This window comes from Melanerpes formicivorus, unplaced genomic scaffold, assembly GCF_026170545.1.
Source record: "Melanerpes formicivorus ecotype bairdi unplaced genomic scaffold, bMelFor1.0.p_v2 SCAF_6, whole genome shotgun sequence".
Classification (NCBI taxonomy): Eukaryota; Metazoa; Chordata; class Aves; order Piciformes; family Picidae; genus Melanerpes; species Melanerpes formicivorus.
The window spans coordinates 29032187-29175483 of NW_027142358.1; the positions used below are offsets into that span (position 1 = coordinate 29032187).

General features: G+C 49.7%; 2 protein-coding genes across 2 annotated transcripts; one reads left to right on the forward strand and one right to left on the reverse strand.

Annotated features, from left to right (window-relative positions):
* Positions 1–11320: 11320 nt before the first annotated feature.
* On the forward strand, positions 11321–17962 carry KLHL10 (kelch like family member 10). Its single transcript, XM_068139278.1, has 5 exons — positions 11321–11457; positions 12780–13269; positions 14692–15306; positions 16626–16775; positions 17660–17962. The coding sequence occupies exons 1-5, from the start codon at positions 11321–11323 to the stop codon at positions 17960–17962; spliced, it is 1695 nt and encodes a 564-aa protein (XP_067995379.1).
* An 18398-nt stretch (positions 17963–36360) lies between these two features.
* On the reverse strand, positions 36361–109916 carry TCERG1L (transcription elongation regulator 1 like). Its single transcript, XM_068139279.1, has 13 exons — positions 109880–109916; positions 108184–108305; positions 107220–107400; positions 92817–93005; positions 66804–66929; positions 59957–60051; positions 58876–58964; positions 55016–55170; positions 53011–53080; positions 47977–48112; positions 44264–44353; positions 40307–40425; positions 36361–37513 (listed from the first exon to the last, which is right to left on the reverse strand). Exons 1-13 carry the CDS (start codon positions 109914–109916, stop codon positions 37357–37359), a joined length of 1566 nt encoding a protein of 521 aa, XP_067995380.1. The 3' UTR covers positions 36361–37356.
* Between the last annotated feature and the right edge of the window lie 33381 nt (positions 109917–143297).

Sequence of the window (143297 nt, forward strand, 5' to 3'; positions counted from 1 at the left end):
GCTAAAGGACCTGTTGGGGGCAAGAGGATGAGGCCCCTTGTCAGTGATACTCAGACAGGACAACAGGCAGTGGGCACAAACTAGAATCTAGGAGGTTCCACCTGAAATTAAGGAGAAACTTCTGTGTGAGGGTGTTGGAGCCCTGTAGCAGGCTGCCCAGAGAGGATGTGGACTCTCCTTCTCTGGAGAGCATCCAACCCTACCTGGCCATTGTGATACTGGACAAGTTGCTCTGGATGCCCCTGCTTTAGCAGGGGGAGTTGGACTGGAGGATCTCCAGATATTCCTTCCAAACCCCACCATGAGGGTTTTGGAACACAAGCCCTATGAGGAGAGACTGAGAGAGCTGGGGTTGCTTAGCCTGGAGAAGAGGAGGCTCAGGGGAGACATTACTGCTGTCTACAACTATCTTAAAGGAGGCTGTAACCAGGTGGGGGTTGGTCTCTTCTCCCAGGCAACCAGCACCAGAACAAGAGGACACAGTCTAAGGCTGCACCAGGGGAGGTTTAGGCTGGAGATTAGGAAGAAGTTCTACACAGAGAGAGTGATTGCCCATTGGAATGGGCTGCCCGGGGAGTTGGTGGAGTCACCATCACTGGAGGTGTTCAGGAGGAGACTTGCTGGGGTGCTTGGTGCCATGGGTTAGTTGATTAGGTGGTGTTGGATGATAGGTTGGACTTGATGATCTTGAAGGTCTCTTCCAACCTGGTCTATTCTATTCTACTCTACTCCTACTCTAATTCTATTCTATTCTATTCTATTCTATTCTATTCTATTCTATTCTATTCTATTCTTTCTCTAAAGGGAAGCCCTGTCACCCATCCTGCACCCAAGGAGTCTCAAGGTAAGGACCTTCTGTCCATGGATGGGAGATGTTTCTCCTCTGAGCAGCCTCCTGTGGGTTATGACTACCCCTGGAGGTGTTCAAGGCCAGGTGCGATGGGGCTTTGAGCAACCTGGTCTAGTGGAAAGTGTCCCTGTCCATTGCAGGGGGGGGGTTGGAACTAGATGATCTCTAAGTTCCTTTCCAACCCAAGCCATGAGGATGGGGCTTTTGTCTTTTCATGTTGTCACCTGTGTGTTAGCAGCTGGAGAGTGGCTGCCAGCCCCTCCAGTGAGCCAAGAAGCTGTCGGATCCCGTTAAGGAGCTCTGAATGCCACTGACAGGTAGCGAATGAATATTCATGGCCACGATCCAGCAGCTTCTGTCCCCCCATGTAGCCATTATCTGCTAAAAATAATAAATAAACCTGAACTGATCTCTCCAGCTCAAGTCACAAAACTCTTGTCAAAATAAAGTGTGGATAAAAATACCTGAGGTGGCAGCCGGTGGTGTCCTCGGCACAGACTGCTGCTTTCTTGGGTGCCTCCGGTCCTCAGCAGTATGAAAACACTCCAGCTCCCCAGTGAGAAGCAGCACATGGGTGTTGCAGAGGGAGCTGCTGCTCTAAGAGAAACAATTCCACGTTTCTGGGTATTCAGAGAAAAGAAGAGCAGTGCTCAGGGCTCCTTCTGCTCAGTGTCACAGAAGGAGAAGCAGCCACTCCCCACCAGGAGCTACCACCACAGTTACAGACCTATGACCCCAATGAGATTTTTAAGGAGCTGCTGGGAATTTTCTCTGAAAGTTCAGGGGGTTTTATTGTCATGAGCCAGAAACTACAAGAATCAAGGTCAGAGCATTAAAGTCCAAGACTTTTCTACAGTTTAAATTGGTATCTTTTACTCTCTGGGCAAAAGAGACAAAGTGATGTGCTGGGGAAATTGCTGATGCCACAAGTCCCTTGAAACCAGTCAAAGGTCAAAAAAAAACAACCCCCAAGCAATCAAACAAATCCAACCCAACCAACTACCAAAACCCAACCCAGCAACCATCAACCAGAAAGCCCCAACCCCAGCAACCATCAACCAAAAAAACCCCCAACAACCCCCAACCAAAACCCCCAATCCTAACATACACCTACCACTGGAGGCTCCAAAGATGCTGAGGGGCCAGGAGCATCTCTGAGAGGAGGAAAGGCTGAGAGACCTTGGGGGGTTGAGCCGAGAGAAGGGCAGCCTGAGAGGGCATCTTCCCAGTGCTCAGCAAGAGCTAAAGGACCTGTGTGGTGCCAGACTCTTGCCTAGTGACACGACAAGGGGCAATAGGCACAAACTGGAACACAGGAGGCTCCATCTGAACAGGAGGAAAAACTTTTTTGGTGTGAGGGTGCTTAGAGCCCTGGAGCAGCCTGCCCAGAGACCAGGCAGCCCCTTCTCTGGAGAGATTCCAGCCCTATCTGCAGAGAGGGAGTGGGAGAGGGAGAGGGAGAGGGAGAGGGAGAGGGAGAGGGAGAGGGAGAGGGAGAGGGAGAGGGAGAGGGAGAGGGAGAGGGAGAGGGAGAGGGAGAGGGAGAGGGAGAGGGAGAGGGAGAGGGAGAGGGAGAGGGAGAGGGAGAGGGAGAGGGGATCTTGAGCAATGTCTTTGTACCACCAGCTTTTCCCTGCTGCTTTGTTCTGGGCTGTTTCTTTGGGTTAGCTCTTTGCTTTGCTATTGATTTTCTATTTGGGGGGGAAGGGGAAGCAGTGTGGTGCTTTAAAGCCATCCTGATAAATTGTTCTCCTGAGTGAGGCTCTTACTACAGATCTGCACTGTACTTTGTAGCATGAGAGGTTTGTACCAACAAGCCAACATCACTGCTGAAACAGCAGTGCCTTCCTGGGCCTTTTTTCCCCACCAGAACTACAGAAGATGATATATTGACTGTAACATCAATGACTTACAGACACATGCTCATGGACTATTCACAGCACATCTCATGAAGCTGCTGCCTTTGACAGAGAGCAACTGGGGACTTTTGATCATGTTCACGCTGCTAAATTTCACCAAGTTCTGTAGCTAGCTCCCAAGAAGTGTCATAGAGTCACAGAACTCTTTTGGTTGAAAAAGGTCTTATAAGTTCAAGTCCAACAATCACTGCCAGGTCACCACTAAGCTATGTACCTCACCACCACATCTAAATGGCTTTAAAACCCTTCCAGGGATGGGGACTCCACCACCTCCCTGGGCAGCACATTCCAATGGATAACAACTCTCTCGGGGAAGAACTTTCTCCTCACCTCCAGCCTAAACTTCCCCTGGTGCAGCTTGAGACTGTGTCCTCTTGTTCTGGTGCTGGTTGCCTGGGAGAAGAGACCAACCCTCACCTGGCTACAATCTCCTTTCAGGTAGTTGTAGACAGCAAGAAGGTCTCCCCTGAGTGTCCTCTTCTCCAGGCTAAACAACCCCAGCTCCCTCAGCCTCTCCTCGTAGGGCTTGTGCTTGAGGCCTCTCCCCAGCCTCGCTGCCCTTCTCTGGAGACATTCAAGCATCTCAATGTCCTCCTTAAATTGAGGGGCCCAGAACTGGACACAGTGTGGGGACATCAAAGTAGCACTGGGCATCACCTTGCTGTCAGGGACTATGAGAGAGTGGGCATCTCACTGTGCTTATGCTCAGCTTCGCTGGATATGGGGTGGCTGTGGAAGGTCTGGCTGGAGGGCACAGAGCTCCTCAGCCTCTACAACAGCTGCTGCTTGCAGGAGAACCTTGCCTAAAAATCTTACAAGCAGTTAAATGCTCAATTTGTCATCGAGGAGACCTCTCCTAACGAGATTCAGATTTACATCAATTTAATCATCTGAGCTTAGCATGCATCATTAGAGCCTGGGTGTGAAGTATGTGTCCATAAAGCCACATTTCATCTTCTCACTGCTTTTAACAACTGGAGATTTTCATAGACTCACAGAATTATTTTGGTTGGAAAAGACTTTAAAGATCACAGTATCACTAAGGTTGGAAGAGACCTCAAGGGTCATCCAGTCCAACCTATCAACACAGACCTCATGACCAGACCATGGCACCAAGCGCCACGTCCAATCCCCTCTTGAACACCTTCCAGGGATGGGGACTCCACCACCTCCCTGGGCAGCACATTCCAATGGCTAACAACTCGCTCAGTGAAGAACTTTCTCCTCACCTCGAGTCTAAACCATTCCAACCATTAGCTCAGCACTTCCTGCTCACCACTTCCTTAACCATGTCCCTCAGCACCACCTTTCCAGGGCTTTGAAACCCTTCCAGGGTTGGGGAGTCCACCACTACCCTGGGCAGCCTCGGCCAGGCATTGACAATCCTTTTGGGGAAGAAACTGTTCCTCATGTCCAACCTAAACCTCCACTGGAGCAACCTGAGGCCATTTCCTCCTGTCCTATCTCTTGTTTCTTTTGGAGAAGAGACCTGGCTCCAGCCATAGAAGGAATAGGATAGGATAGGATAGGATAGGATAGGATAGGATAGGATAGGATAGGATAGGATAGGATAGGATAGGATAGGATAGGATAGGATAGGATAGGATAGGATAGGATAGACCAGACCAGGTTGGAAGAGACCTTCAAGATCATCAAGTCCAACCTATCACCCAACACTATCTAATCAACTAACCCATGGCACCAAGCACCCTATCAAGTCTCCTCCTAAACACCTCCAGTGATGGTGACTCCACCACCTCCCCAGGCAGCACATTCCAATGGGCAATCACTCTCTCTGTATAGAACTTCTTCCTAACTTTCAGCCTAAACCTCCCCTGCTGCAGTCTGAGACTGTGTCCTCTTGTTCTGATGCTGGCTGCCTGGGAGAAGAGACCAACCTCTGCCTGTCTACAACCCCCCTTCAGGTAGTTGTAGAGAGCAATAAGGTTTCCCCTGAACCTCCTCTTCTCCAGGCTAAGCAACCCCAGCTCCCTCAGTCTCTCCTCACAGGGCTGTGTTCCAAGCCCCTCCCCAGCTTTGTTGCCCTTCTCTGGACACATTCCAGCATCTCAACATCCTTCCTAAACTGAGGGGCCCAGAACTGGACACAGGACTCGAGGTGTGGCCTAACCAGGGCAGATTACAGGGGCAGAATGACCTCCCTGCTTCTGCTGGCCACACTGTTCTTGATGCAGGTCAGGATGCCCTTGGCCCTCCTGGCTGCCTGGGCACACTGCAGGCTCATGTTCAGCCAGCTGTCAATCAGCCCCCCCAGGTCCCTTTCTGCCTGGCTGCTCTCCAGCCACTCTGACCCCAGCCTGTAGCACTGCCTGGGGTTGCTGTGGCCAATGTGCAGAACCCAGCACTTGGATGTGTTCAATCTCATGTGTCAAATCTTTCTGGGTTTGTAGAAAGCCAGAAGGTCTCCCCTCAGCCTTCTTTTTTTCCAGGATGAGCAAGCTTAGGTCCCTCAGCTGCTCCTCACCAGACCTGTTCTCCAGACCCTTCTCCAGTTTCATCACCCTTCTCTGGACACATTCCAGCAAGACCAGGCTGCTTTCCATACATTTCCAGGCAGTGTGCTGCCAGCTTCTCGTAAGGGCTTATGGTTCATGGGTAGATGCCAGAACGTGCTGTAAAATGCTTCTGATGGATCCCAGGATGCTTCTAGAAGTGTGGTCTACAGTGAACCCATATCTGATGGGTACTGATGGGTTCTGTACAACCCTGCTACAATGGAACCACCTCACCAGAATGTGGCTGTGGTCCACATATATTGGAACAACTTCACTGGAACCAGGCTGTGGTCCACATCTCTCATGGCTGACCTCTAGTGAAACAGCTCTAACCCTGAAGATACCTGTTGCAACCAACAGCAAAGGTACTGAAGGGTCTGGAGAACAGGCCTGGTGAATTGCAGCTGAGGGAACTGGGGCTGTTTAGAGAAAAGGAGGCTGAGGAGAGACCTTCTGGCACTCTACAACTCCCCAAAAGGAGGTTGGAATCAGGTGGGGGTTGCTCTCTTTACTCAAGGAACAAGTGATAAGACATGAGGGAATGGCCTGAAATTGTACTGGGGAGCTTTAGTTTGGACAGAGGGAACAATTTCCTTCCTGCAAGAGTGGTCAGGCATTGGAACAGGCTGCCCAGGGAGGTGGTGGAGTCACTGTCCCTGGAAATGTGTGGACATGGCACCTGTGGACATGGTTTACTGGCCATGGTGGTGTTGGGCTGATGGTTGGGCTCGATGATCTTAGAGGGCTTTCCCAAACAAAACAATCCCATGATTCTATGTCCTATGAGTGCCACATGTATTGATGTAAAAGAGCCTCTTCAACATCTCCTCATAACCTTTCCACAGTCCTTCAGTTATCCCAACCCTTTCCTGGTCTCTCTCAATTTCCCTTTCCCCCTCCCTCCCTCCCCAGTACTTGCAGGTGATGTCATTACATGCCAGCTTCTCCAGCAGGAGAAATCAAATCCTGACTCTGAATATTGTCACACAGCTTTTTTCAGGCTGGATGTAAGCAGATTTGTTCCAGAGAAGCTAATCCCTTCAAGACATATTTAGCTATGTCCTGGAGGAGAGGATCAAGTGGTGCCTGTTTCAGAGCTCACCAATCACATTAAAAACCATTTCACTTCACTGGGGGTATCTCTAATACCTCCTTGCATGACATGGGAGCCTACTCAGGAATTTTGGGCACCTTCTCCCTCATCACCCACATCACAAAACCCCATAGTGGTGGGGGTTGGAAGGAATCTCTGGAGATCATGGAATTGCTTTGGTTGGAAAAGACCTCTAAGCTCATCAAGTCCAACCTTCAACCTAAACCAACCACAGCTACTAATCCACATTCTCAGTTGCCATGTCTACACGTTTCTTGAACACCTCCAGGGGTGATGACTCCACCACCTCCCTGGGCAGCCTGCTCCAATGCATGAACACTCATTCAGCAAAGACATTTTCCCCTACATCCAACCTAATCCTCCCTTGGCACAATTTCAGACCATTTTCTCTTGTTCTATCACTGATATTAGACAGAAGAGATGAACCCCCACCTGGCTCTAACCTCCTTTCAGGGAGCTTTTGAGAGCAATGAAGTATCCCCTGAGCCTCTTCTTCTCCAGAGTAAACACCCTTCATCTGCTCCTCACCAGATCTGTTCTCCAGACCTCTTACCAGTTTCACTGCCCTTCTCTGCTCCAGCACCTCAATGTCCTTCTTGGAGTGAGCTGCCCAAACTGAACCCAGTGATGAGGCCTCAGCAGTGCTGAGTACAAAGGCATGATCATCCAGTCCAACCACACTGCTAAAGTAGGGGCACCTGCAGCAGCTTGCCCAGGATCACAATGTCATAGAAACATAGAATCAATAAGGTTGGAAAAGACCTCAAAGATCATCAAGTCCAACCTGTCACCCAAGACCTCATGACCACCAAGTGCCACATTCAATCCCCTCTTGAACACCTCCAGGGATGGTCCAGGTGGGTTTGGAGTCTCTCCAGAGAAGGAGACTCCACAACCTCTTTGGGCAGCCTGCTCCAGGTGTCTGGAACCCCCAAAGTGAAGATTTTTTCTCTTCTGACATGTTCCAATCTGAGATCAATTTTAGGAGGCAAGTGTGCTGAAATATCAGGCCTCTGTATCACAGAATCATAGAATGGTTTGTGTTGGAAAGGAATCTCCCACCATGGGAAGGGACACCTCCCAGAACACCAGGTTTGCAGGAATCCCATGATGAGTTGCTATCCATGAGCCTTGAGGTTCACAATGTGCTCCTCTGGCATACACCTGGCTTTGGCCTTGCAGGGTAAATGCTCTCTGTCTCCTGGAAGCCTTTCACCTCTCTATTGCCTTCTCAGAGAATCATTTTGGTTGGAAGACAGCTTTAAGATCCTCAAGCCCATCTATTCTCATTGTGAGTGCACCTAGGCTTGGGTGGAGAGATTTTTGTCCAGGAGGAAGGGCTGTGGTCTGGCTCTCCTTTTCCCACACAAACTGGAAGGAGATTGGAGGTGTTTTCATGAATGCTTGCTTTTATTGAAGCAAAACATCCAACACCGTGATCAAACCTGTGCACCTGGTAGGGTTCTGCTGCTGCCTGGACCACCACTTCATAGCATCAAACACCACTTCTGCAACTGGAGGTGAAACCAGGCTGAAGAGGTAAACCTCCAGCACTGCTAGGAACTGAAACTGGATTATTTTCATAATTAAATGCTCTGGAAAACTTGACAGGGCTCCCTGGGTTTTGAGGAACAACAGACAGGTGGAGGAGCCCAGGTACATCTGCCTGCACTCAGACAATGATCTACAGGACTTTGCTGGGCAAGACCTTAGAGTCCTGGTGGGCAGAGTCACACCCATGGGACAGCAATGTGCCCTCATGGCCAAGAAGCCAATGGTCTCCTGGGGTGCATTAAGAAGAGTGTCAAGGGAGGATCTTCTCTCCCTCTGAGGCCACATCTGGAGTGCTGGGTCCAGTTCTGGGCTTCCCAGATCAAGACAGAGAACTACTGGAGAGAGTCCAGTAGAGGCTACAAAGATGCTGAAGTGCCTGGAACATCTCTGTGAGGAGGAAAGGTTGAGAGATTTGGGGCTGTTGAACCTGGAGATGAGCAGCCTGAGAGGGGATCTGATCAATGCTCAGCAAGAGCTGAAGGACCTGTGGGGGACAAGAGGATGGGACCAGACTCTTGTCAGTGGTGCCCAGTGACAGGAAAAAGGGCAAGAGGCACAAACTGCAACTCAGGAGGTTCCAGCTGAACAGGAGAAACTTGTTGGGTGTGTGGCAGCTGGAGCCCTGGCTCAGACTGCCCAGAGAGTCTGTGGATTCTTCTTCCCTGGAGTTGACTACCAAATTACTCCAAAATACTCTCCAGTATTATGGTGCAAAGAACCCAGGTCTTGTTCTCTGTTCTCATTGAATGACTTTAAAACAGGACTAAGGAAGATGTGATCTTCAGGAGAAATACACACAGGATTTCTGCTAGGAATTCTAGAAGCTGGCTCAGCAGCAACACTAGTGGTAATAAAACATCCTTCTGTGAGCCTCACAACCTCAACCTTCAAGCAGCCCACAGGAGTAAGGAAATTACTTCCATAAAGCATGATCTGCTACCCTTCCTGGACTTGGCTTAGCCACACAGTCAATCAGGAGGAGTATTTTCTCCTGCTAAGGAAAAGATATACCTATAGTGACACTTCTTTGCAAAAACAAGAACTTCCTGTGATAACAAACCCCAATTTTCTTTGACCTAGCTTCTGGAGGACAGCAACTGCCAGTTGGATGTTGTAAACCACTTCTCAAATCTCCCAAGTCCAGGGTTAGCTCAATACCTGCCTTCTGGTTCCTGTTGCAGGGTGGGGAAAAGAAACCTTCTCCTGGTGCCTGTATATTGATGTCCTGCTCATTCCACTCATATCACATTAGAATGCACTGCACTGAGAGTGTGTGAGATCACAAACCCTACACTCTTCATCCAGCTACAGAGAAAAATGACTTTTCTAGCATAAAACCAAACTCTATTTCAATTTAAGTGAAAGAGCAAGAAATCTACCCAAAGATGCTTTCAGGAAACCTCACACCTGATCATACTTTCCATCTCTAGCCATGTGTGTTCAGAGTGTCAAAGAGCCTCCTCCAAACCACTCTTTTTCACCCAGATGTACCCCTGGGTACACCATGAGTTGAGTTGGCCACCACCACCACCACCAGAGAACCATCACAGAATAGCCTAGTTTGGAAGGGACCTCAGAGATCATTGATTCCAACCTCCCTACCATGGGCAGGGACATCTCTCAACTAGACTCAGCTGCTCAAGGTCTCATCCAAACTGGCCTTGAACACCTCCAGGGAGAAGTTATCCACAACCTCCCTGGGCAACCTGTTCCAGAGTCTAACCACCCTCATATGGAAGAACTTCTTCCTAAGATCCAGTCCAAACCTACTCTCTCCCTCAGCTTCAAACCATTCCCCCTTGTCCTGTCTCTAGACACTCCTAGGAAAAGTCCTTCTGCAGCCTTCCTGTAGGATCCCTGCAGGTATTGGAAGGCAGCTCTAAAGTCCCCTCAGAGTCTTCTCCAGGATGAACAGCCCCAGCTCTCTCAGCCTATCCTCATAGCAGAGGTGCTCCAGCCTTGGGACCATCTTTCTGGCCCTCCTCTGGACTTGCTCTAACAGCTCTGTGTCCTCATGATGGGGACAGCAGAACTGGGTGCAGTATTCGAGGTGAGGTCTCAGAAGAGCAGAGTATAAAGGGGCAGAATCTTTCCAGGGCAGGGGGCAGAAGTGGAGAAAGACAACACACCAGAAGAGCTCATTTCAACCAAAGATTCAATATTTCTTCTGAAGGTTATTAGAAAGATTAATGTCTGTGCACAAACTGGTCTAATTAGTGTCCAGGTCTGTTAAGAACTGGGTAACTGTACGATTTCTATTCTCACAGGTATAAATGTAATGGAACTGAACAATAACAGAAGAGTATTTCTTTTGTTCCTCAACAGGAAACTCACTGTTAATGCAGTTTGCAAAATACATTTAAACTGCCTTCCTGTCCTCACCAGTCCCCACCAGCAGACCAAGCTGCGCTGGCCTGACCACAGTAGTTCAATCTGCAACATCCTCATAATAGTTGTGATGGGTGAGACACAGAAAGGCAGGAGGAGAGCTTAAGGAGAAGAGATTCTGGGGCTGCCACTGGTCAAAATGTAGATATTAAATTGACCTTTCATCCCCATCTGGAAATGTTTGACTTTAGTCTTGGATTGGGCAGGGCTCCAAAGTCTCCATAACATTTGGTGGCATAGAGGGTGATTTTCATAGAATCATCAGATGGTTTGGGCTGGAAGGGACCTTAAGGATCATCTAGTTCCATCTCCCCCACCATGGGCAGGGACACCTTCCACTAGACCAGGTTGCTCAAGGCCTCATCCAACCTGGCCTTGAATACCTCCAGGGATGGGGCATGTCCCACCTCTCTGGGTAACCTGGGGCAGGCACTCTCCACCCTCTGGCACAAACATTTCTTCCTTCCTTCTCTCCAATCTGAATCTCCCTCTTTCAGTACAAAGCTTCACCCCTTGTCCTGTCACAACAGGCCCTGAACAAAAGTGTGTCCTCAGCTTTCTGATTGGCCCCTATAGGCACTGAACAGCATTCAGAAGGACACCCTGGAGCCTTCTCTTCTCCAGATTGAACAACACAGACACTTTCACAGCAGAAATGTTCCAGCCCCCTGATTATCATCAGAAGGGCCATCAGCAGGGTATAGGCACAGGGTCCAGTGTCATCTTGGCTGCGGTTGAGTGACGGCTCAGGTCAACCATGGAGACCAGCAGCTACCAGGACCAGGACCCCATTGACTGCAGAGGATGTCACAAAGAGTCCTTCATTTGCATGATGGGGCAATGTCACAATATCAGCCAGTGTTTAAGAGATGATGACTGGGGGTGATGGCACAGTGGGCACCTCTGGAGAGGAATCCTCAACAGGTTTCAGGCTCAGCATGGGCCACAGCTTGGCACAAAACAAATAGCCTCTACAGCCATGGAGGGGAACACGAGCCCTAGTACCTTCAGCGAGATTCTTCAGGAAGGAGAGCACTGCGATGCGACCCTCAGGGTGGATGGGGTTGAATTCAATGTTCACAAGGTCGTCCTCTCTGGATGCAGTGACTACTTCAGGTCAGTGGTTGAAACAAGAGGGGATGGAGACAGGACTCACCTGGAGCATTTGGTCTAGCTTTGGGAGCCCCAGCACAAGAAGAGGACAAGCACCTGATGGAGAGGGTCTAGAGGAGGGCCATGAAGATGATCAGAGGGTTGGAGCACCTCTTCTATAGGGACAGGCTAAGAGAGCTGGGACTGTTCAGCCTGGAGAAGGCCCCAGGGAGACCTTAGAGCTGCATTGCAGTATCTGAAGGGGATCTACAGGAAAGCTGAGGAGGGACTGTTTAGAAGGGTCTGTAGTGATAGGACAAGGGGCAATGGTCTGATACTGGAGCAGGGGAGATTTAGGTTAGATATGAAGATGAAGTTCTTTACAATGAAGGTGGTAGAATAATGGAACAGGTTGCCAAGGGTATCCCTGCTGACTGCAGGGGGGTTGAACAAGATGACTTTTGAGGGTCTCTTCCAACTGAATGCATCCTGTGAATCTGTAAACAGCATGTCCTGGTCTGGCTCACACTCCTGGAGTGGATCTCCAGTGCTCCCATCACTAAGATTTTCATCCAGCAGTTCTCCATAGTCCTGGTACCTGCCTGCCCACCAGAATCAATCCACAACCTGATATCATGCTGGAAAAATGCCTCACAAACTCAGTAAGCTATGTGGACCCTCTGGCCCCCTGGGATTTGCTGTCTCTCTCCAGATCAGGTACTTCTCACCTATTCCAAGCCTCATCTTCTTTCTTCAGTGAAGAAGATCACTGGTTGATGTGGTGCAGAGGGGCATGGGTTAGAACCACACTTTGTAGAGTTAGAAGTGTAGAAGCCAGACTGGACAGGGCCTTGAGCAACTTGATCTAGCAGAAGGTGTCCGCCTTGTGGCAGAGGGGTCAGAGCTAGGTGATCTTCAAGGTCCCTTCCAACCCAAATTACTGGATGATTCTATGAAAATGTCCCTCTATACCACCAGATTCTATGGAGGCTTTGGATCCTTCATGGGCTTTGGAGCCCCACCAAATCCAAGCTTATAGTCAAGACAGACTTGGTTGGACTTGGTGATCTTGAAGATCTCTTCCAACAGGAAAAAAATTCTGTGGTTTCATGATGATACAGCAGCTCTGGAGGTAGTGTCTGGCAATCAGCCAAGTGGGGTACAGGGCTGGCAATGTGGACAGCCCGGCTGCCCCACCTTTGACTGGGAGGATATCCCTGCTAAGTGGCCAAACTGGTGCCTGGAGAGGGAAACACAGGGGACAATAGGGTCTGAGATTAACACCCACACAACAACAACAACAAAGGATGTTTCACCCAATCCTCCTTTTGCTTTGGTTTATCCAGGACTTTGTTCAGCAGCAGGTGGAATGAGACAAAGAAGAGAGTCTATGAAATCCATGGCTTTTCAGCAGAAGTGATGAAGCAAATCATTAAGTACATCTACACCGGGACGGTGCCAGTTGCATGGCACAACGTGCGCGACCTGCTCGTCATGGCAGACTACCTCCAGGTCACTGGCCTCATCAAGCTGTGTGGTGAGTTCCTGAAGTCCCAGCTAAGCTTGGAAAACTGCCTCGATATCTGGAGGTTCACAGACACCTACTACTGTCCCGACCTGAGAGAAGCAGCCTTCATCTTCATCCTCCACCACTTCAAGCAGATGGCTGAGGTCTCCCCAAAATTTGTAAACCTCTCGGTTAATGACCTCAAAGCCATCATAGAGAAGGATGAACTCAACGTGGGGCATGAAGGGATTGTGTTTGAGAGTGTTCTGAAATGGGTTGATCATGACCCACAGAACAGGAGGCAGCACGTTCCTGTCTTGCTGAGCAAGGTGAGTGATGTCACAATGCGGACCTGGGTGGCTCTGCACTGTTTGGCATGGAGAAGACCTTTGCAGTGCTTTTGCTTCATGTTTAACTGTTCCTCACATCTAGGGCATGATGTGGATTTGGCTGGTGCACCTCTTTCACAAAGACATGCTGAGTTCATCCTGGAGAAAAGAAGGCTCCAGGGAGACCTTAGAGCAGCCTTCCAGGATCTGACGGGGGCTACAAGAAAGCTAGGGAGGGACTTTTGACAAGGGCTAGGAGATTAGACATCAGGAAGAAGTTCTTTACTGTGAGGGTGGTGGAACAGTGAAACAGGTTGCCCAGAAAGGTGGTGGAGGCCCCATCCCTAGAAACATTCAAGGTCAGTCTTGATGGGGCTCCAATCAACCTACTCTCACTGCAAATGTCTCTGCTGAGTGCAAGGTGGTTGGACCAGATAACCTCTAGAGGTTCTTTCCCACCCAGTGCATTCTATGATTCTATGGTTCTGTGACATTCTCTCTCCATACACAATGCTGATGAGCATTTCAGGGTGGCGAGAGCCCGGCCTAGGTAGCTCAAAGAGGTGGCAGATCTCCCATCTCTGGAACCATTGCAGGTCAGGTTGACTGGGGCTCTGAGCTGCAGATGTCCCTGCTGAACACAGTGGGGTAGGACTGGATGAGCTTTAAAGGTCTTTTCCAACCCAAACCAGTCTGTGGTTGTATGATTTGCCCAGACAAGCTATTCTGTGTTCACAGCAGCTTCAGTCTACATGCAGGAAAACATCCATCAGTGAAACCATCCAGAACTAGGAGCCATCCACCACTGAAAACAGCCACAGAATCACAGAAACATTCAGGTTGGAAAAAGACCCTCAGGATCACCAAGGTGAACCCAGAACCCTACTCTACAAGGCTCACCCCTAAACCACATTCTCAAGCACCACATCCAAATCACCTTTAAACTCATCCAGGGTTGGTGACTCCATCACCTCCCTGGGCAGCACATTCCAATGTCTGATCACTCTTGCTGTGAAAAATGTCTTCCTAATGCCCAGTCTCAACCTACCCAGTTGCAGCTTGAGGCCATTCCCTCTTGTTCTATCACTAAATACCTGAGACCAGGTATTTCGAGACCAGCACCAGCCTCTCTACAATGTCTTTTCAGGTAGTTATAGACAGCAATGAGGTCTCCCTTCAGCTTCCTCTTTTCCAAACTAACCACCCCCAGCTCCCTCAGTTGCTCCTCATAAGGTTTATTCTCCAGGCCCTTCATCCAAAACTGGAGACACCCAGCATTGGAAGCATCCAGAACATGGGGACATCCAGCAGTGGAACCATTCAGAACTGGGGGACATCCAGCACCAGAGCCATCATACACCAAGGCTACCAAAGCGAAAACCATCTACCTGAGCATTCTAACCTCCCGTTTGCCCTTTCCAGGTGCGCCTGGCACTGATGCCAGCAGAATACTTCCTGACCAACGTCCAAACTCACCATTACGTGAGGGACAACGAGGACTGCAAATCGCTCATCATAAACGCCCTGACAGAGATGTACCAGCTCAGCATGAATGGCCCAGCTTCTGGCGTGGTGACCCCGCTCAGCCAGCCTCGCCTCCCCTACTCTGTCCTCTTTGCCATCGGAGGCTGGAGCGGGGAGAGCCCAACCAACGCCATCGAGGTCTATGACCCCCGTGTCGACCAGTGGGTTGACGTTATCCCTAGCGATGAGGGTCCCCTTGCCTACCACAACGCCGCCTACTTAAAAGGCTTCATCTACATCATCGGCGGCTTTGACAGCGTGGACTGCTCCAGCAGCGTCAAGAGGTTCGACCTGCTTCAGAAGACGTGGCAGGAGGTGGCCCCCATGCACTTCAAGCGGTGCTACGTCAGTGTGGCCGTCCTCGACGACGTCATCTACGCCATGGGGGGCTTCGATGGGCACGTTCGCCTCAACACGGCGGAGCGCTACGACGCAGAGACCAACCAGTGGACCATGATCGCCCCCATGCACGAGCAGAGAAGTGACGCGAGCGCCGCCTCGCTGCACGACAAGGTGAACAGAACATTGATGTGGGGCTTGAGAGGGTTCGGGGGGAAGGGTGGTGAGCTGGAGAGGACAACACAACCAGTGCACAGAGTGGTCAGGCATTGGAACAGGCTGCCCAGGAGGTGGTGGAGTCATCATAGAATTGTTAGGGTTGGAAGGGACCTCAAGGATCATCTAGTTCCAACCCCCTTGACATGGGCAGGGACACCTCACACTAGATCAAGTTGCTCACAGCCACATCCAGCCTGGCCTTAAAATCCTCCAGGGATGAGGCTTCCACCACAGAACCACAGAATCACCTCCCTGGACAACCTGTTCCAGTGTCTCACCACCCTCATGGGGAAGAACTTCTTCCTAACATCCAATCTGAATCTACTCATTTCTAGTTTTGTTCCATTCCCCCTAGTCCTATCACTCCCTGACACCCCAAAAAGTCTTTCCCTGGCTTTCTTGTAGCCCCCTTCAGATGCTGGAAGGCCACAATTAGGTCTTCTAAGAGTCTTCTCCAGACTGAACAGCCCCAACTCTGTCAGTCTGTCCTCATAGGAGAGGTACTCCAGTCCTGGAGGTGTTCAAGAAACATGTGGACATGGCACTTGGGGGAATGATTTAGTGGCCGTGGTGGGCTGATGGTTGGACTCCATGATCTTAGAGATCTTTTCCAACCCCAAAACAATTCTATGATTCTACATCAGTTCTGTGATTCTATGAAGAAAGTGCCTGTCCTCTCCTACACCATGTATTGAAGTGGGCTCTTTATAAGCTACTTACCTTACAAACACAGCTGGCACTCTGAGGTCACCATCTAGGTAAGAAAGAGAAGCTGTGGAACCAGGAAAGCTGTGGAACATCCTTCTGATAAGGAAAGGCTGAGAGACATGGGGCTGTTTAGTTTGGAAAAGAGCAGCCTGAGAGGGGACCTTATGAGTGTTTATGAATATCTGATGGGTAGAAGCCAAGAAGAAAGGGCCAGGCTCTATTCAGTGGTGTCCTGTGATAGGACAAGTTGCTGCTCACCATCAATAGCCCAGTTGCTGCTAGCCAGCACTTTTCCTGGCCACAAGTGAAGCACCATGTAAGGCCATCTACTTCATGCAGTTCTGGAAATAACCAGATCCAAACCCTGCTGCGCTCCATATCTCCCTGCACTTTCACTCCTTCAAAGCCAGGATGACAGAATCATTCCCAGCAAAGCCAAACCAAAGCTCCCTCAAAACCCAGCCCCACCATTAATGTTCTCACTTCCTTCCACCAAGAAGATAATTTTTCTCTCTGATGCATCCTCCCACCATGAATATAACACTTGGGGTTTCTCCTGCAACCAGGTGTACATCTGTGGTGGCTTCAATGGGACTGAATGCTTGATCACCGCTGAAGTGTACGATGTTGCCACCAACCAGTGGAGCTTCATAGCCCCAATGATCACAAGAAGAAGTGGAGTGGGCGTGATCACTTATGACAACGAAGTGTACGCGGTAAGGGAGAAGCGGCACCTCGGCCACCAACACCCAGCCCTTCCCTTATGGGGAAGTGTGGTTGGAAAGCTGTCTGGTAGAAAGGGACCTGGGGGTTCTAATTGACAGGCAATGGATTATGAGCAAGCAGTGTGCCCAGGTGGCTAAAAAAGCCAATGGCATCCAGGCTTGTATCAAAAATCTTGTGTCCAGCAGGAGTAAGGTGGGGATTGTCCCCTTGTACTCAATGCTGGTGAGGCCACAACTTGAGTATTGTGCCCAGTTTTGGGCACCTCAATACAGGAGAGGTGCAGAGGTGCTGGAGCAAGTGCAGAGGAGGGCAAGGAAGATGGGGAAGGGCCTGGAGAATAAATCTGATGAGGAGCAACTGAAGGAGCTGGGGATAGTTAGTATGGAAACAGAGGGGAGACCTCATGGCTCTTTACAAGTACCTGAAAGGACATTGTGGAGAAGTTGGTGCTGGTCTCTTCTCTCAGGTAATTAGTGACAGAACAAGAGGGGATGGCCTCAAGCTGTGACTGGCTAGGTTTAGACTGGACATTAGGAAGATATTTTTCTCAGCAAGAGTTGCCAGACATTGGAATGTGCTGCCCAGGGAGGTGGTGGAGTCACCAACCCTGGATGTGTTTAAAGGTGGTTTGGATGTGGAGCTTGGACATGGTCTAGGGGTGAACTTTGTAGAGAGTAGGGTTCTGGGCTGGACTTAGTGACCCTGAGGGTCTTTTCCAACCTGAATGCTTCTGTGACTCTGTGTGATACTTTCAGTGTTCTGCAGTTCCTAGACTTTCAGATTGTCCCTTTCATAAACTCATAGAATGGTTTGGGTTGGAAAGAGTTTTCATCTAGTTACCTCATCTCACCTCTGTCCCTTTGGCGTCCCCCAGGTTGGAGGCTTTAACGGCTTCAGGCGGCTGCGTAGCGCAGAGGCTTACAGCCCCGAGGCCGATGCCTGGCACCCTGTGGCCAGCATGCTCTGTCCTCGCAGCAACTTCGGCATCGAGGTGGTGGACGACCACTTGTTTGTGGTGGGAGGCTTCAACGGTTTCACCACCACTTTCAACGCGGAGTACTACGACAAAGCCACCAACGAGTGGTACGACATCCGTGACATGCGCACGCACCGCAGCGCCCTGAGCTGCACCGTCGTCTCAGGCCTTCTGAACGTCCGTGACTATGTGGCCAGATGAGGTTGCTGAAGGGCCAGCTCTTCTCCAAGCAGCAGCTCAAGCCCCTTTGAAAGAGCTCTGCCAAGCTAAAAATGTCGTTCTTGATGCCTTCTCTTAGGTGAAAATCAGACTGATCAATAAAGGTTGAAGGAATCAGTCATTTGTAAAAGTTTCATGCTCTGGTATCGTGAAGTGTGATGTTGGCTGTGGCCCACACAACATCTTCCAAAAGATAAGGTGCCACAGAATGCTGGAGAAAGTCAGGAGGTCTCTGGGCTGCCCAGGGAGGTGGTGGGGTCGATGCCCCTGGAGGTGTTTAAGAAAAGGCTGGATGAGGCACTTAGTGCCACGGTCTAGCTGATTAGATGGGGTAGAATAGAATAGACCAGACCAGACCAGACCAGGTTGGAAGAGACCTTCAAGATCATCGCGTCCAACCTATCATCCAACACCCCCCAACCAACTAACCCATGCAACCAAGCACCCTGTCAAGTCTCCTCCTGAATACCTCCAGCAATGGTGACTCCACCACCTCCTCGGGCAGCCCATTGGGTTGTCAGTTGGACTTGATGATGTTGGAGGTTTCTTCCAACCTGGTTGATTGTGTGATTCAGCCTTCTTTGCTCCAGGATGATCACCCCCAGTTCCCTCAGCTACTCCTCACCAGACCTGTTCTCCAGACTCTTCACCAGCTTTGCTGCCCTTCTCTGAACACACTCCAGCCCCTCAATGTCAGCAAGAATGAAACTGAAGTTTCCACCTGGAAAACACAGCCCAACTGAAATGAGAAGCAGCATCTTAAAACCAAAGTGTTGGGGTTTTTTTTGTTTGGTTGTTTTGTTTTCCCCTGGAAGTTGGCATTTTTCCCACCCTGGGCAAGCCTGGGGAAGAGCATGGGCGGCAGCTGCAGGGAGCCACACGTCCCCATCACTCCCCACCTCACCTCCTCACTTAATTGGCCGTAACAGCAGCTATTTCGTGTCTGGAATAAATGAGGTGTCACTTTTCTGGGACAGTGCTGTGGCAGCAGTTCTGTGCTCACCCTGCCTCAGCATCAGCCAGAAAATAAACAGCTCTGAAAGCGCTAGGGGAAAGGAGGCCGAAAGTGAAATTGAGTTTGCCTTGTACCTTCGTGGTCAGGCGTTGGAACAGGCTGCTCAGGGAGGTTGGTGGAGTCACCGTCCCTGGAGGTGTTCAAGAAATGTGTGCACCTGGCACTTCAGGACATGGTTTAATGGCCATGGTGGTGCTGAATTGAAGGTTGGACTTGATGATCCTAGAGGGCTTTTCCAACTGAAACTATTCTATACTTCCAGTCTCCTCCAACAGCTGTAAACTTCTACCCCAGCATCCTTTGGTTTGGCATTTAACTATTTCCAAGCCCAAGAGCCCAGGATCAGAATCAGTACCTGCAAATGTTCTAGAGGCCTTGGGAGACAGCCTCCTCAGGTTTTCTTGGTGAGTGGAGTTGCTTGGAGCATCCACACGCGTCACAGAATACATCAGGTTTGAAGGAACCCTCAAAGGTCATTTTGTCCAACCCCCGAGGAGTGAGCAGGGGCACCTGCAACTAGATCAGGTTGCTCAGGGCCACATCAAAGGACAAGCAAAACCTGATGCCACAGTTAGTCCATGTCTTCTGAAAACCAATTCTCCTTTGCTCACCAGAGAAGTGAAATCTACACCAGTCATGTTTGCAAATGAAATTAATCACACAGCATGCCATTTTCAAAGCTCTTCAAGCACATGTTGACTATGGCAATGTGAGGGATGTACTCAGACACAAACACAGGAGATGTCAGATCCCTGCCCTACATGGTAGGTCCTTGTAAAACATCCTCAGCATCACAGCTGTCCTGCTGTGTGAGCTGGAGCAGAGCTGGCTCTGGACAGGGCTGGGACTTCCCAGCTCAGGCTCTGTTCAGGGAGCCTCTTTCTGAAGTTCAGGTCAGGGCTGCAAAGCCAGGGGCTGCTTCTAGCAAGGAGAAGCTGATGGGGAGAGTTCCTGCCAAGAGCTGGGCTGCACAAAGGCTCTGTCTGAGACTTGCTTCTGGCCACACCAAGGACCCTCAACTGCCTAACAAAGCACTGCAGCCCATGGACAGCATCTGCAGGAGAAAGATGGATCACTAAGATAAAGTCTACTCTCCACTGGCCACTGTAACAGGAGGACTCTGTCCCTTTTGCCTTCTACCCTCTACTTCTCAATCCAGCTACAAAATCCAGCTTCTGAATTTGGTTCCCATCTGCTCCTGAGTCCAGTCTGCGACTTGCCCAGTGCCTGCCTGCAACATCAGTCGTGCCAGTGGTGCAGTCATTGCCATCAGGGCTTAGGTTCCATACTGCTTTGTGTCTCTCTGTCTTTATTCTATGGGGTTATTCTTTCCATCCCAGCTGGTTGAGTTTCTTTTGCACCCCATCAGCCTCTCTTCCTTCTTCCCTTGGGAAATGCAGAGAGGTTCATGGAGAACATCTGGCACTCATCTGGCAGTCAACCCACCAGTGACAGTGGCAATGGGGATGATGCCATGCAGTGGGTCCCCTGAGGCGCTGGCACATTCCTAAGGGCAATGGATTTGTGCTGGGAGACCAAAACTCAGAAGGACACCACAAGGGCTGCTGATCTGCACATGGGCAAAGCAGATCTGACTAGGTCACACAGCAGTGAGCAGTTTCTTGGCTGAAGCTCCTGCTCTCTCTACAAAAGTAGCTTTAATGGCAAGTCTAGAAAGACCTTGCTCATTAACCAGGCTTATTATTTCCTGAGCTCTGTTTAATCACCCTTTTAAAGCCTCTGTTTGCTAATTGAATGCTTCCCCTTTTATCAGGAGATAAAAGGAACAAGGAGTTGTTGGAAATGGTTGATTATACAAATGTCTAACTTTGCTGGGGTGATTAATGAGTTTGGTAGAGGAGAAGTTTTTATCTCCCCTAAACCAATCAACTGCTGTTATTCCTGTTTTCTGAGGATTTCACAGACTCCCAGCAAGGTGGGGGGAGGGGGTGGAAGAGACCTCTGGAGATCATCCAGTCCACCCCCCCTGCTAAAGCAGGGGCACCCACAGCAGCTTGCCAAGGATCACAGTGGCCAGCTGGGTTTGGAGTCTCTCCAGAGAAGGAAACTCCACAATCTGCCTGGGCAGACTGCTCCAGGGCTCCAGCACCCTCACACCAAGCAAATTTCTCCTCCTGTTCAAGTGGAACATCCTAGTGTGCCCTCTGCCCCTTGTCCTTTGACTGGGTGCCACTGTCTAGAGTCTGGCCCCATGCTCTTGCCCCATGCCCTTTAAAATCATGGAGTCATTAAGAATTTAAAAGACCTTTAAGATCACCAAATCCAACTGTTGACCCAACACCACCATGGCCATGTCCCCAAGTGCCATGTCAACATTCTGATCACCTCCAGGGATGGTGAATCCACCACCTCCCTGGGCAGCCTGTTCCAATGCCTGACAACACTTACAGGATTTTATTTCTTCCTGATACCCAACCTAACCCTAATATCTGCAGTTCCTAATGAACTCCCTCAGAACACAAACACCTGTGATACCCCAGGCCCATCCTCCTCAAGCAGATCTTGCCTTGAGCATCACCAAAGATATTAACCAAAGCATGTCTCAAGCCTTCACCACTGTCATGATTTCTCAGTCAAGCAGAGAGAGAATTAAATTGTGGGACATGGTTTAATGGCCATGGTGGTCTTAGGCTGACCTTTATTAGAATAACCTTTATTAGAATAAACCAAACCAGGTTGGAAGAGACCTTCAAGATCATCGTGTCCAACCCATCAACCAATCCAACCCACCCAAACAGCTAACCCATGGCACCAAGCACCCCATCAAGTCTCCTTCTGAACACCTTCAATGACGGCGACTCCACCACCTCCCCAGGCAGCCCATTCCAATGGGCAATCACTCTTTCTGTATAGAACTTCTTCCTAACATCCAACCTGAACCTCCCCTGGCGCAGCCTGAGACTGTGTCCTCTTGTTCTGGTACTGGCTGCCTGGGAGAAGAGATCATCATCAGCCTGTCTACAACCTCCCTTCAGGTAGCTGTAGAGAGTGATAAGGTCACCCCTGAGCCTCCTCTTCTCCAGGCTGAGCAACCCCAGCTCCCTCAGCCTCTCCTCATAGGGCTGTGTTCCAAACCCCTCACCAACTTTGTTGCTCTTCTCTGGACACCTTCCAGCAAGTCAACCTCCTTCCTAAACTGAGGGGCCCAGAACTGGACACAGTACTCGAGGTGTGGCCTAACCAGTGCTGAGTCCAGGGGCAAAATGACCTCCCTGCTCCTGCTGGCCACACTGTTCTTGATGCAGGCCAGGATGCCATTGGCCCTCTTGGCTGCCTGGGCACACTGCAGGCTCATGTTCATCCTACCATCAACCAGCACCCCCAGGTCCCTCTCTGCCTGGCTGCTCTCCAGCCACTCTGACCCCAGCCTGTAGCACTGCATGGGGTTGTTGTGGCCAATGTGTAGAACCTGGCACTTGGATGTGTTCAATCTCATGCCGTTGGACTCTGCCCATCTGTCCAGCCTGTCGAGGTCTCTCTGCAGAGCCTCTCTACCCTCCAGCAGATCAACTCCTGCCCCCAGCTTGGTGTCATCAGCAAATTTACTGATGATGGACTCAATGCCCTCATCCAGATCATCAATAAAGCTGGACTGGATGATTTGTAGAATCATAGATGATTTGGGTTGGAAGGGACCTTTAAGATCATCTAGTCCCAAACACCTCCCACTAGACCGGGTTGCATCCAGCCTGGCCTTGAACTCCTCCAGGGAGGGGGCAACCGCAACCTCCCTGAGCAACCCGTTCCAGTGTCTTACCTCTCTCACTGTAAAGAATGATCTTAGAAGGTTTTTTTTCCCCAACAAAAACAATTCTATGATTCTATAAAACACATTATTCCTTTAATTAGAAAGGATGCTCCAGATCTGGGCTGCAGATGCCAACCCAATCAAGGAACATCTGAAGGATTTTTAAGTGGTGGAGAAGGCTCTGCCAAGAACTGGCTTTGCTAAATAGCCCAGCAGTTTAGGAACAAAAATATCCTGGGTTTTTTTTCCCCTATCCCCCAAGCATAAATTATCAGTTATAACACCAAACTCTGTCCAGAGAGAGGAGAACACAACAGTGCAATGAGCTGAAGTGTAAACACAGAGAGTTTCTGAAGGAGATAAGTGTGAAGTAAGTGAAGCAAAACTGGTTTGAGCACAGGGGAGAACAGATAATGGAGTCCAGGAATTAAAGTGAAAAAGCAGGAGATGGAGTTGAGAAGGATGTCCATGGAGCAGCATACCAAAGGATCAGGAAAGTCAAGTCAAGGATAATCTGATCCCAGCAGGATTTGTGCAAACTGCTGTTCTCTGATTGCAAGCACTCTGCTCCAGCCTATGAGTGCCTCGGACTGCTGGTTTTGGCTTGCTGATGAATGCTGTCACATCTTTCCTGCCTGGTGATGGCTTTCAGGTGAGCTGTGGAACAACAGCAACTTCTGATGGATTTGATGGACCAGCCTGATGCTTTTCATAGAACTGTTATGGTTGGGAAGGACCTTTGAGATCACAGAGTCCAACCATTAACTCAGCACTACCAGGTCACCACCAAACCATGGCCCTCAGCACCACATATCCAGGGCTTTGAAACCCCTTCAGGGATGAGGTCTCCACCACTGCCCTGGCCAGCCTGGGCCAGGGCTTGACACCCCTTTTGGGGTAGAAATTGTTCCTCATGTCTGACTTAAACCTCCGCTGGGGCAACTTGAGGCCATTTCCTCTTCTCCTATCACTTGTTCCTTGGGAGAAGAGACCAACCCCCACCTAGCTCCAAGCTCCTTTCTGTGAGTTGTAAAGAGACAGAAAGTCTCCCTTCAGCCTTCTTTTCTCCAGGATGAACATGCCCAGTTCCCTCAGCTGCTCCTCACAGGACCTGATCTCCCCCTCCTTCAAGGGTCCCTTCCAACCCAACACATTCTATGATTAGCTGAGTTTCTGTGGCTGGGTGGAAGGGAAGAGCATCTCCTTTAAATAAACCCCTCAACTGCTGGGAAGAGGCAGGGCTGAGGTCTGAAGTTCTGCTTTGCATTTTCTTATTACAAGCATCATGTCGAAAGAAGAGAAGAGAACTAGAGCTCCTGCATGTCTCACAACAGACTACCCTTAACAGCCATGAAGATTGCTTCAGAAACTATTCTGGCTGTGCAGCATCCAGAAAAGGTAGCTCAGGTTGTTATTTATTTATTTCTAATTTGGAATGGTGTCACTACAACCATATAGAAAGAGGCAATCTCTCTCATCTATTCACTGGGAGTAAAGTAGGTGTCAGATTTGACCCATAAACCCAACACATGGTTTGGGTAATCACCATGACTCACAGGAGCAGCCAGGACCATCTCACCCAGTCCATCCATCTAACACAGCAGTCAGAAGAAAGGTTTGTTTATAGAAACAGAAATAAAACCCATGTGCAAAACCATCTGCTCCTTTCATTACTGTCAGAAGGAGGTGAGTTACTGCCAGCCACCCAACCATTCACTTCACCATGGGTTTGCATCACTGGGATTGAAATTATCAAGGGCATCAACACCAGTAGCTCCATAGAGCTCCCTAGCTCCACAGAGAAGGACCTGTGAGTGCTGGTGGACAAGTTCCCTGGGAGCCAGCAATGTGCTCTCATGGACAAGGTCACTGTTCTCCTGGGGTGCATGAAAAAGAGTGGGGGCAGCACATCAAGGGAGATTCTCTGCCCTCTCTACTCTGCACTGGTGAGGCCACATTCAGTGTCCTGGGTTCAGCTCTGGCTTTGCCAGTTCAAGGGAGACAGAGAACTGCTGGAGAGAGTCCAGCAGAGGTCACAAAGATGCTGAGGGACCTGGAACATCTCTGTGTGGAGGAAAGGCTGAGAGACCTTTGGATGTTCAGCCTGAAAGAGAGCAGCCTGAGAGCCTGATCAATGCTCAACAAGAGATAAAGGACCTCTGGAGGGCAAGAGGATGTGGCCAGACTCTTCTCAGTGGTGCTCAGTGACAGGACAAGGGGCAATGGGCACAAAACGGAACCTAGGAGGTTTCACCTGAAGAGGAGGAGAAACTTGCTTGGTGTGAGGATGCTGGAGCTCTGGAGCAGGCTGCCCAGAGAGGTTGTGGAGTCTCATTCTCTGGATTGATTCCACACCTACCTGGCCATTGTGATCCTGGGCAAGCTGCTGTGGGTGCTCTGCTTTAGCAGGAGGGTTGGAACTGGCTGGTTCTCAGAGGTCCCTTCCAATGCCACCATGCTGGGATTGTGTGATATTATTTCTCCCTGGTTTGAAGAGGAAAGCTTCTCCCTGGCATCAGAAAGAAGCCGTGCTTCTGCTTGGAACAAGCGCTGCATGAAAACCAAGAAAATATCTCACTTTAAAGAGCATTTTTAATAAAGACCTTCTAGTTCTGAGAGGCTCTGTTTGCAGGCAGGGCAGGCTGAGACTTTCAATGCCTGCTTTGTTTGTATTAAAAATAATTTTGCAGAAGAGATGACTTTTATTTCCCCCTCTCCCCTCCCCTTAAAAGAATAAATTCTTGATTGAATAATTCAAACATTGTCAGCTGTGGGCTGGTGCATCTGCCCTGCCCAGATCTTCTTACAACCTGCAACAGCATGGTTTTGGATGGGTTTTTTTAAACAAAAGATGTTGATATTTCCTCAGAGAGTCTTTAATGTCCCAAAGTGGGGGAAATCCTCTTTCCTGCAGCACCTGAGGGTGCTTCTCAGAATGAGGAGTGTGATTAGCACTGGGTGATAGAGGAAGAAGAATTGGTCTCAAATTGCACCAAGGAAGGTTTAAGTTGGACATGAGAAACAATTTCTTCTCCAGAGGGGTTGTCAACACTGGGCCAGGGCAGTGGTAGAGTCCCCATCCCTGGAGGGGTTTCAAGTCTATGTAGATGTGGTGCTGAGGGCCATGGTTTAGTGGAGATCTGGCAGTGCTGGGCTAGTGATTGGACTTGATAATCTTAAAGGTCTCTTCCAACCAAACCAGTTCTGTGAGGTCTCTTCCAACCTGGTTTATTCTATTCTATTCTATTCTACTCTATTCTACTCTATTCTATTCTGCTCTAGTCTATTCTACTCTACTCTAGTCTACTCTATTCTACTCTACTCTATTCCACTCTATGATTCAAGCCATGCTGATGAGCTGGGTTTGGTGGCACAAGGTATAATGCTGCTTCTTTCCACTCTGCTGCCATTTAATGCTTGCAATCCTAAAGGAGATTAAAGGCCTTTAATTCATTCAGATTTTGAGAGTGGCCTAAGGTGGAATTCAGGCCTTAATTAAAATGTATTATTTACAGAGCCCTGGAGAGCTCTGTCTTCCCTTCCCTTTCTTCATTTAATAGCTTCTAGAGGGAGGATCTGTTTGATTTCAGTCCCAGTCCTGCTCAGCCCAAGGAATCAGCCCAGTGTGGGATGCCAACAAGGACATGATAGGCACTAGTCAGGAGGAAGGCATCACTGCTCTTGAATCATTGCACCAATTCTTACACTCCTCTGAGAACCTTTGTTATCCAGGAGTATGACCTTGGCTCCTTCTGAACATACCTATTGCTCAGAGAGCTTTCAGACACTGTCCCTAAGGCTTTCCAGTAGGGATGATTTCCATGAAAGGGAGTTTCTCTTTCCATCAAGGCTCCTCAGCCTCATTTGTGCCCTATGGTACTCATAACTGAAGCCTTCTGCGGGTGAGTGTGGAGATTTCTGCTGCTTGTCCTCCAAAGTGAGGTTTCTAAGAGAAAAGACAACTTTTCCCTCTCGGCTTTGCTGACCTCTTTATGCATTCTGTTCCTCTCCTCTGTTAGGAGGGAGTTTTGCCACAAGAGAGATGCCAGGGAAAAGCAAAGCAGAAAAGCCATCAGGTTGCATATTTTCTGTGCTGGGAACAGCAATACAAACCATGCAGAACACCAAGAGTAAGCTGGAGCGTGCTGAGAAGGAACATGCTAGCGCTGGTTTATTCATCCCACCACCAGAGATTGCTGTTGCCATCAGTCAGCTCAAACCCAGGCTCTGCTGAGGCAGGATCCCATCACTCCTCCTGTCCCTGACAAGGGTCTGGAATCTTTCCAAAGAAAGAGACTCCACAAGCTCTTTGGGCAGCCTGCTCAAGGGCTCCAGCACCCTCACAACAAAGAAGTTTCTCCTTGTCCTCAGACTGAACCTTGTGGCTTTAATTTTGTGCCCATTGCCCCTTGTGTCACTGGGAACCACTGACAAGAATCTGACTCAATCCCCTGGTCCCCCACAGGTCCTTCAGCTGTTGCTGAACATTGATCAGTCCCCTCTCAGGCTGCTCTACTCCAGGCTCAACACCCCCAGGTCTCTCAACCTTTCCTCCTCACAGAGATGCTCCAGGCCCCTCAGCATCTTCCACTATAAAATATCTTTTTCACTTCATCACCTAAAACCTGATGTTAGAAGACAGCAGTGTAATGACTACAGGCTGACTTCCAGACTAGTCTTCCCCACAGCTGCAGCCCAAGGTGGAGCACAAGATGTGGCAGTGCCCTTGGTGTGGGCAGGAACCAGTCTCAGGCGAGCTTTTGTGCAGCCCAATGCTTGGCAGGAACTCTTCCCATCAGCTTCTCCCTGTCAGAAGCAGCTCCTGGCTGTGCAGCCCTGCCCTGAACTTCAGTAAGCACCTCCCTGAGCAGAGTCTGAGCTGGGAAGTCCCAGCCCTGCCCAGAGCCAGCTCTGCTCCAGCTCACAGCAGGAACACCATTTTTCAGAAGCTGAAATACCCACAATTAATGAGTCCCATCACCACATCCTGTTCACAAGACACAATTTCAAAGCTGAACCAGTGCTGCTCCAGCTCACACCAGGCAATTTGCTTGCAGGTGACAATGCTGCAGAGGCAAATACCTGTTGATCCACGTCAGTAGAAGAACAGTTTGCTCTTTATTGCTTCACAGCTCACTCAAGGGACACCACAGCAGAGAGTATCTGCACAAGACCTCACAAATTTGCACACTTCCTATCTACACAGTTTACAAGGGCTTGTAGTGATAGAACAGAGTAAAAGAGAAGTAACCAGGTTTGAAAAGACCTTTGAGATCATCGAGTCCAACCTATCACCCAACACTAATCAACTAAACCAAGCACCCCATCCAGTCTCTTCCTAAACACCTCCAGTGAGGGTGACTCCACCACTTCCCTAGGCAGCATATTCCAATGGCCAATCACTCTGTCTATGAAGAATTTCTTCCTAACATCCAGCCTAAACTTCCCTTGGAACAGCTTGAGACTGTGTCCTCTTGTTCTGGTGCTGGTTGCCTGGGAGAAGAGACCAACCCCCACCTGGCTACAACCTCCCTTCAGGTAGCTGTAGAGAACAAGAAAGTCTGCCCTGAGCCTCCTCTTCTCCAGGCTAAGCAATCCCAGCTCCCTCAGCCTCTCCTCACAGGGCTGTGTTCCAAATCCCTCCCCAGCCTCATTGACCTTCTCTGGACACCTTCCAGCAAGTCAACCTCCTTCCTAAACTGAGGGGCCCAGAACAGGACACAGGACTCAAGGTGTGGCCTAAACAATGTTGAGTACTGGGGCAGAATGACCTCCCTGCTCCTGCTGGCCACACTGTTCCTGAGGCAGGCCAGGATGCCATTGGCCTTCTTGGCCATCTGGGCACACTGCTGGCTCATGTTAAGCCTACTATCAACCAATACCCCCAGGTCCCTTTCTGCCTGGGTGCTCTCCAGCCACTCTGACCCCAGCCTGTAGCACTGCATGGGGTTGTTGTGGCCAATGTGTAGAACCCAGCACTTGGATGTGTTCAATCTCCTGCTCTTGGACTCTGCCCACCTGTCCAGCCTGTCAAGGTCTCTCTGCAGAGCTCTCCTACCCTCTAACAGATCAACTCCTGCCCCCAGCTTGGTGCCATCTGCAGACTTACTGATGATGGACTCAATCCCCTCATCCAGATCATCAATAAAGTTCCTCAGAAAGAAGAGGCTACATTTGATAAACTCTTTGAAACTGCATTTTTAAAAATGCTGGGTTTAGATAAAAATAAAACAAAAAATCATGTTGGTTGGTGCATCCTGAAGTTCTTTGACTCACAGAATGCCAGGCTGGGAGGGACCCCAAGGATCACCTGCTCCAACCTTGATCCAGCATCAACAATGGGTAAAGAAAACCAGATTCCAACAGATGAACGAGGACCAGGGCTCAGAGCACAGCAAATCATGTGCAGGGAGAACTTCAGCTCTTGAAGAGCATCCAGCTCTTCAGTTCAGTTCAAATGTGCCTGGAATTTACATCTCAAGGGAAAACAAGGACTTGCAAGGACAGAAGCTCACAAAAAAAGGGGCATTGTTTGGTTGTTTAGAGCCTGCAAACAACAACAAAAAAAAAGAGGCTGACTTGGCAAAGCAAACTGTGCCTTTATTGTCAGCAAAAGTCAACTCAAAATACAGCAGCTACAGAAGAGTTTGTGAGATGTAGCTTGGAAGCTGTCTTCAGAGGTAAATACTTACAAATTATTCAGTTATATCAACAGAAGGATAAGGAGGGGGTGTGCTGTGGACTTCAGTGAAGATCAGAGGGCAGGAACAGTCATCAAAACTAAATTTACATTCAAAGAGGGAGATTCAGAGAGAAGAGAAGGGAGAAATGTTTGCTACTGAGGGTGGTGAGAGCCTGGCCCAGGTTGCCCAGGGAGGTGGGAGATGTCCCATCCTTGGAAGCACTGCAGGTTCTCTGGGGCTCTGAGGAGCCTGATGTCATTTCAGATGTCCCTGCTGACTGCAGGGGTGTTGGACTGGGTGACCTTGAATTTCTCCTGCCCACCCAAACCAGCCTGGGATTCTATGATAAGAGGAATAAAATCCTTGCTATATATTAAAGTACCAAGACATGGAGTGCAACCAGCAGTCCCTTCCCACCCAAAACCACTCTGTGGCTCTGTGGAGCACACCAGGCATGAGAAGAGTGGAGGACAAATCAAGAGGAGCAGCTCACAGACCAAGGACTGAAGTGGAGCACTAATTTTAAAGGCAATATGTAGGCAAATAGTCCATGTGATGCATCAGGACTTCAGAAGAGCTTTTGAAAACCACAGAATCTTTGGGTTGGAAAAGACCTCTGAGATCATCAAATCCAACCTTCAACCAACAGCACCACGGCCAAAGTGCCACATCCACAGGTTTCTTGAACACCTCCAGGCATGGTGACTCCACCTCCTCCTGGGGCAGCCTCTTCCAATGCCTGACCACTCTTGCAGGAAATAAATTGATCCTCTTCTCACACCTAAACCTCCCCTGTTGCAATTTCAGGCTGTGGGAGGAGGAGCTTGAGAGGAAGCTGTTGGGGGTTAGAGCATGAGTGGTGGGAAGGGATGAGGAGAAGCTTTACAGGACAGAAACACCATGACGAGCTGTGGGAGAAACTGGGAGACTGCACAGCACTGGGGTCAAGGCTTTGCTGATGTTCTAAAGAACCTGGCAGTGACTTCGGAGGCTTGGATGGTAGCAGCTGATACATGGCAGGTAGTATGAAGAGTGATGGGAAATGTTTAGAATTAGAATAAACTCTTTATTAGAATAAACCAAACCAGGTTGGAAGAGACCTTCAAGATCATCGTGTCCAACCCATCAACCAATCCAACCCACCCAAACAGCTAACCCATGGCACCAAGCACCCCGTCAAGTCTCCTTCTGAACACCTTCAATGACGGCGACTCCACCACCTCCCCGGGCAACCCATTCCATAGCGCAATCACTCTTTCTGTATAGAACTTCTTCCTAACATCCAACCTGAACCTCCCCTGGCGCAGCCTGAGACTGTGTCCTCTTGTTCTGGTACTGGGTGCCTGGGAGAAGAGACCATCATCAGCCTGTCTACAACCTCCCTTCAGGTAGTTGTAGAGAGTGATAAGGTCACCCCTAAGTCTCCTCTTCTCCAGGCTAAGCAGCCCCAGCTCCCTCAGCCTCTCCTCATAGGGCTTGTGTTCCAAACCCCTCACCAACTTTGTTGCTCTTCTCTGGACTCGTTCCAGCAAGTCAACATCCTTCCTAAACTGAGGGGCCCAGAACTGGACACAGTACTCAACAACAAGAAATGTGAGATCAGGCACCTGGGGCTTAATTTCTGCTAAAGCAAATGCAACCAGCAAGCAGAAACATGAAATATTTATCTTTCCCTCAGACCTCTGTGGTAGCTGCATCTAATTATCCTGCTCTGCTGTGATCACTGAGAAAGCCTCCTCAGATAGGAGCTGTGGTGGGTAAAATGAAAACATAGCAGACAACTACAAAGAAGCGTCTAAGCTGAGAGGCTGGAAGGGATGTGCCTTGCCCAAGGTGACTGATGGCAGGGGGACACCTTCTACCAACACCTCACCAGTAAAGGAGAGAGAGGACAATCGTTGTCTGTTTTCTGTGGTTGTACCTGAGCTGGAAAAATAAATCTTGTCAAGAAAGGATCAAAATCCACAAAGGCCTCAAGCGTCTCATAAATCTTGAGAGCAGTAAAGAGCTGAGAAGGGAAGATGAGGAGTCTGGAGCACAGGTCTGGTGAGGAGCAGCTGAGGGAACTGAGGCTGTTCAGCCTGGAGAAGAGGAGGCTGAGGGGAGCCCTCATTGATCTCTACGACTCCCTGAAAGGAGGTTGGAGCCAGGTGGGGGTTGGTCTCTTCTCCCAAGAAACAAGTGCATGGGTCAGAGTAAATGGCCTCAGGTTGCCCCACAGGAGGCTGAGGATGGACATGAGGAACACATTCTTCCCCAAAACTGTTGTCAAGTCCTGGAACAGGCTGTTAAACCTGGAGAAAAGCAGCCTGAGAGGGAATCTTCTCAATGCTCAGCAAGAGATAAAGGGCCTGCAGGGGGTAAGAGGATGGGGCCAGACTCTTCTAAGTGGTGCCCAGTGACAGGTCAAGAGTTAACAGGAACAAACTGGAACCCAGGAGGTTTCAGCTGAACAGAAGGAGAAACTTGTTTGGTGCGAGGGTGCTGGAGCCCTGGAGCAGGCTGCCCAGAGAAGTTCATAGAATCACAGAATGGCCTGGGTTGGAAGAAATCTCTGAAGGCCATCTAGTTCAGCCCTCTCTGCAGTAAGGTTGTAGCGTCTCCTTTTCTGGAAAGCTTCCAAACCTAGCTGGACATTGTGACCCTGGGTAAGCTGCTGGGGGTGATCTTCCTTTAGCAGGGGGGTTGGAACAGATTTTCTCCAAAGGTTCCCTTCCAAACCCCACCATAGAATCAATAAGGTTGGAAAAGACACCAGAGATCATCAAGTCCAACCTGTCACCCAATACCTCACAACTACTAAACCATGGCACCAAGTGCCACGTCCAGTCCCCTCTTGAACACCTCCAGGGATGGGGACTCCACCACCTCCCTGGGCAGCACATTCCAATGGCTAACAACTCTCTCTGGGAAGAACTTTCTCCTCACCCCCAGCCTAAACTTCCCCTGGCACAGCTTGAGACTGTGTCCTCTTGTTCTGGTGCTGGTTGCAGACAGCAATAAAGTCTCCCCTGAGCCTTCTCTTCTTCAGGCTAAGCAACCCCAGCTCGCTCAGCCTCTCCTCACAGAGCTGTGCTCCAGGCCTCTCCCCAGCCTCATTGCCCTTCTCTGGACACATTCAAGAGTCTCAATGTCCTTCTTAAATTGAGGGGCCCAGAACTGGACACAGGACTCAAGGTGTGGCCTAATCAGTGCAGTGTACAGGGGCACAATGACTTCCCTGCTCCTAGTGGCCACACTATTCCTGATGCAGGCCAGAATGCCATTGGCATTTTGGCCACCTGGGCACACTGCAGGCTCATGTTCAGCCTACTATCAACCAATACCCCCAGGTCCCTCTCTGTCTGGCTGCTTTCCAGCCACTCTGACCCCAGCCTGCAGCACTGCATGTGGTGGTTGTGCTCAAAGTACAGCACACCATCCCATGACTTTCAGGGGCAGAGTCTCCAGTTTACTAAGATAACTTTTCTAGTGTCTTCAGAAGATACAGAAGCTGACCATCAGCTTCAATTCTCATCCCAAAGCATGGTGCAAAACTGGGCCCATTTGGAGAAGAAGCATTTTTGATGTGTTTCTAGTTGCTGCTTTGTTTTCCTTCCTCATGTGAAGACATGAGATTAAAAGAAAACCACCAACTCAGGACAAATAAATGGAAGAAAGCCAAAAAAATAAAGCCCCACCCAACCCTGTCTGGACACAAAGCTGCTCTGACAGAAGCAAACTTGCCAGGAGTGTGTTCAGTATGAGAAGCATGTGGAGAGGCAACGATTCTGGATGTCAGAGCCACTGGTAAAGAACTACAGCAGATAGAGATTGCATTGATGGCTGCAAGGATAAATCAAGTGAAATTGCTAGTAGAAGCAAACCCAAAAGCATCTCACTGTGAATCTAGAGAAGTAAATTCCTGGTCCCTTGGGACCATCACCGCCATTTGTTTTCATTTCAGTGACTGCTCTTCATTTATGCTAGAGATGAGCTCTCCCAACAATGATCACAGCAATATAAAGATGTTTTCCCAGAGGAACAGGATGAAAGGCAGATGTACCCAAGGAAACCCAAGTGGAGAAGGCACAATAAGAAGACCTAAGTTTAATAATAGTAATAAAATAATACCAGGGGTAAAAAAATAGCCACAAGCTAGTTAGGAAAAGAGAACCACAATGATTTTAACTGTTGCTGAGACACTAAATGTCTACCCAAAAGTCTGTGGCCTTCTTAGGAGGACCAAAGGTAGAGTCAAACCCTAAGGCAAACCCACAATACCCTGCCATGACAGAATGGTGACATCTTCAGAAGGGAGCAAGTCCTTCATGTAGCTTCTCTCCAACAAGCTGAGTAGCTTCAAACCGAGCATCCTCCCTGCTTCCTTCCACCAAGATCACAGACTGCTAGGGGTTGGAAGGGACCAGTGGAAATCATCTAGTCCACCTTCCATGCCCAGGCAGTTTCACCTAGAGAAGGTCACACAAGAACACAACCAGGTGGGTTTGAAATGTCTCCAGAGACGGAGACTCCACCACCTTTCTGGGCAGTCTGCTCCAGGGCTCCACCACCCTTAAAGACGTTCCTCCTCATGTTTAGATGGAACTTCTTATGTTCCAGCCATTACCAGACCTTTGTGTTTTCACACATTGATCAAAATGCATTCACTAAGTAATTTTCACTTCTAAATTAAAAACCAAAACCAAAACAAACCACACAACAAACAAGCAAAAGAAACCCCAAACATAACCTGCTCACTGCAGGGAGGTTGGACGAGATGACCTTCAAGGGTTCCTTACAACCTCATTCATTCTATGAATCTTTCAGTTTGAGGGTTTGGTTGTTTGAAGGGGTTTTGTTTGGGGTTTTGTTTGTTTGTTTTTCCCATTTATTTCATCTTTAGCCAAATCTAATCTTGCTAAGGAAGTAAACAAATCACTCTTGAAATGGCACTACTCTGCCTAATGATTGGATCGGGCTGCTCAGGGAGGTGGTAGAGTTACCACTAGAATTGTTCAAAGCATGTGGATATTATGGCACTTCCAAACACAGTCTACTGGTCATGAAAGTAGACTTAATGATCATGGAATTATAGAATTGTTTGGATAGGAAAACCCCTCTAAGATCATTGAGTCCAACCATCAACTCAACGCCACCACAACCACTAAACCATGTCTCAAATTGCCATGTCCAAGCATTTCTTGAACACCTCCAGGAACAGTGACTCCACCACCTCCCTTGGCAGCCTCTTCCAATGCCTGACCACTCTTGCAGGAAAATAAATTGATCCTATTCTCACACCTAAACCTCCTTTGGCACAATTTCAGGCCACTGCTTCTCAATCCATCACCTTCCAAACCTAACGATTCATCAGCATATGAAGCTGAAGGGCAACAAGCTCAAGCCCCAGCTGACCTCAACTTCAAATGACAGCTTTCTTGTGGAGGCACAACCACAGCTCCACCTGGATGTGGTCACCTCAAATTCCTTCTCTTCCCTCAACTGGTTTCCCAAGGACCCAACCAACTTGTATCTCTGCCATACACAGCCCAGTTTGGGTGGAATTTTGGAGGTTTCAGGGCTATTCTCTCTACACTGTTGGTTAAACTGGGAGCCATTGGATGCTTTCGAATGGGCTTGGGTTGGTTGTGTTTTTTTTCACAGCTTGAAAATGGAGAAAGAACAGGTACCCAAAACCCTCACAAGACTTACCTCACCTAGTCCAGCAGAGATGTGAAATCCTGTAACAGGAGAAGGAAGACACTGATGAACGTGACACTCCGCCATGGAAACCAGTCTGTGGGAAACCAGTCTGTGGGTCATCGTGGCCATGTGAGCACACAGCAGGCACTGTCTGTGCTCAGCACACGAGGCTGAGCAGCCCCAAGCTGTGGTGAAGCCCATTTCCTTGTCTCATGCCGAGACTGGGTATTGCTAGGACCCAGAGCCAACTAGCTCAAATAGAATACATAGAATAAACCAGGTTGGAAGAGACCTTCAAGATCATCGTGTCCAATCCATCAACCAATCCAACCCCCCTAAACAGCTAACCCATGGCACCAAGCACCTCATCAAGTCTCCTCCTGAACACCTCCAGTGATGGCAACTCCACCACCTCCCCAGGCAGCCGATTCCAATGGGCAATCACTCTCTCTGTATAGAACTTCTTCCTAACATCCAACCTAAACCTCCCCTGGTGCAGCCTGAGACTGTGTCCTCTTGTTCTGGTACTGGCTGCCTGGGAGAAGAGACCAACATCTGCCTGTCTACAACCTCCCTTCAGGTAGTTGTAGAGAACCATTGAACCATAGAATGGTTGTGTTTGGAAGGGACCTTTAAGATCAAGTCCAACCGTTAACCCAGCACTGCCAGGTCACACCAAACCATGTCCCTCAGCACCACATCTCCATGGCTTTGAAACCCCTCCAGAGATGGGGAATCCACCCGTGCCCTGGGCAGCCTCTTCCAGGCCTTGACACACCTTTCCATGAAGAAACTGTTCCTCATGTCCAACCTCAACCTCCCCTGGGACAACTTGAGTCCATTTCCTCTTGTCCAATCACTTGTTCCTTGGGAGAAGAGACCAAGTCCCACCCAACTCCAACCTCCTTTCAGGGAGTTGTAGAGAGCCAGAAGGTCTACCCCTCAACTTCCTTTTTTCCAGGCTAAATAATCCCAGTTCCCTCAGCTGCTCCTCACCAGACCTCTTCTCCAAACCCTTCCCCAGCTTCATTGCCCTTCTCTGCTCCAGCACCCCAACATCCTTCTTGGAGTGAGGTGCCCGAACTGAATCCACTCCTCAAGGTGTGGGCTCAGATGTGCCTAGTACAGGTGGACAAACCCTGCCCTGCTCCTGCTCCTGCTCCTCACGCATTATTTCCCCAGATATTCCATAAAGCTTAGAAACTTCAAAGCTCCTCCAAAATTGGCTTAAAATATTTATTAATTAAAAAAGTTAAATATTTATTTGTACAAATATGATGAGAAAAAAATCTCATGCAGACTTTTCACACACAGCAACAGAACTCAGATCATACTGGGATGGTTGGGGTGGGGTATTTTTTTTCCACCAAGTAGCTGGGTTTTGGGGGGGGTTGAGGGAGAAGTGCTGCTGGCACCTGTGTGTGTGTGTCCCCCCATCAAAGAACCACTCATGGCAAGGAGGATGTGACTCCTGAAAGGTTGGGGTTTCCTGTGGAAAATATGGCAAGGTTTTCACACTCTTCACTAAGATTAACAATTAATACCTTGGTACTACTACTGAGAACTGGACAGAGACAGATGGACACCAGGCGATGGATTCCTACCACCATACCTCATAGATTCAGAGAATGGGTTGGGTTGGAAGGGATCTTCAAGATCCCCCCAGCTCCAAACCCCGCTGCCATGGGCAGGGGCACCTCCCACTAGACCAGGCTGCTCGAGGCCTCGCCCATCCTGGCCTTGAACACCTCCAGGGAGGGGGCATCCACAGCCTCTCTGGGCAGCCTGGTGTTAATGGCGAGAGGTGCCAAAAAAAGATTGCTTCAGATAATTCCCCTAAACGATGAGAAGATCTTGAGATGGTTATGGATGGCATCTGCTTCTGCTTAATTACAAACCTGCACCGGATTCATCATCTGTGTACATTATAAGTCATTTGCATAATTAAAACAATTAAGGGATTGACACATGATGGCAATTAGAAATGCATCAAACTCTGGATGTTGTACAAAAAAGAGCTTCAATATGAAACATTAATTCTTGGAGAACAAAATATCCTTCAGCTTCCTGCAGAACAACCTTCACCAGCTGCGTTTAGGGAAAGCTCTCCTCAGGGATGTCCGTCTCCTCCTCAAGCTGTTGCAAGTTGGAGCCCTGACTCTTCAGCCTTCATTGGGATTCTCTCGGTCACAGCATGGATTCGAGGGCCAGTTCCAAGGGGGGTTTATCTCATCTTCCGTAGCCTTATCCTGTTTTCTTTGTCCCTTTTTTTAAGGATAAGGATGAACTGATTGAAAAAATGCTCTTGGTCCTTCTTCTTCTGGACGAGGCGGAACCGCTGATCCCTTCCGTATTTCTCTGCAAATTCCTTGAAGGTTGTCCTGCAGAAACAAACAAACATCACCAATGCTGTGACATCACCAATGCCTTCTGAAGGCCTTCAGCAGCCTGGATATTAGGAAGAAATTCTCTGCAGTGAGGCTGGTGAGACACTGAAACAGGTTACCCAGGGAGGTTGTGGATGCCTCCTCCCTGGAAGCGTTCAAGGCCAGGTTAGACGAGGCCTTGAGCAACCTGGTCTAGTGGAAGGTGTCTCTGCCCACAGCAGGGCATTGGAAACAGATGATCTTTAAAGTCCCATCCAACCCAAACCATTCTATATGATTCTATGTTTTTTCAGACACTTTGACCTGGATCTCACTTAGATTTTCATGTGGACACTAAAAACGAGGAGTGTCTTGGGGAATACTGGACAGGAATATGATGATAAAGGAGGTGGTGCCCAGTGACAAGAGGTAAAGGGCACAAACTCAAACATAAGAGGTGAGGAGGCACAAACTCAAACATAAGAGGTAAGGGGCACAAACTCAAACATAAGAGGTGAGGAGGCACAAACTCAAACATAAGAGGTGAGGAGGCACAAACTCAAACATAAGAGGTGAGGAGGCACAAACTCAAACATAAGAGGTGAGGAGGCACAAACTCAAACATAAGAGGTGAGGAGGCACAAACTCAAACATAAGAGGTGAGGAGGCACAAACTCAAACATAAGAGGTGAGGAGGCACAAACTCAAACATAAGAGGTGAGGAGGCACAAACTCAAACATAAGAGGTGAGGAGGCACAAACTCAAACATAAGAGGTGAGGGGCACAAACTCAAACATAAGAGGTAAGGAGGAACAAACTCAAACATAAGAAGTAAGGAGGCACAGACTTGAACATAAGAGGTTCCATCTACAACGTGACAGTGAACTTCTTTATCTGAAGGTGGTAGAGCCTTGATGCTGGCTGTCAGTGGAGTCTCCATCTATAGAGACATTCAAAACCTGCCTGGACACTGTCCTGAGCAACCTGATCAAAGAGAACCTACTCTGGCAGGTGCTTGGACTCAATGATCTCTAGAGGTCTGTTCCAAGCCTTACCATTCTGTGTGAGGAGAGACTATGCCAGACCTGGATTCACATACCAGCCTGCAATAGTTAAGGTCTGTATTTTGATTTAGAACAACTTGGTTGATCGCTGACAGGACAATTCTGAATCAGTTTGGTGCAGGGCAGGTCACTGTGGCTTTCATCCATGCCTGAATCATGGCCAGGGCTTCAATAGTTAGCCCATAACAGAGCAGATCATCTGGTTACCACTAAACAACATCTCTCAGCACCACATCCTTGTGTCTTTTAAATACTTCCAGAGATGGTGACTCCACCACCTCCTTGGGCAGCCTGTCCAAATGCCTGAGAACCCTCTGGATATCAGATCCAGACATTTCCAGTGCAAACGCTGGAGCACAGAAATGTTCACTGGTATTTTTGGCCTGATGCTGTTGCTCTTTCCAGTACAGGTTCATAGGTCCAGATCTGAGTTCTAATAAGGACATTTAGGGGCTGAAGTGCATCCAGAGAACGACAATAAAGCTGGTGAAGGGTCTAGAGAACCCAAGCAGCTGAGGGACCTGGGGTTGTTCAGCCTGGAGAAAAGGAGGCCGAGAGGAAACCTTCTGGCTCTCTACAACTCCCTGACAGGAGACTGGAGTGACAGGACAAGAGGCAACTTTGAATTGCCCCAGAGGAGTTTTAGGTTGGCCATGAGGAACAATTTCTTCCCCAAATGGGTTCTCAAGGCCTGTCCCAGGCTGGCCAGGGGAGTGGTTGAGTCCCCATATCTGGAGGAATGGAAAAGCCATGGAGATACAGAATACAGAATTAACCAGGTTGGAAAAGACCTTCAAGATCATCAAGTTCAACCTATCACCCAATACCATCTAATCAACTAAACCATGGCACTAAGTGCCTCATCCACTCTTTATTTTAAACACTTCCAGTGATGGTGACTCCACCACCTCCCTGGGCAGAACATTCCAATGGCCAATCTCTCTTTCTGGGAAGAATTTCTTTCCAACATCCAGCCTAAACTTCCCCTGGTGCAGCTTGAGACTGTGTCCTCTTGTTCTATTGCTGGTTGCCTAGGTGAAGAGACCAACCCCCACCTGGCTACAACCTCCCTTCAGGTAGCTGTGGACAGCAATAAGGTGTAATAAGGTCTCCCCAGAGCCTCCTCTTCTGCAGGCTAAGCAACCCCAGCTCCCTCAGTCTCTCCTCACAGGGCTGTGCTACTTTGTTGCCCTTCTCTGGAAACATTCCAGCATCTTAACATCTTTCTTAAACTGAGGGGCCCAGAACTGGACACAGGACTCAAGGTGTGGCCTAACCAGTGCTGAGTCCAGGGGCAGAATGACCTCCCTGCTCCTGCTGGCCACACTATGTGGTACCACAATGTGGTACTTAAGCAGGGAGGTTGGAGTAGATATCTCTAATGGTCTCTTCCAATTCCCAAACCATGACACATTCTGAATGTGAGAGAGAGAGAGAAACTAATAGAGAGAGATGGAACCTCCCCTTTCACAGTAATATAACAAAATACTGGAAAATATGAGAGAAGAAGTGTCCCAGCATCCTAACACTGGATGCAGAACTTGCCCTGCAGAGCAGTCAGTGTACATGGCAATTTGGGACATAATCTAATGGCCATGGTGGTGTTGGGTTGATGGTTGGACTCAGTGATCTTAGAGGTCTTTTCCAACCAAACCAACTCTATGATTCTATGTTCGAAAGCTTCTAAGCACAGGGGAAATAAGGAAGCTAATCTTACCAGATCTTCCTCAAGTAATGCCATACCTTGGTGATAGCTTCGATTCTTCGAGGAGCTTTTTGAACTCTTCTTTGGCTAACAACAATTTATTCTTCTTCTCCTTGTACTCTTCTCTGATCCTGGTCTTGACAAACTGCTCAAATATCTTTGCAAGCAAAGGAGACAAGAAATAGTTATTAGCAAAGCCTAAGTGGTGTTTAAGGCCCACCAGTGGGCTGTCAATCCCAAGAGTGCACTTCTTTATCTCCCCTCACCATGGGCTTGATTTGCTTGTGCCTGAACCTGCTTGGTGCAGCATTCACCTTGTGTCCTCCAAAATAAGTAGCTAGAAAAAAAGGTAAAATGTAGACAGAAAATATCTTCATTTCCAGGGAAGTGGTGGAGTCACCATCCCTGGAGGTGTTCAAAAACCAAGTAGATAGGGATCCCTCTTTGTGGTTGGTGTAGTGGTCATAAAGGCATTAAAGTAGAAGGTTGGACTTAATGGTCATAAAGTCACAGAACTGTTTGGGTTAGAAAAGACCTCTAAGATCATTGAGTCCAACCATCAACCTAAGACCACCATGGCCATTAAACCCTGTCACAAATCACAGACTGTTAGGGGTTGGAAGGGACCTCCAGAGATCATCAAATGCAACCTCACTGCCAGAGCAGGATCAAGAAAGGTGTGGACATGGCCCTTTGGGACATGGTTTAATGGCCTTGGTGATGTCAGGTTGATGGTTGGACTTGATGATCTTGGAGACCTTTTCCAACCCAAACAATTCTCTGAGTCTATGATTCTATCTTCCTCAACTTCCTGGTATTCCTCAAACTGTCTATAGTGCTAAACATCAATATTCTGCAGTTTATCCATAAAAAAGCCTGAAGAACTTTCAAATCAGCTGTCAAAATCTATGAACTTACACATCACCCTCTGCACACATACACCCAAAAGCTTTAATGTGTTTGGAAGGGTCAAAAACCTTCCTCTAACAACATTTGGCAGCTCAATATGCACAAGCGTGCTCAGCATTACCATTTTGGATGCCTCCAAGAGAACTTTGGGAGTTCAATATGTCACAAAACTCTGCCAACTGCTTTAAATCATGGTTTTATTACTCCTCTCCCCCCAAAAAAATGAAGGCCCTGCTTGGCTTCAAAATCTAAAAAGTGAAGGGCAATGAGGCTGGGGAGAGGCCTCAAGCACAAGCCCTATGAGGAGAGGCTGAGGGAGCTGGGGTTGCTTAGCCTGGAGAAGAGGAGGCTCAGGGGAGACCTTATTGCCCTCTACAACTACCTGAAGGGAGCTTGTAGCCAGGAGGGGGTTGGTCTCTTCTCCCAGGCAACCAGCACTAGAACAAGAGGACACAGTCTCAAGCTGTGCCAGGGGAAGTTTAGGCTGGAGGTGAGGAGAAAGTTCTTCATTGAGAGAGTTGTTAGCTATTGGAATGTGCTGCCCAGGGAGGTGGTGGAGTCACCATCCCTGGAGGTGTTCAAGAGGGGACTGGATGTGGCACTTGGTGCCATGGTCTAGTCATGAGGTCTGTGGTGACAGGTTGGACTTGATGATCTTGAAGGTCTCTTCCAACCTTGGTGATTCTGTGTGAGCTGCACCTCAAGATGCTCCTGCCTTTCCATGTTCACAGATTCATATCTATGCATTTGGGTTGGAAGGGACCTTAAAGATCATCTACTTCCAACTCACTGCCATAGGCAGGGACACCTCCCACTAGCCCAGGTTGCTCAAGGCCTCAAGCAACCAGGCCTTGAACACCTCCAGGCAGGGGGCATCCATGACTTCCCTGGGCAGCCTATTCCAGTGTCTCACCACCCTCACTGTAAAGAACTTTTGGATACTACCACAGAGATGCTTTCTCAGCAGCTATAGGGATGCAAATCCAAGTTTCCTGAGTGCTAAAGAAACCCATTCACAACTGGCAGTCAGTCTGGCCTGTGGAGAAGGGAAGAAATAGCACTGGAAAAATATCCAACATTGGCCGTGGAAGAAGCACTATGAAAAAATAGGGAAGACAAATCCCTTAGACTGCAAGAAATAACTTGAGTGCAACAGGAGATAGAAAAATGTGGAACAAATCAAGAAGGTGATATCCACACTGTGTTATCTACAGTACCTGAAAGGGGCCCTCAAGAAAGCTGGGCAGTGACTCAAAAGTCACAAGGGCAAAGGATGAGGGGCAACGGCTTTGAGCTGGAAGAGGGCAGATTTGGACTGGAGATTAGAAAGAAGTTCTCTAGAGTGAGAGTAGTGAAACACTAGAACAGGTTGCCCAGGGAGGTTGTGGAGGTGTTGAAGGCCAGGTTGAGCAACCTGATCTAGTGGAAGGTGTCCCTGCCCATGGCAGAGGACAGGGCTGTAACTAGATGATCTTTAAGGTCCCTCACAAGCCAAACCATTCTGTGGTGATTGCTTGCCTGTGATGCTTCCATGCCTTCCAGAAGCTCTTCTGAAGGTAATAAATCCAAATTAACAGCTTGGTATTTTAATGCAGCTACTCCTTTACCCTTCACTGTTCCTTGCTCAAACAAAGGAACATCTTTCAGTTGTTAACAACCCCTTGGAAAATATTGGTCAGCAAGCAGAGCCAGTGGCAGATGCTCAATAACAGATCGTTATGGTCCTCAGTCAAACCCAGTCGTCTCAAGTTGGAATCCAGAAGGAGTTCCCTCAGCCCTCTGCAGATCACAAACAAAATATTTTCACTGCCCTTCCCATTCTGTGTGCCTGGTCATGGCAGGAAAAAAGCTGCATGACAGCCAATCAATCACCATGAGCCAGAAATGTGCCCTCATGACCAAAGAGACCAATAGGTTCCTAGGGTGCATTAGAGTGTGGCCAGCAGGTCCAGGGAGGTTCTCCTCCCCCTCTACTCCACCCTAGTGAGGCCACATCTGGAGTGCTGGGTCCAGTTCTGGGCTCCACCGTTCCAAGAGGGTCAGGAAACTACTGGACAGAGCTCAGTGAAGGCTCTGAAGATGCTGAGGGGCCTGGGGCATCTCTGTGAGGAAGAAAGGCTGAGAGAGCTGGGGATGCTGAGCCTGGAGAAGAGCAGGCTAAGAGGAGATCTGATCAATGCTCAGCAGGAGTTAAAGGGCCTGTGGGGGGCAAGAGGATGGGGCCAGACTCTTGTCAGTGGTGCACAAGCTGGAACCCCATAGTTTGCATCTCAACAGGAGGAGAAACTTGTTTGGTGTGAGGGTGCTGGAGCCCTGGAACAGGCAGCCCAGAGAGGTTTTGGAGTCTCCTTCTCTGGAGAGATTCCAAACCCAGCTGGCCATGAAGGAAAGAGGCAGGGGGAAGAGAGGGAGGGGAAGGTGAAAGAGACGGGGAGGAAAGGGGAGGGAGAAGAGGAAGGGACCATTGCAACGTTTCTGGGTCCATTCCCTTGCCCCCCACAGGTCCTTTAGTGCTCAGCAAGAACTGAGAAGATGCCCTCTCAGGTTGCTCTTCTCCAGGCTCAACAGCCCCAGGTCTCTCAGCCTTTCCTCCTCACAGAGACGCTTCAGGTCCCTCAGCATCTTCAGAGCCCCAGCTGGACTCTCTCCAGTACCTCCCTGCCTCGGTTGGTGCTCCCTTCCAGCCATAAATTGGACACTTTGAAACCGGGGAGCACAGCACTGGACACAGAGCAGTCTAAGCTGCCAAACTCCTAGAAAATAGTTGAAGTAATACAACTGAAGCAGTTTTTCTACAATATTTAAATAATTTAGAGTAGAAAAATTGCCTCCTGGCCAGTTCCCTGCCTACAGCCCAAACTCACTGGAAGTTGTTTCCCCTCAGCCAGGAGCCTCATCTTCCTGTCCAAACCCACTCACGGCCACTCAAAGCAGACAGCTGTGAGCAGAGCCTAAATCTGAGCCCGACTGAAAAACACACACACACACAAGAAACTTTAATCTTCTGCCATTCTTTTCATGCTGCCAAGACAATGACTGTGTGCTGAGGGTGGATCTGGGAGACGCTTGCTGGAGGGCACGCTCACCTGCTTACGTTCTTCTGAGTTGAGCAGAAGGTAGCGTGGATCAAAGACTATTTTGTGCAGCTCTTTCTCCCACGTAGAAAATGCTGAAACCTGGGAAGAAGACAAACAGAGCTGCATGAAGGAATGTTAATAAGGAGGTGAAGGAAGAAACTGTTCCAAGGTGAAGCAAAAGCTCAGCACAGCAAGCTAATGAACCCTCTGAAAGATGCCCTGGAGCGCCCAGGAGCTGAATTTTAATCTCTTTCTGGGGATGCTCCGGTCGCCCCCACACCATTAGCATTGATGTGCTCGAGGACACCTCAGTGAGGATCTGGGAGATGTGTACTCCGTGTTTTTGATGAAAAGACTCCAGAGAAGAAAGGAAAATGCCCATTTTATTATCCCCTTTGTGCAGCACAACCATCAGTTTCCATTTAAGCAATTACCACAGCCTGGGCTCTCCTCCTCTCTCAAACCTCAATTGCCCTGAAGAACTGAGGGGTGAACACCTTGTCCTGGTGCGAGCTGGAGCAGAGCTGGCTCTGGGCAGGGCTGGGACTTCCCAGCTTAGGCTCTGCTCAGGGAGACACATGCTGAAATTCAATTCAGGCACAGCCAGGGGCTGCTTCTAGCAGGGAGAAGCTGTTAGGGAGAGTTCCTGCCAAGGTCTGCCAGGGCTGCACAAAGGCTCCGCCTGAGACTTGCTCCTGGCCACATCAAGGGCACTGCCACAGCTTGTGCCTCACCTTGGGCTGCAGCTGTGGGGAAGTCTGGTCTGGAAGTCAATCTGCAGTCATTACACTTCTAACATCAAGTTTTAGGTGATGAAGTGAAAAAATGCATTTTATAGTGGACTTGAGCAACCCTGTGAGGAGGAAAGGCTGAGAGACCTGGGGGTGTTGAGCCTGAAGCAGAGTAGCCTGAGAGGGGATCTGATTAATGCTCAGCCTGAGACTTGCTCCTGAGCATACCAAGGGCACTGTCACAGCTTGTGCCACATCCTACAAATGTTCTTCCATCTTCTCTGACAGCTCTGTGTGGGTGGTGAGGACCACCTCAACTCAGATCAGGTCCCTCACTGGCCAAGTGCCCTTTGCCTAGGGCTTTATGAAGGTGTTGAAGGCCAGGCTGGATGAGGCCTTGAGCAACCTGGTCTAGTGGAAGGTGTCCCTGTCCACGGCAGGGTGGTTGGAACTAGATGATCTTTAGGGTCCCTTCCAACTCAAACCATTCTTTGAAACATTCTGGAAGAACAGGACTGAATTCTCCAGCTTGATTTCAGTGCCTCACACACCATCGCTGTTAATTGGTTCATTACAGCAAACTCTGGAGTAACATAAAATATTCTAATCACTCCATCTAATTACAAAGAAGAGTAAATTCACTACAAAAAATTAAGTACGTGAAGTATCATTAAAACACAGCAATTAGCACTCAGGCAGGGAAGCTCTGCTGAAGCCAAGTGGTTTAAGTGGATTGGTTTTCCTCTCAGCGTTGTTAGAAATGGGGAAATTAGATATCCAGGCTAAATTTGTAGAGGCACAGTGATTTTGGGCTGCCTCTTCCAAAAGGTTATCTCCTCTCATCCTGCAGCTTGCCCACAGAGAACAATAGAATTGTTCTGGCTGGAAAAGACCTCCGAGATCGTCCAGGCCAACCATCAACCCAACAGCACCATGGCCATTTAACCACATACCCAGGTGCCATGGCCACACATGTCTTGATCACCTCCAGGGATGGTGACTCCACCACCTTCCTGGGCAGCCTGTTCCAATGCCTGACCACTCTTGCAGGAAAGAAATTGTATTTAATGTCCAACCTTAACCTCTCCTAGAACAATTTCAGGCCATTTCCTCTCATTCTTTCACCTGATACTAGGGAGAAGAGACCAAGCCCTACCTCACTCCAACCTCCTTTCAGGAAGTTTTAGAGAGCAATGAGGTCTCCCCTTAGCCTCTTTTTCTCCAGGCTGAACAACCCCAGTTCTCTCAGCTGCTCCTCACCAGATCTGTTCTCCAGACCCCTCTCCAACTTTGTTGCCATTTTCTGGACCTGCTCCAGCCCCTCAATGACCTTCTTGGGTTGAGGGGCCCAAAAAATTTGAGGTGCGGCCTCACCACTGCCCAGAACAGAGGAACAATCTCTGCCACGCTCCTGCTAACCACACCATTGCTGATCCAAGCCAGGATGCTGTTGACCTTCTTGGCCACCTGAGCACACTGCTGGGTTATCTTCAGCTGTTGCCACCCAGCACCCCCCAGGTCCTTTTCTGCCAGGCAGTTTCCAGCCACTCCACGCACAGCCTGGAGCATTTATGGGGTTGCTGTGACCCAAGTGCACCACTCTGCCCTTGGCCTTAATGAACCCCCCCCCACTGAGCTTGGTCCATCCATCCAGCCTGGCCAGATCCCTCTGCAGCACTTTCCTCCCTCCACTAGGTCAACACCCCTACTCAATTTAGTGTCATCTGCAAACTGACTGAGGATGCCCTCAATTCCCTTGTCCAGATCACATCCCTAATGCCTTCAAATTCTGACTTATTGCCACCTCTGACTTAAAAGAGAGCAGCAGGAGGCTTTCCACTGGGTTTCATTTACAGCCCTTCTGTATTTCTCAAGCACAAATAACAAATATATATTAATGGAGCAGGTCTGGCATGGAGATAATTTACTGTGGAGCTTCTGAAGCTCTAATTATCTACCTTTAGAGTCTGCTGATTACCAGTGATGAATTTTACAGGCATTACTGCCTGTAGCAGACACCTTGGATGGCTTTTATTTTTTTTCCCCCCCTCCCTCCCAGAAATTGCAGGAACCTCTCCAGAATACATATTTGCAGAGGCATGGGGGGAGGGAGAAGATCTGCAGACGTTGCTCCATTATCCACCCATTTACATTCCCAGCATTTAGGACCTAACCCTGGAAGGCTTCTCAATTCCAGTCACACTCACAGTGATCAGTTCTCTGGAAGAAGGGACCCTTTTGAGATGACCTTTTGAGGAGGTGGCTTTATGTTTATAAATAAGAGGATCCAAAATCCCTCATATTGATGGTGATGTTTATGTGGCTGCTTCAAAGCAGGTGCCTAAGTGCAACCACAGACAACAAACACCAGGCTGAAGCTCATTACAGAATCAGTCACCAGTTGTTATTAAATCATCTGTAGCTTACAGAGTCATAGAACAGCTTGGATTGGAAGGAACCTCAAAGATCATCTAGTCCAACCCCCTGCCATGGGCAGAGACACCTTCAACTAGACCAGGTTGCTCAAACCTCCATTCAACTTGACTTTGAACACTTCCAGGGATGGGGCTTCCACAGCTTCCCTGGGCCACAAGAACTGACTTTGGCTTCCAACTGCTGGAATCATTGGAGCTTGCAGTGATGAAATCTCTCCCATGCTAAAAAAAACCCAACAACCAAAAGCAAAGAACATGCCAGGAACATTTCCCAGCTTAGTGCTTTCAGGTGATAAACACAACACTTCTTCTATCCTCTGGTCATCGTGGGATGAACACCTCTGGGGTCCATGCAGGACCCCCACAATGATGTCTGGTGATGGTTCCCCTGCCCTGCTGAGCTCATGTCAAAGGAAGTCAGCCCATTCATAGAATCACAGAATCACCAAGGTTGGAAGAGACCTCAAAGATCATCAAGTCCAACCTGTCACCACAGACCTCATGACTAAACCATGGCACCAAGTGCCATGTCCAATCCCCTCTTGAACACCCTTACCCCTCTCTCCAGAAGCATGTCTCGGAAGCGAGTGATGCGCTCTTCCAGGGGAGGTGTGGCCTGAGGTGCTGATGCTTCCTCAGTTTTCTTCTCCATTTCAGCCTTGCCCTGGTCAGCAGCTTGGGAATCTTCTGTTCTTTAACAAGTTAAGACAGAAAACAATTCAGTAATTGTCAATTCACAGCATCCCAGCATGGTGGGACTCGGAACGGACCTCTGGAGATCATCCAGCCCAACCCCCTTGCTAAATCGGGGTCACCCCCCGCAGGTTGTCCAGGATCATGCTCAGGTGGGTTTTAAAAGTCTCCAGAGAAGGAGATTCCACGACCTGTGATTAGATTTTTAACCCTCTCCAGAAATCCACCCCCCTTAGGCTACCAGGACTTCCTCATGTGCATGGAATGGAGTCTGACAGCTGAGAGGTGACCCAGATCTGCAGTTCATGGGGAAACTGCAGGGCTTGAGGGCCCTACCAAGGGATCTCTGACATCTCCTTTTGTAGAAGGATGGTCTGGAGGTGAAAGTAAAGCAGAGAAGCACAATGCAATATTTCAAGCTACAGTAAAAGTGACAGCTTCATATAAAATTTGTCCAAGAGAGAAGACTTTACAGCAGTGACTGAAGAGACTCATCTGGTTTTATTTTCCCTTCCTCAGACTGGAAAGTCAACACAACATGCAGTGGGCTCTTTGTCCCCATGGACACCATGAGCTCACTCCTAAGGGGCGTCAGCTGGCAACACATCACACAGACAGCCTCGCAGTAGGGCATCAGTGAGGACCCTGCCCTCTGCCAAGGGCCAGAAGGTCTGGTTTTATCTGACAGCCTTCTCCCAGGATTGTACCTGATGAGAATAAATTGGTGCTCCTGAGAAAACACCACTTCCTGCCTGGCTCACTCTGCCTGCAAGACCCTTAGGACTTCATTACAAATGGCCAGAGCAAAGGGGCAGCAGCGCAGGCTTGGGGCAGCATGGTTGGAAAGTTGCCTGGTGGAAAAGGGCCGGAGGATGCTGTTTGACAGCAGCTGAACGTGAGCCAGCACGTGCCCAGGTGGCCAAGCAGGTCACCAGCATCCTGTCCTGGACCAGTAATTCCTGCCCTGGTCCCCAGCAGGACCAGGGCAGGGATTGTCCCTCTGTACTGAGCACAGGTGAGGCCACACCTCAAATCCTGGGTTCAGTTTTGGGCCCCTCACTCCAAGACACCAAACTCCTGACTTCAGAGAGGCTGGCCAGCTCAGACCTCAAAATCAGGCTTCAGTTTAAGACTGAAGTTGACTAATGCTCACTTTTATTTTCCCTTGTGCTAGTATCTTTCAAAAACACTGTACAGAAGGGAAAAGTCAGCAAGTGATTAGCATGGAGAAAGAGGGAAGAAGGAAGTACTGACAGTGATGGAATTATGTTGATCCTATCAGGCCCAGGGTCCATCTTTAATGCTTTGAGCAACATCAGGTCCATGTTAACAGGAGGTCTATCTTAAGGCTCTGAGTAATGACCAAGTTCAGCATAAACTGTGGCTTTTTCTGGAAAGATCAGGAGCCTTTAAATGCTGCCAAGGTTCAAGTGAGGATAATGAAAGCAGGGCTGCTGGATTTTTTGCCTCCAACCAGGCATGACCATGTTTTCTCCTGATGGAAAATTCACCAATGTGGAATAAAAGTCAGTTTGAAATTTCCAGAGGAAAACACATTAACATTTCCAAGCCAATGGATGAGATGAGTAGGCAATGTGAGCTCTAGCAGATCATCTTCCTTCTACAAATAATTACATTACTCTTACATTTATCCTCCAACGAGGCTGCATTACTACTGATTTGAGAGGTACCAAACTGGTGTTCCTCGCAGAATGACAATGACTTTCAGATTGGAAGAGCACACTTTTGTGCTGTGACATGATCCATGAAAGGCCCAATCCAATTTTCTACTGCACACAAAGAGCTTTTTGAAGCCAAAGACTGAAAGAAAAACAGCACACGACTCCACCAGGCAAGCACCAGAAGGGCTCCCCGTCCCTTCAGACCTCCTGAAGCCACCAAAACCACTGATGGAATCACAAGGGATTGCCATGAAACAGTAAAGAATACAGTTTTCTTCAGCAAACAATCATGCAATCATTAAGGCTGGAAAAGCCTTCTAAGACCATCAAGTCCAGCCATCAACCCAACACCACCATGGCCATAAAACCATGTTCCCAAGTGCCATGTCCACACTTTTCTTGAACACCTTGAGGGGTGGTGACTTCACCATCTCCCTGGGCAGCCTGGGTTGAACAGAAATGGGACTAGAACAGAAAGAAATGGGACTAGAACAGAAAGAAAGGGGACTAGAACAGAAAGAAAGGGGAACAGAACAGAAAGAAAGGGGAACAGAACAGAAAGAAAGGGGAACAGAACAGAAAGAAAGGGGAACAGAACAGAAAGAAAGGGGAACAGAACAGAAAGAAAGGGGAACAGAACAGAAAGAAAGGGGAACAGAACAGAAAGAAATGGGACTAGAACAGAAATGGAATAGGTATAGAATAGAATTAGAATAGGAATAGAATAGAATTAGAATAGGAATAGAATAGAATTAGAATAGGAATAGAATAGGAATAGACCAGACCAGGTTGGAAGAAACCTTTGAGATCATAGATTCCAACCTTTCACCCAACACCATCTAATCAACTAAACCATGGCACCAAGCACCCCATCCAGTCTCTTCCTAAACACCTCCAGGGATGGTGACTCCACCACCTCCCTGTTCAATGCTGTTCCAGCATTTCAACAGCCTCACTGTGAAGAACTTCCTCCCAATGTCCAACCTGCTCTAGTTTCAAACCTTTGCTCCTCATCCTATCACCACAAGTCCTTACAAAAAGTCCCTCTCCAGCTCTCCTGTAGCTCCCTTCAGGTACTGTGAGGCTGCTCTAAAGTCTCTCCAGAGCCTTCTTTTCCCCAGGCTGAACAGGCTCTCCTGCCTGACAACACAGGAGAAGCGCTCAAGCCATCTGATTATCTTCATAGCCCTCTTCTGGGCCCTTCCCAACTGATGAATGTTTTTCTTGTATTGGGGGAAGCAAGCACAGAATAGGCTATCTTTAGATCTAAAGAGAATGGAATGAAACATCTTTAAGCTAATCCTTCAACTAGAATCACAGAATCACCAAGGCTAGAAGAGACCTCAAAGATCATCAAGTCCAATCTGTCACCACAGACTTCATGACTAAACCATGGCACCAAATGCCACGTCTAGTCCCCTCTTGAACCCCTCCAGGGATGGTGACTCTACCACCTCCCTGGGCAGCACATTCCAATGGCTAACAACTCTCTCTGGGAAGAACTTTCTCCTCACAGAATCACAGAATCAGCAAGATTGGAAGAGATCTCAAAGATCATCCTCGAGCCTAAACTTCCCCCGGAATCACAAAATGGTTTGGGAAAGGACTTTAAAAATCATCTAGTTGCAAATCCCATGCCATGGGCAGGGACACCTTCCACTAGACCACATTGGTCAAGGCTTCTTCCAACCTGGCCTTGAACACTTCCAGGGATAGGGCTTCCACAACTTCTCTGGGCAACCTCTTCCAGTGTCTCACCACCCTTATAGTAAAGAACTTCTTCGTAATGTCATCTCTGGGCCATGAGAAGTAAATTTGGCTTCTCACTGGTGGGAGTGACAAAACCCAAAGGTTTGACTTCATGTCTGGCTGTTTTTGGGAAAGGCTGAGGGAGCTGCTTCTTTGGAACTTGGTGTTTTTTGAATGCTATTTCAGGAGAGTTTGACAGACACATGGTGATAAAGGTCAAAGCAAAGCACAACAACAGAAAAACCACTGCAGCCTGGCTGCAGCATCCCACAAGTTGACTGAAACCTTGAAAACCCTGATAGAAAATATTCCCCCCCTCCTGCTTCACTTCAATGGAGATGAAGCTTTTATCCACTGCCTTTGAAATAACTGCACATCCTTGGATGCTTTCCTCTTTTAATCATTTCAAAGGAGGGGGGAGTTGCTCAGACAAAAAAAAAAGGATCATGTTTGAAGGAAATGGAGATGCACAGATTGCATCAGGTTGAAAGGGAACCTCAAAAGTCATCTTGTCCAGCCCTCCTGAGGTCTCCAACTAGATCAGGCTGCCCAAGGCCACATCAAGTCTGATTTTGAATGTTTCCAGGGATGGGGCTTCAACCATATTTCACTACCCTTATTGTAAAGTACTTCCTCATGTCCAACCTAAATTCAACCCTGCTCCAGTTTCAAAGCATTGCCCCTTGTCCTCTCACAAGCCCTTCTAAACAGTCTCTCCCCAGTCCTCCTGTATGTTCACTTCAGACATTGAAATAGTGCTCTAAGGTATCCCCAGAGTCTTCTCTTCTCTTCTCCAGGCTGAACAACATCACCTCTCTCAGCCTGTCCCTCTGATCATCTTTGTGGCCTCCTCTGGACCCACTTCAGCAGGTCCATGCCCTTCTTGTGTTGAGGGCTCTAGAGCTAGATGCAGTACTCCAGGTGAGGTCTCACCAGAGCAGAGTGGCAGAATCCTCTCTCTCCATCTGCTGGCCACACTGCTTTTGATGCAGCCCAGGATGCCACTGGCCTGCTGGGCTGCAAGTGCCCATTGCTGGCTTATGTCCAGTTCCACATTCACCAGCACCCCCAAGTCCTTTCCTGCAGGGCTGCTCTCAGTTTCATCATCCCCCAGACTGTACTGATACCAAGGATTGCCCTGACCTAGGTGCAAGACCTTGCACTTTGCTTTATGGAACCTCATGGGATTCTCCCCAGCCCACCTGTCCAGGTCCCACTGGATGGCACACATCCCATCTTTCAGTCTTGGTGTCGCCACTCAGCTTGGTGTCACCTGCAAGCCTGCTGATGGTGCCCTCATTCTCACTGCCTATAGCACTGATGAGGGTATTCACCACTACTGGTCCCAGTACAGACCCTTGAGGAGCTTGGTGGAGGTGGAACACCTTGGGAATGAGAACAATTGCATTTAATTGCACCAGACATTAGCTTCCCAACATAAATAACAAATACACTTCACAACTTACTTGTTTCTCTTAGTTTTGATGCTCAGCTCATCACCTTCATCCCCTGGACCAGAACTAAGACATTTATCTGCTAAAAAAAGCCCAAACAACAGAAATATAAAAAGAGTCATTAGATTGGAACTAGAGAAATGAGAACACAAATTCCTCAGCTTAACCTTTTATTTCTCACCCTTCAGATGAACCTTTGCATTCCTCTTCTATTTTTCACTGAGTGTTTTAAGTCTCACACATATTTAATCAGATCCTCACCACCACCTTCAGACAAATGAGAGAGCAACAATCCCAACCATTTTCCTCTTTCTTGTTCATCTGGAGAAGAAAACTGCTCCTGCTTCATTTGTGCCATCATTTTAAGTCTTGTTATCTTTATCTCCCCTCAACACAACTACAAAGACATTCCTGGAGGTGTTTCATGGCCAGGTTGGACAAAGACTTCAGCAACCCGGTCTAGTGGAAGGTGTTCCTGCCTATGGCAAGAGGTTTGAACTGCATAATCTGTAAGGTCCCTTCCAACCCAAAGCATTCTCTGAGTCTATGATCTAGCAGCCTGAATGACTCAATAATGTCAACTCACACCACAACTTCCCTGCTTTAGCCCATTTCTCTCTCTTATAGAATCATAGAATTGTTTCAGTTGGAAAAGACCTCCAGCACCACCAAGTTCAACCATCAGCCTAACATCACCATGGCCATTAAACCCTGTCCCTGGGTGCCATGCCCACAGGCTTCTTGAACACTTCCCGTGATGGCGATTCCACAACCTCCCTGGGCAGCCTCTTCCAATGCCTGACCACTCTTGCAGGAAACAAATGCTTCCTAATCTCCAAGCTAAACCTCCCCTGGCACAATTTCAGGACATGTTATGGAGCTTGGCCATACACGACCATGTAAGTCATGGTGACACTGATCAAACTCCTCCTGAAGGTATGAACCCTCAGCAGGAAGCCCACTCTGGTGACACTGACCAAACTCCTCCTGAAGGTATGAACCCCAGGAGGAAGCCCACTCTGGTGACACTGATCAAACCCCTTCTGAAGGTATGAACCTCAGCAGGAAGTTCACTCTGGTGACACTGATCAAACTCCTCCTGAAGGTATGAACCCCAGGAGGAAGCCTACTCTGGTGACACTGATGAAACTCCTCCTCAAGGTATGAACCTCAGAAGGAAGCCCACTCTGGTGACACTGATCAAACCCCTTCTGAAGGTATGAACCTCAGCAGGAAGTTCACTCTGGTGACACTGATCAAACCCCTTCTGAAGGTATGAACCTCAGCAGGAAGTTCACTCTGGTGACACTGATCAAACTCCTCCTGAAGGTATGAACCTCAGCAGGAAGCCCACTCTGGTGACACTGATCAAACCCCTTCTGAAGGTATGAACCCCAGGAGGAAGCCCACTCTGGTGACACTGATCAAACCCCTTCTGAAGGTATGAACCCCAGGAGGAAGCCCACTCTGGTGACACTGATCAAACTCCTCCTGAAGGTATGAACCCCAGGAGGAAGCCCACTCTGGTGACACTGATCAAACCCCTTCTGAAGGTATGAACCTCAGCAGGAAGTTCACTCTGGTGACACTGATCAAACCCCTTCTGAAGGTATGAACCTCAGCAGGAAGCCCACTCTGGTGACACTGATCAAACTCCTCCTGAAGGTATGAACCTCAGAAGAAAGCCCACTCTGGTGACACTGACCAAACTCCTCCTGAAGGTATGAACCCCAGGAGGAAGCCCACTCTGGTGACACTGATCAAACTCCTCCTGAAGGTATGAACCCCAGGAGGAAGCCCACTCTGGTGACACTGATCAAACCCCTTCTGAACGTATGAACCTCAGCAGGAAGTTCACTCTGGTGACACTGATCAAACTCCTCCTGAAGGTATGAACCTCAGCAGGAAGCCCACTCTGGTGACACTGATCAAACTCCTCCCAAAGGTTTCCAGTGACCAAATATGATTTGCTATGTGGAGCTCAAGGAGAGGCAAATAATCACAGGGCTGTAGTTACTTGCTGCAGCCTCCAGCTTGCGCTTGTGAGGGGGGTCCTCGATGATGCGATTGATGTCCCCGCGGTGCTTCAGGTCCATTGGCTTCTCCCAGACTGACAGCTGCATTGTAGGGTTGAAGAAGAAGACCCGGTCATCTCCAGTCCAGACTACACACCTATTCCAAGTGATAAACTAGGCTTAGATAATGCCAGATACACCCAGGAACAAAACATCCCCACCACCACCACCCCCAGCTGGCCTATGGTATCTCCATTTGTAGTGGCTTGGGTGCTACTGCTCTGCCCCAGGCCCTATCAGTCCACGCCAGTCACCTCAGGTAGAGAAACTCTCTGCATACCACTAAAAAGTCAGGGAAGTGGTGAAAACACAACCCCCCTGCAAAAAACCAAACCAAAAGGCAGTAGGTGAAACATTCTGTCCCTGAAGGGAGAAAGAACAAGGTGGGGAAGAACATGGTAGTGTTCTCAGCATAGGAAAATACATTTACCATTGGAATCACAGAATGGGTTAGGTTGAAAGAGATCTCCAAGATCATCAAATCCAATTATTAACCCACCCCTGTCAGGTCACCACTAAACTATGTCACTCAGCACCACATCTCCATGGCTTTGAAACCCTTCCAGGGGTGGGGACCCCAACACTGCCCCAAGCAACCTGGGCCAGACCTTGGCAACCCTTTCTGGGAAGAAATTGTTCCTCATGTCCAGACTAAACCTCACCTGGGGCAACCTGAGACCATTTTGCCTTGTCTTATAACTTGTTCCTTGTGGCCTTCCAGTATCTGAAGGGGGCCTACAGGAAGGCTGGGGAAGGACTTCTCAGGATCTCAGGTAGTGATAGGACTAGGGGGAATGGAATGAAGCTGGAGGTGGGGAGATTCAGGCTAGATGTGAGGAGGAGGTTCTTCACCATGAGAGTGGTGAAACCCTGGAATATGTTGTCCAGGGAGGTGGTCGAGGCCCCGTCCCTGGGGGTGTTTAAGAGCAGGCTGGATGAGGCTCTGGCCAGCCTGATCTAGTGTGGGGTGTCCCTGCCCATGGCAGGGGGGTTGGAACTAGATGATCCTTGTGGTCCCTTCCAACCCTGAATGAAACTATGAAACTATAAGAGACCAACCTGGCTCCCACCTCTTTTCAGGGAGCTGTGAAGAGCCAGAAGGTCTCCCCCCAGGCTTCTTTTCTCCAGACTGAATGACCCCAGGTACCCCCATTGCTCCTCACCAGACCTGTGCTTATATTTTCATGTTTTGAAGTCATGGATCAGAGCAGCAAGGGGCAGAAGCCACAGCAGTGTGGCTTGGTGGCCATGGTCTCAGCGTCCACCAGCAGCTGCTGTGCAGCCATGGTCTTGATGTCCATGAACCAGAGGTGTGCCCGGTGCTGGCAGGCAGCCATCAGAGCCTACTTATCCAGCAGAATAGGAAGCATGGCATCCCCACAGCACCCTAGCCTGCTCCCACCATGCTCTGCACTGGACAGATACAACATGGAGGCTGTGGATGCCCCCTCCCTGGGGGTGTTCGAGGCCAGGTTGGATGAGGCCTTGAGCAACCTGCTCTAGTGGGAGGTGTCCCTGCTCGCAGCAGGGGGGTTGGAACCACATGATCTTTAAGGTCCCCTCCAACCCAACCCATTCTATGAGTCTTATCAATCTATGAATCAGCAACCTCATATGTCTCCCACCAAGGTTTTGCTTGATCTGCATGGGCTCTGTCTGCAATTTGACAAATATGACCAAGTTGTGGCTGCCAAAGACACACTACCTTGACTTGCTCAGTTAAAATATGCATGAGAGCAGCTCAGTGTTCTGTCCTGACTTTAATTTCAAATCAGCTAAAAAAATCACATGAAAATGAGCATGGCACCATCCAGGAGAGACATTCAAAGCCTCAAGTTGTGCTTCACTAGGTCTGTGTGTAATAAACAAACAGAGCATCAATCTCAGACCTGCACCTCCAGAATCATAATGAAAACCAACAAAGAATGCATCCAGGCATGGTGGGGGTTGGAAGGGACTTCTGGAGATCATCCAGTCCAAACCTCCTGCTAAAGCAGGGCACCCACAGCAGCTTGCCCAGGATCACAATGGCCAAGTGGGTTTGGAATCCCTCCAGAGAAGGAGACTCCACAACCTCTCTGGGCAGCCTGCTCCAGGGCTCCAGCACCCGCACACCAAACAAGTTTCTCCTCTTCAGGTGGAACCTCTTAGGTTTTAGTTTGTGTCTATTGCACCTTGTCCTTTCACATCCAGACCAATGCCACTGCAGTCAGCAGGGACATCTGCAACTAGAGTAGGTTGCTCACAGCCCCAAACAATCTGACCTGCAATGCTTCCAGGCATGGAGCACCTACCATCTCTCTGGGCAGCCTGGGCCAGGCCCTTACCACTCTCAGGGTCGAACAGTTCTTTCTTCTCTCCAGTCTGAATCTCCCTCTGAGTTCAAACCATCATCCCTCATCTTGTCACAGCAGGCCCTGCTTAAAAGTCCATCCCTGGCTTTCTGATCTGCCCCTTGAAGTCCTGAAAGGCCACCCCAAGGTCTCTGCAATGAGGTAATTGGGAAGCAAAAGGCATCTGGCCCTAAAATGCAAGAACATTTCTGACAGATCTTGCATTTCCTCTTGGATACATCCAAGCATGATCCAAGCTGGGTCCTCAAGTCATGTAACACAGAGTCCAAGAATCAGTTGCCTGCTGCTAGACCTGCTCAATATCACAGTATTGCCAAGGTTGGAAGAGACCTCGAGGATCATCGAGTCCAACGTGTGACCACAGACCTCATAACTAGACCATGGCACCAAGTGCCACGTCCAATCCCCTCTTGAACACCTCCAGGGATGGTGACTCCACCACCTCCCTGGGCAGCACATTCCAATGACGAATGACTCTCTCAGTGAAGAACTTTCTCCTCACCTCAAGCCTAAACTTCCCCTGGCACAGCTTGAGACTGTGGCCTCTTGTTCTGGTGCTGGTTGCCTGGGAGAAGAGACCAACCCCCTCCTGGCTACAACCACCCTTCAGGTAGTTGTAAACAGCAATAAGGTCTCCCCTGAGCCTCCTCTTCTCCAGGCTAAACAATCCCAGCTCCCTCAGCCTCACCTCACAGGGCTGTGCTCAAGGCCTCTCCCCAGCCTTGTTGCCCTTCTCTGGACACCTTCAAGTGTCTTGATGTCCTTCCTAAACTGAGGGGCCCAGAACTGGGTACAGTACTCAAGGTGCAGCCTAATCAATGCAGAATACAGGGGCACAATGACCTCCCTGTTCCTGCTGGCCACACTATCCCTAATACAAGCCAGGACGCCATTGGCCTTCTTTGCCACCTGGGCACACTGCTGGCTCATGTTTAGGTGGCTGTCGATCAGCACCCCCAGGTCCGTCTCTGCCTGGCTGCTCTCAGCCACTCTGACCCCAGCCTGCAGCTCTGCATGGGGTTGCCGTGGCCAAAGTGCAGCACCTGGCACTTGGACTTGTTGAATGAAGACAGCTCCTAGCTCAGCACCACACTGTTCTTATCTCCCAGATTGCTCATGGCTGGATTGGGCCTTGAGCACCCTGGTTTAGTGGGAGGTGTCCCTGCCCATGGCATAGGGTTGGCACAAGGTCTTCAAGGTCCCTTCCAACCCAAATCATTCTGTGATTCTGGGATCACAGGGAGCTGGCTTACATCACCTGTGTGGCCACCTCCTAAAGACATGATTAATGAGAGGAAGCTCCAGCAGAAGCTGGAATGGGAAACCATCTCTGATACTTAACTCCCAGGGCAGGGCATTTTTCCCATGCAGCAGACCACTAATGGATGGTTGGCAAGAGAAATGTCACTGATGGATAGCTACTGGAAGGTCTGATGGCATTGGCTTACCATGGTGATCCTGGCACTGGGGTGGATGCCACAGGCTTGTTGACATTTGACATGCTGTCACCTTCAGTTACCAGCTTAAAAGAGTGCTCCTGGAAAGAGATTAATTAGTCAACAAACAAGGCACAGAAGGCTGCTACTGCCATACAAACTAATGTGAAGTGAGCCATCCTTCTTCTGCTGTTCTGGAGATGCCTTTAGAAATGGCCAGAGACCTTCAGAACAGCCCAGGGAAATGGGAATTAATGAAAACTCCACCCCACTTTCAGCAATACCAATGTAAAGCCAGCAGACAAGATCCTGTCCATGCCAATAGCTCACTGGGGACACTGGAGATCGACCTCATCACAAATGAAGGGTTGGCAGGGGCAGGCGAGAGGATTCTCCCAACATCACTAGTCCTTAGTCTGCACAGAAAGCATTAGGGACACTGGGGAAATGATCAAGGAAGCCTTGTTGATGGCACAGGTGGCAAGAAAGCACTTCACAGAATCCCAGCATGGTGGGAGTTGGAAGGGACCTCTGGAGATCATCCAGTCTAACCCCCCTGCTAAATCAGGGGCACCCACAGCAGCTTGCCCAGGATCACAATAGCCAGGTGGGGTTGGAAGGTCTCCAGAGGAGACTCCACAACCTCTCTGGGCAGTCTGCTCCTGATCTCCAGCACCCTCACACCAAACAAGTTTCTCCTCCTGTTCAGCTGGAACCTCCTGGGCTCCAGTTTTTTCCTGTTGCCCCTTGTCCATATAATGGTTTGGGTTGGAAGTGACCTTAAAGATCATTTAGCTCCTACCCCCCTGCCATGGGCAGGGACACCTTCCACTAGACCAGGTTGCTCAAGGCCTCATCCAACCTGGCCTAGCATTCACAACCTCCCTGGGCAACCTGTTCCAGTGTCTCACCACCCTCACTGTAAAATTCAGTAGATCTTGAAAGCTGGCTGTGGGACCCAACCCACAGGTCCCAACCTGTGTGGCCAACACAGCTCCAGCCAGGGGCCAGCTCTTTATCCTGCCTCCAATTTGTGCAGCTCAGTAGTTTCAAGAGGTTTATGAAAGATGAAAGAAGAAACTCCACCACAGACCTTCTGTCCATTGCTCTCCATGGGGGTGCTCTTCCTCTCCGTGTGTAAAATCAAGGTGGGTGGGCAGGAGGATCTAGTGGGTTCTTTGCTGCTATCTAGGAAGGGAAAGGATTTAATTTTAATGTCCAATAAATACATTCATACATTCATAGAATGGCTGGGGATGGAAGAGACCTTGAAGCTCATCTAGTTCCAACCCCCTGTTGTGAGCAAGGACACCTTCCACTAGACCAGGCTGCTCAAAGACTCTGCTCTAGTGGAACAGATACACTAGTGAAGAAAAACCAAACCACTCCCTGTGGGTCCCAACCTCTTCTCCTCACCTCCTCCTCACTCAATCCTTAATTCAGCTGCTGCTGGAAAAGCCACAGACACATCACAGAATCATGGAATTGCTGGGGTTGGAAGGGACCTCAAGGATCATCCCATTCCAAGCCCCCTGCCATGGGCAGGGACACCTCACACTAGATCAGCTTGCTCAGAGCCACCTCCAGCCTGGCCTTAAAAACCTCAGGTTCTGTCACTCGGGCATGGAGCAGCTTGGGAAGTGATGCTCAAGGGACCTGGGCTTTATTTTTCAGTTCAATAAAAGAAAACCACAGCAGCCCCTTTGTCCTCTTTTTAACTTGTTTAATCCTAGGGGGAAAAAAAGAAAGAAAGAGCTTTTTTGTTATTATCCTTTGGTTCTTTTAGAGTCTTCATTATCAGGCTGGCTTAAGGAGGAGCCTTCACTGGGTTCCTCTTGGGTTCAGCAGGAGCCAAGTTCTTTCCTGCACTCAGTATCATCACATCCTTTCACTCAATATGCCTATGCATGAGGAACAAGCAAACACCTTCACCTTGTCAATGCTTAGTTGATCATTAAAGCATTAATAAAAAGTACAGAACTGGCAGCTGGCAGATGTAAACAAACCACTGCACAGGAGAATTGCAGCGAGGAGCTGCCCAAAGCTGATGATAAGGAAACCAAATAGGAGACAAAGCCGGAGAACATAAAGAGAGAACCCAAACCACGCTTGCAGAGCTCCAGGAGCTCGGATTGGATGCCAAGGATGGTACAACCTGCCCCAGAATCTCAGCATGGTGGCATTAGAAGGGATGCCTGGAGATCATTGAATAGAATAGAATGAATAGAGTAGAGTAGAGTAGAGCAGAGCAGAATAGAGTAGAGCAGAGCAGAGAGAATAGAATAGAGTAGAATAGACCAGGTTGGAAGAGACCTTTGAGATCATCAAGTCCAACCTATCATCCAACACCATCTAATCAACTAACCCATGGCACCAAGCACCCCATCCAGTCTCTTCCTAAACACCTCCAGGGATGGTGACTCCACCACCTCCCTGGGCAGCACATTCCAATGGCCAATCTCTCTCTCTATGAAGAACTTCTTCCTAGCATCCAGCCTAAACCTCCCCTGGCACAGCCTGAGACTGTGTCCACTTGTTCTGGTGCTGGTTGCCTGGGAGAAGAGACCAACCCCCACCTGGCTACAACCTCCCTCCAGGGAGTTGTATAGAGCAAGAAGGTCTCCCCTGAGCTTCCTCTCCTCCAGGCTAAGCAACCCCAGCTCAAGGCCTCTCCCCAGCCTTGTTGCTCTTCTCTGGACACCTTCAAGTGTTTCGATGTCCTTCTTAAACTGAAGGGCCCAGAACTGGACACAGGACTCAAGGGGTGGCCTAACCAAAGCAGAGTCCAGGGGCACAATGACCTCCCTGCTCCTGCTGGCCACACTATTCCTAATGCAGGCCAGGATGCCATTGGCCCTCTTGGCCACCTGGGCACACTGCTGGCTCATATTCAGGAGGCTGTCAATCAGCACCCCCAGCTCTCTCTCCGTTTGGGAGCTCTCAGCCACTCCGACCCCAGCCTATAGCTCTGCATGGGGTTGCTGTAGCCAAAGTGCAGCACTTGGCACTTGGACTTGTTGAATGCCATCCCATTGGACTCTGCCCATCTGTCCAGCCTGTCAAGGTCCCTCTGCAGAGCCTTTCTACCCTCTAACTGACTAACATCTGCAAACCATCCAAACCGGCCTTGAACACCTCCAGGGAGGGGGCATCCATGCCTCTCCTTGGGCAACCTGCTCCAGTGTCTCCACCTCTACCTCCCCCATGAGCAGGCACAGCTCTTTGCTCAGATTTACTCTTTTCTCATTAATTAGACTTTTTTTCTCCCTCCTCTTAAACTTCAATGCATTAAATAAACTGCAGCCTGATAATCAAGGCACCATGAGGTATCTCCAGCACCATCAGACACCTTTTTCCCCCCACCTCCTCTAAACATAGCAGAGTGGTCCCAAGGCCATGCTCCTGCGTGGGCTGCTGAGGTTATGCTGGGACTGGAGGATGAAGGCACCTGATCAAAGATGCTTCTGGGAGGCTCCACAGCAGGTGGAGGGACATGAATAATGCACAGGATGAAAGGGGAAGCTGCTAAACTGGCTGGGGTGGGTCTCAGAGGATGTTGTGTGTGATCATCAGCGGCTTGGTAAGTGCTGGAGGAGGGGAGAGGGGGAGAGGAGGGGAGAGGGGGGGAGGAGGGGAGAGGGGGGGAGGAGGGGAGAGGGGGGGAGGAGGGGAGAGGGGGGGAGGAGGGGAGAGGGGGGGAGGAGGGGAGAGGGGGGGAGGAGGGGAGAGGGGGGGAGGAGGGGAGAGGGGGGGAGGAGGGGAGAGGGGGGGAGGAGGGGAGAGGGGGGGAGGAGGGGAGAGGGGGGGAGGAGGGGAGAGGGGGGGAGGAGGGGAGAGGGGGGGAGGAGGGGAGAGGGGGGGAGGAGGGGAGAGGGGGGGAGGAGGGGAGAGGGGGGGAGGAGGGGAGAGGGGGGGAGGAGGGGAGAGGGGGGGAGGAGGGGAGAGGGGGGGAGGAGGGGAGAGGGGGGGAGGAGGGGAGAGGGGGGGAGGAGGGGAGAGGGGGGGAGGAGGGGAGAGGGGGGGAGGAGGGGAGAGGGGGGGAGGAGGGGAGAGGGGGGGAGGAGGGGAGAGGGGGGGAGGAGGGGAGAGGGGGGGAGGAGGGGAGAGGGGGGGGAGGAGGGGAGAGGGGGGGAGGAGGGGAGAGGGGGGGAGGAGGGGAGAGGGGGGGAGGAGGGGCTCCATGCCCATCACCTGGGTATTTCTACCTGTTTGTTTTATTTTGCCATCGTTCAAGTCACTCAATCATTTCTCAGCTTCTCTCTCCATCTTCTTCTGCACCTCTGGGAGGCTGGGCCAGGCTAATCTGGGCCCTGAGTACAAGACCTTTACTGACTCCTGCTGACCTTCCTTCCTCTGCTCTTTACTTTGGATTCTTTTTAAATACCAAGTTGGAGATCTCAGCCCTGACCGGCACTTAACGGTCTGAGCTCTGCATATCTATGAAGGGATGCAGAGCTTTGTGAGAGTGACAGCCACAGCTCCACCTCACTTGTATCTATGCAAAAAGAAAAACCCACTGGATTTGAAGTGAAGGCTGGACTTTTCCAGTTTCCAACACAAAGATCAATGCCTGCTAGAAGGCAGCACCATCACAAATTCACTCCTCCTGCTCCACAAGCACAGACAACATTTTGATTTGCCTTCAGAGAGAGACAGATCTCGTGTTGTCACCAGCAAAATCCAACTGTGCCAAGCCTCACTGAACACCCAATTCTCTTTTTAGGAAGCAAGTCAAAAGAAAAGCTAATCTGTGTGGAAAAATGAAAGCCATCAAATGCCTTACAAAGTCGGCACCACGGCTTAACGCTGCTGCAGGCACTGCCAGCAAGATGTGGTGGCACAGGGCCACAGGGGTATAGAATAGTGTATGGAATAAACCAGGTTGGAAGAGACCTTCAAGATCATCGTGTCCAACCCATCAACCAATCCAACCCACCCAAACAGCTAACCCATGGCACCAAGCACCCCATCAAGTCTCCTCCTGAACACCTCCAATGATGGTGACTCCACCACCTCCCCAGGCAGCACATGCCAATGGGCAATCACTCTCTCTGTATAGAACCTCTTCCTAACATCCAACCTAAAACTCCCCTGGCACAGCCTGAGACTGTGTCCTCTTGTTCTGGTACTGCTTGCCTGGGAGAAGAGACCAACTTCCACCTGTCTACAACCTCCATATACCAGATGTAGGATTCATGTCTTGGTGTTCCAGTTGTCTGCCTGAGAATCCCTGCATGGCGGCGGTTGGAAGCGACCTCTGGACATCATCCAGTCCAACCCCCCTGCTAAAGCAGGGGCACCCACAGCACCTTGCCCAGGAGCACATTGGCCAGGTGGGTTTGGAGCCTCTCCAGAGAAGGAGACTCCATAACCACTCTGGGCAGCCTGCTCCAGGACTCCAGTACCATCACACCAAACAAGTTTCTCCTCCTGCTCAGATGGAGCTTCCTGGGTTCACATTTGTGCCCATTTCCCCTTGTCCTGTCACTGGGCACCACTGACAGAACTCTGGCCCCATCCTCTTGCCCCCCACAGATCCCTTAGCTCTTGATATGCATTGATCAGATCCCCTTCTCAGGCTGCTCTTCTCCAGGCTCAACAGCCCCAGGGATCCCAGCCTTTCCTTTTCCACGGAACATAGCTGGGAATGTGTGTTCAGGACCTCATGATGCCATGGAGCTGGCAACAGCTGGCTGGTACCTCCTTGATAGCTGCAGGACCAGCTCCATCACAGCATCTCACCTCCATGAAGAGAGCTGCTGGCTTACCAATGACAGTATTGCACAAGGAATTTCATGTTCATGTGAAAGCTGTTCCAAATTTCTTGCCCAAATCTAATCATTTTTTGATCATGATTTGAAACACACAGATGTGAATCTGAACATAACCACAGGGCTACAGAGATGCTGAAGGCACTGGAACATCTCTCTGATGAGGAAAGGCTGAGAGAACTGGGGCTTTTTAGTCTGGAAAAGAGCAGCCTGAGGGGGGATCTAGAATAAACCAAACCAGGTTGGAAGAGACCTTCAAGATCATCGCGTCCAACCCATCAACCAATCCAACCCACCCAAACAGCTAATCTCATCAATGCTGATCAATCCTGCAAGGGTGGGTGTCAGGAAGATAGGACCAAGCTTGTTTCAGTGGTGCCCAGTAACAGGAGAAGGGGCAATGGGCACAAACTTGAACATAAGCAGTTCCATCTGCACAGGAGGAGGAACTTCTTCAATTTAAGGATGATGGAGCCCTAGAGCAGACTGCCCAAAGAGATCATGAAGTCTTCATCTCCAGAAAGATTCCAAACCCATCTGGCTGCATTCCTGTGTGATCTTCTCTAGGTGAACCTGCCTTGGCACGGAGGGTTGGACTGGATGACCTCCAGACGTCCATTATTAGAATAAACCTTTATTAGAATAAACCAAACCAGGTTGGAAGAGACCTTCAAGATCATCGTGTCCAACCCATCAACCAATCCAACCCACCCAAACAGCTAACCCATGGCACCAAGCACCCCATCAAGTCTCCTCCTGAACACCTTCAATGACGGCGACTCCACCACCTCCCCAGGCAGCCCATTCCAATGGGCAATCACTCTCTCTGTATAGAACTTCTTCCTAACATCCAACCTGAACCTCCCCTGGTGCAGCCTGAGACTGTGTCCTCTTGTTCTGGTACTGGGTGCCTGGGAGAAGAGACCATCATCCGCCTGTCTACAACCTCCCTTCAGGTAGTTGTAGAGAGTGATAAGGTCACCCCTGAGTCTCCTCTTCTCCAGGCTAAGCAACCCCAGCTCCCTCAGCCTCTCCTCATAGGGCTTGTGTTCCAAACCCCTCACCAACTTTGTTGCTCTTCTCTGGACTCGTTCCAGCAAGTCAACCTCCTTCCTAAACTGAGGGGCCCAGAACTGGACACAGGACTCGAGGTGTGGCCTAACCAGTGCAGTGTACAGGGGCAGAATGACTTCCCTGCTCCTGCTGGCCACACTGTTCCTGATGCAGGCCAGGATGCCATTGGCCCTCTTGGCTGCCTGGGCACACTGCAGGCTCATGTCCAGCCTACCATCAACCAGCACCCCCAGGTCCCTCTCTGCCTGGCTGCTCTCTAGCCACTCTGACCCCAGCCAACCCCTTCCAACCCCTTCCAACCCCTACCGTTTTGTGATGTCCTTTTGAAGAGCATTGCCCCTCCTCTCACCACAACAGAGAGCCATTTATAGGACAATGAACCAAGCAGTTTTATCACACAGTACAGCAGGAAGCTTCCTGGGAGGCTTCAGCCAACAAGGCTGCATGGAGCAACTATCCAGAAGACAATCACATTATCACTGTGCTGCTGCTGAATACCACTGCCATGGGACATGGACAGCCCAAGGACATTACAGCAACTTGCCTTTTGTGTCACCAAAAGTAAAGCTCCTGCCAATTGCCAGAGTAAACAAGATCCAAACAGCTCAAAACACACTAAAGGAAAAGCCATAAAACCCCAGCCCAGGTTTTAAGGGTCTCCTGTTGTATAGAAAGCATTTTTTGGCTGGAAGAATGGAAACTACATGAGAGGTGCTTCAGAAATATGAGTTTAGGAAACAGAATACAGAATTAACCAGGTTGGAAAAGACCTCAAAGATCATCAAGTCCAACCTGTCACCCAACACCATCTAATCAGCTAAACCATGGCACTAAGTGCCTCATCCAGTCTCTTTTTAAACACCTCCAGACATGGTGACTCCACCACCTCCCTGGGCAGCACATTCCAATCACTCTTTCTGTGAAGAATTTCTTCCTAACATCCATCCTAAGCCTCCCCTGTCACAGCTGGAGACTATGTCCTCTTGTTCTGCCACAGGTTGCCTGGGAGAAGAGACCAACCCCCACCTGGCCACAACCTCCCTTCAGGTAGTTGTAGATGGCAACAAGGTCTGCCCTGAGCCTCCATCAACTCACCTGCCAATGCCTGGTCCATCAGATTGGTTGCCATGAAGGTCACAGCCGGTGCAGACACAGCAGTTACCCTGGTGACTTGTGTTGGCATCAAGGGACCCATATGAGTGTCCAGCCTGGAGGCAGAACCTGCAGTCAGACCAGAAGGAAAACTTTTATTTTGTCACCAGTGAAAACAAAAAATTGCCTTTAAAAAGCTCACAGAATGGGAGGGGCTGGAAGGGACCCACGGAGATCCAGCCTGGAATTCAACACTTTCGGTATCAGAGCCTCTACAGCTTCTCTGGGCAACCTCTTCCAGTGCCTCACCACTCTCCTGGGAAAGAATTTAGGGTAGATTTAGACAGGAGGTTAGGAATAGATTCTTTATGGTGAGGGTGGTGAGACACTGGAACAGGATGCCCAGGGAGGTTGTGGATGCTTCCTCCCTGGAGGTGTTCAAGGCCAAGCTGAATGAGTCCTTGGGCACCCCGGTCTAGCGGGAGGTGTCCCTGCCCTGGCAGGGGGTTGGAACTGGATGAACTTTGAGTTGCCTCCCAACCCCAACCATTCTATGCATGTATGACTCATCTCAATGCAAGTTGAAGCCATCACCCCCTCATCCTCTGTCTGCATGTCTTTGTAAGAGATGAATCAGAAGCAGCTGCAAGAGAAACTGCAGAAAATTAAGAGTTTTATTATTTGTCTCTGTTTTGGCCATGAAGTCAGGGTAAGAGAAATTCCTGCAAGACACAATCAGCAGCACAATAAAGAAACCACCCTGCAAGGGACTCTGATCAATGTTACCCCATCCTTGCTCTGAAGAGAGGATGATGAATAAAGCATTGCTGCGGAGCAACAGGTCAGGGTGATGTTTGTTGTGCTACCTACAGCACAATCATCTAACTGGAGGCACTTGTACCTTGGCCACCTCTAACAAGACACTGAACCATTTTCCATCTCCCAGACGATGCTGGGACCTCAGGCAATGAGTTTCCTTTTCATGCTTCTGCCAAAGCCCCTGGCAAAACTATTAACTTTGATGAGCTCTCTGGATATAAAGAGACGCTGAGAAACCATCAGTTCCAGCGCTGGTGTCAAAGGTGTCTCTGATCACAGAGTCATCCATGGAACAGCACACTCACAGCAGCCCAACAGAGATGCAAGCAGGAGTAGGCAAGTGATTGTCCCTCTGTACTCAGCACTGGTGAGCCCACACCTCTAATCCTGGGTTCAGGATTGGGACCCTCACCCCAAGGAGGACATTGAGGGGATGGATGAGGTCCAGAGAAGGGCAACAAAGCTCTGGTGAAAGGTTTGGAGAACAGGTCTGCTAAGGAGCAGGGGAGGGACCTGGGGTTGTTTAGCCTGGAGCAGAGGAGCCTGAGGGAAGACCTTCTGGCTCTCTACAATGCCCTGAAAGGAGGCTGGAGTGAGGTGGGGTTGATCACTTTTCCCTAGTATCAGGTGATAGGATGAGAGGAAATGGCCTGAAACTGAGATCAGCAGAGCCAAGCCTCTTCTCCACTGACTGCTGTCCCCAGAGGACTCTGTCCCATCTGCCTTCCATCTCCATTACTCTCTTCCTGAATCCAGTTCTAGAATCCAGCTCCTGAATCTGGTTCCCATCTGCTGCTGAGATCAGTCTGGGACTTGCCCAGTGCCTGCCCCCAGCATCAGCGGTGCCAAAGGTGCAGTCATTGCCATCAGGGCTTGGGTTCCATCTTGGTTTGTGTCTCTGTCTCTATTCCATGACATTGTTCTTTCCATCCCAGCTGGTCGAGTTTTATTTCCCACCCCATCAATCTCCCTCCCTTTTTCCCTTTGGGAAGGCAGAGGGGTTCATGGAGAGCCTCTGGCACTGTTCTGGTGGCCAGCAAGAACAGGATCTCTTCTCATTTTGGTAAGGGATGTGCAGATGGTTGCCTCTCTATCTACACCATACTCAGAGAAGCCCACACAGCTGTTTTGAATTCATCCCCAATGTCCACCTTTGATGATAACATCTCAGAAACCCCGGAGAAGAGTATGACTGCCTTGTCCTCTTCCACCTTTCAATTTGCAAGGGATGGGGGAAATATTTCCCTCTACAGCCTGTGCCACCACATGGGCTCCACCCAGGTCCTCTCCTGCTGCTGAAGTTCTCCCTGAGGAACAGCCTTGTCTCAAGTAGCTTCCAACTTTCTGGACAATCTCATCACACACATGGCCACACATCACAACTCACACCGCCCCTGCCATTTAGCAGGAGCAGCTCCAGAAATGCTGCCAGTCCCTTCCCACTGCTGCCTCCCAAGAGTTAGGACCACGGCCATGCAGCATGTGGACCACAAGCTAAGCTCCATCTGGAGACTCCCAAGGGTTCACATGCAAGTTCTGAGGCTTACAGGGACACCAGGGAGCTGTAAGCTCAGACTGAGGCAGACATATGAATTTCAGTAGGCAAGCAATTCTCTGCACCCCAAATTGGAGCAATTTCCACACTGTGCTTAATTATCTCCCTCTAGTCAGACATGGAGATGAGCTCTGCTCATTTTGCCACCACATGTGACTCGCCACCACATCATTTCAGCTGCTGATTGATGCTGATTGATGATCACATCCAGGAGCAAGGAAATGATCACTCTACCTTTTAACATCATAGAAACATTAATATCAGAGAAGACAGCCCATGTGAGTCCAGCCATTAACCTGACACTGCCAGGTCACCACTGAACCACAGAGCCATAGAAGTGTTTGGGTTGGAAGAGACCTCTAAGATCATCAAATCCAACTGCCAACCCAAAACCACCATGGGCATTAAACCATCTCCTGAAGTGCCATGTTGATGTGATTCTTCGGGGATGGTGACTCCACCACACCCCTGGGCACCTTATTCCAGTGCCTGACCACATCTCTCAGCATCACAGCCACATTTATTGGGAACCCTTTCAGGGATGGGGAAATCACCACCACCTCTTTGGGCAACCTGTTCCAAGGTTTAACCAATTTTTCAGTGAAGAAATTCTTCTTCATGTCCAACCTAAACCTTCTCTGGTGCCACTTGAGGTCATTTCCTCCTATCCTTTCAATGCAATAGAAGCAATTAACCATAGGACTGAAAGGAATACAGAATAAACCAGGTTGGAAAAGACCTTCAAGATCATCAAGTCCAACCTGTCACCCAACACCATCTAATCAACTAAACCATGGCACTAAGTGCCTCATCCAGTCTCTTTTTAAACACCTCCAGTGATGGTGACTCCACCACCTCCATGGGCAGCACATTCCAATGGCCAATCTCTCTTTCTGTGAAGAACTTCCTCCTAACATCCAGCCTAAACCTCCCCTGGCACAGCTTGAGACTGTGTCCTCTTGTTCTGGCGCTGGTTGCCTGGGAGAAGAGACCAACCCCCACCTGGCTACAAACACCCTTGAGGTAGTTGGAGTGAGGTGGAGGTTGGTCTCTTCTCCCTAGTATCAGGCGATACAATGAGAGGAAATAGCCCAAAGTTGTGCCAGGGGAGGTTTAGGTTAGACATTAGGAAAGATTTCTTGGCTGCAAGAGTGGTCAGGCACTGGAACAGGCTGCCCAGGGAGGTGGTGGAGTCACCATCACTGGAGGTGTTCAAGATACATAATTCTGCTGTCACTCTACCTTCCTTTAACCTGACCTGAGACTACCCTAGTATCAGGTGATAGAATAAGAGGAAATGGCCTGAAATTGTGCCAGGAAATGTTTAGGCTGGAGAGTAGGAACCATTTCCCTCCTGCAGCAGTGGTCAGGCATTGGAAGAGGCTGCCCAGGGAGGTGGTGGAGTCACCATCCCTTGAGGTGTTCAAGATAACTGTGGCCATGGCACCTGGGGACATGGTTTAGTGGCCATGATGGTGCTGGGCTGATGGTTGGACTCAAGGATCTTGGAGGTCTTTTCCAACTGAAACAATTCCAGAACAAGGGGACACAGTCTCAAGCTGCACCAGGGGAGGTTTAGACTCGAGGTGAGGAGGAAGTTCTTCACCGAGCGAGTCATTCATCATTGGAACGGGTTGCCCAGGGAGGTGGTGGAGTCATCGACCCTGGAGGCGTTCAAGGGGAGATTGGATGTGGCACTTGGTGCCATGGTCTAGGCATGGGGTCTGTGTTGATAGGTTGGACTCGATGATCCTCGAGGTCCCTTCCAACCTAAGCGATACTGTGATACTGTGAATTCTCTGATTCTAACTGTTGGAGGAGATCTTTGAGCTCATTGAGCGCAAGTGTTCCCTTAGTGCTCACAATCCCACCGCTAAGCCACTGCCACTGCACCACATCCCTCAGCACCACATCCACACAGCTTGTAAACACCTCCAGGAAAGGTGACTCCACCACCTCCCTGGGCAGGGGAGAATTCAAAGCTTCCACTCCTGCTGGAGTCAAGCAGATAGATAGACACATCGAGATATAATTTCTTACACGCAGATGGAGCTCAACTACTCAGCTTAATTATAGCTGCGACTCAGCAAAGAAACTGAGATGATTTAAGGCAATCACAACCTTGAAGGAATAAATATTGATGCTTTCCAGCTCTTTGTGCTCTCAGGCTTTGCAAGAGATGGATCTGGAATGCAAATAAACTCCAGAGACTGAGCGTCCTGTCACAATGCGAGAGGAGCTTTTGGTGTGTGCTGAGCATAACCTGGGCTGGAATAAGTCCTAGAATCATTTATTCACAGAATGGTTTGGGTTGGAAGGGACCCTAAGGATCATCTAGTGCCAAACTCCCTGCCATGGGCAGGGACAGCTTCCACTAGACCAGGTTGCTCAAGGCCTCATCCAGCCTTGCCTTGAACAGCTCCAGAGAGGGGGTGAATAAGAAGAGTAAAGAACCTGACACTCACCCACCCAGAGTCTCTGCAAGTTATGATTAGGTTTAGGCAAATTTTCAAGCAACTGTAGAATTATGGAGTGGTTTAGAATCATAGAATCAATAAGGTTGGAAAAGACCTCAAAGATCATCAAGTCCAACCTGTCACCCAACACCTCCTGACTACTAAACCATGGCACCAAGTGCCACAGCCAATCCCCTTTTGAACACCTCCAGGGATGGGGACTCCATCACCTCCCTGGGCAGCACATTCCGATGGCTAACAACTCTCTCTGGGAAGAACTTTCTCCTCACCTTCAGCCTAAACTTCCCCTGGCACAGCTTGAGACTGTGTCCTCTTGTTCTGGTGCTGGTTGCCTGGGAAAAAAGACCAACCCCCTCCTGGCTACAACCTCCCTTCAGGTAGTTGTAGACAGCAATGAGGTCTCCCCTGAGCCTCCTCTTCTCCAGGTTAAGCAACCCCAGCTCCCTCAGCCTCTCCTTGTAGGGCTTGTGCTTGAGGCCTCTCCCCAGCCTCATTGCCCTTCTCTGGACATAGTCAAGTGTCTCAACGTCCTTCTTAAATTGAGGGGACCAGAGCTGGACAGAGGTTGGATGGGATCTCTAAAGACCATTTAGTCCAACCCCATTGCAGTCAGCAAGGATATCTGCAACTGTAGCAGGCTGCTCAGACCCCCAAACTGGAAACCAGGAGGTTCCATCTGAAGATGAGGAAAAACTTCTCCAGTGTGTAGGTGCTGGAGTCCTGGAACAGGCTGCCCAGAGATGTTGTGGAGCCTCCTTCTCTAGAGACTTTCAAGACCCACCTGGGTGTGTTCCTGAGTGACCTACCCTAGGTGACCCTGCTTTGGCAAGGGGTTTGGAGTCAATGATCTTCAGAGGCCCATCCCAATCCCTACTGTTTTATGATACTGTGATTCTGCAGAACTTCATAGTTTCATAGTTTCATTCAGGGTTGGAAGGGACCACAAGGATCATCTAGTTCCAACCCCCCTGCCATGGGCAGGGACACCCCACACTAGATCAGCCTGGACAGAGCCTCATCCAGCCTGCTTTTAAACACCCCCAGGGACGGGGCCTCAACCACCTCCCTGGACAACCCATTCCAGGGTTTCACCACTCTCATGGTGAAGAACCTCCTCCTCACATCCAGCCTGAATCTCCCCACCTCCAGCTTCATTCCATTCCCCCTAGTCCTATCACTACCTGAGATCCTGAGAAGTCCCTCCCCAGCCTTCCTGTAGGCCCCCTTCAGATACTGGAAGGCGACAATTAGGTCTCCTCGGAGCCTTCTCTTCTGCAGACTGTACAGCCCCAACTCCTTCAGTCTGTCCTCATAGGAGAGGTGCTCCAGCCCTCTGATCATCCTCCTGGCCCTTCTCTGGATGCTGCCTCTCCTCCAGCAGAAGCCACCACCTTCAGGTGTGCATCTGGAGCCAAATGAAATGAGACAGCAGCTATTTCCTGGGAGAGCCAGCTAACTTCTGCAGCACCTTTGGTATTTGTAGCAGACATCACTGAAAGGCTATTTCTGTACCACACAGACACATCACTGCTGGTATTTCCTTCCTCTACTTGCTCGTGGCCAAAACAGACCTCAAGAGAGGGAGCAGGGAGGTTCCTGATGCTCCTGGCCCCCTTGAGAGAGACATGACAGATGTTCAGGACAAAGCTGTTCTAGACAAGTGCTTCTTCTCTGCCTCCTCAGCAGAGCCAAGGGCTCTCCTCACTCCATTACACAGCACAGAGATGTTAACAACCTGGTAACAGGAGTCGCACTGCCCATGGCAAAATGAGGTGACATCAGTCCTGGACCTTAGCCCAGCTGTTATGGCAGCAGAGGTCTCCTGTTCCTGCTGTTCAGGGTCAATTCCCACCTTTTCCAATTAAACCATGACACTTCCAACTGTATCTTCAAGCTAGGTTAGCAATTTGGAAAGGGATTAAGCCTAATTTTCTTCAGAGTGATTCAAGGCAAAAAACCAAAATTAACAGAAGCAGCAAGGGACATGGAGCTGATTTTCATAGATCCACATAGTTAGAGAAAGGTTTTGCTTGGAAGAGACCTTTAAGATCACCAAGTCCAGCCATGAAGCCAGGTCACCACTAAACCATGTCCCCCAGAACCACATCTCCACACCCTCAAAGCCCCTCGAGGGATGAGGACTTAATCACTGCACTGGGCACCTTTACAACCTTTTTGAGGAAGAAATTGTTCCTCATGTCCAACCTAAACCTCTCCTGGTGCAACTTGAGTCCATTCCCTTGTAAAATACATCTCCAGCACAACTGATACTGCCCAGCTGCAGAGAGACTTAGCAAAGCCTGCCCTGTCCTTCCTCACCCCAAACTTAAACCAGCAAAAAGCCACCTGTGTGGGAATGACAGTTCAAGAGACACAAGAAACTACTGAAGAGAGTCCAGAGGAGGCTTCAAAGATGCCGAGGGGCCTGGAGCATCTCTGGGAGGAGGAAAGGCTGAGAGACCTGGGCATGTTTAGGTTGAGTTGGAAGAGACCTTAAAGATCACCTAGTTCCAACCCCCTGCCATGGGCAGGGACACCTTCCAGTAGACCTCATCCAGCCTGGTCTTAAATGAGAGACCTGGGGCTGTTGAGCCTGGAGAAGAACAGCCTGAGAGGGGAGCTGATGTAGTGAGAGCTAAAGGACCTGTGCAGGGGCAAGAGGATGGGGACAGACTCTTGTCACTAGTACCCAGTGACACAACAAGGGGCAATGGGCACAAACTGGAACCCAGGAGGTTCCATCTGACCAGGAGAAGATACTTGTTTGGTGTGAGGGTGCTGGAGCAGGCTCCCCAGAGAGGTTGTGGAGTCTCCCCCTCTGGAGACATTCCAAACCCACCAGGACATTGTGATCCTGGTTGAGCTGCTGTGTGTGCCCCTTTTTTAGCAGGAGGTTTGGACTGGATGATCTCCAGAGGTCTCTTCCAGCCTCCACCATGCTGGGATTCTGTAGTTGCAGTATGCTGGCCATGCACAGCAGGAGGGGATTCTCATCCTGAGCTCAGCACAGACACGAAGATTATCCTGCTTATTCTTCAGGGCTCGGGAGGTTAGATCCTTCCTGTCCATGAAAGCTCTGGGGTCTCCACTCCTGCTGCTTCCCAGCTTAATCTTTTGACTGATGGCCAAGACCAAGAGGATTTCCATTGCTTACTCATCTCTAGCCTGGTGCTCCTGCACTGACCCTGTCAGAGGCCAAAACCCCTGCAAATAGAAGTTTCATTTGAATGGAGGCTTCCTGCCAGTGCAGCTGCTCTCAGCCAGGAGAAACCAGGAATTTTGTTCCCCTTCCTGCAATATTTGAATTTATTCCAGCACTTTGTTCTGTTCCTAGAACCCAAAAATGGTGTTTCAACTCCTCTGCTCTGTCAGATTTTTTATTGCTTGTTTTTGTGCCTGTTCCTCAACCCTCATAGAATTGTTTCAGTTGGAAAAGCCCTCTAAAGGTCATTGAGTCCAACCTCCCACCCAGCACCACCATGGCCACTCTATCATGTCCCCAGCTGCCATGTCCACAGGATTTCTTGAACACCTCCAGGGATGGTGACTCCATCACCTCCCTGGGCAGCCTGTTCCAATACCTGACCACTCTTGCAACCTCATATTCAACCTAGCCTTCCCCAGCACAATTTCAGGCCATTTCCTCTGGTTCTATCACCTGATACTAGGGAGAACAGACCAACCCCCACCTGGCTCCAACCTCCTTTCAGGGAGTTGTATGTAGAGAGCCAGAAGGTCTCCCTTCAGCCTCCCTTTCCCCAGACTGAACAACCCCATTTCCCTTCAGCTGCTCTTCACCAGACCTGTTCTCCAGACCCTTCACCACCTTTGTTGCTCTTCTCTAGACCTGCTCCAGCACCTCAATGTCCTTCTTGGAGTGAGGGACCCAAAACCCACCCCAGGATTCGAGGTGTGGCCTCACCAGTGCCAAGTACAGGGGCAGTGGCTGTTTATAACTTCCCCTGGTAGCTGTCAGGAAAGGAGCTCCACAGGGGAATGGTTATTTATGGTGTGGAGCTCTGCAGGACTGCTGCGTGCTCCCTCACCTGGAGCATGGTCATGGCACATCCACTTCTCAGTTGGGAACCAGAAACTGGAGGAAACGGAACAGTGAGGTGTTAACAGGAGTTAAGGACAGACCAGACATGAACAGATTTAGAGCAGGAGTGTCACAGCACACTGTCCCCAGAGCCTCTGGATGTCACAGCCAGAGTTACTGGGTGAAACGGTGCAGGATTCACCTTCTTCCTCATGCAGTGCAAGTCTAAGGGGGCTGGTCTCCAAGGAGACTTTCCTTGTTCCAGTCCCCTGGGACTGAACTGGCAGCCAAAGCAAAGCCAAACATGCACTGCTTCCTATCAACCAACCTAGACTTTCCCTGAAACAACTTGAAGCCATTTCCTGTTGTCCTATTCCTTGTTCCCTGGGAGAAGACACAGGCACCCACCTCACTCCAACCTCCTTTCAGGGAGTTGCAGAGAGCCAGAAGGTCTCCCCTCAGCCTCCTTTTCTCTAGGCTTAACAACCTCAGTTCCCCAAGGGCAGAGTACACATGGAAGAGAACCTCCCTTGACCCTCTTAATGCAGCCCAGGAGACCATTTGCCTTCTTGGCCAACAGGGAACATTGCAGGCTCATGGAAAGTCAGAAATGAGCTGTTCAGTGACAAGTTCTCATCTGTGGGGAACTGCCTCAGCACTGATCCAGGCTCCTACAGAAGCCAGGTTGTTTCTTCACAGCTTGTTTTTTGAGGGATACTTTCCCAAAGCTACCTCTGTTCATAAACACAGTTCTGGTTCACCTGAACCAAGGAGGACATGGAACTGTTGGAGAGAGTCCAGAGGAGGCCATGAAGATGATCAGAGGGCTGGAGCAACTCCCCTGTGGAGACAGGTTGAGGGTGCTGGGGCTGTTCATCCTGGAGAAGAGAAGGCTCCAGGGAGACCTCAGAGAAGCCTTCTAGTACCTGCACGAGCCTACAGGCAATCTGGGGTGGGACTTTTGACAAAGGGTTGTGGTGACAGGACAAGGGGGAACAGATTGAAGCTTGAGGAGGGGAGACTTAGACTGGAGATTAAGAAGAAATTCTTTACAGTGAGGGTGGTGAGACACTGGAACAGGTCTCCCAGGGAGGTTGTGAACATCCCCTCTCTGGGGGTGTTCAAGTGTTGGGTTGCCTGGGCCAGTGGCAAGTGTCCCTGCATATGGTAGGGGGTTGGAACTAGATGATCTGTAGGGCCCTCTCCAACCCAGATATTCTGTGATTCTATGGTTTAAAAGCACAGAAGTGGGTTTTGTAGAGATGTGAGAAGGAAAGTTGACCTTTCAAAGACTGGAGGAACACCTCAGTACTCCCGAACAGCCGTCCAGGGAGGAGGAGAGCAATGCTCTATGTGACTGGATTGAAAGGAGGAGACAGTAAAGTTTCATCTTTCCAGAAGTGCCTGAGCAACCAGAAGGAAGGAAAGTGCTCTGACTGCCAAAAGAGCTCCAGCTGAAGTCTGCAATTATTTAAATACCAGGGGGCATAAATCCAGAGGAAATCATCCCTCGTCAGGTCAGAGAATTACTTAAGGAAGGTAATTGCCCATCTCCTTGAAGGCTTAAAGGCCAGCAGACAAGGCCATTTCAGCAATCAGGTGCAAGTCATCTCCTCCAACTGCTGCTGAGCTACCAGGCTTTCAAAGCCTGGTTTTATCATCCTTCATCATCGAGGAATTAAGGGCTGGTTGAGTTCCAGCTGTGAGGACTCTGCTGAGATTTCTCTCATGGTATCACACAGTGGGTTTGGGTTGGAAGGGGCCTTTAAAGCTCACCCAGCTGAGAACAAATCAGAACTTCAGGGCTGAAAGTCAAAACTTTTTAGGTGTCAGAAGCCAAAGGAGGATGGAAAAGTCTGGAGGAGTTGTCTGAGTAGCTGTGTAGGGGAATGAGATCTTAATAGAATCATGGACCTTTAAAGGTCCTTCAGTCCAACCCCCTGCAGGCAGCAGGGACATCTGCAACTAGAGCAGGTTGCTCACAGCACCAAACAACCTGACCTGCAGTGGTTCCAGGGATGAGGTGTCTCCCATCTCTCTGGGAAACCTGAGCCAGGCTCTCAGCACCCTCAGTGTCCACAAGCACTCCCAGCTCCTTCCTGGCAGAGCTGTGTCCCAGGTGGTCAAGCCCCCACCTCTACCGGTACCGAGGGTTGCTGGCCCTGCTCCCCACATGCAGCACTCTTCATTTGCCTCTGTCAAACTTCATGAGGTTCACCTCTGTCCAACTCTCCAGCCTGGCCAGGTCTCACTGTATGGCAGCACAGCCTGATGGCCTGTCAGCCACTCCTCCCAGTTGGGTATCATCAGCAAACTGGTTGGAGGTCTATTCTGACCTCCATTCATCAAGGTCACTGATTAGGATCACAGAACCATAGAATTGTTCTGGTTGGGAGAGACCTCCAAGATCCTGCTGTCAACCTGAGACCACCAGGGGCAAATTGCCAGATGGCCAGATATTGAATAAGACTGGACCCAGTTATGATCTCTGGTGAGCACCACAACCAACAGGCTACATCCCCTTTCATCACTGCTGCAGGTGCAGGAGTGGCTGCAGATGGAGCCTCCAGCACATCAGTTCCAGGGTTTGCAGCTCAGAAGTCACAAATTTGTCACCTGCAAGGGTCAGCGTGGTGCCAGCCCCAGCCCCTCCTTAGGGGCTGCCAGACCTCCTGACTGGGTTGCAGAAACATCATCATCACACTTAGCATGTGGTAAAGAGAAGTAAATTTGCACTGAAATCAATGAAATGCTCTTTAGCTACTCTAGGGAGGCAACCATACAGGGCTTAAAAATGGGGAATTTAATTAATTTACCTTATTTATATTCTGGCCAACCAGCCAAGACTAATTTTACATCCTTAAAGGTATTTACTCTTCTGGAGTGGGGCCTGACTGAGCAACACAGAATCACAGAATTGTGATTGGGTTGGAAAAGGCCTCTAAAAATCATCGAGTCCAAACATCAGACTAAGACCACCACGGCCATCAAACCACTTCCCCAAGTGACATCTCCCCACATTTCTTGAACACCTTCAGGGATGGTGACTCCACCAGCTCCCTGGGCAGCTTGCCTCACTGAATGTCAATCAGTCATGGGAAGCCAACCAGAAAAGGTCCTAATTATAGCTGGTTAAAAACACCAAGAAAATTACAATACCTTTGTTTTCCACCACTTCAGACACTAGATGGACAACGCTGTTCTACTGCCCCTGGGCGCCACTGAGGAGAGTCTGGCCCCACCCTCTTTCAGCTCTTTAAAAACCCACAGCCTTTTAGCTCTTGCTGAGCATTGAGAAATCTACTCCAAGTCTGCTCTTCTCCAGGCTCAATGGCCTCAGCATAGTATCATAGTATCAGTCAGGGTTGGAAGGAACCACATGGATCATCTAGTTCCAACCCCCCTGCCATGGGCAGGGACACCCCACACTACATCAGCCTGGCCAGAGCCTCAGCCAGCCCGGGCTTAAACACCTCTAGGGACGGGGCCTCAACCACCTCCCTGGACAACCCATTCCAGGGCTTCACCACTCTCATGGTGGATTTGAGGAAGAGGTTCTTCACCATGGCTGGAGGTTAGGAGGAAGTTCTACACAGAGAGAGTGATTGCCCATTGTAATGGGCTGCCCGAGGAGGTGGTGGAGTCACCATCACTGGAGGTGTTCAGGATGAGATTTGATAGGGTGCTTGGTTGCATGGTTTAGTTGATTAGGTGGTGTTGGATGATAGGTTGGACTCAATGATCTTGAAGGTCTCTTCCAACCTGGTCTGGTCTATTCTATTCTATTCTAATCCTTATCCTTATTCTATTTTATTCTATTCTTACTCTATTCTATTCTTATTCTATGCTAAATAATCATGAAGCAGAAAAGAGGAAGAAAAGCGCTATCCAGTGCGCTTTAGGTGACTCTCCACGTGCTGTGGCGAGTGGGTGCGGCAGTACAGCGACCCACCACAGCCCAGCACCTACTGAGCTGGCAGGAAAGAGCACAACATGAGCAAATTCAGAGCAAATTCCTCAAAGTGCCTTTGCTTTCCGGAGGGAAAATTGCTAAGTGCTGTATTAGTATTAATCTTGCAAGCATCAGCAGCGGGAGCTGCTTGGATCCGCACCGCTTGCTGGTCTCCTGAACGGAGGAAAGCCACCCCACCGGTATTTGATCAGTCCAACTGCTGCTGCTAACCTGTGAAATCTGATTTAAACTCTCTCTACAGCCCTGCACTGTAGAGAGGGGAGGGGAAAAAAAAAAAAAGAGAAACAAACCCTTACTCCTTGTTTTACCAAGCAGTTAAACACAGAGCAAATGAAGTCTGACTTCCATGACATTTACCGAGCAAACAGTTGGGCATGAATGAGAAGGCTTTGGGTTGTTTGTCTTCTTTAACTGCTACGTGAAATATTTAATTAAGTGGGGTGGTGGTGGGGTTTGGGTTGGTTTGGTTTTTTTTGCTATTGTCAATAACTTGATATTACATTCAAGACACTGAACCTGTTTCTTCTGGTCCACCCCTGGAGAAAAGAGCTGTTTACCCAAGAAGACAGCAGAAATGAAGCAGGACTAATTTGTAACCGATAGCAGCCTGGCCGCGGGATCCTTACCGGAGATAAGATGAAGTGCCACGGCAGGACAATCCCTCTGAGAGGGTATTTTTATCCTGCCAGAAAATCTTGCCTTCCACTTCTACTTACTCATATCTGCAGTAAAAGGAGGATTAGAGATGTCTTTTCCTATGGATAGATAAGATAGGCCCAGAAAAAACACCTCTTAATGCCTTGGAAATCACCCTGTGTTTGCACAGACTAACTGCAGCACAACCCACAAAGCCGCTTGAGTCCAGCCAGGTCTTTGCATCAATAAATGCTCCATTATTGACCTGATTTTTTTTTTTCAATAAAGATGGAACAAAAACCCTACACTATTAGAAAGTTCTGCCCCAGGCTACTCTGCCTCTCCTTTTCATGTAGGATGCTTGTCTTACAAACTCAAAGGAAAAGCTGCGTTTTCACGCAACGACAGGAACCACCTTCAGAAACAGCATCCCAGCATAATGGGAGTTGAAAGAGATCATCCAGCCCAACCCCCTGCTAAAGCAGGGGCACTCACAGCAGCTTGCTCAGGATCACTATGGCCAGGTGGGCTCAGCCTGGAGAAGAGGAGGCTCAGGGGAGACTTTATTGCTCTCTACAACTACCTGAAAGGAGGTTGTAGCCAGGAGGAGGTTGGTCTCTTCTCCCAGGCAACCAGCACCAGAACAAGAGGACGAAGTCTCAAGCTGTGCCAAGGGAAGTTTAGGCTGGAGGTGAAGAGAAAGCTCTTCACAGAGAGAGTTGTTAGCCATTGGAATGTTCTGCCCAGGGAGGTGGTGGAATCACCATCCCTGGAGGTGTTCAAGAGGGGATTGGCTGTGGCACTTGGTGCCATGGTTTAGTCATGAGGTCTGTGGTGACAGGTTGGACTTGATGATCTTTGAGGTCTTTTCCTACCTTGTTGATTCCATGATTCTCACCACAGAAGGAGACTCCACAACCTCTCTGGGCAGCCTGCTCCAAGGCTCCAGCACCCTCACACCAAACAAGTTTCTCCTCCTCTTCAAGTGGAACCTCCTGGGTTCCAGTTTGTGCCCATTGCCCATGTCAGATTGCTGGGCACCACTGACAGATGTCTGGCCCCATGCCATTGCCCCTGGACAGGTCCTTTAGCTCTTGCTGAGCATCAATAAGATCCCCTCTCAGGCTGCTCTTCTCCAGGCTCAACAGCCCCAGGTCTCTCAGTCTTTCTTCCTCACAGAGATGCTCCAGGCCCCTCAGCATCTTTGGAGCCTCCCGTGGACTATGTCCAGCAGTTCCCTGTCTCGCTTGTACTGGGGAGCCCAGAACTGGATCCAGGACTGCAGCTGTGGCCTCACCAGGGCAGAGTAGAGAAGAAGGAAAACCTCCTTTGACCCTCTGGCCACACTCTTCTTGATACATGGCAGGAGACCACTGGCTGCCTTGAGGGCACATTGCTGGGTCATGGTGTCCTTGTTGAACAACCATCCCAGTCCTTAGAGACTCTTAACTGGGCAACTGAGCATTTGGAGTTTGCAGCAGAGATTTGCTGTCCAACAGGAGAAGAAAACTGGTGTTTATTTAACTGTGATCTCTGCCACTTGGAGCTTCAAAACCTACCCCACATTGGTATCTCCTCTTGCATGTACCAGCAGAGATATGAAAGAGAGAAGTCATTTTCTGTTGGGTATTAGCTGGAGTAGGAAGTTATCACTTTAATAACTATAAACATTCATTTGCTTGCTTCGTTACACAGCATTAAAGCTGGGCAGATCATTTACAACAAGCTTGTTAGAACTGCTCAGTATTCAAAGTCAAGCTGCTTCTGCTGAGAGACAGGCAGGACACCCAGAAAAGAATAGAGAAGCTTCCAAAATAGATGGACATCAGATTTAAAGGCTGCATTCAGTTAGTAAAGAACCTCAAAGTTGCAGCTGTCCCTGCTGACTGCAGGGGGTTGGACTACATGAGCTTTAAAGGTCCCTTTCCACCCAAACCAGTCTGTGATTCAGTGTCACCTAGAACAGTGCTAAGAAATCAGTGAGGGAAGATTTTAGGCTGAGCTTAAAGGTTCCACCGGAGTAATTCTGCTGTTACTCTACCTGGAGGTGTTCAAGAGGGGATTGGACGTGGCACTTGGTGCCATGGTTTAGTCATGAGGTCTGTGGTGACAGGTTGGACTCGATGATCTTTGAGGTCTCTTCCAACCTTGATGATTCTGTGATTCCCTTAACCTGACTTGAGACCTCCCTAGTATCAGGTGATAGAATAAGAAGAAATGGCCTGAAATTGTGCCAGGAAATGTTTAAGCTGGAGATTAGGAACAATTTCCCTCCTGCAGCAGTGGTCAGGCATTAGAAGAGGCTGCACAGGGAGGTGGTGGAGTCACCATCCCTGAAAGTGTTTGAGAAACATGTGGACATGGCAAACCTGGGGACATGGTTTGATGGCCGTGGTGGTCTTGGGTTCATTCTGAGACAGCCATCACACTTCAGTTTGCTGTGGAGGAGAAGGAGTTTCTTGTGGACAGCACCATCAAAATAATGGAGCGTTGTTACAAAACTGTGGTTTACATCAGCAGAACTTGCTCATGAAGCAAGCTGAGAGGCTGAGGCAAGAGCACATTGAAAATGACTGGCATTAAGAGCTGGTTTTAACTCAGAGTGTTGCTGGGCTGTTAAAGGTATTGAGAGGAAAAATACTTAGTCACTTCCCAGCTGTTCTGTGGCAGCCTCAAACCTTAACTGGAAACCATTAGCTAGATCTGAAAGCAGGGGAACAGGTGGCAAATGGGTTCCACGGCAGATGGTGCCTCTTTTAATATTTGTCCTCACTGCTAATTTGCAGAGTCCATCTCCACAGGCTCAGCCCTTACCTTTCTCCCTCCAATAATTAAGAAATTGTAAGTGAGGGTAACAAAATAAATACCCCAATTAGACCAGAGTAGCCATAAAAGTGGTAGCAGAAGCCAAGGATCCATCCCAGACCTCAATTTCTCCACAAAACTGTTTGCAGTCCCAAAGTTTATTGCATTCAGGGTAGGTTGCTTGGTTTGGGGACTTATTTTTGTTTGTTTGTTAAGATAAAGTCCTCCTCAAAGACCTGGAAAATTCAGTTTTCTCTTTATCAGCAGAGCAAGTAATAAACATGAAGATGGAGCCCAGACCACCAAGTAGCTGCATGTCTGCAAGCTCCAATTGAGGCTTGATGTTAACACTGGCACAAAAACTCAGTTAACAGCAAGTCTGGCATTAAATATTTAAGGGAACATTTTGCCCAGTACATGGATGAGCAGAACCACCAGTGGGTGAGAGAAGATGAAAGGAGAAAAGGAATAAAAACCCCAAAACATCTCCAGCAGCACTGCTGGAACCAGCTCAAATTAAAGGTTGACCTGATGGAAAGCAGCTATTCAGAGAAGGACCTTGGAGTGCTGGTGGACAATAAGTTATCCATGGGACAGCAATTTGCCCTTATGGCTAAGAAGGCAAATGATCTCCTGGGGTGCATGAAGAGTGTAGCCAGAAGATCAAGGGAGGATCTCCTTCTCTACTCTGCCCTGGCTAGGACATATCTGGAGTCCTGTGTCCAGTTTAAGACAGATGGAACTACTGGGGAGGGTCCAGTGGAGGCTCCAAAGATGGTGAGGGCCCTGGAGCATCTCTGTGAGGAGAAAAGGCAGAGAGACCTGGAGCTGTTTTGCCTGGAGAAGAGGCATCCAGAGGGGGCTCTTCTCAATGCTCAGCAAGAGGTAGAGGACCAGTGAGGGGCAAGAGGATAGTACCAAACTCTTGTCAGTGGTGCCCAGTGACAGGACAAGGTGCAATAGACACAAACTGGAATCTAGGAGGTTCCACCTGCAGATGAGGAGAAATTTCTTCGGTGTGAGGGTGCTGGAGCCCTGGAGCAGGCTGCCCAGAATCTCTTTCTCTTAAGAGATTCCAAACCTAGCTGACCACTATGATCCTGGTTGAGGTGCTGCAGATACCCCTACTTTAAGGTCTTGGCACTTTGGAACACAGTTTAATGGCCATGGTGATCTTAGGTTGAAGGTTGGACTTGATGATCTTGGATCTTTTGCAACCAAAACAATTCTATGCTTTAGTGGTAGTGGCTTTGCAGTAGTGGTGGGATTGTGAGTTCTAGGCAAGCCCTTGGATTTGATGACCTCGAAGGTCTCTTCCAACCTTGACAGTTCTTACCTTAAGGATATTCATCATTAGAAGATGGCCAAACCAGCATTTTCTCTCACAGTACCACTTAGGTTGGAAAGGACCTCGAGGAGCATTGAGTCCAACCTATCAACACAGACCCCATGACTAGACCATGGCACCAAGTGCCACGTCCAATCTCCCCTTGAACGCCTCCAGGGTCGATGACTCAACCACCTCCCTGGGCAACCCGTTCCAATGCCGAATGACTCGCTCGGTGAAGAACATCCTCCTCACCTCGAGTCTAAACCTCCCCTGGTGCAGCTTGAGACTGTGTCCCCTTGTTCTGGTGCTGGTTGCCTGGGAGAAGAGGCCAACCCCTTCCTGGCTACAACCACCTTTCAGGTAGTTGTAGAGGGCAATGAGGTCACCCCTGAGCCTCCTCTTCTCCAGGCTAAACAATCCCAGCTCCCTCAGCCTCTCCTCACAGGGCTGTGCTCAAGGCCTCTCCCCAGCCTCATTGCCCTTCTCTGGACACCTTCAAGTGTTTCAATGTCCTTCTTAAACTGAGGGGCCCAGAACTGGACACATTTCTTTATGCACATTTCTTTATGCACTGTATGGAAGACACCACAGAGTTCCTATGTCTCATCAGCTTCCTACAAGGAAAACTGCTCTCACCAAGTTCAAGGGACTGCTGCATTTTAACAAGTGAGAAGCAGAGTTCAGGGTGAGGGAATGGCAACAGACAGCATGAGAAACACAACGAAACCTCACTGAAAATGAAGCAGCACATCACAGACCCAGGCAGCCAGGGAAAATTGAAATGTTTAACTTGGTTTAAAAAACATCAAGGGGGGGTGGGGGAAAGGGATTTTTGTAAACAAAAAACATGGCATTGAGTGCAGCGTGCTGAGAGCTCCCTTGCTCAGCAGGCAGGGAATGGAGTAAAGGATCTGGGAACAGTACAAAAACCTCAGAGCTGCATGGCAAAGCTGATAGCCACAAGACCTGTCTTATCACAGAATCCCAGGCTGGTTTGGGTAGGAATGGACCTATAAAGGACATCTAGTCCAACCCCCCTGCAGTCATCAGGGATATCTGCAACTACAGCAGGATGCTCACAGCCCCACACAACCTGACCTGTGATAGTTCCAGGGATGGGACATCTCCCACCTCTCTGGGCAACCTGGCCCAGGCCCCCACCACCCTCAAATATTTCTCTCTCCACTCCAGTCTGTCTCCCTCTTTGAGTTCAAACCAGCACCCCTTATCCTGTTCAAAAGGCCCTGCCCAAAAGTCTCTCCCCAGCTTTCTGATCAGCTTCCTCAAGCACTGAAAGGCCAACAAAGGAGCCTCCTTTTCTCCAGGCTGAACAATCCCAACTCTCTCAGCCTGGCCTCACAGCAGAGGGCTTCCAGCCCTCCCATCATTGCTGTGGCCTCACTCCAACACATCCAGTTGCACCTGGCCTGAGGACATTGCTTTCTTCCTACTTCTTCCTAAGCTCATCACTGTTCCAAGCAAATACTAGCAAACATAGTTACAAAAACTTCCACCTTAACAACAGCAGGAAGACAAGAGTGCACCATCCTCTCTAGATCAGAATTTCCCACCCTCATCTGTTTAGCCTCAGGGCCAAAGACCCAGTTGGGATTCTCCCCAGCATCCAACAGAATCAACAGAAGTTGATCTAAGCAAACCTAATTTAGCAGGAGGGCTGGAATAGATGAGCTCCAGAGGTCCCTTCCAACACCCATCAAACCAAAACAGTGCCAGGGTAGGTTTATGTTGGAGATTAGGAACAATTTCTATGCTGCAAGAGTGGTCAGGTATTGGAACAGGCTGCCCAGGGAGATGGTGGAGTCACCATCCCTGGAGGTGATCGAGAAGCATACAGACATGGCACTTTGGAGCATGGTTTAATAGCCCTGGTGATCTTGGGTTGGACTGGCATCCTGGTCTGCATCAGTGTGGCCAGCAGGAGCAGGGAAGTCATTGTGCCCCTGGACTCAGCACTGGTTAGGCCACACCTTGAGTCCTGTGTCCAGTTCTGGGCCCCTCAGTTTAAGAAGGACATTGAGACTCTTGAATGTGTCCACAGAAGGGCAATGAAGCTGGGGAGGGGTCTGGAGCATAGCCCTGTGAGGAGAGGCTGAGGGAGCTGGGGTTGTTTAGCCTGGGGAATACAGGTTCAGAGGAGACCTTAATGCTCTCTCCAACTCCCTGAAGGGAGGTTGTAGCCAGGAAGGGGTTGGTCTCTTCTCCCAGGCAACCAGCACCAGAACAAGAGGACACAGTCTCAAGCTGTGCCAGGGGAAGCTTAGGCTGAAGGTGAGGAGAAAGTTCTTCACAGAGAGAGTAATTTGCCATTGGAATGTGCTGCCCAGGGAAGTGGTGGAGTCACCATCCCTGGAAGTGTTCAAAAAGGGCTTGGATGTGGCACTTGGTGCCATGGTCTAGTAGTCATGAGGTGTTGGGTGACAGGTTGGACTTGATGATCTCTGAGGTCTTTTCCCAACTTATTGATTCTGTGATTCTATGACTCAATGATCTTAAAGGTCATTTGTAACCCAAACAATTCTACAACTCCTAGACCCATGGGACCTGTCAATGTGCTTCAGGGAACACCCCCTCAAAAAATTTCCCTCTAAAAGGAAGGAAAAGCCCCAGAGCCATACCTCACTAACTTGCTATTTCTTTACTAACTCCCCAAATTTACTAATGAGATGGCAGAAATTAACAGAGCCAGACTGTAAGGCTGCAAAACCAATCATACTAAAGGTCTCCTTTAGGAGTAAATAGTCCATTAAAAGTTTATTGATCAAGCAAACCGCTGCGATTAGTTCAGCACAAGGTAGTGTTAGAACCCTGATCTCCAGGACAATCAATTAACAGCGGATAATTAAGCACACAATGCTCAATATACACCAATCTAGATGTAGATTTTAGTTAGAAATAACCTGATTTTGTGTTTCCTAATTCCCACCTCATGAACACTGCCTTGTGTAATCTGGGTCAGGCGCTCACCCTCAGCGTCAGACATCTCTCCCTCCTCTGCAGTCTGAATCTCCTCCTTTGAGCTCAAACCATCACCCCTTGTCCTGTCACAACAAGTCTGTCCCCAGCTTTCTAATTGTAGAAACACAGAATTTCCTGGGTTGGAAAGTCTCCAAGATCCTTCTCAGAATTTCAGGTAGTGATAGGACTAGGGGGAACGGAATGAAGCTGGGGGTGGGGAGATTCAGGCTGGAGGTGAGGAGGAGGTTCTTCAAGATGAGAGTGGTGGAGCCCTGGAATGGGTTGTCCAGGGAGGTGGTTGAGGCCCCATCCCTGGAGGTGCTCAAGACCAGGCTGGATGAGGCTCTGGCCAGCCTGATCTAGTGTGGGGTGTCCCTGCCCATGGCAGGGGGGTTGGAACTAGATGATCCTTGTGGTCCCTTCCAACCCTGAGTGATACTACTATGATCATCTAGGCCAACCACCAACCCAACATCACCATGGCCATTACTTCATGTCCCCAGGTGCCATGACCATACATTCCTTGAATGCCTCCAGGGATGGTGACTCCACCACCACCTCCTTGAGCAGCCTGTTCCAGTGCCTGACCATTCATGCAGCAAAGAAATTGTTCCTAATGCCCATCCTAAACCTCCCCTAGCACAATTTCAGGCCATTTCCTCTCATTCTATCACCTGATAGTAGAAAGATAAAAAAAAAAAGAGACCAACCCTCATCTGGCTCCAACCTTCTCTCAGGGAGTTGTGGAGAGCCAGAAGGTCTCCCCTCAGCTTCCTTGTCTCCAGGCTGAGCAAACCCAGGCCCCTCAGCTGCTCCTCACCAGCCCTATTCTCCAGGCTTTTCACCAGCTTCATTGCCCTTCTCTGGACACACTCCAGCATCTCACTGTCCTTCTTGCAGTGGCCTCACCCATGCCCAGGAAGGGAAGACAATCACTTCCCTACTCCTGCTGGTCCATGATCCAAGTCCAGGTGATGTTGACCCTCTTGGTGACCAGAAAACAGTGCACACTCTAAGCCCTGAAAGGCCACCAGAAAGTCTCCCTGGAGCCTTCTCTTCTCCAGGCTGAACAACCCCAACTCTCTCAGCCTGGCTTCACAGCAAAAGGGAACAAGAAGAACATGGCAAGTTCATTAATTTCCACATTCATTTACAAACCAAACACAGCTTCCCCTGAGGGTTCACAAGACTACGCTCTCTCCAAGATGTATTTCTGCTGGAGAACAATGAGTCATCCTCCACAAACATCAGCACAAGGATGTCTCTGCCAACAGCAATATAAACCATGCTCCACATTGGGACTACTCTACACAAGATGACACATTCTTGATGCTTCCCCAGCCATCAGCTTCTCTGGCAACAGAGAGGTTTAGTATTGACAGCAGAGAGCTGCCCCTGACCAGCTGACCATTTGCTCCTCTTCATTAACTTAAGGCCAACTTAGAATCATGCAACAGTTTGGAAAAAAGACCTCTAAGATTGAGTCCAACCTATACCACCAAGACCATTAAACTTGGCCATTAAGTTCAGAAGCTCACCTGCTGTGTCTTGGCAGAGGATGAAAGTACATGCTGGGTTTAAAGCTTCTGAAAGTGCTTCTCCATTTTCAATCACAGAATCACAGCATGGTGGAAGTTGGAAGGAGTTCATCCAGTCCAACCCCCCTGCTAAAGCAGGGGCACCCACAACAGCTTGTCCAGGATCACAATGGCTAGGTGGTTGGAAGCTCTCCACAACCTCTCTGGGCAGCCTGCTCCAGAGCTCCAGCACCCTCACACCAAGCAAGTTTCTCCTTCTTTTCAAATGGAACCTCCTGGGTTCCAGTTTGTGCCCATTGCCCCTTGTCCTGTCACTGGGCACCACTAGCAAGAGTGTGGCTCCATCCTCTCACCCCACACAGGTCCTTCAGCTCTTGCTGAGAATTGATCAGATCCCCTCTCAAGCTGCTCTCCTCCAGGCTAAACAGCCTTTCCTCCTCACAGAGATTCTCCAGGACCCTCAGCATCTCCAGAGCCATCACTGGACTCTCTTCAGTAGCTCCTTGTCACCTGTGTCTATCAATTGCTTGGCTCCTTTGCTTCAGGTGGGCAAACCCTCACCCCTATTGTATCATGCAGCTCTGATCACAGAATCAAAATCACAGAATGGTAGGGGTTGGAAGGGACCTCTGAAGATCAAGTCTAACCCTCCTGCCAGCAGAGGGTCACCGGAACCTGATCACAGAGGAACACATCCAGACACACCTCGAATGTCTCCAGAGATGGAGACTCCACCACCCCTCCGGACAGCCTACTCTAGGGCTCTGCCACCCTCAAAATAAAAAGTTCCTCTACATGTTCAAATGGAACCTCCTACATTCAGGTCTATGCCCATCAGAAGATGCCAACCTTGTCGCTGTCCCAAGGGCACCTGAATGCTGGTTGTGGAAGTTGTTCATCAAGCTGATGTCAACAAAGATAGTCTGAACCCAACACCTTCGAGTTCTCTTCTCTGCCAGCACAATAAAAAGGAATGTCATCAAAGTGTTTTATGGAAGGCTTGGTGAAGGGACCAGCCTCCCCTCCAGAGATGGTGATTAATAGAGAGGAACAGGCAGCTGGAGCTCCACCAGGTTACTGCACAAGGACCAGGCATATTCAGCCTTCTCTTCTCTACAAAGCTACTCTATATTCTGGAGGAGCAAACAGGCAGCAGCCCGTGGTTTCCTGTGAAGGATTGATAACAGGATGATTGCTCAGGCACTCAGCACTGATATTTGATAGCCTCTCACCCACCCATTCCAGGAGAAGGCAACAATTACCATGGCCTGACATGTTTATCACTGCAGTGCTGAGCCACTCAGCCATGCAGCACAGCTTCCCCTCAACAGAACATCCCATCGTGGCCAGTGCTTCATACAGAGCTCACCTCTGCAGCTGCAAACCAAAAGCCCTCCCTCCCAGACTACCCAAAAAGCCCTCCCTCCCAGACTACCCCAAAAGCTCAGCTTGGGGCAGAGCAAATAGGTTCATGGAATGGTTTGGGTTGGAAAGGACCTTAAGAATCATTTAGTTCCTCAAAGATCATCCAGTTCCTTAAAGACTGTTCATTTCCAATCCCACTGCCATTGGCAGGGACACCTCACACCAGACCATGCTGCTCAAGGCCTTGTCTAACCTTCCCTTGGAAATCTCCAGAGAGGGGACATCCACAACCTCCCTCATTCTGCTTTTCAGCACAGAGAGCAAATAGATATTTTTTTCTTTTCCTTTTGGATTCTCCTCTTATGGTTTTTATGGTTCAAATACCCAATGGGAAGCACCACCAACTGCCTGCCCCACAGTGGTGAGTCACTGAGTGGTTTGGATTGGAAGGGACCTCTTGAGCTCAGCCAGTGCAATCAGCAGGGACATCCCCAGCTAAATCAGGTTGCTCAGAGTCCCATCAAGCCTGAAATTGAATGTCTCCAGGGATGGAGCCTCTACCACTTCCCTGGGCAACCTGTTCCAGTGTCTCACCACCCTTGTAGTAAAAAGCTTCTTAATGTTCAATCTAAATCTATCCTTGTCACTCAACTTCTGGTTCTTAGCTCATTCCAAACCTTCTCTCAAAGCCTGAAAGTCCTAAATCTTTATTCCTTTCCTCTTCAGCCTACCTGAACAGCAAACCACTGCCCTGGGTCCTTGGCAGACATTTCTCCAGGTGATCAAAGGGCTGGCCTACAGGGCCAATAATCCATAGATTCATAGAGTGGTCTGTGTTGGAAGGGACCTTGGAGATCACCTATTTGCAACCCCCCCTGCCATGAGCAGGGACACCTTGCTCTAGACCATTGTTGAAATGCATCTCTCAAATTTCATCTGAACACCAAAAACCCATCACTGCATCTCCTCAGTGAAATTCAATCTCATCACACTATGTTACACTTGAAGGACCAAAAAAGATGGGAAATGTACCCATCATTTAAATTTTCAACTTAATTGCTACATAATATTTCTAAATGCAGCCTGAAGCATTCAAAGTGCAGTTCCAAAAATCACCCTGAAGACTTGAAACGAGGCAGACTTCAACAGAGTCAGGGCCTGCCCTAATAGCTCCTTAGATGCCACCTTCAGAAAGTTGTTACACCAAGACACGTTCAGAGAATTGAGGTTTTTTCACTAAGCAACCACATCTCACAGAATCCCAGGATAGAGGGGGTGGGAAGAGACCACTGGAGATCAGCCAGCCCAAGCCCCCTGCTAACAAAGGGGCACCCACAGGAGCCTGACCAGGATCAGGTGGGGTTGGAATCTCTCCAGAGAAGCAGACTCCACAACCTCTCTGGGCAGCTTGCTCCAGGGCTCCAGCACCCTCACACCAAACAAGTTTCTCTTCCTGTTCAGGTAGAAACTCCTGGGTTCCAGTTTGGGCCCACAGCACCTTGTCAGGTCACTCTGCACAACTAAGAAGAGCCTGGCCCTGTTTTATTGGCCATCCCCACCCCCAGGTCCTTTATCTCTTGCTGAGCATTGATCAGATCCCCTCTCAGGCTGCTCTTCTCCAGGCTCAACAGCCCCAGGTCTCTCAGCCTTTTCTCCTCAAAGATTCTCCAGGCCCCTCAGCACCTTCAGAGCCTGCACTGGACTCCCTCCAGTAGTTCCCCGTCTCTCTTGACCTAGGGAGCCCAGAGCTGGACACAATATGGCCAGATATGGCCCCACAAGGCAGAGTAGATGAGGAAGAGAACCTGCCTTTACCTGCTGGCCACACTCTTCCTCATACACCAAAAAAAATCACCTATGAAAAACACACAACCATGCCTACAGCCTTCCACCATGTTTTATAAACATCCAAACGTTCTACTGAAGTCTGCTGAGCAGTTCTCTTTCAGCTGCCAACATTGCAACCACTGCAAAAACCTGGTGCCACATTTTCCATACAGAAGTTCCTAAGGTGATGTAGAACATGGCTCAAACACCACAGCAACATAAACACAACAAATATGGAATGGAACGGAACAGAACGGACCCTTGAGATCAAGTCCAAGCTATCACCCAACACTATCTAATCAACTAAACCATGGCACCAAGCACCCCATCAAGTCTCTTCCTAAACACCTCCAGTGATGGTGACTCCACCACCTCCCTGGGCAGCACATTCCAATGGCCAGTCTCTCTTCCTATGAAGAACTTCTTCCTAAACTACAGCCTAAACCTTCCCTGGCACAGCTTGAGACTGTGTCCTCTTGTTCTGGTGCTGTAGATGTAGCCTTGAACTCAACTCAGACAATACCTCAAAACTGCTCCAAAACCCATCACTTCCATTCCAGGTTACAATACTCCCAGCTATTTCTCCTGGGTACTTCCCAAAACACACCAAACCCCCAGGCTCAGAAGCCTCTCGATGCAAAAAGCCACTCATGAGTGCCAGCAGCAGTGACCTTACCTTGAAAAGGTGAAGCCAAGAGTGGAATTTTGATAGGTGAGAAGGTCAGCACGTGGCAGGGCTGGATGCTTGGTGCTGAAGGTCCTTGAGGGGCTTCAGGGTCCACAGACAGTATCGCAGGGGTGGCCGTGGTGGCCAGCGCCAGGGCTTGATTGCCGCTGACCGGCTTAAGGCTGTTCTGGCAGCCACCTGGGGAGTGGGGAGACAAGAGAGATGTCAGCTTGAACTGAAAACCAGGGGACTTAGGGAAGAGGAGTTTTCAGCATTCTGAATATCAGCCCAAGAGGGACAAACATCTGCAGCATTTTCCACACAGCCTCCACCTTTTACATGTCCACATTCAAGAGACACAAGAAATTGAGGAGCTGGAGTGGGTCCAGAGAAAGCTGCTGAAGGGTCTGGAGAATAGATCTAGTGAGGAGCAGCTGAGAGGCCTGGAGTTGCTCAGCCTGGAGAAAAGGAGGCTGAGGAGAGACCTTCTGACTGTCTGCAACTCCCAGAAAGGAGGCTGTAGACAGATGGGGGTCAACCTCTCCTCCCTAGTATCAGGTGATAGAAGGGAAATGGGGTTGTTCAGTCTGGGGAAAAGGAGGCTGAAGGGAGACCTTCTGGCTGTCTATATACAATTCCCTGCAAGGAGGTTGGAGACACCTAGTATCAGGTGATAGAAGAAGAAATGGCCTGAAATTGTGCTAGGGTAGGTTTGGGTTGGCAACTAGAAACAATTGCTTTCCTGCAATGGTGGTCAGGCTGCCCAGGGAGGTGGTGGATTTGCCATCCCAGGAAGCATTCAAGAAACCTTTGGACACAGCACATGGGGACATGGTTTAACGGTGATGGTGGTGTTGGATAGGAGGTTGGATAAGCCTAGAGAACTTTCCCACTGTTTATGATTCTGTGATTTGAATATATCACATTACAAACATGCTAAGGACTCTCCAGCCCCATTTTCTAATCAGTCTTCTTAAAGTCCTATCTTGTGGTGGGTGCATTTTTAGACATTAAATCCTCATATATGTGAGCAAATCATCATAACCTGGAGGGAAAAGACAAGGCTGAGTCACCTAAAACCCCTGCAGAGTTATTAAAGTTAAATGAAAAATGAGCAATAAAAGAAGTCCAATATTTGAACACATTGGCTGGCCTTCAGCTCCCACAGTTTCAGAACGACGGATGACTGCCCTTAGTATGAGTCCTCCTAAATACAAACTTACCTGATTTCACAGGATCCCTGAATCCCAGCATGGTGGAGTTGGGAAGGGACCCCTGGAGATCATCCAGTCCAAGCACAGAGGCACCCACAGCAGCTCAACCAGGATCACAATGGCCAGGTGGGGTTGAAATGGTGAGATTGGAAAGAACCTCTGGAGATCATCCAGGCCAGCTCCCCCTGCTAAAGCAGGGACACCCACAGCAGCTTGCCCCAGGATCACAGTGGCCAGTTGGGTTTGGAATCCTTCCAGAGAAGGAGACTCCACAACCTCTTGGGGCAGCCTGCTTCAGGGCTCCACCACCCTACCACCAAAGAAGTTTCTCTGTTGCTCAGGTGGAACCTCCTGGGCTCCAGTTTGTGCCCACTGCCCCTTGTCTTGTCACTGGGGACCAGTGACAAGAGTCTGGCCCCATCCTCTTGCCTCCCATAGGTCCTTTAGCTCTTGCCAAGCATTGAGCAGATCCCCTCTCAGGCTGCTCTTCTCCAGGCTCAATGGCCCCAGGTCCCCCAGCCTTTCCTCCTCACAGAGATGCTCTGGGCTCCTCAGCAGCTTTGTAGCCTCCACTGGACACTCTGCAGTAGTTCCCTGTCTCTCTCAAACTGGGGAGCCCAGAACTGGACACAGCACTCCAGATGTTGCCTCACTAGAGCAGAGTAAACAGGGAGGAGAACCTCCCTCCACCTGCTGGCCACACTCTTCTTCATGTACCCTAGGAGACCATTGGCCTTCTTGGTCACAGGAACACATTGCTGGCTCATGGGGAACTCGTCCACCAGAGGTCCCAGGTCCTTCTTTGCTAGAGCTGATCTCCAGCAGATCAGTCTCCTGTGCCTCAGATCTCACAGGTGAATTGCTCTGGTACCTGCTGTATTGAGCAGCCAACATTCCTGGGATATTGGGAAGAAATTCTTCACAGTCAGGATGTTGAGACATTGTACAGGTTGCCCCCTCTCTGGAGACATGCAAGGCCAGGTTGGACAGGGCCTTGAGCCACCAGCTCTACTGAAAGGTGTCCCTGCCCATGGCAGGGGGGTCAGAACTGGATGATTTTCAAGGTCTCTTCCAACCCAAACCTTTCTATGAATTATACACTGAAGTGTCTGAGATGTCTCAGTGCTGCACAGCAGCAGTCTTCACTTGGAAAAAAACACCATGCAGGGAACTCCTAATGGTTTCACAGAACAACCCAGAAGTCCCCTAATTGAGACTCCTTAGACTGTGTAAGATTCACCTTTCAGTCTAACAAGCTTAAGGGGAAGACCTTCTGAGCTCAATCTTGGCTAAATATGTTAAATAAACAAGAAAATGAGTAGTAAAAATCCGAAGGAGAAAACCTAATTTGACAAATACCAGCTGTTCCTCTCTCTACATGGAGCTGTGTGTTCAAAAATTAAGCCATCATTAGCTGATTATGTCATTCAGCAAATGTTCTCAGCTCACGTGGAAATCCTTCAGGCAACAAGAGCCAACTGTAGCTCTCTCTGCAACAAAAAAAATAATCACTGTTTGATCAGACTCCTCACACTTCAGGACTCTGGGAGCTTGCAGTGCTGGGGCCAGCTCTGGAGTCCTCAGCACAGCACAGACATGGACCTGTTGGAGCAGGGCCAGAGGAGGCTACAGCAATGATGGGAGGGCTGGAAGCTCTCTGCTGTGAAGCCAGGCTGAGAAAGTTGATGCTGTTCAGCCTAGAGAAGACTCCAGGGAGACCTTCTGGTGGCCTTGCAGTGTTTAAAGGGGCCAAGAAGAAAGCTGGGGACAGACTTTTGAGCAGGGCCTGTTGTGAAAGGACAAGGGGAGAGGGTTTGAACTCAAAGAAGGAAATATGTTTGGCACTTGGGTGAGAGGCTGGCTCAGAGGTGGGAGATCCCCAGAACCATTGCAGGTCAGGTTGTCTGGGGCTCTGAGCAATCTGCTCTAGAATCACACAATCATTAAGATTGCAAAAGACCTTTAAGATCTAGTTGCAGATGTCTTTGCAGGGGGGTTGGACTGATGACCTTTAAAAGCTCCCTTTCAATCCAAACCAGGCTGTGATTCTAAGATCTTATTTCCCCTACACAGCTGTTCAGCCTGGACACCTCATTCAGACTTTTCCATCCTGGCTTCAGCCACCCAAGAACTTGGGGGCTGAAAAAACTCCAAAGTGCTGGTTTGCTCTGTGGTGGTGTTTGGGACAGAGTAGTTCCGTGGTGTTTGGAAAGCACCCTGCTCAGCTGGCAGCTAATTGGAGCTCCTGAGCCTATTAGACCAAATTTTGGCAGCTTTACTCCTAACTCTTTGTAGCCAATTATTTGCCAACAAAATAAGCTCTGCATCAGGAAAACAGAAGAGTAAATATTTTGGGTAAGCTTCACCACAAAACCCTTCCATTCTTTCTTGTCAGGGCCAAGAATTCGCTTCAAGACACCTGCAGATGCATTAATTAAGAGGGGGGAGGGAAAGAGGAGGGAAAAAGAAGGCCAAACAGATATTCCAGCTTTGATCATTCAACCACTGACAGACAAATAAAAAAAGCCTCCCAGATTTTTCTGCCACAGTCACAATGGAAATGAAACCAAACCTCATCAGTGTCCAACTAATCCAACTGTTTAATGTCAATTCGCCTGAGGACCAACATAAACATCAGGCTGGGTTAAACACTCGGGCCTCCCAAAGCTTGCTCTTCTCCCTCATTCAAGCTGTCTGCAGATGGGAAAAAATCCACAAACCCTCTTCTGTGTCTCTCATGAAAACGTTGTCTGGAAACAAATGACTTTTCTACTGGCTTCCTACAGGGGACAAGAGCAGGAAGGTTGTTTACTTCTCCTTTGATTTCTTTGTATTTCGGAGGAGCAGCAGCGGTTTCCCCGAGAGCCCAGGAAAACAGCACAAGAACCTAAGCCTGAGTTGCCTGGATAGCTCTTCCTCCTGCACAGATGAGTAAAGCTCCTGAAGCAGGGCTTCCTCATTAAAGTTTCATCAATCCCCTCATTAAAGTTTCATCAGTCAGTTGAAAGAGAAGTTTGGGTGATTTCCCCTGCCTTTGATGAAGTTCTCTCTGCCTTCCCCTGCTCAATAATTCCAGAAGAAAGGACTGCCCCTATAATTGTTAATACTTGAGTGGAGAGCTGGGACAATGTGTCTGGGGTCATCAAGCCCTCTGCTTTGCAAGCAGCTGAATAATCATCTCAGCAAGTTATCAGCCTCTAAGATAACATCTGATTTGTCTGATTTACAGTGAGGGTGGTGACACACTGCAACAGGTTGCCCAGGGAAGTTGTGGACACCCACTCCCTGGAGGTGTTCAAGGGCAGGCTGCATGAGGCTTTCAGCACCCTGGTCTAGTGGAAGGTGTCCTTGCCCATGGCAGGGGGGCTGGAACTAGATGATCTTTAAGGTATCTTCCAACCCAAATCATTCTATGAGTCTATGAACAGCTCCTCTTCTTCAGCTGTGCCTGTAGAACACTTTTGCACACAGTTGTTAGCAGGTAGATGTTTGGTGATCGTGCATTGCCCTTTGTGATGGGTTTCCCACCCACCTCCAGTCTCCTCATCTCATTTCCCCACTGTTGGTGAATTATCTATGAATAATCTTTCAAGACTTAAATGGGGACTGTAAGAAAGCTGGGGGCAGACTTCTGATCAGGGTCTGTTGTGACAGGACAAGGGGTCCCAACCTCCAGTCTAAATCACCGCTCCTCAGGCTGCTTCTGCTGAGCTTCTCTGCTAGCACAGCATCATAGAATGGGTCTAGGTTGAAAGAGACCTCCAAAGGTCATCCTGTCCAACCCCCTCTGCAGTCAGCAGGGTCACCCTCAATTAGATCAGGCTGCCCAGAGCCTTGTCAAGCCCTGCTTTGAATATCTCTAGGGATGGGGCCCCAACCACCTCCCTGGGCAACCTGTTCCAGTGTTCCACCACCCTCGTGGTAAAGAACTTGCTCCTAACATTCAATCTAAATCTGCTCTTCTCTAATTTCAAACCATTGCTCCTTATCCTATAACTACAGACCTTTCTACACAGACTCTCTCCATTCTCCTTGTAGGCCCCCTCCAGGTACTGGCAGGCTGCTATTAGGTCTCCCTGAAGCCTCCTCTTCTCCAGGTTGAACAACCCCAGCTCCCTCAGCCTCTCCTCTCCTCGAGGCCTCTCCCCAGCCTTGTTGTCCTTCTCTGGACACGTTCAAGTGTTTCGATGTCCTTCCTAAACTGAGGGGCCCAGAACTGGACACAGGACTCAAGGTGTGGCCTAACCAGTGCTGAGTCCAGGGGCACAATAACTTCCCTGCTCCTGCTGGCCACACTATTCTTGATGCAGGCCAGGATGCTATTGGCCTTCTTGGCCACCTGGGCACACTGCTGGCTCATGTTCAGCCTACTATCGACCAGTACTCCCAGGTCCCTTTCTGCCTGGCTGCTCTCCAGCTACTCGATTATTAAGGTCTTCAGTCTTTGTCTTCACCTTTGCCTACAGGAAAACATCTTGACCAAAGGCTTTGGGAATGTCTTTCCCACAAGACCCACATTAAAATAAATGACAGGAAAAAGTTTCAGGCAGGTTAAAGACCTTTTGAACTTTCCATCTCTCTAAGAGAAATAAGAAATAAACCCAAATAAGTATGGCCACAGATGACCAGAACGTTCCTGGGAACTTCTAAACTAGGATTTCAAGGAGTTCAAGAGGGACAGGGATATACAGGAGAGAGTCCAGTGGAAGCTACAAGGATGATGAAGGGACTGGAACACCTGTTTGATAAGGAAAGGCTGAGAGACCTGGGGGTGTTGAGCCTGGAGAAGAGCAGCCTGAGAGGGCATCTTATTAATGTTTCTAAGTATGTGCAGGGCAAGAAGAAGGGGGCAGGCTCTTTTCAATGGTATCCTGTGATAGGACAAGAGGCAATGGATACAAACTAGAACCCAGTAGTTTCCATCTGAAGATGAGGAGAAACTTCTTTGGGAGTAGGGTACTGGAGGCCTGGAGCAGGGTGCCCAGGGAGGTTGTGGAGTCTCCTTCTCATGACAGGACAAGGAGTGATGGTTTGAACCAAAAAAGGGAGATTCAGACTGGAGAAAGGGAGAAATATTTGACACTGAGGGTGGTGAGAGCCTGTCCCAGGTTGCCCAGAGAGGTGGGAAATGCCCCATCCCTGGAACCACTGCAGATCAAGCTGGGGCTCTCAGGAACCCACTCTAGTTACAGATATCCCTGCTGACTGCGGGGACATGGACTGGATGAGCTTTAAAGGTCCTTTCCCATCCAAACCAGCCTGTGATTCTACAAAGATGCCATCTCTCAGAGGTCTTTTCCAACCCAAACAATTCTGTGTTTTTATGATTCTGTGATTCAATAGATTTTGACAAGGGTTACACTTGTCACTGGATATTTCCCCTATTTCTGCCAGAGGAGTCAAGAGCAGGGAGTGACGATGAAGAGCTGACATGGCAGCTCCATCACACCTGCACCCCCACCCACACCAGCCCCAGGAGACAGAGATCATCACCCAGTCTGGTGAGGAAGTCATCCTAGCATCACAGACAGTTTAGCTCTAAGGCAGCAGCCGTCATAAAATACTTATCAGTGCTTCCAGAGCTGTGTGAGAAACCAACTCCACAGCAAAGATAAAAAAAACCCTGAAACCTGAATTATTGTTTATGATCCCTTGTTCCCTTCTCCTCCATCCACAGAGTCTGTAAACTAATGTCTGCTAGATGACAGCTCTTTATTAGGCTGCTACCAGAATTAAAGTTGACAACAACTGACTGTACATAGAGAGGGAAGGCAAAAAAGGAGGTTTTTGAAGCAGGCTACAGAGACTGTTGGTGCTTGATCCTCCCTCCCTGAAGACACACAAATAAAAGAGAGAATACCCAAACAAAAGTTGGGTACAGATGGGTGGCTCCTGCCCTGACCATTCATTCATAGAATGGTTTGGGTTAGAAGGGACCTTAAAGATCTTCCAGTTCCAACCCCCCTGCCATGGGCAGGGACACCTTCCACTAGACCAGGCTGCTCAAGGCCTCATTCAGCCTGGCCATGAACACCTCCAGGGAGGAGGTATCCACAGTCTCCCTGGGCAACCTGCTCCAGTGTGTCACTACCCTCACTGTAAATAATTTTCTCCTAAGGATCTGAGCCATCAGAATCTGCTATTTCTAGTAACCTAAGGTTTTGGATCATTTGCTAAGCTCATAATATAAAATTATCATTTCTGTATAAAGAGTGATAGCTATGACTAGAAAGAGATTGATAATAAAAATGAGAAGCTTGAAGACACAAGGAGTTTAATAATACAGATATTTATGCTACAGAGAGATCACAGACTGCTTTGGGTTGGAATGGGCCTTAAAGATTATCTAGTTCTGTCACCCTGCCATAGTCAGGGACAACTTCAACCAGATGAGGTTGCTCCAAGCCCTGACCAACCTCATCTTGAACATGTCCAGGAACGGGATTCCACCAGCTTCTGCCCTGATGCAATTCCCCACCATCCCAGGCAATGTTCTCCATAGATATCAGGGCATGGAGCCACTCATGACTTCCAATGACTCTTGCAAGGAACTTGGTCAAGTACAAACACTTGGCACACCTACAGCACCGACATTCTAGCACCAGTATGGACACCAGAAGAGGGCAGATGGCTGAGGACCTGCTGGCACCCCTGCCTACACTGCATGGGGCTGATCTGTTGGAGGGCAGCTCTAGGGGAAAGGACCTGGGAATCCTGGTGGACAAGATGATGACAGTGAGCCAGAAATGTGTCCTCATGGCCAAGAAGGCTCATGGCATCCTGGGGTGCAAGAAGAATGTAGCCAGCAGGTCAAAGCAGGTTCTTCTCCCACTCTACTCACCATCCCTGGAGGTGTTCAAGAGGGGATTGGCCGTGGCACTTGGTGCCATGGTTTAATCATGAGGTCTGTGGTGACAGGTTGGACTTGATAATCTTTGAGGTCTCTTCCAACCTTGGTGATTCTGAGATTTTACTCTTGCCCTGGTGGGACCACATCTGGAGTCCTGGGTCCAGTTCTGGAGTCTCCAGTTCAAGAAGGACAGGGATGTGCTGGTGAGGCTACAAAGATGCTGAGAGCACTGCAACATCTCTATGATGAGGATAGGATGAGAGAACTGGGGCTTTTTAGGCTGGAAGAGAGAAGACTGAGGGGGGTCTCATCCATGCAGATCAAAAGTTCAAGGGTGAGAGTAAGGAGGATGGAACCAGGCTTTGGTGGTACCCAGCAACACAACGAAGGGTAATAGGCACAAACTGGAATGCAAGAAGTTCCATCTAAACATGAGGAGGAGCTTCTTTCATTTGAGAGTGATAGAAAGCTGGAGCAGGCTGCCCAGAGATGTGGCTGAGTCTCCATCTCTGGAGAGATTCCAAGAGCATTTGAACATTTTGATCCTGGGCAAGCTGCTATGGGAGCCTATGCTTTAGCAAAGGGATTGGGCTGAATGATCTCCAGAGGTCCCTTCCAACTGTTACCACTCTGTAATTCTGTGTGATTCTGTGCAAATTCAGCTGCTGAGCAACTCAACCAGCATCTATCAATCAATAAAATGATGCAATGGATTGGTTTAAATAGCATCTTTATCCCAAAGCAAAGCAAAACACATCAATATTCCTAGTGTCTGTAGCCCAAAGGGAGGAAATCAAAAACAAAACCCAACAACTTATTGTCTTTTTCATTTCTAAACTCCAGCTACTGCATGAGTCTGCCAGCAACAGCAGCACTAACAGCCCATTTTTTTCCCCTCACATGCAATAAATAAGAATACCTGGCTCCTTACAATAAAAAAAGAGCAGCCTCTGAATTCACTGCAAGAGTTCCCAGAGCCAGGTAGGACAATGTTATGGAAAGGTCAGAGCTACCAAGCCTCTCCCATCAACACAGAATACCAGCATGGTGAGGAGTTGGAGGACCTCTGGAGAACATTCAGTCCACCCCCCTCTGCTAAAGCAGGGCCACCCAGAGCAGCTTGTGAAGGATCACAATGTTCAAATGCTTTTGGAATCCCTCCAGAGAAGGAGACTCCATAACCTCTCTGGGCAGCCTGCTTCAGGGCTCCAGCAGTCTCACACCAAACAAGTTTCTCCTCACGTTCATGTTAGAACCTCCAGAGTTGCAGTTTGTGCCTGTTGCCCCTTGTTGTGTCCCTGAGCACCACTGAGAAGAGTCTGGCCCATCCTATTGCCCCCCACAGTTCCTTCAGCTCTTGCTGAGCACTGATCTCAGGCTGTTCTTCTCCAGGCTCAACAGCCCCAGGTCTCTCAGCCTTTCCTTTTCATGGAGATGCTCCAGGCCCCTCAGCATCTTCAGAACCCCCACTGGACTCTCTCCAGTAGTTTTCTGAGTCTCTTGAACTGAGGAGCCCAGAACTGGACACAGCATTCCAGATGCAGCCTCACCAGGACAGAGCAGAGAGAGAAGAGAACCTTTCTTGACCTGCTGGCCACACTCTTCTCCATGAACCCCAGACGACCATTTGCTTTCTTGGTCACAAGGGCACATTGCTGGCTGATGGGGAAGTTCTTGTCCCCCAGCATTCCCAGGTCCTTCTCCCAAGAGCTGCTTTGCAGCAGGTCACCCCTCACCTGTACTGGTGCAAGGGGTTGTCCCACCCAGGGGCAGGACCCTACACTAGTCCTTGTTGAACATCATGACGTTCCTCTATGCCCTTGACATTGAATGTAACTTCCAACACTGTCACTGGAATTTCTCTTCAAACATTGTGATCTTATTTAAACTAGTGAAAACATACCACAGGCTACAGCTTTCATCTAACAGAGATCCACAGAGTACTCTTCTCCCCAAATCCAGCAGCCACAAACCACATGGGGATATGTAGAATGCACAAACACCACATGGGCACAGCTGGTCCAAACCAACCTTGCATTCATCTGCGTGGCAGAGAGCACAACGATACAGAAGACACAAATGCTCATCCTTTCTCTGCCCAAGCATCTCCACGCTGCCTTCTTCACACAAAAACACCATTGCCAGCAGCAATAAACCAAGAGATGGTTCTGAGGTGTTAAAAATACAATGCCAGTGCTCACTTTATAACAGCCAAAGGGTAAACACATCCTATGAAGACAGGCTGGAAGTATTTGGACTGTTCAGCCTGGAGAAGAGAAGGCTCTGGGGAGACCTTATAGCAGCATTTTGATATCTGAAGTAGACCTACAGAAAGGCTGGGGAGGTGTCCACGGTTGGAGGCCAGGCAGATCCTCTCTTGCCTCTCACCAGGGCAGAAAACTGAGACTCACACAAATGGATTGCAGAAGTGATGGAAAATTTAAATGGAAATGCAGTGAGTGTTTTACAGAGAGCTACAAGCACAGGGACAAAAAAGATCCCCAAGCATACAGCATCCCTTACAGCACACCCTGAAGCCTCCAGGCACTCCCCTTCCCTCTACCTGAGGGTATATCCAAAACCCCCAGGGCTCGCTCTTTCCCCCCTCCACTGTTAGACTAACCTCAGCTGGCCAGATCTGAGCTTGCCCTTCCCCCTTCTCCTCCTGGCATTAGGCCTAGCCAGGCCTAAGAGGGCTTGAGATAAGTCCCCTTCCATTACCAGATAGGGAGCATCTCCCATGGGAGCAGTGAGGGAAGAAAGAGGAAGTAAGAGGCTTTACAGATGAATTTATAGGGAGCAGGATATTATGGGTATGAAATAGGATATTTCCTGTGTCCATCTCCTAGGCTTAATCCTCAGGGCACAGGAGGTGTATCTTGTGTGGCAGTAACAGGGGGCACCCAGCCTGAACTGCCACAGGAGGGGCTGTTTAGAAGGGCCTGTGGTGATAGGAGGAGCAGCAATGGTTTGATGCTGGAGGAGGGCAGATTTAGGCTGGACATTAGGAGGAAGCTCTTCACAGGGAGTGGTGAAATACTGGAACAGGCTGTCCAGAGATATGGGTGAGACCCCATGCCTGGAAACATTTAAGATGAGACTTAGTGTGGCCCTGGCCAGCCTGCTCCACTTGGAAGTGTCCCCACTGACTTCAGTGGGTTTGGACAAGATGACCTTTGAGGTTCCCTTCCAACCCAATGCAATCTGTCAGCCTGTGGAATATGGGTGAGGACAACAGCTGTCTCCTTCCCTGATGGAAAACAGCACCTCACAGCAGGTATACCTTGAGCAGAACAACCTGCCCAGCTCCTCTGCCTTATCCCTTGACCTCCATAACCTGGCTGCTGCCTCGAGAAAACAACAATACCATGGCTGACACTCATGGAAAGCCACACTGCCCTCAGATAGGCTTCCCCCACCAGCACAGCCACACAGCCTGCAGCAAGCTTATGAACTGCTTAGCTTCCACCACTTAACGAAGCAATTTGCTCTCAGGGTTTTTATTACTCTTCATATTAAGTGTAAAGATTATGTAGGAAATTATTCAAGCATGGCCATAAGGCTCCCCAGGAGCAGCTTCTCCTCCTGGCTGTAGGACACCAGTGCTCCTGGCCTGCAGAAATGTCCCTGCCATGCCTACAGATCTACCAGGCTTTGGGGTACAGGCCCAGCTTGGGGGTGTCCCTGGGCTAGAATCACAGACTGGTTTGTATGGGAAGGAACCTTCAAGGTCACCTAGTCCAAACCCCTGCAGTCAGCAGGGACATCTGCAACCAGAGCAGATTGCTCACAGCCCCAAACAACCTGACCTGCAACGGTTCCAGGGATGGGGAATCTCCCATCTCTCTGGGCAGCCTGGGCCAAGCTCTCATTGCCCTCAATGTCAAACACTTCTTCTTTGTCTCCAGTCTGAATTTCCCTCTTTGATTTCAAAGCATCTCCTCTCATCCTGTCACAACAGGCCCTGCTCAAAAGTCTGTCCCCAGCTTTCTGATCAGCCCCTTTAAGCAGTGAAATGCCACCAGAAAGTCTCCCTAGAGCCTTCTCTTCTCCAGGCTGAGCAACCCCAACTCTCTCAGCCTGGCCTCACAGCAGAGGACTTCCAGCCCTGCCATCATTGTTATAGCATCCTCTGTCCCTGCTCCAACAGGTCCATGTCTCTGCTGTGCTGAGGACTCCAGAGCTGGCCCCAGCACTGCAGGTGGGGTCTCAGCAGAGCAGAGGGGCAGAACCCCTCCCTCCACCTGCTGTGGACACGGCTGGGCTGTGAGCACATGGTGCCAGCTCATGTCCAACTTTTCACCCACTAGTACCCCAAGTCCTTCTCCTTAGGGCTGCTCTCCAGCCCTTCATCCCCAGCCTGAGTTGATTCCAAGGCATGGAGCAGGCTGTCTAGAGAAAGGTTATGGAGTCTCCTTCTCTGGAGAGATTCCAAACCCATCTGGCCTATGTGATCCTGGGCAAGCTGCTGTGGGTGCCCCTGATTTAGCAGTGGGGCTGGAGTAGATTATCTCCAGAGGTCTCTTCCAACCCCAACCAGCCTGGGATTCTGGGACATAGTAACAAACACTGGGCTTGGGCTCCCCTGCACAGGACACTTCCCACATCATCATGTCTATCCCTAAAGCCACATCTAGACAAGGCATCCCTGCCCAGAAGCAGAACTCAGCTGCTCCCCACAACATCCCAGAAGGAAGACAGGGACATCATGGGGTTGTGCCAGGGGCACCCCACGTTTGATGCTGCTGCCCATCAGGCCATCCTTGCAGGTGGAGAAAGCAGCTCACCACCCTGGCTTGCTGCAACATCACAACACCAACCACCTCGAGTGGTTCAACACAGAGCAGTATTCGCTGCTAATTAACCTGGCTGGCAAACGAAGCCGGGCAGGCAGGCGCTCCTCCAGCTCACTCACTCCATCTCTGCATCAACGGCAAAACAAAGGAAAAGCTTTACAGCTGCAAAACAAGAGGCACTTCAGAGGGGAAAGAAAAGGCAAGAAGGGCTCTGCTGTCAACCAAACAGACCTTCCATCCAAGAGGGAAAGAAACAGTTGACAGCAAACCACGAAGACTGTTCCACTTCTGAATGGAGAAGCAGAAATTAGCGTTTTCAACATCAGCACTGTTTTATTTCTTACCCTTTTCCCTGGCACAACCTCTCTTTCAAACCACCGCTGCAGCAGCAGCAACAAAACAAGAGAGCCTCAGCTTCACTGCCATGGATTTTTCTGTTCTTTTTTCAAGTCCAAGGCTCAGCCCTGCTGGAAGCTGCTGTGACAGAGCTGAGCTGTGCAGATTAATGGAATTTATTTCACAAATATTGCTGTGCATAACTGAGCCTTAATGAGATCAGAGAATCGGAGATCGTTTAGGTTGGAAAACATTAAAGATCATCCAGTCAAACCGTTCACCCAGCACTGCCAGGTCACCACTGAACCATGCTCCTCAGCACCACATCCACAACGCCTTTGAAACTCTTGGAGGGATGGGGACTTCACCGTCGCCCTGGACAGCCCCTTCCAAGCTCCAAGCTCCTTTCAGGGAGTTGTAGAGAGCCAGAAGGTCTCCCCTCAGCCTCCTTTTATCCAGGTTGAACAATCCCATTTCCCTTCAGCTGCTCCTCACCAGATCTGTTCTCCAGACCCTTCGCCATCTTCGTTGCCCTTCTCTGGACCTGCTCCAGCTCCTCAATGTCCTTCTTAGAGTGAGGGGCACAAAACTGAACCCAGGATTCAAGGTGTGGCCTCACCACTGCCCAGCACAGGGGGCAACCACTACCCTGGTCCTGCTGGCCAAATAATTGCTGATCCAAGCCAGGATGCTGGTGGCCTTCTTGGACACCTGGGCACACTGCTGGCTCCTATTTACCCGTTGTTGACCAACACCCCCAGGTCCTGTTCTGCCAGGCAGTTTCCAGGCACTCCACCCCAAGCCTGGAGCATTGCAGGTGGCTGTTGTGACCCCAGTGCAGCACCCAGCACTTGGCCTTGGTAAACCCCATCCCATTGGCCTTGGCCCATCAATCCAGCCTGGCCAGATCTCTCTTCAGAGCCTTCCTACTCTCCAGCAGTTCAACACTCCCACCCATTTTAGTGTCATCTGCAAACTGACTGAGGGTGCCCTCAATTCCTTCATCCAGATCACTGATAAAGATATTAAAGAGAACTGCCCCCAGCACTGAGCCATGTGGTTTAGAGGATGAAACGTGCTCTGCCATCAAGGTTCAGATCAAGCAAGACTATTTCCAACTAAAAGGAACAGCTCCCTTACCTTAGAGAAAGACTTAGGCATCACTAGGAAATAGACTTAAAGAAACAAAGCACTTAATTATTCATGTCCTACTGACCTGGTATCAGCTGAGGTGCCAACACCACCGTGGGAAGAGGCCTGGAGGCAGCAGCTGGCCTGGCTATAGCCATGGCTACATGGTTTGTCATTAAGAGAGGCTTCTCACTGCCCTGGAAGAGCCTTGACTCCTCAGGATGTATCCACACCGAGTCCAGAGCAAAGGCATTATTCAAGTATATCTGTCCAACAGCAAGAAAGAAAAGAGGGTCAAGGTTGGAGACACAAACCTCAGAAATGAGAGGGAGAAAGAAGCCTCTTTGAATTGAGCAATACAGGTAAATATCTCAATTTGAAGGTAAACTTGCAACATTAGATTGATTTCTGCTCCATCAGGGCTGTAGGCTGAGTCTAGCTGACTATTTAAAAATTAATTGGCTTTTAACACAACTAATCAGCTGATGCAGCATCACAAAATGAGAAGAATAGCTGAAGGCAGCCATATCCCAGACACAGCGACTCCAGAGCAAGCCCAGCTGTCCTTGAGACTTTGGGATGGGAGAGGTGGAGAGGAGAGAGAAGGAGGAATAAAGTCACAAAGCTGTTGTTTCATTATACAGCCACTTAAGCAGAGGTAATTGTGGGCAGGACAAGGGTGTAGGACCACAAGGGACATCCTGGACTGGAGATGTGGAAGTACCCGTGGTGATGCCACCACTACACTGCTTCCTAGGGAAAACCAGTGGGAGAATCAAAAAGAAAGGGAAAATAGAAACTCATAATCACAGCCCAGAGCAAAATTAAAGCTTGCAATGCAATGCAGCCAAGATTAATATTAAAGATATTTCAAAAGTTCAGAGAGGTGAAGATGTCTAAGCTTCGAAGAAGCCTCCTCCTTGAACCACCTCTTCCAACACCCCATCCCGAAAAGGTTCTGCCTGACAAACCCCTTCCACAATGCCAAGCCCAGGACATTTACACACTGCAGCCTTAAAAACACCCCAGCACACCAAGCCCAGACTCACTTTGCAGCTGGGCAGCCTCTTATCAATCCAGTTTTTCCCGGGGTGGGGTGGAACTGTGGAGGTGTACACGGGTGGAAAGACAGGAACGAACTCCACATTCGAGGAAGGTGAAAATCCAATGACTGGAGAGTGAGCCCCGAATATCCACTGGCAGGGAGGAAAACAGGGGGTTAGCCTCACTAAAATGATGCTGTTCATCAATTCCTAATTGTGTGAAAGATGAGCAGGGACAATTTCAAGCACATCTCGCTCCAGCAGCTATGCAGTGTTTCTTCAAGCATCACACAATGAGTGACAGATGGGTCCGACATAAAATCATAGAATGGGTTGGTTTGGGAGAGACCTTAAAGTTCAAACCCACTCCCACAGGCAGGGACACCTTCCACTAGACCAGGTTGACCAAAACCTCATCCATCCTGGCCTTCAACACCTCCAGAGAGGGAACGTCTACAACCTCCCTGGGCAACCTATTTCAGTGTCTCACCACCCTCACTGTAAAGAATTTGCTCCTAATCTCCAGTCTAAATCTCCCCTCTTCCAGCTCAAAGCCACTGCCACTCATCCTATCGCTACAAACTTTCGTTAAACATCCCTCCCCAGATCTCCTGTAGACCCCTTCAGGTCCTGGAAGACTGTTCTAAGGTCTTCCTGGAGCCTTCTCTTCTTCAGGCAGAACAGCCTCAACTCTCTCAGCCTGCCTACATAAGGGGAGGTCCTCCAGCCCTCTGATGGTCTTCGTGGCCTCCTCTGGATCACTCCAGGAGTTCCATATCCTTCTTATACTGGGGGTACCAGAACTGGACACAAAGCTCTGGGAGGTGTCTCATCAGAGCAGAGTAGAGGGATGTGACAAACTGCATCAGAAAACCCCAAATCAGGGGCTGGGCTACAAAAATCAGCACTTGGCTGACAACTGCTAGTGGCCAGAAAAGGTGTTGGGTTTGTTGGGTTTTTATCTCCGCTTACTCAGAATTTCACGTACAAAACACAAGCATTGCTAGAACGTGGGTTTCAAAGCACTCAAGGGGAACAAGAACTAAAGGAAATGCGGGAAAGGGAATTTCTCTTGGTTGAAATCCACTCATCAGGTGGGCTCCCACAGGAAACCCAGTTCTGCAGCTTAGTTAACTGGTCTGACGTCGGGGGGTAATTGATGGCAGAGTTTCATTAGACCCAGAGCTAGCCATTTTCTTTCTCCCACACTGCTCCCAAGCCACCAGAGATGCTTGTGCTAGAAAAAGCTGGAAGTCTTCACATGAAGCCTAGCAGCTACTACAGCACTCACATCTCAGAGGTGTTTTATACAAGAATGAAGGGAAAATATGAAGACAAGACCAAAACTAGGGAGTGCAGCTCCTGATAGTCCCCCTCTAACAAGACAAACACCACCAAAACCTGCTGTGCCCTGCAGCCACGGATAATGAACACAGTCATTAGGGGAAGCCAGCCTGGTTCCATTGACACAACTCTAAACTTTAGGCTGGATGAAAATTCAGCACAATCCCTGGCTGCTACACAGGGCTGGAGCGTTTCTCCTTTTCCGGACCCTTCTCCTGCAGCAAATGCACCTCGCAGCTGCCAATTACCGGGTGATGGAGCCTGGCAGACCCTCTCCCAGCCCTTCTCCTACCGGGAAAGAAAAAACCCAACCTCTGCAGGTGGCTAAAACGGGTGGAAGCTCCGGGGTCCGTTGTACCTAACTGCAGCGGGGAGCGGAGCTGCGTCCAACGCATTACGCACAGGGCCGGCGGGTGGAATCGCCCGGCAGCTCCCAAAGGAGATGAACCCCTCGGGTACCCCCGCCTCGGAGACCCATCCAGCCTCTGCCCCGCATCTCGTACTGTACTGCAGCGGGGAACGGGGCTGCATCCACCACACTCCGCACCGGGCCGGCGGCTGGAACCTCCCGGTAGCTCCCAACGGGGCTGAGCCCATCGGTATCCTACCTCAAGGAGCTGACCCTCACTGGTACTCTTCCCCTCGCACGGGGCTGAACCCCTCAGATGCCGTCCTCCCTTCCCAGCCCCCATCACGGGCACCCATCCAGCCGCTGCCCCCCACCCCCCTCCCCGTACCGTACAGCAGCAAGGAGCAGGGCTGCATCCACCACACTCCGCACCGGGTCACCATAAAGAGCCCTCCGGTAGCTCCCAACGGGGCTGAAACGCCGGCACCCTACCTCACGGAGTTGAGCCCCTACAATACCCTTCACGGAGCTGAATCCCTCCAGTATTCTCCACGGGTACCCATCTAGCCGGTGCCCTCCGCCTTGTACCGCACAGCAGCAAGGAGCGGGGCTGCATCCACCACACTCCGCCCCGAGTGAGCCAGAAGAGCCCTCCAGTAGCTCCCAACGGGGCTGACCCCTCCAGTAGCCTCCTCGGGGACCCCTCTAGCCGCTGGCCCCTGTTCATACGGTAGAGCAGCAGGGAGCAGGGCTGCGCACCGGCACTCACCAAACCCCGCACCGGGCAGAGCTCCCCGATAACCGATCACGGGGGAACCGTTCTGCCGCTTCCCCACCGTCAGACCCGCCGTGCCCGGTGAGACGCTTCATCCCCGGGGATGGCGGCGATCTCTGGACAACGGCAACAGGAAACTTCTCCCCCAGCCCGCCCCCCCAAAAAAGGACAACAAACAAATAAAAACAAGCAACAAACAAGCACCGAATGCCACCGAGCCCCCCGGCAGGGTGGGAGCCGCCGTTACCTGCCCGTGCAGGAGGGCTGCCGGGTGCTGTTCGGCGGCCGCGAGTAGCGGCAGCAGCGGCTCGCAGGGGACGCGCCAGCCCGGGGCTGCCCGCAGCAGGGCGGCGGCGGGCGGGGGTGGCGCGGGCGGCGGCGGGAGCAGCAACGGCGGCGGAGGCGGCGGCGGCGGGGGGGGAGCCCCGGCGGTGCCGCCGACCCTCAGCAACCCCGCGGCTGCCGGCAGCACCCAGGCCCAAGGCGGCGGCGGGGGCTCGGCCGCGGGGGGTGTCCAGAGAAGGGGGTGCGGGCGCTGGGCTGGGGGAGCCGGCAGCATCCTACATGGCAAGAGGGCGGCCCGGCGGGGCCCGGCGGCTCCCAACCCGCTCCGCCACCGCTGCTGCCACCGAGTGAAACTCGCGGTTCCCCGCCGGTAAAGCTCCGCCCGCTGCGGGGAGGAGGGAAGAGGAAGGGCGGGGGATGCGCTTGGGCCGCCCCCTCCCCCGGCTGGGGCCATCTGGTAAAGGAGCTGGGGAAGCCCCGGAGTCAGAGCCCGTCCTGGAGGGAGAAAAAGCGGTTTGGTGGCATCGTTTGGATTGGAAATGAGGCATTGGGGCTGTAAGGAACCTCTGGAGATCATCCAGTCCAATTCCCCTGCTAAAGCAGGGTCACCCACAGCAACTTGCCCAGGATCACAATGTCCAGGTGGGCTTGGAATCTCTCTGAGCAACCATTGCCTGTGACCAAGTGTTTGATCCTAGGCTGATCCCCAGCAGGGTGGGCAGCAGGTGGAAGGAGATAGTTCTGCCCCTCTACTCCATCCTGCTGCCTCCCCACCTGCAAAGCTGGGGCCAGCTCTAGAATCCTTAGTACAACAGATGTAGACCTGTTTGAGCAGGACCAGAGGCATCCCATGGCCACCCCCTCAAATTAAAATCTTGTTCTGTATTGCGTAGAAATAGCCAAAATCCACTCAGCAGCCAAAGGAGACAAGCCTGTGACCATTCCTGCTGCTGGCATTTTGGGAAGCAGGTCTTCAGCGCAGCACTGACCTCTGTGGGTGCTGCCCCTGAGAACATGCAAAGAGTCCCACTGCTAGGGCAGCACCAGTACCCCAACCACACATCCCAGCCTGTCCTCCACTCCTTCTGGGCAATGGAAAAAGCCATTGGTGGCTCCTCATTAAAAATTAATCTATTATGGAATCACAGAATGGTAGGGGTTGGACTGGAGCTCTAGAGATCACAAAGTCCAACTCCCTTGCCAGAGCAGGATCACCTAGTGCAGGTCACACAAGAAGATATCCAGAGGGGTCTTGAAAGTCTCCAAAGACAGAAACTCCACCACCTCTCTGGGCAGCCAGCTCCAGGCCTCAGCACCCTCACACTAAAGTTTCTCCTCATGCTGAGGTAGAAGTTCCTGTATTACAGTTTGTGTCCATTGTCCCTTATCCTGTCACAGGACACCCTTGAAAAGAGCCTGGCCCCTTCTCACTGCCCTCCACCCTTCAGATATTTATAGACATTAATGAGATCCCCTCTCAGGCTGCTCTTTTCCATGGTCAGCATCCCAGCTCTCTCAGCCTTTCCTCCTCAGACATATTTCAGTCCTTTCTTCAACCTCATAGCCTCCACTCAACCCTCTCCAATAGTTCCCTATCCCTCTTGACCTGGGAAGGCCCAAAATGTACATAATTCTCCAGATGCTGTCTTACCAGGGCAGAGCAGAGAGCGAGCAAACTCTTGCTCTCAGGTAAGCTGTAGCAATTAGGAGCAGGCCATCATACTTGGTGTAATGATTTGAGGGAAACAAGCACCACCCTCTCCTCTGCAGATGCTCAAGAGCAGTTCTGTACTCCAGCCCAGCTCAGGTGGTCCTGGTTTCAGCCCTCTTGATGGGGAAAGCAAGTTACAGAATCACAGAATTATTTTGGTTGCAAAAGGTCATCGAGTCCAACCATCAGCCTAAGACTACCACAGCCATTAAACCATGTCCTAGAGTGCTATATCCACACATTTCTTGAACACCTCCAGGGATGGTGACTCCACCACCTCCCTGGGCAGCCTGTTCAAATGCCTGACCACTCTTTCAGTGAAGAATAAAACCTGTGGGCTTGTTTCTCCTGCCTTCTCCCTGTTCTCCACAGCTGAGAGAAGAGAGGAGCTGAGCAAGCCTCTTGTAGCTGCTGATGGTATTGCAGCTTCTCCAGCAAAAAATGAAAGGCATGAATGATGGTGAAAAGGTCTGAGCCTGAGTTCAGGGAACATGTGAATGCTTCAGCTTGATGGCTTCAAATCACTGCTTGTTTCCCTGCCAACCCACCAGATCCAGCTCTCCATCAGAGCACAGCAAATGCTGCACACTACGAAAAGGCAAATCTCCTGCTGAGTTTGTAAATCATCACCTCCCAGAGTGCCAGAGCACTGTGGATTGTGGATTCACACAGAGAGGGGCCAGAGGAGGCCACAAAGATGATCAGAGGGCTGGTCCACTTCTACAAGGACAGGCTGAAGGAGAGGGGGCTGTTCAGCTTGGAGAAGGAAAGGCTTCAGGGAGACACTTGTGGTCCCTTCCAACCCTGACTGATACTATGATACCTTAGAGCAGCCTTCCACTACCTGAAGTGGGCTACAGAAGAGCTGGAGAGGGACTTTCTATAAGGGCTTGTGGTGATAGTACGAGGAGCAATGGTTTGAAACTAAAGCAGGGTAGATTTAAGATTGGGCATTAAGAAGAAGTTCTTTATTATGAGGATGGTGGAACACTGAAACAGGCTGTCCAAGGAGGTTGTGGATGTGTCAGCCCTGGAGGTGTTTAAGTCCAGGCTGGATGAGGTCTACTGGAAGGTGTCCCTGCCCATGGCAGGGGGTTGGAACTAGAGGTCTCTTCCAACTCAACCTAAACAGGCCCAGGTCTCTCAGCCTTTCCTCCTCACAGAGATGCTCCAGTCCTCTCAGCATTTTCATAGCCTCCACTGGACTCTCTCCAGAAGTTCCCTGTCTCTCAAACTGGGGAGCCCAGAACTGGACCCAGAACTGCAGCTGTGGTCCCACTGTGGCAGAGTAGAGGGGGAGAAGAACATCTAGACGTGGTAGAAGCCTCATCCCTGGAGGTTTTTAATGCCAGGCTGGATGTGGCTGAGCAACCTGATCTAGTGTGAGGTATTCCTGCCCATGGCAGGGAGCTTGGAACTAGATGATCCTTGAGCTCCCTTCCAACCCTATGATTCTATGATCTACATGTGAAATTCCACCACTCTTTGGAGCTCAGCATGTTTTATTATACCAATACTGACTAATAGTCTGTTCCTTGGGTCACTCCTTGTCTGCTGTGTTAGTCACAGGTTTTCAGCAGCAGTCAAGAACAGATATCTCAGAACACAAAGAGACCCACTCTGCACCTCATTGCACAACACCATCTACAGAACTTCTGAGTCCAGCCAGTGACCAGCATACAGCCTGTGGCAGGAGGACTGATGGTCCCCACTTCTTTCCTTCAAGCCAGCAGAATCCCAGGTGCTATTCTGATTCTCCTGTGCAGCTCATCTGAAGCTTTGGCAAATCTTCCTTTAAGGAAGTGATGACATGCTTCCATCCATCTCCCTTCTACTTCCAGTCAAAGCTGGGGGGGATGGTTAAAGCCACCAGAGATGAAGCCTCCATCATCTAATTTACTTCCTGATGCAGGGTCAGCCCTGTATCTGTTTGTAACATTTGTAACTGCCTTCTGTGAAATGAATGTCATAGAGCAGATCCAAGGGCGATGCCTCCTCCCAGCCATGTATCATAGTATCATTCAGGGTTGGAAGGGACCACAAGGATCATCTAGTTCCAACCCCCCTGCCATGGGCAGGGACACCCCACACTAGATCAGGCTGGCTGGTCATCCCCTTTTGAACAAAAGTATTGCTGATGCAAAGATTGTGACCCAGTGCTGGTTCACATGCTCTAGAAGGACTCTAGGTGCTTTCCAACACAGATACTGCTGATAGGTATTACTGACTGGCTCTGATGGGAGGTCCATATCTCTCCTCCAGAGCTGGTCCCAGTACTGCAGGTGGGGTCTCCACAGAGCACAGCAGAGGGACAGAATCCCCTCCCTCCACTTGATACCAATACTGCTGGAGATCAGTCCAGCATATGGCTGGGTCTGGTCTAGGATCTCATGTTGCCATCTTATGCCCAGCTTCCCACCCACCAGCACATCCATGTCTGCAGCAACGAAGTGCAGGTAACACTGAGAACAAGTGTGGTCAGCTTGGCAGTGGGCTGGAAGCATTCATCATGTCTCGCTGAAAGTCCTCAAATTGGCTGTAAACATGCTTGTAGAACACCTTCCAAACTACCACCAGGACACAGGGCTTGGGTTTTTTTTCTGTCTTGGGGCTGCTGTTTCCAGCACACAGTGTGACCACTGGTCCTCAAAGGATGACCATGTCACCCACCAGCCCAGGAGGAGGCTTCCGTCTGCAGACACGACACCCCGCAGCAGCGTTCTGGGTGCTGAGTGGGTGCAGTGGAGAGGTGCTGCACCCACCCACCACACTACTGTTGTACACAACACGCACCACAGCCGTTGGTGGAGAGGAGGCAATGTTTCATGCCAAGGACAGACGATTCCTGAGGCACCTAATTATCATCAGCCCACACATTATCTTCACCAGTTGCTTGGCAGGCCTGGTTGCAAAGGCAGCTTCTGAGACAGTTGGTTGAGCTGAACTTGGGTTCTTTCAAATGCAGGAGTGGAAGGAGGGTGAGGTAGAGGCACTTGGGTCTCCTCATGACCATCTTTACTCTTGCACATCATCCCAAGGTACAACACACAACCCTGGCTTCTTACAGAATGGACTCATAGAATGGTGTGGGTTGGAAGGAACATTAAAGATCATCTAGTTCCAACCCCCTGCCATGGGCAGGGACACATTTCACTAGACCAGGTTCCTCAAAGCCTCATTCAATCTGGCCTTGAATATCATCTTAATGAGGTGTTTTACCTCCCCATGGTGTCAAAGCTCATTGCAAGTGCAAAACATCTCTTTAGCAGCCCAGCAATTAGACTTTTATGAGCTCCATCCTCTTTGTAGCAACTTCAAGACACTTTTGGTACCTAATTATTTCTCTTCCTGGATTATTGCTCTTCAATAACATCACTGCTATTCTTGATTCAGTGGTGGGGACAGCATACAAAATCACACACTTGTCTTCCAAGCCATTTCAGGAACCAAGTGTGGAAAGCAGAAAATCACAGAATTGTTTCACTTGGAAAAGGCCTCTAAGATCATTAAGTCCAACAATCAACATTAAGACCACCATGACCATTAAACCATGTCCCACACTGCCGTGTCCACAGATTTCTTGAACAGCTCTGGGGATGGCAACTCCACCACCTCCCTGAGCAGCCTGTTCCAATGCCTGATGACTCTTCCAGAAGATAATTCTTTTTCCTCAAGTCCAACCTAAACCTCTCCTGGCACAATTGCAGGCCATCTCCTCCTATCCTGTCACTTGTTCCTTGGGGAGAAGAAGCCAACCCACATCTGGCTCCAGTCTCCTTTCAGGGAGTTGTAGAGAGCCAGAAGGTCTCCCCTCAGCCTCCTTTTCTCCAGACTGAACAACCCCAGGTGCCTCACCTCAACACACCAGTTCTCCAGACCCATCACCAGCTTCATTGCCCTTCGCTGGTCCTCCTGCAGCCCCTCAAGATCCTTCTTGTAGTGAGTGGCCTGAAACTGAACCAAGGACTCAAGGTGCTGCCTCACCAGTGCTGGTACAGGTGAACAATCCCTGCCCTGCTCCTGACAGCCACCATATCCCTGATCCAGGCCAGGACACTGGTGGCATTCTTGGGCACCTGGACATATGCTGGCTCAGCATCTGCCAGCTGTCAAACAGCACTGCAGGTCTTTTTATACTGTGCAGTATAGGCCCCAAGCCTGGAGTCTTCATGGGTTGGACACTTGGCCTTGACCCATTGATCCAGATCCCTCTGCAGAGCCTTCCTACCCTCCAGCAGATCAGTGCTACCACCCAATTCAGTATCATATGCAAAATGCCTGAGGGTGCCCTCAATTCCCTCATCCAGGTCACTGACATTAAAGAGAACTGGCCCCAGCACTGACCCCTGGGAAACACCACCAGTGACCACTCCAGACCAGCCTGTAGGAGACCATCCCACACCCCAGAGCTAATGTGTTTCTCTGAGTGCCTCTCCTTTCCTTCCCAGCCTCAGTGGTTTGGTCAGGCTGCTTTGAACTTTGGGTTTCCAGTCTGTTTTCCCTCCTCTGAGGTGGCTGGGCCGATTCCACTGACTTCAAAACCTTCAAAAGACATTTGCGGGTTGTTTTTCTGTTGCTGTTTCTCAGCCAGCCTTTGGAGTTCATCCTCCCTCTTTACTGCCCTGACAATGTGGTCAATAAAATAACACACAAAGAAAAAGAAAAAGAAAAATCAAACCCCAAAAACCCCTCAAGGGCTGATATTTCACCACTGTCTGCAGTAGGTAAATCCATGCTCTGGTCTCTCTAGAGACCTCTCTAAGCTGTGAAGTTCTGTCTGTAGGTTGAGCATTAGCCGCATCATGACTTATTTATGTCCTCCTCAGCTGAAGAGGACAACACCTCTAGTGTTAAAAGGAACTAGCAGGGGACAGAGGCAAGCATTATTTTCTCTCTTGCTTTCTTCCCATCATCACAGCTAGAGATTTCCCCTCGGCTCCTGCTTCCTCCTCTCTGTGCCATGCTGCAAGGAAGGAGAGCGCCACAAAGGGCCACCCTGCTACGGTCAGGGATGGATGCACTTGCTGCTTTAAGGCTATGTTCCCAACTGATGCTTCTTCACAACATGTCATTCATAGCAGAAGCCTGACTCATGTTTTGTTTGCTGCTGGAGGAAATCATTTTGTTGAGTAACGACCTCACTTGTGCGAGAAGCTCTGCTTTGAAAGCGGCCCATGGAGCGGCTCAGCTCTTAATGAGTCTTTCTACGGGCTATGAGCTGACATCAAGAACCTTCTCCACTTGGCTTCCTGTACAGATGGGTTCATTGCAGATGCCAGAGTCAGCTGTCAGGTGCAGAAAGCGGCAAAGCTGCTCCAGAGATGAAGCCTTGCAAGATGAACCAAACAGGAGCGTGTTTGAGATCACCAGAGAGACAGCTTCCTAATGAGATGCAGCTCCCGGCTTGGAGGGTCTCACAGTGTGACTTTTTAACACAGCTTCTGCAGCGAGCTCAGAGCGAACGAAATGCACAGGGTCCAAGCGTGGTGGGGGTGGAACAGCCCTCTGGGAATCATCCAGTCCAGCTTTGCTACTAAAGCAGGGTCACCCACCAGCAGGCTGCCCAGTAACACAATGTCCAGGAGCATTTGGAATCCCTCCAGAGAATGAGACTCGCCAGCCTCTCTGGGCAGAATGGTTCACAGCAGTAGCTGCCTGATTGATTTCTCCTACTCTCTGTTCATTCTCCCCTATCTGTCATAATACAGGTGCATGAAGAAGAGGTTCTCCTTTCCCTCTCCTATGCCCTGGTGTGGCCACAGCTGCAGTCCACAGTTCAAGAGAGACAGGGAACTACTGGAGAGAGTCCAGGGGAGGCTACAAAGCGGCTGAGGGGCCTGGAACATCTCTGTGAGGAAGAAAGGCTGAGAACCCTAGGGCTGTTGAACCTGGAGAAGAAAGGCAGAGTGGGGATCTGATCAATGCTTAGCAAGGGCTAAAAGACCTGTGGGGTGGCAAGAGGATGAGGCCAGACTCATGTCAGTGGTGCCCAGTGACAGGACAAGGGGCAATGGGCACAAACCAGAATGCAGGAGGTTCCATCTGAACAGAAGGAAGAACTTGTTTGGTGTGAGGGTGCTGGAGCCCTGGATCAGGCTGCTCAGAGAGGTTGTGGAGTCTCCTTCTCTGCAGAGATTCCAAACCCCTACCTGTTGATTGTGATGCTGGACAAGCTGCTGTGGGTGCCACTGCTTTACCAGAAGCTTTGGTCTAGATGATTTCCAGAGGTCACTTCCAACCCCTCACCATGCTGGGATGCTGTCAGACCGTGATTCTTCTGCAAAAGGGCAGCTGGAGGTGGGGAGAACTTTCTGCTTCAGGCTTGGGCTTCAGAGGAGACTAATAATGTCTGAATTCCTCTCTTTTTACTAGAGAATTGCTCTGCTCTGTTTAATTTAAAAATAGCCCAAGCAACTGCTGGTTGTTCTGCTAGAATAAACTTTATTTAGAATAAACCAAACCAGGTTGGAAGAGACCTTCAAGATCACCGCATCCAACCCATCAACCAATCCAACCCACCCAAACAGCTAACCCATGGCACCAAGCACCCCATCAAGCCTCCTCCTGAACACCTCCAATGATGGCGACTCCACCACCTCCCCAGGCAGCCCATTCCAATGGGCAATCACTCTTTCTGTATAGAACTTCTTCCTAACATCCAACCTGAACCTCCCCTGGCACAGCCTGAGACTGTGTCCTCTTGTTCTGGTGCTGGCTGCCTGGGAGAAGAGACCATCATCCGCCTGTCTACAACCTCCCTTCAGGTAGTTGTAGAGAGTGATAAGGTCACCCCTGAGCCTCCTCTTCTCCAGGCTGAGCAACCCCAGCTCCCTCAGTCTTTCCTCATAGGGCTTGTGTTCCAAACCCCTCACCAACTTTGTTGCCCTTCTCTGGACACATTCCAGCAAGTCAACCTCCTTCCTAAACTGAGAGGCCCAGAACTAGACACAGGACTCGAGGTGTGGCTTGACCAGTGCAGCATACAGGGGCAGAATGACCTCCCTGCTCCTGCTGGCCACACTGTTCCTGATGCAGGCCAGGATGCCATTGGCCCTCTTGGCTGCCTGGGCCACACTGCAGGCTCATGTTCAGCCTGCCATCAACCAGCACCCCCAGGTCCCTCTCTGCCTGGCTGCTCTCCAGCCACTCTGACCCCAGCCTGTAGCACTGCATGGGGTTGCTGTGGCCAATGTGCAGAACCTGGCACTTGGATGTGTTCAATCTCAGGTTGTTGGATTCTGCCCATCTGCCCAGCCTGTCAAGGTCCCTCTGCAGAGCCTCTCTACCCTCCAGCAGATCAACTCCTGCCCCCAGCTTGGTATCATCAGCAAATTTACTGATTGACTCAATGCCCTCATCCAGAGATGGGGAGGGAAAAAAAAAAAAAAGAGTAACAAAAAAAAACACCCCAAAAACCCACCCCCAACTCTTAAGTTTCTTTCTAGGGTATTTTTGAGCAGATGAAAATGGAAAGAAAAAGCAGCACATTAATGAAAGCAAAGCTCCACTGCCAAGCAAGCTCCTAAAGGGAAAAAGTAATCAATTCAAGAGGGTCCTGCTGGTAGATGGCAATTACATCTTCCATGCCATTGCTTCTTGGTAATTGAGTTCTGCGTGTCTCTTGTCATGACTCCTCCTAAAAGTAGAGGGGAGCAGGTCCCTGAGCTCATCACAGGCTTCTGGATTCATTGGGAGGGTGTGTGGGGGGGGTTGTTTCTGGTGGTTTTTTAAGTCATTGCAAAGGTCTTCGTGGGGTCTTTAGAGGGGAAACCAATATGCTAGTGGTGATAGGATGAGGGGGAATGGCTTTGAGGTGGAAGGGGAGATTTAGACTGGAGATTAAGAAGAAATTTAAGGGCAGGAGCACCTGTACTACTGCTTGTAAAATTGTGGAGGTTGGAAGAGACCTCCAAAATCATCTTAGGACAAGAGGCAATGACTGAGGTGCAAGAGGGAAGATTAAGAATGGAGATTAGGAAGGAATTCTTTACAGTAAGGCTGGTGAGACACTAGAACAGGTTGCCCAGGGAGGTTGTGGAGTCCCCCACCCTAGAGGTGTTCAAGGCCAGGTTGGATGAGGTCTTGAGCAACCTGATCTAGTGGAAGGTGTCCCTGTCCACAGCAGTGGGTTTGGAAGTGGATGATCAAGCATTGGAACAGGCTGCCCAGGAAGGAGATGGAGAGTCTCCATCCCTGGAGGTGCTCAGAAAAATGTGTGGACATGAGACTTGGGGATGTGGTTTAAAGGCCATGGTGGTCTTAAGTTGATGGTTGAACTCAATGATCTTAGAGGTATTTTCCAACCAAAACAATTCTATGTTTCTCTGGAAATAACTAAATAAATAAAGCCCAGACTCAAATATTTCTGTGTTCAGATGGTGATAGAAATAACCAGGTTGGAAGAGACCTTTGAGATCATTGAGTCCAACCTATCATCCAACACCACCTAATCAACTAAACCATGGCATCAAGCAGCCCATCCAGTCTCTTCCTAAACACCTCCAGTGATGGTGGCTCCACCACCTCCCTGGGCAGCACATTCCAATGGGCAATCACTCTCTCTCTGTAGAACTTCTTTCTAACCTCCAGCCTAAACCTCCCCTGGTGCAGCTTGAGAATCTGTCCCCTCATTTTGTTGCTGGTTGCCTGGGAGAAGAGACCAACCTCTGCCTGTCTACAGCCTACTTTCAGGTAGTTGCAGAGAGCAAAAAGGTCTCCCCTGAGCCTCCTCTTCTCCAGGCTAAGCAACCCCAGCTCCCTCAGCCTCTCCTCATAGGGCTTGTGCACCAAACCTCTCCCCAGCTTTGTTGCCCTTCTCTGGACACCTTCCAGCAAGTCAACCTCCTTCCTAAACTGAGAGATCCAGACCTGGACACAGGACTCAAGGTGTGGCCTAACCAGTGCAGTGTACAGGGGCAGAATCACCTCCCTGCTCCTGCAGGCCACACTGTTCCTGATACACTGCTGGGAACATTCAAGAGTGCCAATATGTAAGAGTTGAGCCTGATCATGGAAAAAATGGGAAAGAAGCCCCTCAGCATGTCAAACAAGGAGAAACAGAAATCCCACCCATTGAGTGGCAGGGAAAGTAGCATTCCACACAGCTCCACTCCAAGCCAGTAACATTAATGTGTTATCAAACTCGCCGGTTTGTTCCATTTCTGTAGCAAAATCTGCCAGAAGCAGAGAACATTTCATGCTTTCATCTTCCAGAAATAATTTGACAGTACTTGAAACTCTGATTGCTCTGATTATTGTTTGTTGAACACCCATAAAAGCAGGCTTTCAAAAAAAAAATAAATAAATATATATATCTCTGTATTCTCTCTTCACTGATGGCTTTGGAACAGCAATGTGTGTTGTGATGGGCCACCACAGACTGGTTTCTGTGGGAAGAGGCCATTCAAGGTCATCTAGTCCACTTCCACTGCAGTCAGCAGGGACATCTGCAACCAGAGCAGGTTGTTCACAGCCCCAGACAACCTGGCCTGCAATGGTTCCAGAGATGTGGTATCTCCCACCTCTCTGGGCAGCCTGGGCCAGGCTCTCACCACCCTCAGTGTCAAACATTTCTTCCTTCTCTCTAGTCAGAATCTCCCTCTTTGACTTCAAACCATCACCCCTTGTCCTGTCACAACAAGCCCTGCACAAAAGCCTGTCCCCAGCTTTCTGGTTGGCACCCTGAAAGGCCACCAGAAGTTCTCCCTGGAGCTCTCTCTTCTCCAGGCTGAATAACCCCAACACTCTCAGCCTGTTCTCAACGTAGAGGGCTTCCAGCCATGCCATCATTGCTGTGGCCTCCTCTGGTCCTGCTCCCACAGATCCATACTCCCCTGAGCAACCAGTTTTCCTCTGCCCACCATAGATAACAGCAACACAGAGCCAGCATCTATCCATGGAACAAGAGCTGATGTCTCCCATAGAATCACAGAATTGTTTTGGTTGGGAAAGGCCTCTAAGGTCATTGAGTCCAACCACTGACTTGGCTCCACCCCTCCAAACTCGCCTGTATGCACTTCACACCCCAAGCTAATCTGCCAGGGTTTGTAGCTGGGTTATTTCCTCTCCTAGGAAGTCTTCCAAGCTCTTAATTTTCAAGAAGTTCCCTTTTTCCTGCAGAACACAGCGGTCTGCTTGATTAATCTCCAGATCCCTCTCACCATTGTCATTAGGCAGCTTTCTTTCCCATGCACCACTTCCTCCAGCAATCACAGCAAATTGCCCAGCCGTGGTGCTGAGTGCTTCTCTCCAACTGCAGAGCTGACATCCAAATGAAGGGTGCTGATGGGTCTAATGGTGCTTGGAGCATTAGCAGCAGCAGCAGCAGTTGTGTAGCTCCATGACTGTGCTGCTGCTTCTGGGGTCTCTGCGTGCAGAAGGATGGCTGGGAAAGGGCCTCAAAGATGATCCAAAGGCTGGAGCACCACTCCTGTGGGAACAGGCTGAGGGAATTTGGGCTCTTCAGAAGGCTCCAGAGAGACCTTGGAGCAGAATTCCAATACCCACAGAATCACCAAGGCTGGAAGAGACCTCAAAGATCATCAAGTCCAACCTGTCACCACAGACCTCATGACTAAACCACGGCACCGAGTGCCACGGCCAATCCCCTCTTGAACACCTCCAGGGACGGTGACTCCACCACCTCCCTGGGCAGCACATTCCAATGGCTAACAACTCTATGAAGAACTTTCTCCTCACCTCCAGCCTAAACTTCCCCTGGCACAGCTTGAGACTGTGTCCCCCAAAGGGGCCTTACAGGAAGGCTGAGGAGGGACTGTTTAGGAGGGTCTGTGGTCATAGGACGAGGGTTTGAAACTCAAGCAGGGTTGATTTAGGTTGGACATGAGGAGAAAGTTCTTCACCTTGAGAGGGATGAGACACTGGAATAGGTTTCCCAGAGATGTGGTTGAAGCCCCATGCCTGGGGACATTTAAGAACATGCTTTGTGGCCCTGTACAGCTTGCTCTGGTTGGAGATGTCCCTGCTGACTGCAGGGTGGGCTGGACAAGATGACCTTTGAGGATCTCTTCCAACCCAATGGATTCTGTGAACCTGGGAAATCATCTTGGCCTTCTCTCTCTAATTACAAGGCTTTTGTCTATGTTCCTCAAACAACAAACCAGGCTGCTACCAAGCCCAGACCTCAGAGACACTACAGAGACTTCAAAGGCAAACAAGGAGTCTGAGACTTGATGTAGGATGACAGCAAGGGAAGAAGTGAGTGCATGTCTGCTTCTTCTATGAGAGCATCCAAACTTCTCCAGGAGCTTGAGATTCCTCTTAATTGAAAGTCAACTGCTGCCTTTGAAGTAGTACAGGTCCTTCCTACTCTTCCCAGGCTCTCTACCCATTATTTGTGTTGTCAGTTCATTAGTGGTAACATCTGTGCTGCCCTACAGCTACAGGTGAGAACTCCAGCTCTCCAATCACAGATGAAGCCCCAAAGAAAGCAGACCCGATGCAGTTTGAGTTCCAGCTTGCAGTTTAAAGATGCCACAGCCCTACAATCTGACCCAGCATGACTAAGTCCCTTTTGAAGCTCCTCTGCAAGCACTAAGGGGTGATTTACTGAGACAAGACACACGTCCCTCCAGCCAGGGCTGCACAACGAGACAACCCCAAGCTCCCTGAGGGCACCAGACACATCACCCACACGTCCCCAGTGTGACACAGACGTCCTAGCACTGCTTCTTCCCTCAGCAGTTCCTGGAGACAACCAGCCCCTGAGGGAATCTTTGTTTTCCTAGAAATGGCCTACTTTCTACAGCAAATCCCAGCATGGAGGGGTTGGAAAGGTCCAACTCTCCTGCTAAAGCAGGGACACCCACAGCAGATTAGCCACCATCACAATGGCCAGGCAGGGCTGCAATCTCTCCAGAGGAGACTCCACAACCTCTCTGGGCAGCCTGCTCCAGGACTCCAGCACCCTCACACCAAGCAAGTTTCTCCTCCTGGGTTGCAGTTTGTGCTCATTGCCCCTTGTCCTGTCACTAAGAGTCTGTCCCCACCCTTTAGCTCTGGATTCAGTCCTGGGCCCTCTCTCCAAGAGGGACATTGAGGGGTTGGAGCAGGTCCAGAGAAGGGCAACAAAGCTTGTGAAGGGTCTGGAGAACAGGTTTGGAGAGGAGCAGCTGAGGGACCCGAGGTTGTTTAGCCTGGAGAAAAGGAGGCTGAGGGGAGACCTTCTGGCTCCCTGAAAGGAGGTTTGAGACAGATGGAGGTTGGTCTTCTCCCAGGTGACAAGCAATAGGACAGGAGGAAATGGCCTGAAGTTGCACCAGGGGAAGCTTAGGTTGGACATGAGGAACAATTTCTTCCCCCAAAGGGTTGTTAAGGCCTGGGCTGCCCTGGGCAGTGGTGGAGTTCCTTTTCCCAGAGATGGCAGCAATTAATTCCTAGAAAACAAACCCCTGCCTTCAGAGACCACTCTGCTCCAGAAGACAGCTTGCAAACACAGACCAGTACCTGTGCCCAAGCCTGTAACAGGTCATCTCATGCTGGCAAGTTGAGTTCAGAAGTGGAGAAGTTATTAGTAAGAGAGCCCTACAAGTGGTTTCTCTCTGACCCTCTCTCTCTACTGAGAGCAGGAAAACTGTTCCACTAAGCCAGAATGACAACGACAACAACCAAACCCAAATGTTGCTCTCATTTCCACCCTAAACAGCTTAGGCTTCTGTTGGGATCTTCCCAGGAAGATTTGCCAAATCATCAGATCCCATCAAGCTGCTAGTCATAACAGATGACAACAAGCCTGTGCTGGGAGCTGCTGCCAGGTTTGGGTTGGAGCTGGCTCTGAGTCCCAGGGAAGCAGCATGAGAGTCCGGTGAGAGCCCAGCTGTGCCCCACGCAGTGATGCCATGGCCACAGGCTGCTCCTTCACAGCATGGATGTGCTGGGTGCACATGGGTGGGAGCCATGGGGAGTGGTTCCAAATTAAGAGGGCATTTTAATCACAGAATCATTTAGAGACCTTTAAGATCATCAAATCCAATCAGCACTACCAGGGCACCACTAAACTACATCCCTCAGCACCACATCTCCATGGCTCTGAAACCCTTCTGGGGGATGGGGAATCTACCACTGCCCTGAGCAGCCTGGGCCACACCTTGACAACTCTTTTGGGGAAGAAATTTGTCCTCACATCCAACCTAAACCTCCCATGGTGCATCCTGAGGCTCTTTTGTCCTCTCACTTGTTCCTTGCAAGAAGAGACCAACCCCACCTAGCTCAAACCTCCTTTCAGGGCACTGTAGAGAACCAGAAGGTTTCCCCTCAGCCTCTTTTTCTCCAAGCTAAACCACCCCAGTTCCCTCAGCTGCTCATCATCAGACCTGTGCTCCAGACCCTTCCCCAGCTTTGTTGCCCTTCTCTGGACCTGCTTCAGCCCCTCAATGACCTTCTTGGAGTGAGGGCCCAAAACTGAACCCAGGATTCAAGGTGCAGCCTCATCAGTGCCCAGTCCTGGGGGACAATCCCTGCCCTGGTCCTGCTGCCCACACTATTGCTAATCCAAGCCAGAAATGCACCTCTGGTGGTGGAACACAAAGAAAGTGTCTGTATTGTATAACTTTTTGAAGTGAGATCTGGAAGTGAAAGCCATCTCTGTCCTGATCTTTCCACTCCAGGCAGGAGGACTTTCCACCATGCCCACAGGACTAATGGGTGGCATCATGGGCATCATGCAGCCCATACAGGAACTAGAGGCACCAAAGTGTTTCTTGACCAGTGCTGCAACTACAGATGACCAAGCTCTGCATAAGTTGGGTAGTTTAACAAACCTTCCCTTTTCCTGCATGCTGCTCAGAAGAAACCAGCGGTGCCCCGTTTATCCAGTCCCACACAGACAACAGATTTTTGCGATGGGTCTGAAGTCAAATCAGGCTCATTATTTCCTTCCTCATAGCCTTAATTCTCCTCCTTCACCCAAGCAGATCTTTCTGCAGCTATTAAAGCAGCTTTAATCCAATCAAACACAAACAGCATGGATCAAAGAACATCCTGGAGGCACCACACGCTCACGGAAAGTTCACCCACAGAAAACCCAAAGCTGATTTGCTTCACATGTGGAAGACCCAGAGGTGGGAGCTGTTTCCTATGCCACAACACCATCAAGCCAATTAAACTGTGCTTGGCTAATCACCACTTAGCATACTGCAATTAATTTAATTAAAGGTGTAATAACATCACAGTTTTATCTTTTCCAGGGTGGAATTTGTGCTGGGATTAAATTCTGAGTGACTGCAGAATGTGGCCATAAAGAGACCTTCAAGTTGTGCCAAGGGAGGTTCAGGTTGGACAGGAAGAACGATTTCTTCCTGGATTGGGCTCTCAGGCACTGGAACAGACTGCCCAGGGAGGTGGAGCCATCAGCTTCTGGACATGTCTGAAAGCCTTGTGGATGGAGTGCTGAGAGATGTGGCTCAGTAGCAGTGGCAGGATTGTGAATGGTTGGAGTCCATCTCAAAGGTCTCTTCCAACCTCAGCAGTTCATAGAATAGTCTGGGTTGGAAGGGACCTTAAAGATCATCTAGTGGCAGGGACACCTTCTGCTAGCCCATGCTGCTCAAGGCTTCATCCAGCCTGGCCTTGAACACCTCCAGGGAAGGGACATCCATGACTTCCCTGAGCACCCTATTCCAGTGTCTCACCACCCTCACTGTGAACAGTTTCTTTCTATGATGGGAGAGAAACACAAAAGCTCCTCTTCTCCTTGACCCCTTTTAACTACAGGCAGAGACAGGAGGTCTGGAAAACTGACTTCATCAAGTGACAGAAACCCATAGGTGAAGTCCATAGGTGTCACATCATCCCAAACCTTTTGTGTGCCTTTCAAACCATGAATGACAGATACCAGTGTTCAGAATTTGACCTGAGAACACATCTCTCACTCAGTTATAGTTCTGGTCAGCTCATCCTTCTCTAGCTCATACCTATTGGTCAAACAAATCCAACTTAGACATCCCATCTAGTAGGTGTCCCTACCCATACTGGACTTGATGATTGTTGAGGTCCCTTCCAACCCTAAATCATTCTCTGATTCTGAGATCTAAGTCAAGTGGTTCACCAGCTCTCAAAAAGGGCAACCTAATCAGCAGCTGGCTGGCACTTCTGACACTGCTCCTGGTATTTCAGCTCCTGTTCAGACCCAAAGAGTTGATCTGGAGCCCATCACCCAACCTCAGTTCCTCAGCTCTCAAAGGAAACTGGGAGTAGACCACATTGGTCTATACAATACCCTTACAGGAGGTTGGAGTGAGGTGGGGGTAGGTCTCTTCTCCCTCCCAGCAAGATGCCTCCAGTAGCAAGGCAGCATAGGGACTTCTCACTGCCACAGCTTGTGCCTCACCTTGGGCTTCAGCTGCAGGGAGGCATGGGCAGGGGATCCTCAACTGCCCAACAAGGGCCTGCAGCCTAAGAATGGCATCTGCAGGAGAAAGCTGAGGGATCACTGGGGCCAAGCCTCTTCTCCACTGACCAGGGTCCCAGGAGGACTCTGCCCCTTCTGCCTTCCATCCCCATCCCTGTGTTCCTGAATCCAATTCCAGAATCCATCTCCTGAATCTGCATCCCACCTGCTGCTGAGTTCAGTCTGGGATGTGCCCAGTGCCTGTCCCCAGCATCAGTGGTGCCAATGGTGCAATCATTGCCATCAGGGCTTGGGTTCCATGTTGGCTTGTGTCTCTGTCTCTATTCCATGGCATTGTTTTTCTTTCCACCCCAGCTGGTTGAGTTTCTTTCCCACCCCATCAGTCTCTCTCCCTTCTTTCCTTTGGGAAGCAGAGGGCTTCCCAAAGTGCTGAGGGCACTCCTCTGGTGCCCAGCCCTGATACTACCTACTCCTACATGAGCAGCTCCTGCAGAGACCTTCAGAACTTGCCTTTCCTTCATTGTCATGCAGGTGTTATGCTGAAGGATGAAACCAACACAAGTGTCAGTGTGATTTATCTCATTGCACATAGAGAAAGATGATTTAGAGCTGTCTCCGAGTAACAGGCAAGTGGACATTATCTGCCCTGAACAGATCCCATGCTTTCTAAGGTAAAAAAAAAGAGAGAAGTAGTTCATTTTCAAGAGAAATCCCACTCAGGCAAATAAAATCTGCCTCCCTTCTGATCTGTGAGCAGTAATATTTCTGAAGGTGGCCTAACTGGGGGTTTCTCTGCACAAATTGGAAAGCCATTCCCTTAAAAGCCATGTCAGATATTTTCTCAGCCTTCCAGCTGATGAAAGGACAACTAAAATACCAGCAGCATTTCCAACCTTTGAAAGTTTCCTTGCTGAGGAGTTGGGCTGGGTTGGGTTTTTTTTTAAGTGCTAATTAATCAAATCAGTGATATTTTTCTAGGGTCAGTGATTCATTCCTGCTGTATTGGGTGCAACTGAAGAAGTCTGAAGCTAAATAGATCATATTTCTTCCATAGATGGGCAAGTTGCACTTGCAGGCAGGGTAGGCATTATCCTGAGTCAAATACATGCTGAACCACTCTGTTTTTTCTATTCTTTTGATAGCAGAGGTGAAACTGCCCCAAAACTCCTTATCAACAGCCAACCAGCTCTTAACCAGTGGAGATAAGCATCACCAGGTTCACCAACCCAACCCAACTAGACTCTGAACAGGCTGAAAGGTCACCACCTTGCCAGCAAGGTGATTAGAAATTTAGCCATATTCTTCATACAGGGCACCAGAGAGAGGCAGGGAACTACTGCAGGGAGCCCAGTGGAGGCCACAAAGATGCTGCAAGGCCTGGAGCATCTCTGTGAGGAGGAAAGGCTGAGAGACCTGGGGCTGTTGAGCCTGGAGAAGGGCAGCCTGAGAGGGGATCTGATCAGTGCTCAGGAAGAGATAAAGGACCTGTCAGGGGCAAGAGGATGAGGCCAGACTCTTGTCAGTGGTGCCCAGTGACAGGACAGGAGGCAATGAGCACAAACTGGAAGCCAGGAGGTTCCATCTGAACAGAAAGAAAAACTTGTTTGGTGTGAGGGTGCTGGAGCCCTGGTACAGGCTGCCCAGAGAGGTTGTGGAGTCTCCTTCTCTGCAGAGATTCTAACCCCACCTGGCCACTGTGATCCTGGGCAAGCTGCTGTGGGTGCCCCTGCTTTAGCAGAAAGGTTGGACTGGGTGATCTCCAGAAGTCCTGAAGTCCAGTTCCTACCCTGCTGGGATTCTGCAGTTCTACCCTGAAGGGGAGAAATACTCAAAACATGATGGAACAGTTTTTGCTGTTGTTGTGAACAAACACCCTGCAAGCAGCACAAAGCAGAACAGTCCTCTCCTATAATCTCCAACAGATTGCTGTGTAGAAAAGGCTTTACTATCTCTCATATGGTGTAGTGTGTGTCAAACTTCAAATGTCACAGAGATGGTTAAAAATGGAGATTATTTTTTTGAGCTGCATTTTCTGCCTTTCCCCTTCCCTCCCCCCCCCCCCCCCCCCCCCAGTAAAACCCATCAACCTCTTTCTCTTGTGATCATTTTAGCTGGTGTAGGTGCAGATGGAAGTTTCTGCACACAGTTTTTCTTCTGAGCACAGGCTTTAGTTAAGAAAAGAAAGAGGAAAAATATCTAATAGCCTGTAATAACTCATCATGTCAACTCCTAAATAGCCTTCCTGTGGCATGGAGATTGGCACTGAGATTGCAGAAAGGTTTCCTTCCAAGAGAGGATCTCAAACCTGCTTATTTTATGCTGTTGATGAAGACAAATCCTTCCACTGCTCCCTTGTATTAGGTTAATGTCTGACTGTTTGCTCAGAAATATGATGATAAATTAAATCTGTTGGTGTTGGGCACATGCCTATGGAGTTGATCAGCTCAGGAGAGGAGGAGACCACATTGGTCTCTACAATACCCTTACAGGAGGCTGGAGTGAGGTGGGGGCAGGTCTCTTCTCCCTAGTATCAGGTGGTAGAATGAAAGGAAACAACCCCAAATTGTGCCAGGGAAGGTTGGGGTTGGAGATTAGGGAAAATTTCTTTGCTGCAAGAGTGGTCAGGCACTGGAACAGGCTGCCCAGGGTGGTGGTGGTGTCACCAGCCCTGGAGGTGTTCAAACAACCTGTGGGCATGGCACCTGGGGCCATGGTTTAATGGCCATGACGGTGTTAGGTGGATGGTTGGACTCAGTGATTTTAGAGGGCTTCTTGCAACTGAAACAATGCTATGATCCTAACCCCAGAGCTGCTTTGTTGAGGTGATTATTCAACTTTGTTCTTCTGTAGAGAATTAATGAGGAGAACATCAGGGGCTGAGCAGCAGCAGGCTGCCATGTGCTTCTGCTGCGTGTGGGTGGAGTCCTGAAGGTTTCTCTGAAGCTATTAATCACAAGGCATGAGCCTAGCAAAGCCATGTGGAGAGAGATGCCTTTGGAGGAAAATATTCATTCTCTCTGGATGGAGGCTAGGGGATGTGTTTCCAGCAAGGTGCCTGCAGGCAAACCTGCTTCAAACCGTCTCTGGGAGAAATTAAATAGCAATGAAGAATTCCATGGGTCTGAATCAACATCCCAACAGTGTTGGGGATATGTACATTTGGCTTCTAATTTTAGCACTCTTATTGGATCTGGCTACCCCAGAGGGGGTTCAGAGGGCCTTTAGTATTGCCAATATGGGTTTTTTTTTCCTCTACTGAAATGTCCTTTCATGTGTTCCCATCTGAAAATTAACCACCACCACCATAACACCATCTTCCTGTTTCCCCTTGGCTTGAATGCCTCCAGAGACAGGGACACCACTTTCTCTCTGGCCAACCTATTCCTGGACCAGTCTCCCAAGCACTGGCTTCCTCCAGTAAGATGGGACCAGTTTACCTGCAAGTACAGACTGCTCTGGCTCTTCCCACAGAGCCAAAGAATAGCTTCAGTTGGAAGGGACCTTAAAGATCATAGAATCAACAAGGTTGGAAAAGACCTCAAAGATCATCAACCTGTCACCCAACACCTCATGACTACTAGACCATGGCATCAAGTGCCACGTCCAATCCCCTCTTGAACACCTCCAGGCATGGTGAGTCCACCACCTCCCTGGATCATCTAGTTCCAATCCCCCTGCCATGGACAGGGACACTTTCCACTAGGTCCTCATGCAATTCAAATGAGCACCTGAAGCTAAACATGCAGTGTAAAGGAAATAAGCTGCAGAGACCAGAGCTATGAATCACCAGATGGAAAATGGAGAGGGCAGCATCTTCAGTCTGCAACTACCCAAACTCACCCTGACTGAGCACACAGACAGGAGCCATCCAGTGCATCACTCACCACATGGCCAGAGAGCTCTATCCTGAGCACCATCACCCCTCAAGATGAAAGCCCACAAGTCAGGACCTGTTGAAACAGGGCCAGGAGGCCACAGCAGTGATGGGAGGGCTGGAAGTTGTTGGGGTTGTTTCAACCTTGAAAAGGCTCCAGGGAGAGGTTCTATTGGCCTTGCAGTGATTAAAGGGGCTGATCAGAAAGCTGGGGACAGACTTTTGAGCAGGGCCTGACAATCAGGGGGGGAATTGGAGCAGTTATGAAAATACTGGAGACCTTAAAGCAGCCTTCCAGTGCCTGAAAGGGACTGTAAGAAAGCTGCAGAGCTACTTTTGACAAGGGCTTGACTGAATAAGTCAAGTGAATAAGGGGCTATGGCTGTGAGCTGGACAAGGGCAGAGTTAGACTGGAGCTTAGGAAGAAATTCTTGACAGTGAGGGTGGTGAGACACTGGAACAGGTTGCCCAGGGTAGTTGTAGGTGTTTCCTCCCTGAAGGTGTTCAAGGCCAGGTTGGATGAGGCCTTCAGCAATCTGGTCTAGTGGAAGGTGTGCCTGCCCATGGCAGGGGGGTTAGAACGAGATGATCTTTAAGATCCTCTCCAACCCAAACCATTCTGTGATTCTATAAAACTGAATCTGTATTCCAAAAAAACCCAGCAGCTCTAAAAGCTTTAAATAGAGTCCAAGTATTTAATATGTTTTAAATCAGACATTAAATAGCACCATAGAATTGTTTGGGTTGGAAAACCCAAGATCATCAGGTCCAATTACCAATTCACCTCCACTATGACCACTAAACCATGTCCCCAGGTACCATGTCCACACATTTTAAGCTGGGGTTGCTTAGCCTGGAGAAGAGGAGGCTCAGGGCAGACCTTCTTGCTGTCTACAACTACATGAAGGGAGGGTGTAGCCCAGAAGGGGTTGGTCTCTTCTCTCAGGCAACCAGCACCAGAACAAGAAGACACAGTCTCAAGCTGTGCCAGGGGAAGTTTAGGCTGGAGGTGAGGAAGAAGTTCTTCATAGAGAGAGTGATTGGCCATTGGAATGTGCTGCCCAGGGAGGTGGCAGAGTCACCATCACTGGAGGTGTTTAGGAAGAGGCTGGATGGGCTGCTTGGTGCCATGGTTTAGTTGATTAGATGGTGTTGGGTGATAGGTTGGACTCAATGATCTCAAAGCTCTCTTCCACCCTGGTTAATTCTGATAACTTCACAGAAGTGACAACTGATGGCACCCCACAAGATGAGGGCAGGAACACAAAGCAGCTCCATTTCCTGTAACTCATCAATACATTTATTTCTATACTGCTCTGCTGTGCATTATTTATCTCTCATGTCCTCTTTCTCCCTGTGCATGGCTCCAGCTGCTGCTGGGAATCACATGGAAAGTGAGGCAGTCTCATTGCTCAACCCATCACATGCCAGGAGCATCTTCTGCAGCCATGTTAGCCATCATGACAGGGATGGGAGGAAGAGCAGGTATAAAACTGTCAACTAGAGAAAGAAACTGCAGCAGGGCTCTGGTTGTGAGACAGCAGGGAAGGAGGAAAACATGTCTTGGATCAATAAAGCAGCATTTGAGCTTCTAGAACTTGTCTGATTCAGAAATCTCTGAAATTACAAACGTTGCCTGATGAGTGCCCACTGACTGCTGCTATCTCCTCTTACTAATGGGTTCTCCTCTCAAGCTTTTCACTCTTTCATGCCACTCTTTTTGCCAGCTCAACAGCACCATTTCACCCCTAAACAAGCATTTTCTGTCACTGAGTGTTGCTCCATGACGAAGACAGAACATTCCCAGGCAGTTAAAGCAGCTCACAGCATGGCCTCTTTCGTTACAGCCTGAAAAAGGTTGCACCATCAAATCCATTCCTACTCCAACTATCATAGAAAGGTTTGGGTTGGGAGACGCCTTAAAGATCATACACTTCCAGCCCCCCTGCGATAGGCAGGGACATCTTCCACTAGACCAGACTGCTCAAGGCCTCATCCAGCCTGACCTTCAACACCTTTGGAGAGGGAACATCCACAACCCCTCTGGGCAACCTTTTCCAGTGTCTCACCACCCTCACTCTAAATCTGTCTAAATCTGCCCTCTTCCAGCTCAAAGCTGCTGCCCCTCACGCTATTCCTAGAAGCCCTTGTCAAAAGCCCTCCCCCAGCTCTCCTGCAGTACCCTTCAGGTAATGGGAGACCTCCCTGAAGCCTTCTCCAGGCTGAACAGACCAAACTCTCTCAGCCTGTCCTCACAGGAGAGGTGCTTCACCACTGTGGTCATCTTTGTGGCCTCCTCTGGACCTGCTCCAACACCTCCATGCCCTTCTTATGCTGGGGGCACCAGAACTGGAGGCAGTTCTCCAGATTGTATCTCACTGGAGCAAGAGTGGAGGGGCAGAATCACCTCTCTCCTCCTGCTGGTCAAACTTCTCCTGATGCAGCTCAGCACACAGCTGCTTTCTGGGCTGCCACCAACCACTGCTGGCTCACATTGAGTTTATCATTGGCTGAAATCCCCAAGTCATTCTCCTTGAGACTGCTCTCAAGCCACTCCTCAACCAGCCTGGATTTGTGATCCTCAATAAGCTCAGTGTCAGGGCTCTTCTCAGTGATGCATTTGGTGCAGCCTGCCACAGCTGTCTGTGTAACTCACACTGGGTAAAGCCACCTGAGAGCTTCTTGTTAACCACAACAGCTCCAAATGAATGCTGCTTGCAGTGCTGATAAGGAGTCACTCAGGAAAAATCAGATCTGATTGTGGCTTCATTAGGAGAGAAATGTGTTGGGATACACCAGCCAGGGATGCACTTCATCACAGACTCTAAACAGTTTAGGTTGGGAAGACCTTTGAGATCATGGAGCCCAACCATTAATACAGCACTACCAGGTCACCACCAAACCACATCCCCCAGCACCACATCTTCACAGATTTGAAACCCCTTCAGGGCTGAGGACTCCACCACTGCCCTGGGCAGCCTGGGCCAGGCCTTGACAACCCTTTGGGGGAAGAAATTGTTCCTCATGTCCACCCTAAACCTCCCCTGGGGCAATTTGAGGCCATTTCCTCTTGTCCTGTCGCTTGTTTTTGAGAGAAGAGACCAACCCCCTTCTGGCTCCTAAGTTGTGCCACCTCAGGTTGGCCCAGGGGTGGTTCAGATTGAGCACAAGAAGCAACTTCTCCCACAAAAGGGTTGTCAAGCCCTGAAACAGACTGCCCAAGGCAGTGGTGGACTCCCCATCCCAGGAGGGGTTTCAAAGCCTTGGAGATGGTGCTGAGGGATATGATTTAGGGGTGATCTGGCAATGCTGGGTTAATGCTTGGACTCTACCTCAGAGGCATTCTTCCAACCTTAATGATTCTGTGGTTCTAAAGTTAGAAAGGTCTGAAAAGTGAGGAGAAAACCACAGTGTAACAGAAAGTGAGATCAAACAAAAATGAAACCCCATTGCACAGGTAAATTAGCACCTCATTGCCAGGTTGGAAGAGACCTGGAAGAGTCCAACCTATCATCCAACACCACCTAATCAACTAAACCATGGCACCAAGCAGCCCATCCAGTCTCTTCCTAAACACCTCCAGTGATGGTGACTCCACCACCTCCCTGGGCAGCACATTCCAATGGCCAATCACTCTTTCTCTGAAGAACTTCTTCCTCACCTCCAGTCTAAACCTCCCCTGGTACAGCTTGAGACTGTGTCCTCTTGTTCTGGTGCTGGTTGCCTGGGAGAAGAGACCAACCCCCACCTAGCTACACCCTCCCTTCAGGTAGTTGTAGACAGCAGCCTCCTTTTCTCCAGGCTAAGCAACCCCAGCTCACTCAGCCTCTCCTCATAGAGCTGTGCTCCAAAGCCTTCACCAAACCATTCTATGATTCTGTGAGTCCCACAAAATCAACAACACAGAACAACTTCAGTAAGTGAAACTGGGAGGTTTCTCCCCCCTCCATCACCACTATTTGTGACCTACATCAGTCTAACCACATGCAGATTGTTCTTCCACAGGATTCCTTGAAACCAGATAATAAATGGAGATGCAAAAATCAAGCCACATTTGAATTTCCTAATGAGCACAGAGCTTTCCTAATGAGGCTATTTTGGGGGCAGGTATTTATAACTGTCCCAAACTCAGCTGAGAAGAAGTAACAGTTTATGAATTAATTTAGAAATGCCTCCAGTATTTGCATTAAATGTCTGGCTAGAGCCAATGGTAGTGAGTCCATAACATCACTGCACCCAAAAATCTATCTCCTTAGCTAAGGAAAAGCAAACAGCAGCTGTTGACTGGCCAAAACTCACACCCTGTGTGTGAGGAATGGTTTTCTTCACTGCTTTCACCCAAAAACCTGCTCATACACTGATTCCACCAGCAGTGCACCAGAGATTCCCTCCCAGTGCTTCAATGTAGTATCAAACAAGTTTGAGTAGGAAGGGACCTTTAAAGCTCATCCAGTCCAAATACTCTGCAGCCAGCAGGGACATCTGCAGCTAGAGCAGGTTGCTCACAGCCCCAGCCAACCTGATCTGGAATGCTTCCAGGGATGGGGCATCTGCCACCTCTCTGGGTAACCTGGACCAAGCTCTCACCACCCTCAGTGTCAAACATTTCTTCCTTCTCTTCACACTAAATCTCCCTCTTTGAGTTCAAACCATCACCTCTTGTCCTGTCCTCACAGGCCACGTTCAAAAGTCTGTCCCCAGCTTTCTCATCAGCTCCTTGAAGCACTGAAAGGCCACCAGAAGGCCTCCTCTACCAAGTGGGGATGTAAAACCACTTGTGAGTAGGCACCACAGTTAAACACTCTTTGACAGCCCAGAAGGGCTGCAGGTGAAGTGCTACATGTCCATAACCCATTTTTAAAGCCACACTCAAATGAAGTGCTAACATGACCCACCTCACCATGGTGAGGGGAAAAAAGGAGCTCTCTTTGCCATCATAAGAAAGGTCCAAAGCCACACTGATACCACTCCTAAACCAGACCATTTGTAGTCACATCACTATTTCAGCCTACACACAGAATCATAGAAACAACAAGGTTGGAAAAGACCTCAAAGATCATCAAGTCCAACCTGTCACCCAACACCTCATGACTACTAGACCCTGACACACTGCCAAGAAGGCTGCAGGAGAAGCCAGACCATGGCTAGATCATACTAAGCCACTGCAACCCAAACAGCAATGAAACGGTCAAGAAGTACCAACCACAGACCCTAGCTGCTAGAGAAGACTGTGAAGCCCACCATAACCTTCAGAGCTACTCACCAGGACAGCAGAGCAGCTCCTCCAGCCCCCACTTTGCAAACAGCCTCTTACTTTCTCCACCCCTTTTATCTTCTTTGGCTGCTGCCTTTTTTTCCCTCCCCTCCCTGGGGTGAGGTTGCCACCAGGTGTGGGCAGTGAAGACACTGACCCACCCACTGACCTACCTTGTCCTCACCTTCCTGCTTTTCCATGGGTGGTAATGAGGGGCAGAACCTGCCCTAAATTACAGTTAAACAATCACAGAATCATTTCTGTTGGAAGAGACCTTTAAGCTCATTGAGTCCAACTCTTAACCCACCACTAAATCATGCCTCTCAACACCACATCTCCACAGCTTTGAAATGCCTTCAGGGATGGGGACTCCACCACTGCCCTAGACAGCCTAGGCCAGACCTTGATATCCCTTTTGGGGAAGAAGTTGTTCCTCATAGCCAACCTAAACCTTCCCTGCTACAATTTGAGGCCATTTCCTCTTGTCCTGTCCCTGCTAGGGAGAAGAGACCAACTCCTTCCTGGCTCCAGTCTCCTTTCAGGTAGTTGTGGAGAGCCAGATGGTCTCCCCTCAGACTTCTCTTCTGCAGGCTGAACAACCTCAGTTCCCTCAGCTGCTCCTCAGCAGACCTGTTCTCCAGAGCCCTCACCAACTGGACGTGCTCCAGTACCTCAGTATCCTCCTTGGAGTGAGGACCCCAAAACTGAACCCAGAATTTAAGGTGAGGCCTCACTAGTGTTAAGCTGGGGGTGACAATCACTGCCCCACCTCATCACACCATTGCTGATCCAAGTCAGGAACTTTCTTGATGCCAAGGCTCTTTCATCCCCAAAACCTTTAACACTTTGATCACACTGCCCAGCTGTCTTCTGGTCCCAGCTGCTGACCTCCCTGTGCTGGGCTCAGAAGTGCTTGAACAAGCAACAGCAGCACCTCACTAACCAGCAGGCCTGCATCTGCCCTGTACATCACACATTCTTCCCTTCCTGAGGTGAAACTGCTGGGAAAAGTTGTTTTTCCTAGCACATTGAAAGCTGTTTGGGAGAGGTGCTGAGATTATCCATGACCTTAATATTTCCCACTTGAGGAGCAACATCATTTTCTGCGCTGCCAGACTGTGCTGGCAGCGTGATGAGAATGAAAGATGCCAATTTGCTGGGGAACACCAACATTTGTCTTTGGAAAGAAGAGAAACAGGAGGAGAGAAATCAAGTTTTTGCACTTGATGGCTGCAGTGTTGGTCCATGTGGGAATGGTGGGGCTGGACACAGAAGTCATTGCTCTTGACTAAGTTCAAGAAAAGATGAATTGACCTGTCTGGGTTGTTTTGCACCCCCAAAACCCTGCCATAATCCTGTTGTGTTGGAGGAAGTTGGGAAAATTGAGTTAAAGATGCAGAAAAGCCACAGCCTGGCTGTGAAATTCACATGAGGGTTTTCAGAGGAGACATTCAAAGGTTCTGTGTCCCCATTGCTTGATGTTTGTCTCATGCAGGTTGCACACAGAGCTTGTGCATGGTTTTGAAGCAGGAATACTGCTACGTGTTCTTTCCCACGGGATCCCAGCATGGTGGGGTTGGAAGCAGCCTCTGGAGGTCACCCAGTCCAAATTGGGTGATGAATAGGATAGGATAGGATAGGATAGGATAGGATAGGATAGGATAGGATAGGATAGGATAGGATAGGATAGGATAGGATAGGATAGGACAGACCAGACCAGGTTGGAAGAGACCTTCAGGATCATCGAGTCCAACCTATCACCCAACACCATCCAGTCAACTAAACCATGGCACCAAGCACCCCATCCAGTCTCCTCCTAAACACCTCCAGTGATGGTGACTCCACCACCTCCCTGGGCAGCACATGCCAATGGGCAATCACTCTCTCTATGAAGAATTTCTTCTTAACATCCAGCCTAAACCTCCCCTGGTGCAGCTTGAGACTGTGTCCTCTTGTTCTGTTTGCCACCACAATGGCCAGGTGGCCAGAAAAGGAGTCTCCACAATCTCTCTGGGCAGCCTGTTCCAGGCCTCCAGCACACTCACATCAAACAAGTTTCTCCTCCTGCTCAATTGGAACCTCCTGGGTTCTGGTTTGTGCCCATTGTCCCTTGTCTTGTCACTGGGCACCACTGACATGAGTCTGGCCTCATCCTCTTGCCCCTCACAGGTCCTTTATCTCTTGCTGAGCATTGATCAGATCCCCTCTCAGGCTGCTCTTCCCCAGGCTCAACAGCCCCAGGGCTCTCAACCTGGCCTCCTTTTGAGTGAAATGTTTGCAGAAACCTGAGTCTCTGATCAGATGCCTTACAAATGAGATTGCTGTCACCAAGAGGAAGGGTTTCCTTTGAGAAACATGAAGTTAGGTGAGAAGAAACCCAGCTTGGGAGGGCTGGCAGGGAAAGGGGTGAGGTTTCCAAGAGGAACTGAAATTGCCTCTGTAATTGCCATCAGCGTGGCTGTGCTTATTGCACGTGAAAGACAAGCCCCCAAAATGTGCTGCTCTGGTGGCATTCACACTGCTGCCTCCAACTCCATCTTCCACCCACGTGAAGCTCAGGGGAAAAGATGTAGGAGATGGGGAAGCACAAAGTCTGAGATGCTGCAGAGCCCATCAACACCTCTGCAGGGGGAGAGAAATAATTAGGCAATCTTCAGTTCCCCAGGCGTGCATTGGGTTTGCAGGCAGAGTGCTGCAGAAGCCACCTCAGCAGTGTGGGAGGGGATTTTTGCTCCACATTCTGTTCTCCCTCACAGCATCTGCTCAGCTCTGAAGGCTCCATGATTGGAGGGTTGGTGTTGGGAAAGGCAAGTGGGCAGGCATTGGAATAGGTTGTCCGGGGAGGTAGTAGAGTCACCATCCCTGGAGGTATTCAAGAAAGGTGTGGGCATGGCACTCAGGGACATGGTTTAGTGGCCAGGGTGGTGTTGGGTTGATGGTTGGACTTGATGGTCTTAGAGGCCTTTTCCAACCAAAATGATTCTGCCCAACACAGGCAAAGGCTCTGCTGCTACTCCACAATGTGCTGGTGGTGCCACATTGGCAGCACTGGCAGCAGAAGTCATTTATTGACACAAGGTCTCTGAGAACCTACAAGATGCCCTCATAGCCAAGAAGACAAATGGTCTCCTGGGGTGAATGAAGAAAAGTGTGGCCAGAAGATCAAGGGAGTTTGTCCTCCCACTCTACTCTTGCCTGATAAGGCCACATCTGTAGTCCTGGCTCCAGTTCTGGGCTCAAGAGAGACAGGGCACTACTGGAGAGAGTCCACTGCACTGATGGCCTGCAGATGCTAAGGGGCCTGTTGGGTTGTCCAGGGAGGTGGTCAATGCCCCGTCCCTGGAGGTGTTTAAGCCCAGGCTGGATGAGGCTCTGGCCAGCCTGATCTAGTGTGGGGTGTCCCTGCCCATGGCAGGGGGGTTGGAACTAGATGACCCTTGTGGTCCCTTCCAACCCTGAATGATACTATGATACAGGCTGAGAGCCCTGGGGCTGCTGAGCCTGGAGAAGAGCAGCCTGAGAGAGGAGCTTCTAGATGCTCACCAGGAGCTAAAGGACCTGTTGGGAGCAAGAGGATGGGGCAGAGTCTTGTTAGTGGTACCCAGTGACAAGACAAGGGGCAATGGGCACAAACTGGAACCCAGGAGGTTCCATTTGACTTGGAGAAAAAAGCTGTTTGGTTTGTGTGTGCAGGAGCCCTGCAGCAGGCTGCCCAGAGAGGTTGTGGAGTCTCCCTCTCTGGAGAGCTTCCAATCCACCTGGACATTGTGATGCTGTGGGTGCCCCTGCTTTAGCAGTGAGGTTGGACTAAATGATCTCCAGAGGTCCTTTCCAACCCCCACCACCCTGTCTGAGTCTCTGATATATACATGTGTATATATATATGTGTGTGTGATACTATTTATGCTTGATAGAACCCAACTCTGCTGCTGCTTCAAAACTTTGCCCCAGGGAATAACTAAAAAAATACCAAACCTCCTGAAATGAAACTCACTTCATTTATGTTCCATTTCTGAAAACAGAAGTCTTTACAAAGCCTTAACTCTTTTCTCCCTTTTAAGAATTAAAAAGGAAACCATGGCAGGGGGGGTTGGAACTAGATGATTCTTGTGGTCCCTTCCAACCCTGACTGATGATACTATGATTGACATCAGACATGTTTAAAAAGGAAACATCAGACATATTTATGAGGTCACTGAGAATCACAGAATGGTAGAGTTGGAAGGGCTCTGGAGATCATCTAGTCCAACTCCAGATAGATTAGATTGATAGACAAACAGGATGGGTATTAGTTTGGACACTAGAAAATCTTTTTCCTGCAAGAGTGGTGAGGCATTGGAACAGGCTGCCCAGGGAGGGGATGGAGTCAACATCTCTGGAGGCGTTCAAGGCCTGGCTGCATGAGGCCTTGGGCAACCTGGTCTAGTGGAAGGTGTGCCTGGGATTGGAACTAATGATCTTCAAGATCCCTTCCAACCTAAACCATTCTGTGATTCTATTAATCTCCAGGGAGGGGGCATCCACAGCCTCCCTGGGCAACCTGTTCCAGTGTCTCACCACCCTCACTGTAAAGAATTTCTTCCTAATCTCCAGCCTAAATCTACCCTCCTCAAGCTTCATCCTGATGTAGCTCACCCACAGTGCCTGATGCCATGCAATTTGGCCCAGAGTCCTTCTTCCTCTCCCAACTCACCTCTTCCTCCCAGTGGGTGCCTTTCATTCTGCCTGACGTTAATAGTGAATGAACCAACAGCTGCTGCTGGCTAATGAGCCGCAGCAAAATGAGACCTCTCTCAGCAGCTGCACTTTGGAGCTTGGCAGTTTGCCTGCTGAAATCTCTTTGAAGGAACCTGGCTGGCTAGAAGCAGAGGTCTAACATGTTTGGAGCTTTCTGTTGAGTTGCAGCAACGTTTTGTGCGCTGACAGAGCATGTCTGGGGGGGAAAAGCAGGAATTTGTGTTTGTTTTGCGTTCTTTCCCTGCTTTACAAGGTCACTAGAGTTCAACACCTAATACATGACGGTGGCAAGAGTATGCCAGTGCCTGAAAGTCTCTCCCCAAACTCCTGTGTGTGATGTTCTAACACAACAAAGAACCAGCAGATGAAGAAAAAGAGGTAATTTATCCACTAAAGAATCAGAGTCATAGAATTGTTTCAGTTGGAAAAGACTTTCAAGATCATCATGTGAAACACTTAACACACCCCACCCAGGTCACCACTAAACCATGTCCCTCAGCACCACCTCTACACAACACTGGTGAGGCCACACCTTGAATGCTGGGGTCATATTTGGGCCCCTCACTCCAAGATGGTCATGGAGGTGCTGGAGCAGATCCACAGAGGGGCAACAAAGCTTCTGAAGGGTCTGGAGAACAGGTCTGGTGAGGAGCAGCTGAGGGAAATGGGGTTGCTCAGCCTGGAGAAAAGGAGGCTGGGGGAAGAACTACTGGCTCTCTACACATCCCTGAAAGGAGGCTGGAGCCAAGTGGGTGTTTGTCTCTTCCGCCAAGGAACAAGCAATAGGAGCAAAGAAGAGAGTGTCAAGTTGCCCCAGGGAGGTTTAGGTTGGACATGAGGAAGGATTTCTTCCCCCCAAAGGGTTGTAAAGGCCTGGCCCAGGCTGCCCAGGGCAGTGGCAGAGTCCCCATCCCTAGAGGGGTTTCAAAGGCATGGAGATGTGGTGCTGAGGGCATTGGCTTAGCAGTGACCTGGCAGTGCTGGGTTGATGATAGAACCAGATGATATTAAAGATGCTTTCCATCCAAAATGATTCCATGATTTTCTGAGTTCATGACCAGGGCACAGAGAGCCAGGTAAGGTAAGATCAAATCAGAGAGCTTTGCAGCTCCCAAGAGCTTTGCCCCTACTCTGCCATTCACCAAGGTTGGAAGAGACCTCAAAGATCATCAAGTCCAACCTGTCACCACAGACCTCATGACTAAACCATGGCACCAAGTGCCACATCCAATCTCCTCTTGAACACCTCCAGGGATGGTGACTCCACCACCTCCCTGGGCAGCACATTCCAATGGCCAACAACTCTCTCTGGGAAGAACTTTCTCCTCACCTCGAGCCTAAACTTCCCCTGGCACAGCTTGAGACTGTGTCCCCTTGTTCTGGTGCTGGTTGCCTGGGTAGCCCTCACTCTGTTCTCTCCAGTA

Bases quoted from the DNA above. Each gene is read 5' to 3' on its own strand.
- KLHL10 (XM_068139278.1), top strand. From the start codon at position 11,321: ATGGAGGGGAACACGAGCCCTAGTACCTTCAGCGAGATTCTTCAGGAA. The intron at 13,270-14,691 runs GTGAGTGATGTC...TGCCCTTTCCAG, and splicing joins TTCCTGTCTTGCTGAGCAAG to GTGCGCCTGGCACTGATGCC. The intron at 16,776-17,659 runs GTAAGGGAGAAG...GGCGTCCCCCAG, and splicing joins ATGACAACGAAGTGTACGCG to GTTGGAGGCTTTAACGGCTT.
- TCERG1L (XM_068139279.1), bottom strand. From the start codon at position 109,916: ATGCGTTGGACGCAGCTCCGCTCCCCGCTGCAGTTAG. The intron at 58,965-59,956 runs GTCTGTGGTGGA...ATCTCTTTCCAG, and splicing joins TGGAGAGCAATGGACAGAAG to GAGCACTCTTTTAAGCTGGT. The intron at 37,514-40,306 runs GTATGGCATTAC...TTGTTTCTGCAG, and splicing joins GAATCGAAGCTATCACCAAG to GACAACCTTCAAGGAATTTG.